This window comes from Macaca mulatta, chromosome 12, assembly GCF_049350105.2.
Source record: "Macaca mulatta isolate MMU2019108-1 chromosome 12, T2T-MMU8v2.0, whole genome shotgun sequence".
In the NCBI taxonomy this organism is placed as follows: Eukaryota; Metazoa; Chordata; class Mammalia; order Primates; family Cercopithecidae; genus Macaca; species Macaca mulatta.
Window position 1 is genome coordinate 19,744,099 of NC_133417.1, and position 144,179 is coordinate 19,888,277.

Genomic DNA, 144,179 nt, shown 5'->3' on the forward strand with positions numbered 1-144,179 from the left:
TGGTGGAATTAGATTATTATTTTCACCTGCCACACTAGCAAGTCTCTGAGTGCCTAGGACAAAGAAGGGAAGGCATTAAAAAGAAAGCCAGCCCTGGAGTTTTCTCCAATGGAGGTGCATGTTCAGTGTTCAAATGTCCTGCAGGGCCCTGGCTAATTGATTAGCAGGAAGCCTCATGGCATGACCTCTTTTCCATACTGGCTCAAAATTTATATTGTCTTAAAGAAAATTGTGTTCCACTATAGACAATGACTAAGTTGTTTCAGAATATTCTATCAAGCTGTGGATCCTTATACTACCTAGAGTACATTTCAAATGGAGTTATATACTAAACCAAACTTCCTTTGTTCTTTTCTGCCTTTTCATTTCTCGATTTCTCTTTTCTTTCCTCCTTCCCTTCCTTTCTTATTTCTTTTTCTCTGTCTCCTTCTCTTTCTCCTTCTTCTTCCTTCCCCTTTGCTTTTCTTAAATAGTTCATGTAAGGAAACAAACTAAGGGGACCCTTTAATGCTAGGTCCCCTATTTGCTTCCTTAAAATATTTTCTCAATTAACCAGTTGTAAATATTCCACTCACTTCTGAACTTCACTATCACTTACACTTAGCTCCTTCCAAGTTGTATTTGTTGACACGTTTTCTTCCTTCTTTTTCCTCCTCCTCTTCCTGCTCCTTCTCCTCCTCTTTTTTTTGCCTTTTTCTTCTTCCTCTTCTTCGTCTTCCTCTTCTTCTTCTTTTCTGCCTTCTTCTCTTCCTCTTCCTCCTATTTCTCCTCTTTCTTCTGCTTCTTCTTTAAATGACACAGAGTCAGTAGAGATGGAAACTAAGAGACTAGACATTGGAGTCAGATAGACCTGGGCTCAAATCCTGACTTTGCTCTAGTGTACACTGTAGCGTGGCTGATCCGATCTCCATTTCCAAACTCCTTATCCTTTGTCTTACTCTGTTAGGGATGCTGTAAATGCTAAAAGTGAAAGCAGCTAGTACTGGTCACATAATGTTATTCTAGTAAATGAGTTATTACATGTTGATATTATTTTAAAGTGTGGATTGGAGAAGGCATAGCTCATCCTATATGGGGTGCTAGATGCATTACCATTCTTCATTAGAGCAATTTCTTCTATTTTCATGGTACTCCAGTACAGAATTTGTGATTTTTTTACTAAAATGTTATTGAAATCTTACTACCACACAGTAGAACTTAGAATAAGTTGGGGTCCACATACCTCTCCCAGCAAGTCATTGAGACCAAAGAGTCAAGGGGATCATGGAATATGGTGCTGTCAGCCAAATGCCTAGAGTGTCTGTTGCCTGCTTCCAGGTTGGGATGTGTCAAGACTGAGCATGTCTGAGCAGAGTAGCATGACTCTACTCTGAGGGTCCCAGAGCAGGTTGGCTGAACTGGGGAGGCAGCAGTAACAACTGGAGTTGTGGATTATCAGGGTCAGTGTCTATAGGAAACAAGGTTGTACCTGGAGAAACAGACAAAATGTTAAGCCTGAGGAATAAGAGGAGAACACAGACATCAAGATCGTCACATGGCAGAATAAATACACCAACAGTGCTGGGAAGCAATGGCTAAGCAGTGACTTTTCATGGCATTCCTCTTCTGAAGTGGCCCATAGCAGTTTGCGGAGTGTGAGCTGTGCACTGCCTCACAGAGGCAGGTTAGAGCAAACAATAGCACTCATCCCAAAAACCTTCTATTGTGGTAGATTGTCACCATGCAACATACACCAAAAGATTTTCCCTATGGGTCTCAGTTCACTGACAGCATAAAGATGTGTTGCTGGCTCTCCTTGCCAATTTCTGTGGATTTCTTTTTTCCAGTTCTGCAGAAGATGGTACATTTGAATGTACCTCGGCTTTACCACCCATCCCCTCCAGGCATTTAAATGATCTTTTTATCATCCCAGTGTACAGAGCATGGCTCCTTAACTCTCTGCCAAAGAATGGCAGTGAATGAAGCCAAATGTGGTGGTTTGTAGGGCTGTGTTGACTCCTAGTGTTGGAGCAATTTTCTGAGCACAATGTATTGAGTATTTTTCTTGTCACTGGGCCATGAAGGCAGCTCATCCCTGGTGTCAGTGGAAAGTTGGCATTTGCAGGTTGATGACTGACTTCTGGGGTCTTTACTCTGCATAAGGTAAGATAATGATAACTTTTAAAGATTAAGAGAGGAGGGCTTCAATTATTTTTTATAGCACTTTGGAGGCCTGTAGTCTGCATTCTGCATAAATGTATCTCATAGAAGACCACCTGATACATAATTGAAATTGGAAACATGCACTCTGCAAAAGCCAAGCAGAATGTATACATTTGCAAAGCAAGTTAGAGCAGTCAGCATCCATGTCCTCTTAGGGTGGGTTTTATTTTGCATCCTGCTTTTGGCTGTTTGTTCTCTGCTTTCAAAGCCTCCACATACCGTTATAAGCCATGCTTATAAATTGTGCAGGTTGAGTGCACTGCAAAAGTGTGTCTCCTTTAAGGGGGTTCCATTATAGTATATATGTCATGGCTTTGTATACTTATTATATAAAAATTTTTGGCAGATGGCAGCATCTTGTTTGAACAAATCTGGAAAATTTTCTAACAGAGGGAGTGATGTATCTTGAGGAAGGGGTACTTTTTCCTTATTTGCACAAAGGTCCCAAATAAACTAGAAAACTTAAAAGACTAAGAGTATTTTTTCCTGGCCTCCATATATGAAGGTAGCTGTATCAGGCCTTTCTTGCATTGCTATGAAGAGATATCCGAGACTGAGTAATTCATAAGAAAAGAGATTTGACTGGCTCACAGTTCTGCGTGCTGTACAGGAAACATAGTGCTGACATCTGCTTCTGGGGAGGACTCAGGAAGCTTTTACTCATGGTGGGAGGTGAAGGGGGAAAAGGCACGTCACATGGCAAAAGCAGAAGCAAGTGAGAGAGAGTAGGGAGGGAGGTGCCACACACTTTTAAATGACCGGAACTTGTGTGAACTCAGAGCAAGAACCCATTTATCCCCAAGGGGATGGACCAAGCCATTCATGAGGGATCTGCACTCCATAATCCAAACACCTCCCATCAGGCCCCAACTCCAACACTGGGGTTTACATTTCAACATGAGATTTGGAAAGGCACCAATATCCAAACTATGTCAGTAGCCAAGTGTCCATATTTGGGAGGTGGAAGCTCATCTAAGAGATGGGGAGATGGGCTCTTCCTGGGAGTTGGGGAGGCAGCACTGGCTTGAGCCTCTTCTCTTCAGAAACTCAGGATGTTTTCCCTATGACCAGGGAAGGGATTGGGAGTGGGCTCCGCGAGAAGTGGAAACCTGAGGTCTACTTGTTCACAGCATGCTGCATGGAATGGTGGCTCCACTGAACCAAGAGAGAACAAACCTACTTGGAAGTCTTGGCAAAAGATCTCTGAGGCCCAGCTTGGCACAGGTCGGGGAACATTCTACCTTCTAAATGGGCCTTGCCAACTTGGTCACTGAGCATCTTCGCAGGAACTAATAGGGATGTCAGGACACTGGTCCCTCCCTCACATACACTGGTTTATGTAAGCAATTTTCCCCTTCCTAGGACTTTTGTGTGTCTATCTGTGATATCAAGTGTCTCACCAAGTTACATCCAACATTAAAACAAAAAAATGTGTTGCTTCTTGTATCCAAGTTCAGCAGAGCAAATTTATATGAGCTACACCTGAAAACAGGTGATGTCTTTAGCTCAATCACAATGTTTTCAAATCAGGTCTTTCATGCCAGTCACTGCAAACAAGTGTGACTTAGATAAAATTGGTCTTCAGCAATTTTTCACTTGCTTAAAAAAAACCTCCTTCCATTCAGCTTCATCTGTTTCTTCACTCCAGATATCCAGTACTCATCTGGTGCATGTTAGCTGCCCCAGGTTCCTCTTCTTGCAGGTGGCACCCCACACTCTCCTTCTTGGCTCACATCAGATCCTGTCCAAGCATATGTGCCCTGTGGCACTTCCCTTCCAAACCTACCTACCCTCTGATAACAAACCTTGGGTGATGCATTAATGACTTGTGGTGAATTGATATGTTATCACACTGTTAAAGACAAAAAACAAGTCTGAGACCAAATTAGTAAATGCTGTGTATTCATAAGTTTGCAGCTGCAAGAGAAGCATCTACAGTCACCTTCATTTCAGCAGAGGTTTGAAGGGGCTTGGAAGGTTTTATAGACTAAAAAGAGGAAGTCTTGAGACAGTCTCTAACTGCTTATTCAGTTGGAGTGGTTTCTGATTGGTCTCTCAGTGCCTTAGGTAGTCTTTAATTGGTTCACTATTCATTTTTATGCATCTGGGGAATTTTCAAGCTGGGCAGAATTGGAAGGCTTTTCTACCTTTTCTGGGCTATCTTATGATAGCTGTATCTTAATTCCAGAGGGCAAAGTGGGATATCTGGCCTTGGCAGACAGGACTTCTTTTCTTTGTGCAAGAATGTGTTCTTTTTACTTCCAATAATGAAATTCTTCAAGAAATATTTTCTTATTACGGGGACTCTATCCTTCCTTCGGTTCTATTTCAACAGAAGCAGTAGCAGCAACAACAAAACAAAATTAAAGAAAACCTACTGTTTACTGAATATTTACTAAGTACAGACACGACGAGTTATGTGTAATGATTTCCATTTTAATGAAAGAGAAACTGAGGCTCAGAGAGGTCCATGGGTCATCAGGTAGAAAGCTAGTGAGAGTCAGCATTGAGACTCAGGCCTGTTTGGTTCTGAATACTGTAATGTTTCAACTGTACCCTTTCCTTATGGCCTAATTGGCTAAGGAACCCATTAGTGCCTTCAAGACCAAACTCTCTGTTTGAGCCAAATGTTAGCAGCCCACAAGCACCTCCAGCTTTGCATGTAGAAACTGTGTATTCTGAAGGTTCATATTCTTCTTCGATTTCAGCTGTCTATGGTTGTGTTAGAGAAAATGGCCCAGGATCGTTTGGAAGGGGTAGAGCTAAAGGGCGGTAGGCTATGGAAGATACAAGTACACTACTGCAACTTGTTACTAAGTGCTTTTGCTACTGAAATCTGCCACCAAAACTTTACATCTTTAGATAGAGGGTGAAAATGAACAGTTTTAAAATTTTTAAAAGAAAGACAAAATTAGCAGCAGAGATGAGTTCCAGACACTTACTCCTCTGCTATACATTTGAGTGCTTTTCCTGAATTTTCAGCTCAGTCACATGAGTCCCATAGTGCTTTTCAGGACTTACTGTCTTGGTTATTCGACAGTAAGGTAGAATGATAGCAAACTGCATGGAAACAGCCTCCTGGAGTGAGAAGTGACAGCAACCATCCAAGAGAAGGCAGTGTTCTCTTTAAGTGTGTGTTTGATAGGATTTTATTGTACCTCAGGGCATATCATAAAAATCCCTCCATCTGTCACTCTCTGGTCCTTGGGGACCTGATAACTTGAGCCTGTAGGTGAGAAAACCTTCCCCTTCAGCTCCCTTCTCTAGTTCCTTAGCCTGCATACTTGGCAGGGGGCAGGGGCAGGTCATCCAGGCTTGCCATTCACCACCAAGGGATTCTTTCTGAGAATGGGGTATATCATTAGTACTTGAAACCACCCAAGGAAACTGATTTTAGTTACAGTTCAGTGAGGGGCCCCTCTGGGTACAAAACAAGGAAACTGGAATCAGGTGTTCAGTCAGAGGAGGAGGAGAGTAATTAGAAGTTCCCACCAAACCACCCAGACGCCTGATGAATACGAATAGGAGACAGGAGACCAATAAACAGATGTCTCTGTTGTTTGTGAATGTTATTGTGGTGGAGAAAAAAGGTTATCTTGTAAGTTAGAGCAGAAAGCTCATACAAATAAAGTGTTACTTTTAACCACCACCAATCAATTAATATTCTTTTCCCAGTATTTTGCTCTGTCCTCATTACTTAAATACTTGTACTACCCTTCCCTAGAGCCCTTGAATCGTATTGGGAAAGTGTAAATGATATTTTCTCTCGAAGCATGATGACTCCCAAACTCCTCGACATTAGCCAAAATCTTAATGATGCCAAGTGTCCAGAGCCAATGACCCCCTTATTTTTTTGGCCACCTGTGATACCAAAAAGGTGATGTAGAAAGGAGTGCTCATGGCTACATCAAGAGCTACCTGGAGCTACCTAACCTAGAAAACTGAGCTGTCCTCACTCCTTCAAAGTGCTCAGAGCAGTTTTGTATTAACCAGTTGTCAGCTGAGGTTCTCTGACTACTGAGATTCAAACGAAGTTGGTTCTGGACCCATTCCAGAGCCAGTGGGAATACCACTTCACTCAGCCTCTCCAGGAATTCTGGGTGGGGTGGGTTATACTTCTGCTGGCTGCCTTCAGCTGCAAATCTCTGCTTTCCTGGCATAATTCTGTTTACAGGCTACATTGTTGTTGCACGTGTACTGTGCGTCATCTGAGCTGCAGAACTCAGCCCTTTTCCTTGCTTTACCACCTTTTCCCTGCACCCCACTCCAAGGTCCTCATGTGGTATTGACTATATTAGTTTGCTCAGGCTGCCATAACAAAGAACTACAGACTAGGGGGATTAAACAAAAGAAATGTAGTGCTTCATAGTTCTGGAGGTTAGAAGTCCAAGATCAAGGTGTCAGCAGGGTTGGTTTCTTCTGAGGCTGTCTGGCTCCTGTGCCCCCATTCTAACTGCTTTTCCAAACCCTTCTCTTTCTACATGCCTTTTTGGAAAGGGCATTTTTAAAAACCTCCTGTTTAATCTTTTCCCATTGGTAATGGGAGAAAAAAATTGAAAAGTGTTAGCTACTTGGTTAGGAAAGAAAGGAAGTCAATAAGTTAGGGCATAATTTCTATGGATCACTTGTCTTATTTGTAAATGGATAAGAAACACTGGGAGGCAGAGGACTAAAGGGAAATGTGACCTTTGAAATGAGATGAACATGGGCTAATGCATGGGTTGAACATATATTTATTCAATTGAGCATATGTGTTTATTGTTGAAGAAGTCTGTGATTTGGCATGGTATTGTCCTTGTCTGTAAAATGGGTATAACAAAATACACCTTGCCATTGTTATGAGACTCAAAAGAGCCTATATATGTAAAGCTCGTGCCACGGAGTGAACAATCCAAGAAGGTGTCTCCCCGCTTGCCTTTCTTTCTTCTGCATAGAATGATTTCCACGGAAAAGTAGAGTTTAAGAAGAGATCATAATTTTATGGAAGACCTCTAGATATGAATGAATAAAAATGGAATTACTGATTCCACAGTTTTTTTTTTTCATAGATTCTATTCTTTCTCTGAGAGGATATTTCAAAACTTCTGATTACTGGTTCATCTAAAAGGACATGGAGGGTGATACCTTTTGATTAGATGAATCATGGTAAAAATCACTGATCTTGATCAAGGGTTGTAAAGAAGCAGAGGAAGCTACTTATATCTGTACCCTGGGCCTGAGAGCTGCTATTTACCTCTATGACTGGCATATGGAGCCGACCTTGGGTAAAATTTTCACCAACAAATCAAACATTGCCTGCTCCTCAGGGGACCTCCTTATTGGCCTACTTAGAATCTGCACCTTCCAAAATTCTCAAGATTCCTCAGAAGCAAATAGCAGCAACAAGCATTCTTGAGAAGATATGTGTGAGGGAGATAAATTCACTGTGCAATTTTTAATTTTCTTAAATAATCTTGCTTCCGAATCCCTGTTGAAACTAAATAAAAAAGCTTTGTCATTTCATTGACCTACCATTGGCCCTCATGAAAAGGTCATCCTATGCTTAAAATATCATTTTAACGTTCTATATTCTTTATTTTGTCTAGTAATTATGTTGCTTCAAATAATTTTTTCTCAATGCCTGTCCAGTGTACATTATATGTAATTCCAAAAATTTCAAAGAAACTTTTTTTCCTTTTTTTTTGTTTCAATTTTAGATTCAGGGGGTACCTGTGCAGAATTGTTACATATATTGCAAGATGCTGAGGTTGGGGCTTCAATCAAACCCATAACCCAAATAGTGAGCATAGTACCCAATAAGTAGTTTTTCAACCCTTGCCTCCCTCCCTCTCTCCCCACTTTTGGAGTTCCCAGTGTCTGTTGTTACCATTCAAAGAAACTTTCTACTGACCTGAAAAATTATTATTCCATTATAGGGAAAGTGTGTGGCTTTTGTACCCAGCATAAATGTCATTTTTTTTTTGTGGCAAGAGTGCTCCCATCCCCCATTTTCGGCCCATGTACTTTGAGGCTAGTCTAGGTCCCAGGGTGTATCACATGATGTAAACTAGCCAGTCAGTGCATTCCCTCTTTCTCGCTATGGTGATTCATTCAGGATTAGGCACAAGACCAAAGACAGGTTTGTCAAGGTCAATAAGGCCCTAATCAGGGACTGTGGGTACAGTATTATGGGGCTTGGATTCTCTTTCTTCCTGTGGACAATAAAAATATAAACTGCTGGACCCAGTTCTGAGGATTTTGAGGTTGAAGCCATCAAAAAGAAAGTAGAGTTAAGAGCTCATTCCTGGTGACATTGTTTGGGCCCTGAAATGGGCCCCAATAGCCTTTTCAGCTTATGTAAATATAAGCAGCAACTTTTTTTTTTTCTTAAGTCATTTGGGTCAGATTATGAGAAATTTACAATGGTTGAGGCCTGACTTAAATAAAATACTGTTATTTATGAACACATTCTTTTTGATTAGTTAGAATTCTATAATTTTAGAGTTAGAAGGAAACTAATAGATCATCCAGTTTATGGATTGGCTTTTTTATTTTATTTTATTGTTTTTTTTTTTGAGAAGGAGTCTCGCTTTGTCACCTAGGCTGGAGGGCAGTGGAGTAATCTTGGCTCACTGCAACCTCCGCCTACCAGTTTCAAGTGATTCTCCTGCCTCAGCCGCCCAAGTAGCTGGGATTACAGGCACCTGCCACCATGCCTGGCTAATTTTTTGTATTTTTAATAGAGATGGAGCTTCACCATGTTGGCCAGGCATGTCTTGAACTCCTGACCTCATGATCCACCCCCCTCGGCCTCCCAAAGTGTTGGGATTATAGGCATGAGCCACTGCACCCAGCCTGCATTTTTTTTTTCTTTTAAGGGCCAGATAGTTAATATTTTAGGCTTTATGGGCTATACAGTCATTGTTGCAACTACTCAACTATGCCATCGTAGCAAGCAGCTGTCGAAAATATGTACCTGAATAGCATGGCTGGATTCCAATAACACTTTACTTACAAATCAGGTGGTGGATCCACAGGCTGTCATTTACTAACCCATGATCTAGTTGAATCCTTCTCATTTAATTAATGAGAAAACCTAGGTCTATTGAAGTCAAATGACCCATCAACAATGGACCATTCAGTTTCTGGTAAAGCTGAGAGAAGGCCCTTAACATCTGACTTTCCTAGTACTCCATGTTGCTACCCCTCGTACCATAGTCTAGCTTGATGTAACATTGAAGTTGAATAAAAAGGTCGTATAGAACATGATCTGAATTTTTGAAACTTCTCCCATGAAGCTGGATGAGATAAAACTCAAGCTATGTCCAATACGTTTGGATCAGAGGACCAGCCTTTTGGAAACTGCTGAATGTCCATCCATCTCTGCTTACTAGAGAGATTTACAAGAAAAGATGGGCTCCTTCTTTTTTGATTTTAGGGGCTATGATTTTTATTCATATGGCACAGGTTGTTCATTTTTACTTTTAATTTTTGTGGGTACACAGTAGATGTATATATTTATGGGGTATATGGCGTATTTTGACACAGGCATAAAATGCATAATAACCACAACAGGGTAAATTAGGTATCTATCACCTCAAGCATTTATCCTTTGTGTTACAAACAATGCAATTATACTCTTAGTCATTTTAAAATGTATAATTAAATTATTATTGACTATAGTCATCCTGTTGTGCTATGAAATACTAGGTCTTATTAATTCTTTCTAACTATGATTCTGTACTCATTAATCATCTTCTCTTCCCCCCACTACCCTTCCTAACCTCTGGTAACCATCATTCTACTCTGTATCTCTATAAGTTTAATTGTTTTAATTTTTAGTTCCCACAAACAAGTGAGGCCATGAAAAGTTTGGGCCTGGCTTATTCTACTTAACATAATGACCTATATTTCTATCCATGTTGTTGCCAATGACAGGATGTCATTTTTTTAATGGCTGAATAATACTCCATTGTATATATGGATCACATTTTCTGTGTCCATTGATCTGTTGACTGACACTTGGGTGGCTTCTAAATCTTGGCTATTGTGAACATTGCTGTAATAAACATGGGAGTGCAGATATCTCTTTGATATACTGATTTCCTTTTTTGGGCATATATACCTAGCACTGAAATTGTTTCAGATGATTTCTTGCTCATTAACATTCTTTTCTTTCAGGTTGAAGAACTCCCTTTAACATTTCTTGTAGGACAGGTCTGGTACTGACAAAATCCCTCAGCTTTTGTTTTTCTGGGAAAGTCTTTATTTCTCCTTCTTGTTTGAAGGATATTTTTACTGGATATACTATTCTAGGGTAAAAGTGTTTTTCTTCAAATATGTCATTCTACTCTCTTCTGGACTGTGAGGTTTCCATTGGAAAGTCTACTGCCAGACATGTTGGAGCTTCATTGCATGTTCTTTTTTCTTTTCTTTTCTTTTTTTCTTTTCTTTTCTTTTTTTTTTTTCTGCTTTTAGGATTCTTTCTTTATCTTTGACTTTTGGGAGTTTGATTGTTAAATATCTTCAGGTAGTCTTCTTGGGGTTAAATCTATATGGTGTTCCATAACCTTCTTGTACTTAAATATTAATATATTTCTCTAGGTTTGGGATGTTCTCTGTTATTATCTCTTTGAGTAAACCTTTTACCCCTATCTCTCTCTCTTTACTTCCTCTTTAAGGCCAATAACTATTAGAATTGTCCTTTTGAGGCTATTTTATAGATCTTGTGGGTGCCCTTCATTCTTTTTTATTGTCTCCTCTGACTGTATATTTTCAAATAGGCTGTTTTCAACCTCACTAATTTTTTCTTCTACTTGATCAATTCTACTGTTAGGAGATGGAGGCATTCTTCAGCACGTCACTTGCATTTTTCAACTCTAAAATTTCTGCTTGATTCATTTAAATTATTTCAATCTCTTTGTTAAATTTGTCTCTGATAGGATTCTGAATTCCTACTCTCTATTATGTTCAATTTCATTGAGTTTCTTCAAAACAGCTATTTTGAATTCTCTGTCTGAAAGGTCATGTATCTCTATCTCGCCAGAATTTGTCCTGGTGCCTTATTTAGTTTGTTTAGTGAGGTCATGTTTCCCTGGATGGTCTTGATGCTTACGCATGTTCATTGGTTTCTGGGCATTGAAGAATTAGGAGTTAGGTATTTATTGCAGTCTTCAAAGTCTGGACTTGTTTGTATCTGTTCTTCTTGGGAAGGCTTTCCAGGTATTCAAAGGGTCTTGGGTGTTGTGATATAACTTTCTGGTCACTGCTGCTGTAACTGCATTAGGGGATACCCCAAGCCTGTGCTATGCTGTGGTTCTGGCAGGCTTCTAGAGGTACACTTGGTGATCTTGGATAAGATCTGGAAAAATTCTCTGGTTTACTAGGCAGAGACTCTTGTTCTTTTCCTTTGCTTCCTCCCAAACAAATGGAGTCTCTCTCTCTTTGTGCTGAACTGCCTGGAGTTGCAGAAGGGGTGACACCAGGGCCTCTGTCACCACCATCACTGACACTGTGCCATGTCAGACCTGAAGCCACCATAGCACTAGGACTCATTCAAGGCCTTCTGTAACTATTACTTGCCTACCACCTATATTTACTAAAGGCCCTAGGGCTCTGAAATCTCCAGGTGTCAAAGCCAGCCAGGCTTGTGTCCTTCCCTTTAGGGTGGTGAGTTTCTTTAGGTGCTGGGCAGGTGCAGAGATGCTGTTTGGGAGCCAGGGCCTGGAGTTGGAAACCTTAGAAATCTATCTGGTACTTTATTTTATGCTGTGCCTGAGCTGCACTGAAACCACCAATGTCCTTCCTGTCCTTCCTACCCCTTTCCCAAGGCAGAAGATTCTCTCCTCATGTCCACCAGCACTACAGGGCCATGGAGGGTACTGCCAGGCTACCACTTATGTTCATTTAAGGCCCAAGGAATCTTCAGTCAGCTTATGGTGAATGCTTCCATGCTTGGGACTTAGCCTTTAGGGAAGTGGATTTCTCTGTGGCCCAGGGTGGGTCCAGAGATGCTGTCCAAGAGCCAAGACCTGGAATCAGGGACCTAGAGCCTGCTTGGTGCTCTATCCCACTGTGACCAAGCTGGTACTTAAGCACAAGACAAAGTCCCCTTTGCTCTTCCCTCTGCTTTTCTCAGAAGATGGAGTGTCTCCTCATAGCCACTACAGCTGAAAATGTGCTGGTTCACACCTGAAGCCAACATGTCTCAGTCTCACCCAAGGCCCATGTTGTGCATTACCTGGGTACCACTGTTGATTATTCAGGGCTCTTTAGTCAGCAGGTGATGAATACTGCCGGGACTGGGTCCTTCCCTTCAAGGCAGCAGGTTCCCTTATGTCCCAGGGTGTGTCATGCAGTAGCTAGAGCTTGGAATGGGATCCTTAGGACTCTGCCTGGTGCCCTATCTTACTGTAGCTGAGTTGGTATCCAAGTTGCAAGACAAAGTCCTCTTTACCTTTCCCTATCCTATTCTCGAGTAGAAGGAAGGATTCTCTTTCAGAGCTATGAGCTGCTCTGCTTGGGGTTGGAGGAGGGATGGCATAAGCACTCCCTTAGCTGCTTTTGCTAGTGTCTCACTAGATTGCATGCCCCTCAATTCTACTGGCTCCAAGCACAGCACAGCACTAGGACTTGCCTAGGAATTGCAATCTTCGTGGCCTAGACAGCCTTTCAAGTTTATTTAGAGCCCCAGAGCACATAAGGGCCAAGCGAGGCTTATGGAAACTCAAGTTCCAGTTGCTGGGATGGGCAATTCCCCTCTGGCTGGGGCTCGTTTAAATGCTCCCTCCATGGGCACCAGCTGAGTTCTGCCCAGTTTTGGCAGCAGTGAGTTTCCATAATTGCTGCGCTCTCCTTCTCCCAAGTGCACAGACTATCTCTTTGCACCACTGAGTCACTGCTGGGGCATGTGGGAAGGATGGCATCAGCAATTCAAGATTTTTTTTTTGTATATCTTTTTCAGTGCCTCCTTCAGTGATATGAAATTAAAATCATGTACTGTAATTGCTCACCCGATTTTTGGTTCTCATGAAGGTGCTTTTTGTGTAGACTGTGGTTAAATTTGGTGTTCCTGTGGGAAGAATGATCAATGGAGGCTTCTATTTGCCCACATTGCTCTGCCTCTGCCTCAACATGACAAGAGGAACTATTTTAAGGGCTAGGTTAGACTCCAAGAGTTTTATGGAGTGACGTTATTTTCGCAGGGGAGAGTAATTTGGATCTCCTCATTAGCTATTCATTGCTGAGTGACAGAACGAAGGCCATCTCACCATCTATGGTATCAGTTCTGAGCATTTACACTTTTTTGGTCTTTATTTTTCTACCAAATTCTCTTTTAATCTCTATTCTTCACTCCTTTTTCTACTTAACTCAAAGGTTACATTTTCTATGAAATCTTCTATTAGTGATCTAGTTAATTCTGTGCTCAGTGCTCTCTGATTAGGCATGTTCTGGGGTGTACCATTAAGAATTTGCACTTGTTGAAGTGTTTTTTTTTGGACTGTTTCCTTCACGGGTGTGTATGTGAGTATTTTCACAAAAGATTTCTCTCCAAACTAAAATCAGGAACGTTGGCTTCTATTTCTTTCATTTAGGCTCCTGGAACAGAGCTCTAGTTGTGGCAATGGGTCTGTAAAGACTATCTGTTAACTCGCTGGTCCTTGGAATATGTAAGAAACCCACACAGCACTGGGCATGAAGTGATGACTTAGACACATGCTGAGGTATTGTTTCTGAATGGGAATGAGAGGTTGTCAGACGGTGCAACATTGGAATCACTGAGGTCCTGTGCACTGGAATACCAGCTTTGTGATGAATTCTAAATAGAAAGTGCTCATATGTGTCATTAACAAGCCTTTAGAGAGGCTGACTCCTCAGACAAAATGCAACTTCTAGGGAGAAATAGGACATGTAGTTTGAATAGACAAAGAGCTGCAATACTGTGCAACCATTCTTCAGATAAACAAATAAGTAAGCAGGACTTACTTCCTAATGCTTGCAGATGTATGAGATGTGAGTTGCTAATTTTGGACTGTCCTGTAGAAATTCTCAGAATGCCTCATGATTCTTCACGAAGTATCTAAATCAAGAAGTCAGCTCGTACACAGAGGGTGTGGAGTGGTCAATATGTGACCCACAGAAGCTTCCCCAGGACCTGAAATGATATAGCCCAGATCAGAATTTTTCCTTTAACCCTACTGGTTTTATTAAATATATCTGGCAACTATTTACTGAGTGACTGCTATGTCCCAGTATCATTACTAGTTTCTTAGTAAGATTGGAATGGAGCTGGATATCAGAATTAATTACTCTCTATGGTCAATTAGATATCCATATACATAGTAAATTGTATTTGTTTTCATTATAGAGTGTTGGACCAGGCACTTAACAGATTCTTTTGCTGCCTTTTAAATATCATTTATCAGTGGAGATTCAAGTGACTTCATTCAGGTGCCTTAATTAGATGGTCTTTACCTGATTTTTGTAGTCATGGTTTTGGTGTAGGTGCAGATAAACAAGCTTCCTGCAGTAGTCTATTGTAACAAGACTTATGTCTGCCTGGGCCTGCTATACATTATGCTAGCACATAAACAAACCACTATCTTGACATATACTTTCATGGTTTTCTATGGAGAAATTCCTGTTGACAATCTCTACTGTTGAAGAGTTATGTCTAGTGTCTATGGAAGGCTGGAAAACAATTCTTTCAGCTCCAATCATTTATCCTCAAATAACATCATCCAGTTTTTCACTTTTCAGAAAAGCACCCTTTTTCCAGTTGGTTTTAAGAAAGTAAGATCCACTTTTGCCACGAATTTAGCCACCGGAGTGCATTAATCCAATTATGAATGGTTCCAGAAGGCTGAGTCTGAGCAAAGCAGTCTTCATTCCTTTCATTCCTATCTCAGCTGTTATATCGCCCAGGTTGGAGGTAGACAATTCATATCTTCCTGGTGCCCCTAGGTTGTGACACATCCTTGGTTACTGTCTATGGAAAGATCACTCTTTCCAGTCACCAATGTAAATTGAGTGGCTACTTTGTGCCAGACACTGTATTTGATATTCACTTTCTATGGTAAGATCACTCTTTCCAGGCACCAATGTAAACTGAGTGACTACTTTGTGCCATACACTGCATTTGATATTCACTTTCAATGGAAAGATCACTGTTTCCAGGCACCAATGTAAACTGAGTGGCTACTTTGTGCCATACACTGCATTTGATATTCACTTTCAATGGAAAGATCACTGTTTCCAGGCACCAATGTAAACTGAGTGGCTACTTTGTGCCAGACACTGTATTTAGTATTGACAGCAAACCCATGAGGTAGGTATTCTTACATCTAATTTACAAATGTGGAAACTGAGGCTAAGAAATTTGAAGCAACTTCTTCAGCTTAGTCTGATTTGGAAGCATGTGCTTCTAGTACACCCAAGAACTCTACACTTCATGCTTTTTTCTTTAAACACAACAAAAATGAACTATACAACTGTTCAATTATTTTTGACTATAATTCCTGCTTTCCAAGCCCATGATGCTAAGGTGTTAGTGTTAAGGTTTCCTCCTAAGGTGTTAATGACTAATCTTTACCTTTCTCAGGTGTGTTTGCATTTTAGGAGTTCACATTCACCTAATCAATACATATTTGCTAAGTTAATATTTAAATATTTATGGAGAGGCAGCATAGTATAGCTGTTAGGTGTAGGCTCTGTGGGGACAAGTTGTCTGAGTTTAAGTACAGGTTCCGCTTCTTACTAGCTGTGTGTAACTTGAATAGGTTAACTATTAAACAATTTTATTTCTTTTTTTAAAAATATTTATCTTATTGGGATAAGAGCACTTTACATTAAATCTACCTTCTTAACAAAATTTAAGTGTATAATAGATGATTGTTGATGATAGGCACAATGTTGTATAGACGATCTCTAGAGTTTATTCATCTTGCTTGACTAAAACTTTGCACTCTTTGGTTAGTAAATCCCCATTTCTTCTTCCCCAAGAATTGTTTAATGTCTATGCCTCATTTTATCAATGCCATTGTAGTAAGATATAAGAAGTGCTCAGAAATGTTCTTTGGGAGAGAAGGAGAGACAAGGCAGGCACATACTCGGCGCCAGGCACAGGGAATACCCAGAGTCATGTGAGCCCAACTCCGACCTCTAATGATATAACTTTGGCTACTTCAGAAATGATTTGCTTGGCAATAACAAAAATATGAAATAGCTGTCATGTACCAAGCACTTAGATGCCAGGCTCAAAACTAAGAGGTTTATGTGGATTATCTCCTGTAATCCTTAACAACTCTATAAGTTGCCATTATCCTCATTTTACAAGGGAAGGCCAGAGGGGCAGAGCTGGGATTTGACTCTCAGCAGTCTGACTGCAGAGCCTATCTGGACTGATCCTTGACTTCTTGCTGGAGTGTTTACATGCGATGCCAGCCCAGCATTCTCACATAGCTATCTGTTAGGGTCCCTCAGTTCCCCCCGCCCACTAAACTCTAGCCTTGTTTCCCATATTAGTTCACAGTGATGTATTGCCAATTAGAAATAGATCTTTTTTTCTTTTTTAACCAGTGGGTTCTGTAATTCAAGATCTTTGTTCGGATGGGCAATGGAACAACCAGCTGAGGTTTGCAGAAGGGACACAAAGGGAGGAATTACAAGGAATTTGGCCAAATGTGAATATTTATATATTTCCAGATAATTAACTATGGCAGCTTGTAAGTGAAATATTTACCTGTGCTCATGAACACTATCCAGTGTAATGTTATCTTTTGATTAAACAACATGTGTCCTGGAATGATGCATATGTATAAGGGATGAAGGGAAAGGTGCCAAGATGTTCATAATTCTGAATGTCTTAGATTTGGTAGGTGTCAGCCAGATTCGTATGTATTTTAGGACTTTCAAGGGAGAAAGTGAGGCTAGGGTTCTGTTGGTTGTTCTTTTTCTAATCCACCTACAACCAATATTGTCAGTGTTAATAATGTCAGTAAAACTACATGGAAAGAGAGCTGGATTAAATTAGGTAGTAGCAGGAAAGAAAATGAACATTGTCACAAATTAGGGTTTGGTTTAACTTCTCAATGAAACTCATTTTCTAGGTCAGTGTGTCTTAAACTTCAGGTGTATCAGTATCATCTGCTAGCCTTGCTAAACACAGATTGCTGGGCTCCAGTCGGATCCTCTGTTGAGTAAATCCAGAGTGGAGTCCAAGAATCTTTATTTCTAACAAGCTCCTGGTGCTGCTAGTGTTGCTGGTCTGGGGGCTACACTCTGAGGACCACTGGCATAGGTTAAGGTTTGGATGGTATAAAGCAGCACATGAACATATGTGATATTCAAGATGTGTTTATTTTAATATACTTTTGGGAGATTCACACACACTTTCGTTTATCAAGGGTACAAGTGGTTTGAAGAAAGAGTGTCTGGCAAACATGAAAATATGACAACCAGATTGTCTGTACCATGAATCATTGTGTAGTGCCCTGTGATCAACAAATATTATTTCTGGAATAAGTAGAGTCATATCCAATTTTAGATGGCTGTTAAAATTATATGTCAGATCCAGAATGGTTTGAGAGAGAATTCCCCCAAGACTTATGAACTCCTTCTCTCAGTTCAATCTTAGGGTACTGAATCAGAGTCATCCTCCTGGTCTCATGCATCCCTTCACAACTTTAATTCCCTTTTCTGGCCCAGAGTGCCATGAAGAATGTGTTAACTTTAATCAGCAGGTGAGTTGCCCAGGCCATTGGGTTATGAAATAAGAACTTTGAACAGCTGTGGAGCCACATAAGGATACTGAAGAGGTTAAAAATATGCCACTCTGGCAAATTGATTATTTTGAGTTAAAGGCATTTGAAAAACAACAGGTGCAAGATCACTCTGACTTTCCTTCTGTTTCTTAAAAGCAGGAGATGAAACTCCCAGGTGAAAGATGCCCTCCCTATGTTAGAATGAAAACATCATTCTTATCATTAAGGGTGAGGAGTTGAGGCCGAGGGAAATCTAAGCAAACTGTTTGTGGCTAATTTTATCCTCCTAGCCACTGCTCCACCCAGCTCACTAACCTAGCCCAAGCCCAAGCCCTTTGCATTGTCACAGTTTTATAATTTGCTACTGTGCTCATTTTGGTGTATGTTTGTCTCTTACTGCAACTTCGTGCCTTCACAGAAAGGTTCCTGCGCAATATAAAGCTTGTACTGAATATATTTGCATGCTTTTCACCTGTTGATCTGTCTTACGTCAATTTTATTTTCAGGCCCAGCTGAAAAACCCTGAAAGGTTAGAGGTAAAATGTTGCACCCTCAACCATATCACTGAGGTGTATAATTAGTAAATTTGCCTAAGCCAGTGGTTCTCAACTGGGGGCCATTTTGCTCTCACCTCAGGAGACATTAGTAATGTCTGGAGACATTTTTGGTTGTTACAACCGGAACTATCCAACTACAAATCTTGGTTGTGCTGAGATTGAGAAAACTTTGGCCTGGGGTATTTGGAACGAGAGCTGAGATGCCCTAATTCAATGGGTGTCTTAGAAAGGATAAGTCCTAGTAGCCTGTGATGTCTCAGTTTCCAACTAAAATATCCAAGAAACCCATATCGTAACTCGGGAGTACCTGGTGCTGTCCAGCGAGATGGAAAATGTGGGCAGGTAGGAGGGTTTGTTTGGTGCCTTTTGTGAGGCAAGGCTTCTGCTGTCATTCTTCAGTGTGAAATCCAGCCCTAGCAAGCAATGTACCATTGCTTCAAAGTCTGAGAAACAAACAGATCCTTTCCTGTTATCATCATGTGGAGCTGCAGAAGTCATTAAGCAGCATTTTGAAGGAAGAATAGTGATTTCTTTCCCGTCAGACACCATGTTCAGTTAATTTATTCTGACTGGATGTGGAGCAACCTAGCACTGGACAGTGTGTGGAAATACATGCCTATTCCTCATTATCTCTAATGGGCGTTTCAAAGACACTCACAGATTTAGTGTCCTATTTGGTCTGACTTGTATAACACCTGTCAGTAGGCTGCTTTCCTGCTATGTCATTAATATTTAAATAATGCGATTTAAAGGTCAAACTGTGCCTTCAGCAATATTAAAATATAGCATTCCCTTTCTTTAGATGGCGATGCAAAGGACTAGGAGTGGAGATTTGCAAAAGACAGCAAAAAAGTAATAGTCCTACCGAGGAGAGAAAGAAGTCACATATATTCTCATTGCATTAATATAATTAATAAAAAGAGTCTACTTCTGTTTTTTTCTCGATATAAATCTATGTAATTGGGTTGAATTACTGCAAAGCCAAACTGCAGGGGTTGAGGTCTGCTGAGACTAGCCCTGAGTGAGCAGGAGTGATAGGGGGCTCGTGTTCAGTGTTCTCTCTAGGCTCTTATTTGTCCCTCTCTCACTGCCTTTCTCCTGCTCCCTTCTCTCCACTGCTTCCCTTCTTGGTCCTCTGTCCCTTTTGCCTCCGTAGTCTCTTCAGATCTCCTCACCTGGAAAATGCCTTGATTCAATCTCTCATGAATAGGGTTGTGTCCTTGTAAAAGAGATATGAGATAGACCTCCTGCCCTGATATGGTTTGGATGTCTGTCCACGCAAATCTCATCTTGAATTGTAGCACCCATAATTCCCACAGGTTGTGGGAAGGACAGGGTGGGAGATAACTGAGTCATGGGGGCTGTTGCCCCCATACTGTTCTCATGATTGTGAATAAGTCTTATGAGAGTTGGTGGTTTTATAAGGGGTTTCCCCTTTTGCTTGGCTCTCATTCTCTGTTGCCTGCTGCCGTGTAAGATGTGCCTTTGCTTCTTCTTTGCCTCCCACCATGATTGTGAGGTCTCCCAAGCCATGTGGAATTGTGAGCCCATTAAACCTCTTTTCTTTATAAATTATCCAGTCTCAGGTATGTCTTTATCAGCAGTGTGAAAATGAACTAATACATGCGCCTTCCATCGTGTGAGAAAACAGCAAGAAGGTGCATTTTGTGAACGAAGAAATGGGCCTTCACCACACACCAAAGCTGCCAGTATCTTGATCTTGGGCTTCTCAGATTCTGGAACTGCAAGCAATACATTTTTGTTGTTTATAAACTACCTGGTCTGTGGTATGATACTATAGCAGCTGAATGGACTAAGACAAGTTCATTAACAAATTTACAAATGATGTTAATATGAAAATGGTAGTAAATATTTACCAGTTTTTGGGCCCTCGGTACCATCCCTTCCTTCTATCAGGTCTTGGTGTGATAGTGAATCCAGGTGCCTGGGTCCCACTGTGGATGACAGAAAACTTGCATCCCTGCCCTCCAGTTGGGCAGATTTAGAAGGTAGGATACACTCACCTCATTGGGCTCTCTGTGAGCACAATCTTCCTGTTTTTTGAGCTCTGCAGCTTTCTTAGTTCTTTCTGTAACCTGGCCTGGTTTTAGAGTAGTTCATTGATTCTATGAACTTCCTAATGCTGTCCTTCCTAGAACCTTCTTCTGCCTAATAAAACAGAATCCAATGAGGTTTTTCCTTTTATTGAAGAGTTTTGTCTGAAGACCAAAGCTGAGACATAATATTTGAAAAACATTCCACAAAACCACACTAGACTTGCGACCTTTAGCCCTTCTGCTACTGCTTGCCTTTATGAGAGAGGCTGTCTTGGTTTCCTGTTGTGGTTGCAACAGTTTGTAACACACTTGGTGGCTGAAAACAACACAAATTTATTATCTTACAGTTCTAGAAGGCAGAAGTTAAAAATAGGTATCATTTGGCCAAAATCAAGGGCTGCATTTCTTCTGGGGACCCTAGAAGAATCTTTGCCTTTTCCAGCTTTTAGAGGCTGCCTGCATTCCTTGGCTTGTGTCCTGATTCTGCTTTCAAAGCCAGAAACTGCATTGCTCCATCCTCTGCTTTTGTCTTCACATCTGTTTCTGCAACATTGACTTTCCTGCCTTCCACTTTCACTTTTAAGAACCCTTGAGGCCAGGTGCAGTGGTTCATATCTGAAATCCCAGTACTTGAGAAGGCTGAGGTGGGCAGATCTCCTGAAATCAGGAGTTCGTGACTATCCTGACAAACATGGTGAAATCACGTCTCTACTAAAAATACAAAAATTAACTGGGTGCGGTGGCGGGCGCCTGTAATCCCTGCTACTAGGGAGGATGAGGCAGGAGAATCACTTGAACCCAGGAGGTAGAGGTTGCAGTGTGCTGAGATTGTGCTACTGAACTCCAGCCTGGGCAACAGAGGGAGATCCTGTCACAAACAAACCCTTGTGATTACACTGCATCCACCCAGATAAGGCATGATCACCGGATCACCTCCCCATGGCAGGATCACATCCCCATTGCAAGACGCTTTACCTAATCCCATTTGCAGAATCTCTTTTGCCATATAAGGAATATATTCACAGATTCTAGGATTTAGGAAGTGGATATCTTTGGGGTCCATTATTTTGCCTGCAACAAAGGTAGAATATTTTTTCCCCATATAATTTTTCTTTGCTTTTCTCCTTTTCCTATACATGTTGTGTTGTAAAATAAAACACAGATCCAGAAAATCAAAACTTTTAGCCTAGTGAATTATTATAAAGTAAACATCCTTTTAATCACCATCCACGGAAATAAACAAAACTTTGCTAACCATCCTGGAAGCCCTTTATATATCCCATCCCAAATGCAGGCCCCTTCCTTCTTCCAAGTATAGTCTAACTTTATGGTACTCACATCTTTGCATTTTTATGGCTTTATCATCCAGTGTGTATCCAGACAATATGGTTTCTTTAGTTTTTACCCCTATAAAAAACTTGACATGTCTTTTAAATATCTTTTCATTTATAAGTCTCTTTTCATCCCTTTTTCTTTACCCATGGAAAGGCTCTTTTTTGACCCGTAGAACATCCCACAGTTTGAATTTTGCTGATGGTAAATCCAAGGCACAGTTCAACATGTCCCTCTGTTTTCTGTATTTCCTGCAAATTGGTAGATAGATGGAGAGGCTCGATCAGATTCAGCTTGAATCCCCTTGGCAAGACTGTAGCTGGTCATCTGTTCTTTCACCAAGAGCCACATAGTGTCTGGTTTTTGTTCTTTTTTGATGCCAGTACTGGTGTTTCTCAATGCCCAGATTTGTTGATTTATTAGGGGCTGCAGGATAGTGATGTTCTAATGACATCATTTTTCTTTATACTAGCACAAAGGAGGAAAGGATTTGTGGGTCATGAGCATTTTTATGGATATATGGTCCTTCCCAGCATCCCTACCTTTGCCTGACAAGTCATGTGAGGAGAGCTTCAAGAAACCCCTCTGGATGTGTCCAGAGTGAAGTAACTCATAAGCCCTCCCCTTGATGCTGCTAGAATGGGGACATGGAAGAGTCTTCAGGAGAACCTAAGGGGTCTCAGAATTTGGAGTGAAAGTGACAAAGATAGAGGGTGCTTGGAGCTACCGTTGGCAGCAAAGGAAGGAGAGAGGACTCCAGTGGGCAGCCAGCCATCTGGACCCTGTGGAGAATAGCTGGGCTAGAGCCATCCTGAGAGGCCCCTGCCTACAAGGGCTGCCTGATCAGGCCAGGAGACACCAACAAAACCAAGCGTTGCGGGCAGTCTTGTTGAAATAGGAGCTGAGGGGCAGCTCCACGAGGTCAGGCAAGCAGGCATTGCCTGTGGCTGTATGGAAGTGCCTGTGGTGGTCATCAGGGACCTTCAGAAGTCCTTTCCCAGAAGATATCTGCATTTATGTATCAGCCACAACAGACTTGTGAGAATTCTATGAGTTGACACGTGTGGAATAGCTTTTTAGTCTGCAGAGGGGTGCACAAATGGGAAATATTTAAAAAAATTTAATTCTGAATAGGCAATACATTCATATTTAAAATATTCAAATAAGTAGAAAAAGTTCTCTTTACTCCTGTCTTTCAAGCACCCATTTCTCATCTCATTCTCTTACAGGTATTCACGGTTGTTATTTGTTATTTTCTTTATGCATATACAAGCAAATAGCATCATTTATTCTTACTTTTACCCCTCTTTTTACTCAAAGGTAGCATACTATATGCTTATTGTTCTGCAACTTACCTTTTCTTCCCCTTCTAGCTAAAAATATGTCTTGAATATGCTTGCATAACTCTATCATTTTTTCATGATAGGGTCATGAGGATCATTCATTTTTTTTAACAGCTGGCTTAGTACATCCTCTATTGATACACATCTAGGTTGTTCCCAGAATTTTCCTATTCAAATAAAACATGAGTGTTCTTTGTGCTGCAAAGAAATGTGTGTGTGTGTGTGCGCGTGCGTGTGCGTGCATGCCTGCCAGAGACCATTCTTCAGTTTTAGAAATTTAAGGAAAGGCAGAAGACTTGGTTTAGAGTTGAATTTGTGTCTTTAGGGCACGATGACCCTGCCCCCAGGGAGAAGAGACCAATGTCACTTCCTTTTCATATTTTAGCGCACTTTTCTCATCCAGTGAATGGAAGAGTAATACCCACCCACAAAGCTGCTGTGAGACTGAAATGAGATTGGAACCAAGTTCCTGGTATGTAGTTTCTCTACAAATGTTAGACACACAGCTATTCTGCTAGCAAGGATTTTTGATGGCCCCTCACTCAATTCAATCCACTATTACAAAGAGAAATATGACAGGTGCCAGAGGAGCAGTAGCTGAACAAAACCGTGTGTATGGCCATTGTTCACAGTTTTGTGGTCTCAGAGGTCCAATGAGTCCACTTTTCAGTTCTGTGTAAATGTGTTTGATGCTGGGACAGCTCACCCTACCACCTGAGAGGTGAGCACAGCCTCGTCAGGCACTGGCAGTTAGGTGACCTTTGGGAACGCAGGGACTGTGAAACAGCAGAGTGTGTTCCATGTTCCAAGCAATGTTAAGCAGTTCCTGTGGAGAAGGAGTGATGCTTGTACAGAGATACAAGAGGTAGTGGCTGAGAAGTGAGGTTGGAGAGCTAGGCAGAGACCAGACCATGATAGGTCTTGACTGCACAGCTCGAGATTTTAAAGGATTCCAGAAGCTATGAGTGTGACTTGAAATGTGTGCGCATTTGCGTGGAAAGGGCACTCTGCAACAGTGTGGAGATAAATGGAAAGGGACGAAAATGAGCAAAGGACAAGGCTAGGAGCATCCTCTGAGGCAGGGACAGTGGGAATGGAAACTGTGGCACGAGAGAGTGCAGTGTGGTGTGTGGAAATTGGTGATGGGGAGGAAGAAGGCAGAGTGCAGAGTCTGGGATGATTCCTGGTTTCTGGTTTCTTGGCCACATGGATGGCGATGCATGTCTTGGTTGATTGCACAGGACAAGAAGCTGGTGCTGCATCAAGTCTGAGAGGTTCAGTTTGGCGGTGAGTTTGAGTTGCCCGAGGGATACTCAAATTGAGTTGTGCAGGAAGCAGTTTGACAGGTGGCTCTGGCTTGGAGGAGAGATCAGGGTTGGCAATAGCATAGAACAGTCTCCTCTCTTGTCAGTGTTATTTATTTTTCTAAGAATGCTCTTTTCTTTCTGCATTACCTCCCACCTTTTGAAAACTTCTTTTCCCCCTAGAGTGGAGACCATGCCACCTGAGCCCCAATACTCCCAGGACAGAATTGAGGACTATCACCACCTGCTTGTTGAAACAGACTGGTTCCTAACATCTGAAAGTAAGAAGCTAGTGTTTCTGGCCTCTGATGCATGCTGAGTCCACTGGATACAAGCAAATGTAATGAAAAGATAGATTAAATGCTTCCTCTTTTAATTATAGGAATAATTATCGCTTATGCAGCTGTTTGTTTTATCAGCATATCAGTAGGTCTTCCGACTGGAATTCTTAAACTGTGTCCTTTGAAAGCATTACTGGCAGATTTCCACCTCCCTCCCTCTCACTTACGTCCACCCACTGTTTCATCATTTAATGAACTTAATTAATTATTATCCTTTTTCTTCCATATGGAGATCTACAAACCTATAGGCACACAGTCTGGTAAGAAACCCACTCACAGAGAAGAAAATGAAAGCCCTTTGCATGTATCTTCTCAAACATTGTAGAACAAGCATCGCGGCATAAATTGCCCCAAATTCATCAGTTCTGGCATATCATCAAAGAAGAGAAAGACTTTTAATGGGATGAGTGAATCTTTGTCAATTCAATAGCTCCTTCAAAAAAACCCTCACGTTTTCTGCTGCCATAGAAACCATCTCTTTCAAGTGGATTATAAACAAAAACAGGGCCCTCTGGCTTCATGTTTAGATTATATGTGCATTCTCTTTTCAATATGAAAAAGTATGCCTTATTTCTCTTTGAGGTGTCCGGCCCATTGATCTTACTCTGATTGTGTGGAATCGCAGTCATTGGGAAAACTGAAGTTAGTCTTTCTGGGTTAAGGGATAAGAAGTGCATGGACCTTAAAGGTGCCAATATTCATTTTAATGTGGGATTCGTGTTCCTAAAAGCAGATGATTCACGGAAAAGAATAATAAAAAACCTTCCCCTCCCTCCCTAAGCATGGCTAAAGCAATGTCATAGATCTGCGTGGAATTTCTCATAAAACTCCTGCGACATGAAGGCTGTTGCTGTTTTGAGACATTTTGCCTGTTGATCACAATTTGTTTTGTGAGGAGAATCAAGTATTTCATTAGTGTAGCTGAGGGTTGCCTTCAGGTAGATGTTTGCCCTTTGTATATCTTTCTGGGCTTTGACCGGCAGTTCCTGAATGAAGGAGGGGAGCAGTGGGGAGGGGACTGTGCTTGTCAAGCACGGACAGCGACAGCAAGGCATTCTGGGAGTGTCAGGACTTGAAAGCTTTCTTCACTAACCTTGAGGTAAAGCATAACTGATTTTTGCAAATTTAAAATGCACCTCAGGAAAACAGTGCCTTCAAAAAGCTGCCTATTTACCCTTGGATTTAGCTAAATGTTCTGCTTTTGCATTCCTGTGGTAGACTGCATCTAGTTGCTCAAAGAATATTGAAATTATCTGTTTACATTTTTGCTGTACCTACCAATTGTCCACTTTTTAAGAGCAGGGATGGTGCCTTATTTATTTTTGTACAACAGTGTCGAGTGTAGTATTCTGCACGTAGCAGATCCTCAAACTGAGCTTAAATGAGTTAAAAAGTCACACCCCATAATAGAGTGAGCTTCCCAAGGGCTGGCACTCCAACTAATTTTCTTTGGAATAATTATAAAGATAACAACTAATATTTATTGGGTGCTTATGTGTATTATTCATTATAATCATCTGGTCAATTCTATAAGGTACATTATATTTTTTATCCCCATTTTTCAGATAATGAAATTGAATCATAAAGATAATTTACTTGAGTTAGTGCTGTTAGTGAGTGGTAGATCTGGGATTTGAATTCAGACCCTCTAATTGCAGAGCATGTAGTTAGTGCCATGATGTTACACTGCCTTTCAGGCCCAGGTTTAGTTTTTATTTAGGGAAAATATTATTGAACATTTGTTGAATAACAATAAGTCCTATAGAAAGCCTGCTAGTTTGAAGTCATTAGATGTGTTTGGTTTGCTTTTTAGAAGTAGCCAACACTGAATCTCCCAGGGACCTGCTGGATGATATTTAAGAGATTGTTGTGTTAATCATGAGAAGAGTTTACAAATATAATACTTTCATTCTCATCTTTCTAATAACATAGAAAACTTCACTTCCCTATTGCTTTCTGTTAGTCATGGCCATATGACTTGCCTTAGCCAATCAAATACGCATGGAAGTGACATGTGTTCACTCCCAGGCAGAAATTTCAGAGGCCAGTATGCCCTTCACCATATTCTCCTCCCCCAGTGGTGGTAAATGTGGACAGAAAGGCCAAGATGGTGCCTTTCTCAGCCTGGGTCCCTGAGTGACCTCAATAACAGAGCTCCTCAGTCATCCATGCTAGTCATGTGTAGTGTGATGGAGAAATAAACCTTTTTTTTGTTATTGTTGTAAATCATTAACACTGGAAGTTGCTTGTCAATGTAGCATAATCTCACCCACCCTGACTGGTACAAATATCAAATGCTTGCCCTCCTCTCTGAATTCAACCATCTGGATATCACGCACAGTGGCAAGGGGTCAAGGTATAAAAGGTTTCAAAAGATTCCTAATGATTCAGGAAATTTTAAACTGTTTCACCTACCATATTCTTTCTTTTTTTGAGATGGAGTCTTGCTCTGTCACCGGGGTGGAGTGCGGTGGCACGATCTCAGCTCACTGCAACCTCAGACTCCGTGGTTCAAGCGCTTTTCCTGCCTCAGCCTCCCGAGTAGCTGGGATTACAGGCACGCACCACCATGCCCAGCTAATTTTTGTATTTTTAGTAGAGATGGGGTTTCACCATGTTGGCCAGGATGGTCTTGATCTCCTGACCTTGTGATCTGCCTGCCTTGTGCTGGGCATTACAGACTGGGATTACAAAGTGCTGGGATTACAGGCATAAACCACTGCACCCGGCTTCACCTACTATATTCTTTCAGACTTCAACCACAGTGAGTCTTGTCCTTACCTGGAAACTCTTGAAGGTACCTCCAAGACATAAACTCCTTTGGAGAGTATTATTGATGTTACTTTTCTGGATTTGACTCTGTCTTAGCTCAGGTTCCTTAGAAACAGACCCAGAGATGGAGATTGATGTGCAAGTGCACAATTGAAGAAAGCATCCCAGGAAGACCAGGGAGGGAGTGAGGTACTAGGCTAGGGAAGGAAGGAAGTCAAGTTGTGGTGTGGTCTCAGGCTAGGTCTTCAGTGTGATCCTACATCATGGAATGTAAACCACACTTCAGTGTTTTCTCACATGGAGGAAAATATATTAGGCTCCCCTTCTCCCTCACTTGACAGTTGTTGGCTAATGGTTGCATCATGGGGTGGAGGGTGTGGGATATAAACTCCCAGAGACGGACTCTTTAGCAGGTCAAGGGCATCTTACGAAGAAGATACACAGGTGCTGGCTTTTGGAAAACACACTGAAGTGAAGAGGAAGGGAATGCACAGAAATTGTTAATGTACCCTTTATAGCTTTGGCCTATTTTTAACTATCCGTGTTTAGACATCTATAAAGGAGAAACCGAAGACCGGCCTCCTCATTTGCATGTGACAGTGAAAGGGAGACACAGAGCTGCACAATGACTTTCTTGTCATCAGGGAGGCAGTCATGATGAAATATGAAGCTAATACTTACAACTTCTGAGTTCTGTCGGTGAATTGTCCACCAGCTTCTGGACACTCTTGACACGACAGCTGAATGTTTCAAACTGTAAGTGGGCTCTACTTAATAAAATACGACAAGCAGAAATCTAAATAGACCACAAAGGCAAATTAGAGTATGACTACTCACATGAACAAAGTGTTTACTGAAGCTAAAAGGGCGAACACCAGCAGTCCTGGAAACAGTTTCCAAGATACCAAAAAGAAGAATCTCATTGTGTAGGTTGTGTAGTTTTTTTTGTTTGTTTGTTTTTAAAGAAAAGATTTACTTAAAGAAGGTGGAGGATCTCTTTCTTTTTGGGCTTTTAACAATAACTTATGTGGGCGTCATACCGTTATTATCGTAGATGGGATGTGGAAAAATGGACCTGTCAAGGTCGCTCAGATGTGATCCCACTGCAACGGCATTGAGATTCTACCTAAGTATAATCCGAACTGTTTATGTACCACACCAAGGAATCCGTGAGCATATGGAAGGAACTCAGACGCTGACAAGTGCACGGATCACATCGTTGTTTGTGCGGCTTCTGTTTTATACATCTGTCACCAGGAAAGAATGAAGTCTGTGATTATCTTTATCTTAGGCTGGCAAATGAATGTGTACTAGTTGGGGAAAAGGCAGACATTGTATTTACCAGAAACTCATAAACCACCAGAAGCTGTAAGTAAATGTGTGCGAATCAATTTCTTAGTGCTTGGGAATGTTAGCAACAGTTCAGTTGTAACTGCAAATAATGTGAGATTTAAAAACATATGCCAAATATGTGTCTGCTTGGAAATATTTTAAACTTTGGTGTTTATCAATAGCTCTAAATCTCTTTATTGCACAAAAGGCTCTGACATTTTATTTCCAAAATATTGTTTTATCCTTCTAGGATATGACTTTTCTTGCTCCCTTACCTTCTACAACAAACAATTATATGAACAAACAAACAAACAAATTTGCCCTAAATGTGTAGAGTTTATTGTGCTGTTCTTGGCTCCAACTCAAAAGTTGTCTGAACTTAGCACAATCATTTTCAACATGTTGTGTGTTGCTGTTCAGCTATCACACTTATGCTTTATTTATTTATTTTTGAGAAGAGGGAGTGGCAGATGTAAAATCTACTTTGTATTATAATTATTTTTAATCAGCAAGGGAAAATGGTCGTGCAATTGGCTTTTTTTCCTTGCAACTTTTGTATCCCCTTTCTCTTTGCAGAGTCTCTGTGGGTGGACTCTAGCACCTCTGCAGTGAAATTCTGCCTCCCTCCCATCCATGCAGAAGGTGCATGTATAGCGTGGTCCCCAGCAGGTAGGAATAGCAGGAAGTAGTGTATTAAAGCTGATGGATACAGGTAGATGTGGGCATGGTGGTTTAAAAACATGTTGATAAATTCTTTAATTATTCTTCCTTCAAGAGGTGGAGTTTAGCTTCAATCTTCCCTCCTCTGCCCCAAATGTGGGCTAGACTTGGTGACTTGTTTATAAAGACTAGAATAATGGAGGAGTGATAATATTGGTGTAAAAATTCAGGGCCTAGGTCATGAAAGGCATTGTGAGGCTGGGCATGGTGGCTCACACCTGTAATCCCAGAACTTTGGGAGGCCGAGGCAGGTGGATCACCTGAGGTCAGGAGTTCGAGACCAGCCTGGAAAACATGGTGAAACCCTGTCTTTACTAAAATTACAAAAATTAGCTGGGTGTGGTGGCAGGCACCTGTAATCCCAGCTACTTGGAAGGCTGAGGCAGGAGAATTTCTTGAACCGGGAGACGGAGGTTGCAGTGAGCCAAGATTGCGCCACTGCACTCCAGCCTGGGTGACAGAGTGAGACTTCATGTCAAAAAAAACACAAACAAACAAACAACAAACAAAAAACTTCTTCCTTTCTCTCTCAGTCTCTCTCTCTCTCCTCTCATGGATTGTTCCCTTGGAGGCATGTGCCAACACGTGTCATAGGGACACTCAAGCAGCTTTATGGAGAGAGGCCCGTGTGGCAGGGAATCATGACCTCGTGTCAATAGCCATGTGAATGATCCACTTTAGAAGTGGATTCTCCAGACTCCAGATGACTACAGTTTTGCCTGATAATCTGATGACAACCTCATAGGAGACTCTGACCCAGAACTACCCAGCTATTCTCAAATTCCTGACCCACAGAAACTGTGAGATTATAAATGTTTGCTGTTTCAAGCCACTAAGTTCCGGGTAATTTGTTACACAGCCATAGAAAGTAACACAGTGAGTATTCAGGGAATCAGGGAAGCATTGAGTGGAGGGTCCTTATTTCTATTCACCTGCCTAGACACCAGACACTGAGAATTCTTCATGGGGAATGCCAGCAATGCACCCTGGCATGGGGCATGAAGGAGAGTGGGATCTTAGCAGAAGGAATGAAAATCCACTGTTGTGAGTATTCTGTTTGCCTCTCCGAATTCACTTTCTACCATTCCCAGCTTGCTCTATGTCCTGGAAGGCTGACCTCTATGGACTGCCTCAACTGGGCTCCCCTGGATTCCTCCCTGGTGGTCAATAGGCTAGCTGTGGCAGCATTCAGTCATTGAAGGCCAGAAGTCCTGTAGGAAGCCTTTCCCTACTGCTAAGCCAGGCCCACAACTCTCTAATTGCCTCATCAGTTGTAGGAGTGGTAAAGGCTTGCCATTATTGCCAGCCTTGGGGTGCTTCACCATTTCTTCTTGGTTTCTATTAACTCTGTTCACATCCTGAAAATAGTTCTCAATCACCCCTTTGAATATATTGTCTGTTTCTTCTAGGATCCTGACTGACACATTCACTGGGACTTGCATTGGTGTTCTCCAGTGAATGTGTACCACTAAGTAGAGAATTGCCTTGGTTTGAGGGCTATAAATTTTTACTATTTCTACTACTACTTCTGCTTCTATTACTACTACTACTTCTTTCTTTTCTACCTTCCTTTTCTTTCTTTCTTTCTCTCTCTACTTCTCTCTCTTTCTCTCTTTCTCCTTCCCTTCCTTCCTTCCTTCCTTCCTTTCTCTCTCTCTCTTTCTTTCTTTCTCTTTCTTCTTCTCTCTTTCTCTCTCTTTCTTTCTCTCTCTCTTTTACTTTCTTTCTCTCTCTCTCTTTCTTTTTCTTTTCTTTCTTCTTTCTTTTTGCACTGGAAACCTTTCTGAGTGAACATTTATGCTGAACTCCAAGATATTAAACATGAAATTATAAAAAGAAACCTGCTCCGGTGGAAGTAGGTGAGGAGGGCAGGAGTCTTGTCTGTATGACCTTCTCTCCTTCTTCTCCTCTAAGGGGATCCCTTGAGGCACTTCTGAGCAATCATAGGGTTATAGGGAACCCAGTTTGAAAACCAACACTTTAGCATGTTTTAAATGCTGGGGTGAAAAACGTTGAAATTTCCAGACATGGTTCTGACTGTATGACTTCTTTGTCCTCTGTCCTCTACTCTCCCCTGCTGTTCACCACCTCCCGTCTCAAGCTCTGAGCTCCTTCTCCCTAAATACGGCCTCCTTACTTTATAGCAATAGCTATTATTTATTCAAGCTATTATTATTTTCCAGGCATGATGCTAAGGTCAAGGGCTAATCCTACAATATAGGTATTCTCATTCATATTTTACATATGATGAAATAGAGACTCAGAAAAGCTAAATGACTTTTGTAAGGTAACCCAACTAGTAAATGGAAAATCTGGTGTTCCGATTTGTGTCTGTCTGACCATGAAAGCTTATAACCTTAACAAGCACCTACTGGTACCCTCATCTTCCTCTTTCTTCTGAATCTGATTTTACCTTCATTAGGACTCTGAACCTTAGTTTTTCCCTATTCTCTTTAATTTTATCTTGGTTTGGATTTTTTTTTTTTAATCCAGAAACCCTTAGCTGTCTATGTTGTGCCTTTACCAGCATCCAAAGTTTTCTTACTCTCCTAACTCTGAATTTCACCTGTGTTGACAATCTCTAACCATACACAATGCCCCAATGTCTGCATTCTATTTCCAATACTTATTTCCAATGTCTATTTATTTTTTTTTAAATTTATTTATTATTATTATACTTTAAGTTGTAGGGTACATGTGCATAACGTGCAGGTTTGTTACATATGTATACTTGTGCCATGTTGGTGTGCTGCACCCATCAACTCGTCATTTACATCAGGTATAACTCCCAATGCAATCCCTCCCCCCTCCCCCCTCCCCATGATAGGCCCCGGTGTGTGATGTTCCCCTTCCTGAGTCCAAGTGATCTCATTGTTCAGTTCCCACCTATGAGTGAGAACATGCGGTGTTTGGTTTTCTGTTCTTGCGATAGTTTGCTAAGAATGATGGTTTCCAGCTGCATCCATGTCCCTACAAAGGACACAAACTCATCCTTTTTTACGGCTGCATAGTATTCCATGGTGTATATGTGCCACATTTTCTTAATCCAGTCTGTCACTGATGGACATTTGGGTTGATTCCAAGTCTTTGCTATTGTGAATAGTGCTGCAATAAACATACGTGTGCATGTGTCTTTATAGCAGCATAATTTATAATCCTTTGGGTATATACCCAGTAATGGGATGGCTGGGTCATATGGTACATCTAGTTCTAGATCCTTGAGAAATCGCCATACTGTTTTCCATAATGGTTGAACTAGTTTACAATCCTACCAACAGTGTAAAAGTGTTCCTATTTCTCCACATCCTCTCCAGCACCTGTTGTTTCCTGACTTTTTAATGATTGCCATTCTAACTGGTGTGAGATGGTATCTCATTGTGGTTTTGATTTGCATTTCTCTGATGGCCAGTGATGATGAGCATTTTTTCATGTGTCTGTTGGCTGTATGAATGTGTTCTTTTGAGAAATGTCTGTTCATATCCTTTGCCCTTCCATTCACAATTGCTTCAAAGAGAATAAAATACCTAGGAATCCAACTTACAAGGGATGTAAAGGACTTCTTCAAGGAGAACTACAAACCACTGCTCAGTGAAATAAAAGAGGACACAAACAAATGGAAGAACATACCATGCTCATGGATAGGAAGAATCAATATCGTGAAAATGGCCATACTGCCCAAGGTAATTTATAGATTCAATGCCATCCCCATCAAGCTACCAATGACTTTCTTCACAGAATTGGAAAAAACTGCTTTAAAGTTCATATGGAACCAAAAAAGAGCCCGCATCTCCAAGACAATCCTAAGTCAAAAGAACAAAGCTGGAGGCATCACGCTACCTGACTTCAAACTATACTACAAGGCTACAGTAACCAAAACAGCATGGTACTGGTACCAAAACAGAGATATAGACCAATGGAACAGAACAGAGTCCCCAGAAATAATACCACACATCTACAGCCATCTGATCTTTGACAAACCTGAGAGAAACAAGAAATGGGGAAAGGATTCCCTATTTAATAAATGGTGCTGGGAAAATTGGCTAGCCATAAGTAGAAAGCTGAAACTGGATCCTTTCCTTACTCCTTATACAAAAATTAATTCAAGATGGATTAGAGACTTAAATGTTAGACCTAATACCATAAAAATCCTAGAGGAAAACCTAGGTAGTACCATTCAGGACATAGGGATGGGCAAAGACTTCATGTCTAAAACACCAAAAGCAATGGCAGCAAAAGCCAAAATTGACAAATGGGATCTCATTAAACTAAAGAGCTTCTGCACAGCAAAAGAAACTACCATCAGAGTGAACAGGCAACCTACAGAATGGGAGAAAATTTTTGCAATCTACTCATCTGACAAAGGGCTAATATCCAGAACCTACACAGAACTCAAACAAATTTACAAGAAAAAAACAAACAACCCCATCAAAAAGTGGCCAATGTCTATTTTTAAGTGTGCTGTAGTGGCGAACTAAGATGAGACCGTCAGAGTGTAGTAAGTATCCATGCTCTCCTTTCTCAGCTGGGTCCTAACTTCTGCAGGAGACTCCTTTGAGTTTTATTCCATCTGTTGATTCTCTGTTATGTCGCCTTCATACTCACTATGCCATAGTTAAGCCCTCATCTCATCTGTTCTTCATCATCTTATCCCAGCTTATAATTTTATCTTTGGCTTTACTTTAGGTCTTTCAAGGTGAGCTCTCTTAAATAATTCTTTTATCATTACAGTTGTTTGAAAACGTACTCCAAATGTTGGTCATTCAACATTTATTTTACAAAAAAAGTAAAGACTTTTTTTCTCTTACGTATAGTTAGGAAGAGGGAAGTCCAGGGCTCTATGTTGGCTCAAGGATCCTCAGAAATTCAGACACCTTCCAGCTCAATGCTCTCCTGTACCTTGGGCGTTGTCTTTATCGTAAGGGTTCACAGTGACTGCTTGAGAGCCCACTACCATGTTCAGGTAGTAGGGTGCAGAAAAGGGAGAAAACAGGTCTCTCTCTTTGAGGACACACCCCAGAAACCACATACAACACATTACCTTTTACTTCACTCAAGAGTTAGTCTCATGGCTTTACTGAGTCTGGAGAATGCAGTGCTCTCTGATTGGCTATATGACCTATGCCCATCTAAAATGTCAGGGGTCCCTTTTCTAGGGAAGAAGGGAAGAACACCTGGTGGTCCACCATGCTGTTTCACGGTATCTCTGTAGAGCCACCCATTCTCTACTTTTATTCTTCGGCCCAGGGAAGCTGGGTCCTTCCTGTTTTTCAAGGCAACACCTTTCACATGTGCTCGTGATTGCATCCACTTTAATAACCATTCAAAACTGCTTTCTGGTTTTGGGAATTATGTTAAGTGTGTTAATTTCTCTTTTTATTTCTGGCAACAGACATTTCCCCTGCATCTACCATTTATCATATTTGATTTCTTTCGAGCTGGAGTTATTCCACAGAGGTTTATTTATCATGCTTATTGTTATGTTTTGAGTCTTTGGAACTTGCTTTAATTAAGAAACTGTGGCAGTATATAATCTTTTTAGATGCTTTATTAATGTTGTTATTTAAAAGTCTATAATTGATTAGGAATACATTATTAGTTTCAAGAAATGGTACACCGATTTCATTTCATTTTGTCTGGGCTATTCAGATCTAGGAGATTACCTGTAATCTTTTATCAGAGAGGACAATTTGGAGGTAAATTTCCATTTCAAGATTAAATGTTAACCGAGGCCATGATCCGTGTCTGGGTCTTAATTTATCCGTGTGACTGAGTCACAACACAGAGAGGACAATGGAAGGAGAATTTTTATTACTTACATTTTCCGAGAAAAAGGGGCACCCTATGTCATGCAAGGCCACATGTGGAAGCGCCAGGCTTGGTCAGGAGTAAGGCAGAAGCATGGTTTCTATGGAAAACCATGAAACCATCATGGATTCCATGGGAAAGGCAAGGCAGGAAGGGGGAACAGTTTAGGATTGGCTAGTTTGAATAATTCCAGTGGGCTCTGGGGCATAGGAGTTGTCCTCGGCTGTCTTATACCTGGCCCTGGGATGATCACAGCAGTAGAATATTGCCTCTTGGAGTGTAGAATTAGAGTAGGTGCTTTGGAATAAGGGCTCTGGATTGGGTAGTTTACATATGATTGGCGTGTCCTTGCCAATCTCTTTGTTATCTCTAAGAACTGGCTAGCCTTGCAAGGGACAGTCTCTTCAGCCCACAAGATTTTTAAGACATAAAAACATCATAAGGTACAGAAAATTTAAAAAAAAAATGATTAAACATCCTGCCATCATTTTCTTCGTTCTCTTCTCAGGTAACTCACTACCTCCTCTTTTTTCTCTTGCTGTCAGGCTGTGCTTTTCTGTGAAGTTCAGACTTTAGCCACCTGCTTTTCTTTCTTTACATATTTCCAGTCTGTTCCTGACTACATGCACCCTTGGGGCTTTAAGCAATGCCCCCTTTCAGTCTATCAAGGATAGGCATATGGTCTTGGCCTGGTTACTCTCTGGGCATCTGCTTCCTCATCTATAAAATGAGGATAACAGTGGGCAGTTTTATTTTTCCTCTAATCTATACCTTTCATCTCAGACCCTGTAACCAACCCTGCAAAGAGACCTCTTTCTAAGACAAGGAGTTGAGGATATTCTCTATCACAAAAATGTTTTCCTTGAAGAACAGGAGGGAAGATGAAACATCTCTAGGTTAGATAGGAAAGGAAGGGGAGGAAAGAGTTGTCAAAACTCTCCACCATCCAGTTGAATGTCAGCACTCTAATTTTGCTTTTATATTAGCCCTTATGGGCATTCATTTTAGACCTTTATAATATGAATGCCCACCATCTGCCAGCAAAGGCCATTCGTTGCAGTGCAATAGGTCTTTGTTAATTGTCTTGCTCATTTCCCTCTCTGTGTTTTTTCTCATGTTCATGCTCTTCCCTCTGCCTTGCATGCCCTCTCACCTTCATCTTTCTTTTAAATGCAATCCTCTAAGCCCAGTGCTTACACTTCTGATTTCCTTCTCTGATTTTACTGGTCTGCATTGAGCTCCACTTTTTGAGTAGGAGTCAGGACCACTGAATGGCCCCTTGACTAACCCTAATTGCTACATATGTGTCAGCTTTTATAATTGGACCTTAAGCTTTGGATGTTTGAAGACCACTTGGAATGCCCTGCCAATGTTAGATGTCTATGATAATGGTTGACACAGTCCATTTCCTGCCAGAGCTCTCAGTGTTACACCGTTTATCCTGCTGCACCCGCTGAGAAAGAGGCTAAGTTCTCTAAGTTTTTTGCTGCTTTATAACTCAGTGGCTCCCCTAGTACAATCCCTTCTGGTAAGGCATTCCCTCCATCGTCACTACTGTTTTGTCTTATTGCTTTAAAACTTGGTCAATTCCATAAGCCTTGGTTTTCTTATCTGACTCTCCCTAGGCTGTCAGCCCCTTGAGGGCAGCGACTTGCAATGCCTGATACACAGTAAGTGCTCAAGAACTGTTCTCAGTATGATTGAATGAATAAAAGGCCCAGCTGGATTGACACATTTTATACTCCCATCCATGCAGACCCCACTATTTCTTTTCTTTTTTTTTTTTTTTTCTTCCTTGAGACGGCGTCTCACTGTCACCCAGACTGGAGTGCAATGGCATGATCTCGGCTCACTGCAACCTCTGCCTCCTGGGTTCTCCTGATTCTCCCTCCTCAGCCTCCCAAGTAGCTGGGACTACAGGCGCACACATCACGCCTGGCTAATTTTTGTATATATACAAAATTTATATTGTATATAAATTTTCTCGCAATCCTGACCTCAGGTGATCCACCTGCTTCGGCCTCCCAAAATGCTGGGATTACAGACGTGAGCCACTGCGCCCAGCCTCCTATTTTATCTTGAAGGCTAATGTTTTACCAGCACTGAGAGGGACAGAATGTGCCATGAATTATGGATTCCATTTGATCCTTGTAGAGACAATCTCAATATTTTTCCCTGTGGGTGCTTGAGTGAACCAAATTAGCCCCACGCTTGTCAGATTCCTCCCTCTCTTTGTGCTGCAGATGAAAGTATAAGAAGTGAAAACTGGAACTCTCTTGACCTTTTCAAGTCTTCAAATAATGATTTTCTAGACAGATAAGACTAAATTGGTATTGGATCTCCGCTTGGGAGCAGGAAGGGTGGCTGTTTATGGGCTGCACGTGTATTGCTCACTGTTTCATTTTCTTATTTTCTGCCTGGTGGAGGAAATTAAAACTCTGATGGTCAGATTAGGTGGTTCTAAGCCTCCGCCCCTTGCCTGCCGCTGCAGATGTGAGCATTAGGCTTATCTACCAGTTCAGGTGAGGTGGTCGATAATTTAAACACTTGACAGAATAGCCAAGGTAATAAGATCCTTAAAGGGCTAGTGAATTGTTAAAAAAAAAAAAAAAAAAAAAAGAGAGAGAGGCAGAAAGATCCATAACCAAAACCAAAACCAAAACAAAGGGAGACAGACAAAAATCCTCACCCTGGGCTTCCCAGCCACAGAGCAAAGGGTCACCTACCTGGAATAAGGTAGAGGGCATTGTCAAAATGCTCTACTTTGTGGGCCTGCCTTCCTATCTGGACTGCCTCTGTATCTCATTCTTTTGAGTTGAGGTACTTAAAGTGGAGCTGTATGTTAACCTGGGGATACCTTGCTGTTGGCTGGCATAAACACAACTGTCATCCAGTTGTGTAGCTGGGCTGGAGGAACTGGACCACAAACCAGGTAAATCTTCAAGGGGAAAGGAGACTGGCAAGGCTCGGAGGACAAGGGCTATTGCTACATCACTTGGGCAGCAACTGGAGGGCACTGGTTGATTTCCTGAAAAACAGATTAGCGGTGGTAGGAAAGGTCCTTAAAAAACACATGTAACCTACTTCTCAGTGTTGCCAAGACCAGCTAGCAACAGCCTCTTCAAAGCATCCTTATCAAGGGCTATTAGTCGGTCTACTTTTATTGGGTGCCTTAATGTCTTGGGAAAATGAAAATCAGAAGACCAGATAGAAAATTGAAGTCACTCATTGTATTCAGTTCAGAGGTGGGAATCATTACAAAATGTACCTGCTCTTCTGTGTTACTAATCCTCTTATGGGGTGGCTTTAGCCTCAAATAATATAATTCTGTACTATCTGGGATAAAGTATTATGGAAATAAACCTTGAATATCTATTCCCTAAGATTGAGCAGAAATTAAGCTTTTTTCTCTGTTCTGTAATTGAAGGATACTGAGTATCATTGCATCTGACTCTCACAATAGTGTGACTTTTCTTCAAAAACCAGTGGAGCAGGACTGGTTTGTGGTTATTTCACACAAATAAAGAATCCGAGAGTCATAATGGAACACTAGCTAAAGCCTAAATAAGACTATACAAAAAACAAACAAACAAACAAACAAAAAAACAAAACAAAAAAAACTAATAAGATGCTGGAGTGTTTCTCTCCATCTTGTAATCTCTTGCTCTCTCTTAGTATTTCTCTTCATCTCTGCCTCTTTGTCTGTGTCTCTCTGCTTTTCTATCTCTATTTTTCCTTCTGTTTATAGAAGGAAGAGAGGTTTCTATTAATAGGTATCACATGGTCACTGTCTCCCATCACCTTTTCATTTCACTAAAAACATTTCTCCTGCCTGGGCAAAATTGTTCAGAACAGCATTTACCACTGTTCTTTAATTTACCTAATGAAAGACAAAATTGCTATTTATGTGCAGTTTATGTAAATTTTTGCAGTCCTTAAGCACGAAATTATAAAATGGTATGACACTTCCATTAAAAAAGCTGAGTAGTTCTAGCCTGCACAGAGCCAAGATGGTCAGAGGTCCCTTCTTTCAGTCTTGAACAGACTTGCAAAGGGTTGATCCTAAGCCACACTTTCTAAAAGGCCATTGGTAAGGCCTAGGATGAAGTAATGCTGAAAAACCATGTCTTATGAGCCAGGGGAATCTGGAGCCTGGAAAAGAAATGACTGAAGTGGGAATGTAGTGGTTGTCTTTTCCTAATGAGAGGCAAAGCCAGCTGAACTTCCTGTGTCAAGTTGGGACTTGGAGAACTTTTCTGTAGCTAGCTAGAGGTTTGTAAAATGCACCTATCAGTGCTCTGTAAAAATGTGCCAATCGGCGCTCTGTAGCTAGCTAGAGGTTTGTAAAATGCATCGATCAGTGCTCTGTAAAAACCCACCAATCGCTGCTCTATACAAACGCACCAATCAGTGCTCTGTAGTTAGCAAGAAGTTTGTAAAATGGACCAATCAGCACCCTGTAAAATGGACCAATCAGCACACTGCAAAATAGACCAATCAACACTCTGTAAAATGGACCAATCAGCAAAACATAGGCAAGGACAAATAAAAGAATACAAGCTGGCCACCCCAGCCAGTGGCAGCAACCCGCTTAAGTCCCCTTCCACGCTGTGGATCGCTCTTCACAATAAATCTTGCTGCTGCCCACTTTTAGGTCCATGCCACCTTTAAAAGCTGTGATGCTCACCAGGAAGGTCTGTGACTTCATTCTCAAGTCAGTCAGACCACAAACCCACTGGAAGAAACCAACTCCAGACACACTAAGACATTTAAAATGCTGTTTGGTTTTGAAGGAGCAGATTTTGTTCAGAACTAGGCCTGACCTCTAGGAGTTTTTGTCAGGGATTGCTGAGCTTATTAAAAGGAGGAGAAACTTTTCCATCAAAAGTACAAAGTAAGGTAGTGAGCCCTCTGTTAGTTGCAGTATTCAAGCAAAGACCAAATACTCACCTGTGAAAATGTTGTGGGTGAGATTCGGCTGGGTTACACTGTGTACCTGAATCTTGGGTGAGGTTTCCCCGAGAATTAGCACTCACAAGAGCAGGAATTTTCCTGTATTTGAGTTTCTACACCAGAAATACGAATCTCGGTTTGGGGAAGACATGTAAACTTGAAAATACTTTAAGTGATGCTACAGTGAATGCATTGTAGATTCAAATAATAGAATCAGTAAAAGATGAGGTAAAGGAACTATATAAAATTTTAATGGTGGTTTCTCTGTGTCTGACCTCACAATTCAAAATACTGGTGTTGTTATAAATAAATAATTTTAATATGCAATATAGCAATACAGTAAGAGATTACGGCAGTGGTTCTTATCTAGGGGTGATTTTGCCTCATCACCAGTGGACGTTTGGAAACTTTTGGAGACACTTTTTATAAAGTCATGACTGAGGGAGTGTTCCTGGCATCCAGTGGGTGGAGGCCACAGATGCTGCTGAACATCTTACAATGCACAGGACAGCCCCCATGACAAAGAATTATCCAGTCCAAATGTAGTGCTGCATTGAGAAGCCTTGCTCTGTGGAGATCATGAATGTAACTATGAGAGAAATAAAAATTGCTTCAACCACATCACATGGATTCAGAAAATGCTATACTTCAAATAACCATGAAGGGAGTGAAGATGATGTGTTTTGAAGGGATGTGTTTTGAAGGGTTGTGTTTTGTGTTGTGTGACTCGAAATACAGCTCTGGTGACAGCAGGCATTCTGTTGTCAGCAGTGTGTATGAAGAGTTTCAAGAAAGCTGTTTCATAAGACGTGAGGGAGAAAAAGCCACATTTCTAAATCAATATGTTACTGTATACAATAAGTGACATTAAATGTTTATATATAACTAATTTAATGAAATAAATCATATAGCTATTTAGCAATTTTATCTGGTTTAAAAGTTGATATATGGAAGTGAGTCAGACACAGGTTTTTTAATTTTCTCAGTGGGAAAATGGCTGCATGCCTTACATTCAGGTTAGCCTTGAATTTGGACATGCACAGAAAATCGAATTTCAGAGTCCTAAGTTCTGTGTTGGTTATGGCATAATTTTTTTGGTTATGATATAAAATTACTTCAATCTTATGAGCCTGGAAACAACTTCCAAAGGCAATCAAGTCTTTCCTTCTTTCATTTGCTTTAAAAAGATTACATACTGTAAAATTCAGCACATTGTATGAATTTTGACAAGTGGATAGTCATGAAACCACCACCACAATCGAGATGCAAAATACTACTACCAATCCCGCAAGCTCCCTCATGCTGTCCCTTTGTAATCAACCTCTTTCCTCTGGGTTCCCATTTTTTATATTTATTCTTACACATTTTACAAGTAGAATGTTTATTTTCAAAATAAACTTTTCTGTGGAGACCCAGCATCTAAATAAGATCCATGCAGAGCTTCTTTGGACAAAGCAAGGCATTGAGGCTCAAACCTACCTGCCCTGCTCCCCTCTGGCCCCAGCTAGGGCCTCGGGTATTTTTCTGAGAGACTGATGCTCTGCAGAATAATCAACATCACTAATTAAATTCCTCCATCGAATAATCAACATCACTAATTAAATTCCTCCATCTATCCAAAGTTTGGTGAGCCCATAATTACAGTGTGACAGACTAGTACCTGGGGAGGTAGGAAGGAACTAGACAGACGGGGTCCCTGCCTTTAACAAGCTTAGAGTCTAGTACAGAGACATTCACCCAACATGCTTGCAAATAAAATGTAAAATGGAAAATTTGCTCAGTGTCAAAAAGGAAAATTACATGGTGCTTTGAGGGGAAGTGTCAGTTAAGCTTAGGCAAGAATGGCAACCTCTGTGAGAGAATTGCCCCTGGTCATCATTCATGTTCTAGGTAGGGGGAAGCTTCATGAGGGCCCCCAGGTGGAAAGTGCTTAGAGAGCCATGAGAAAAGCTATGTGGTGGACAAGCAAGGAGTTCTTGGAGAATTAGGCAGGAGTCAGGCTGAACAGGGCTTTGTTGTGTCATAAAAAACAAATAAAAAATAAAAAATGGACTTTATCTTGAGGTTTAGAGTCACTGAAAGGTTTTAAGTAGGGGAGCGACATGATTGGATCTCTCTCTCTTTTTCTCTCTCACTGGCTGCTCCATGCAGAATGGATTAGAGTGCGGCTGGGCAAATGGGGAGGTGGTGGGAACAGCGAAAAAGCCATTGCAGCAGCACAGTCAGGTGATGAGAGTGGCTGGGCTAAGGAGGTGAAGCTGAAAATGAAGGCAAATCTGTGTGGGAGGTAAGATGAATGATGGCTTGAACTGGGCTGATAAGAGTGTTTGGGAGCTTGAGCCAGAAATTTTTCTGGCTCAAGTGGTTGCATTTACTAAGGTGCAGCCCTCTTGACAAGGATCAGGTGTATAAGGAGAACCAAGAGGCCACCTCTGGACAAGTTAGATTGTGGTGCATGGGAGACCTCCAGAAGGAAACGCTGATGAGGCAGATGGAGATCAAGGCCTGGCCTTTCGGAGTTGGCCTCCCAATGATCAGTTACTTATTCTTTAGAAACATCCATCTTGCCCTCATGCCTGGATTAGGTATCGGGGTAAAAATATAGCTGTGATGTGACTATTGTCCTGGAACCACTGGAAAAGGAAATAGGATACATTTGGATTAGTGTTGTAAAACAAATACGAGAGATCAGGGGACACAATTTTTTTTTTTTTTTTTTGCCTAAGAGAGTCAGGAAAGTTACATTTCTATCTTTGCTAGATGGAGGGTTTCCTAGATGGAAAGTGGGAAGTGTACCATTCTAAGGAGAGAAAGCAGTATATGCAAAGTTTGCAAGGAATAAAAATGAATGGTCCATGCAGGAAATTTCAAGCAGTTTAGTGGAGCAAGGTGGTGGAGACTGTGTATAATGGGAGGCGGTTGGAAATTAGGATTTCTGGGGTTTTAGTGTTGAACTTACACAACCTGCAAGGGAGAAGCCAGGAAGGGCTGCAAGGAGGGGAGAGACACCAGACATCACATCTGTGGCTGTAGACTGCAGCGTGGACTGGAGTAGGAGAGACTGGGGTCAGGGAGGATGCCTGGAAGGATGTTGCAGTTGCCCGGATGAATGAATGTGTGTGGGGGTGGGGAGTCGTCTCAAGGCTATGGCAATAATTGGAAGGAAAAAGATGATTTAGGGATTTAGGAGGCAGAATCTACTGGTCCTGGTGAAAGAAGAGATGAATGGAACGTAATATTATGTTGTTTCTATTTTGAACAAACAAGTGGAAATGATGCTGTTAACAACAACTGCAGGCTCCAGATGAGAAGTTGTTTTGTGGTGAAGTAATAAATCCTGTGCTGTGCATGTTTGTGAGTTTTTGACGGGCCCCCATGGACCTTCAGTCGGCAATCAGGATGCTGTGAGCCTGTCCACTGACTGTGACTTGCTGGCACATTGTCACTGACCTAGCCATACTGAATTGCTTTCCAGTGATTTGCTTATGTTTCTCTTCAGATTGTGAATATTCTTGAAGAAAGAAATTGTATCATATTTTCCCTTTCTCTCCAGTGGATATATCGTACCTCAGTGTGTGTTAGAGATTTTTTACTTCAAACTACAATAAGACACAAATTTTACATCATGCACAGACATCCATCTAAAACATACCTAAAACAAAAGCTTTATAAAATGCTTGCCCACAGCATCTGCAGTGCACTTCTATCTCTCCTTTCCTCTCCTCTTCTCATTTCTCTCTTCATTTTCGATTTGAATTTTATTTTAAAAAGTAACCCCTTCCTATATTTTCTTTGGGACTAGTGAGCAGACTCTGGAGTGAGTCAGCCACTGACATACATCACAGGATGTAGGAACAATCTTGGAATCCAAGTGAGACAGACTTAGGTTTTGAATTCTACTCTGTCACTGACTAGCCATATGGTCTTGGGCACATCATTTAGCTTCTCTGAGCTTCAACTTTCTCGTCTATAAAATGGAGATAAATCCCTGACTCATAGTAAAGATCAAATCAGAAAGCAAATGCACATAAATGAACCTAGTTGCATCAGTTTGTTTTGCTGCTCTAACAAATCACCATAAAATTAGTGGTTTAAAACAACACAAATTTATTATCTTACATTTCTGGAGGTCAAAAGTCCAAAATGGGCCTTAGTTGGCTAAAATTCAGTTGTCAGCAGAGCTGCATTCCTTCCGGAGGTTCCATGAGAGAATCTGTTTCCTTGCCTTTTACGGTCGTCAGCTGCCACCTGTCTGTATTCGTTGACTGATAACCTCTTTCTCCAACTTGAAAGCCAGGAGTGTAAAATCTTCAAATCTCTCTCAGGCTCTGGCCTTCTACCTCCTTCTTCCACATTTAAAGGGCCCTGTGTACACTGGTCTCATCCAGATAATCCAGGACAATCTTTTTGTTTAAGGTCAGTGAATTATCAACCTTATTTCCACTTGCAACATTAATTACCCCTTGCCATTTAATATAACATATTCACAGCCTCTGGGATTAGGATGTGAACACCTTTGGCAGGTTGTTATTCTGTTTACCAGCATTGCACAATGAGTAGAACCTCACATATGTTCAATAAAGACTTGAGGACATTGGAATTCCCTTTTAACTCTAGGACTCCATGAAATTAAAAAAAACAAAAAACAAAAAACAAAAAAGACCCAGTGCAACACACACACACAATTTAACCTATAAGTGCGTTTTCAATCTTAATAACAAGATTCCCATTTTACCTTTGGGAAACTGCTATTGTCACTGGCAACTTGAGTTCTTTCCTTACTTTCTATTAGTTGCAAAGAAAGAACACCCAATTGGGAACAAAGTAAGTAGATTTTATTCCTGACCAGGAATGAAGGAGGTGAGCTCTAACTACACCCTCTACCAAACAACAGAAGGCATAAGGTCTTTAAGGACTGGGTATGGGGTGGGAGAGGGATGATAATATGTGCAGGGCGGCACTCCAGACATACAGACTCAATTCATGAACATATATCCTCATACAACCCAGGTAAAATGGCAGAGATTTTCTTTTTGGGAGGAAACGTTGGGATTATAGTGATATGTTAACAATCTAAAGGCATCTGGGGAGCCCTCTGTTCCACTGTGTGCCAGTTTGGAGGTCTTATCTCCCTCTGGAATTTGGTCAGAGGTCACGAAACTCTGGTGCTGCGTCGGGAGGTGGGTTATTGGTCTCCCTGACTTCAAAAATGAAGCCGCGGACCCTCGCAGTGAGTGGTACAGTTCTTAAAGATGGTGTGTCCAGACTTTGTTCCTTCAGATGTTCAGATGTGTCCGGAATTTCTTCCTTCCGGTGGGTTCGTGGTCTCATCGACTTCAGGAGTGAAGCTGCACACCTTTGGGGTGAGTGTTACAGGTCTTAAAGGCGGTGAATCTAGAGATTTTACTTCCGGTGGGTTCGTGGTCTGGCTGGCCTCAGAAGTGAAGCTGCAGACCTTCATGGTAAGTATTACAGTTCATAAAGGTGGTGCATCTGGAGTTGCTCATCCCTCCAGGTGGGCTTGTGGTCTTGCTGGCTTCAAGAGTGAAATTGCAGACTTTTGCGTGACTATTACACCTCATAAAGGCGGTGCCAGAATGAGCAGCAGCAAGATTCAAAAGAACAAAACTTCCACAGGGTGGAAGGCGACCCAAGCAGTTTTGCTGCTGGAGTGGGTGACCTACTTTTATTCCCTTATCTGGCCCCACCCACATCCTGCGGATTGTTCCATTTTACAGAGAGCTGATTGGGCCGTTTTACAGAGAGTTGATTGGTCCGTTTTGACAGAGTGCTGATTGGTGCATTTACAAACCTTTAGCTAGACACAGAGTGCTGATTGGTGGGTTTACAATCCTTTAGCTGGACACAAAGTACTGATTGGTGCATTTACAATCCTGTAGCTAGACAGAAAAGTTCTCCAAGTCACCACTGGTCCCAGAAGCCCAGCTGGCTTCACCTCTCACTGGCACTCCCTGAGGACTTTGTGGCACCTAGGCCAGGCACTCTGGCAACCCAGAAGGAGCTTGTCCCAGACAACCGAGAGAAAAGAGGGGAAGCGAGAAAGAGACAGAGACCCGCCATCGTAGCCAATGACCCTGGAAGAGGGAGCGGCGGTCCAGGCAGGGGATCCGGCCTCCGATCAAGCCCAGCAGGTGCAGGCCTGTGGCGCCCAGTGCGGGGACCCGCCGAGCCGCGCCCACGGGGAACCCAAGTCAGCCCGCCAGCGCCCCGCGCAGCCCCTGGCTCCTGCCAGCACCTCTCCCTCCACACCTCCCCGCCAGCAGAGGGAGCCGGCTCAGGCCTCGGCCAGCGGCAGAGAGGGGCCCCCACGGCGCAGCCGCGGGCTGAAGGGCACCGTGAGCTGGGCCAGAGCGGACGCCGAGGCTGAGGAGACGCCGAGAGCGAGCGAGGGCTGCTAGCACGTTGTCGCCTCTCAGTGCCATCCCTGGCCGTCTGGTAGCAGCTGTAATGAATAAAGGACTAAAGAAAAACCGTAAGAAAAAGAACCTTCCCCGTTATTTCATCGTAGCTGCGCTGGAAACAATATTTGAAACTGAGTACAGTAAGTCCTCTCTAATGTCATAGATTGGTTCATGGAAACTGTGACTTTAAGAGAAGCTGCATATAGCAGGTCCTGGAGTACAGTCCTTTAGCTCCAAGTCATTTCCTTCAAGGTTCTTTTACAAGGTTGATGAAAATTTTTTTTTTTAATTTTTTTTTTTTATACATTGCTTCACTTAAACAGAAGTTTAAGATAGTCGAACTCAGGCATTACCATGGAAGCATCTTTCTAAACGCTTTGCTTCAACTGAGAATTTGAGTACCTTTTCAATGTCAGTGCTTAAGTTAACAATAAGTGTGTTGATCAGGCCAGCCCTCAGGCCAGTGTTACTGAGTTCTCCTAGAGGCTTTACTCTCAAACTGATCATTTATCAATACTTCCACTTCCCGTAAGAGAGAAAGGAAAGGAGTGAGCAAAGAGAGAGATAGAGAGAGAGGGGTGGGGGCAGAGAGGAGAATCAACAAGAGGAAACACACGTTCAAACGTGTACTGTATGCAGTACGTGGTCAATACATATTTTGTGAATGAATGGTAAAAAAATCAATATTAAAAAAAGAGCAAGTCGTATTTTTGAAAATGACAAAAACCAGATGCTTTTTCTGGGGATTGTGTCTTGAAAAAAGGAAGTGGAGTTATAATAAGACCAAGTGTCAGTAAATGCTAGCATTATGATTGTTTTACATATTTTTTAATTATACTTTAAGTTCTAGGGTACATGTGCACAACGTGCAGGTTTGTTACATATGTATACATGTGCCATGTTGGTGTGCTGCACCCGTTAAGTCGTCATTTACATTAGGTATATCTCCTAATGCTATCCCTCCCCCCTCCCCCCTCCCCACAATAGGACCCGGTGTGTGATGCTCCCCTTCCTGTTTCCAAGTGATCTCAGTGTTCGATTCCCACCTACGAGTGAGAACGTGCGGTATTTGGTTTTCTGTTCTTGCGATAGTTTGCTGAGAATGATGGTTTCCAGCTGCATCCATGTCCCTACAAAGGACACAAACTCATCCTTTTTTATGGCTGCATAGTATTCCATGGTGTGTATGTGCCGTATTTTCTTAATCCAGTCTGTCACTGATGGACATTTGGGTTGATTCCAAGTCTTTGCTATTGTGAATAGTGCCGCAATAAACATATGTGTGCATGTGTCTTTATAGCAGCATGACTTATAATCCTTTGGGTTTTAAAGTATTTCTCCTAGACTCGACATGGGAGTATGTACAAGGCTCTTGCTGTTTTATACTGGAAAATCTGCCTCCCCTGCTGATGAGATTAAAGAGTGAAATCCCTGTATAGTTAGCCAGCCTGAAGCCTGCAAACAAGGTGACACCTAATTCCCTAGCACCTTGACTGCCAAAGATTTGAATGGAGGATCAACAATAGCACAAAAGGTTTCTGGGAGGTCTTGAAGCAGCGTACACAGCCGCAGCTGGGGGGAAAACAGGTAGAGGATGGGGAATTGGGAACCACAAGTTGAGTTTATCACAGCTCCTCCTTCTCTGAGGAGGTGAGATCAAGCAAGACCATGCCCTTAACAGCCAGCAGAAAGGAGGTGAAGGTATCACATTCATTTCTATGTGGGACCCTCATGGCATCAAGCTTGAGGAGTTTTGCAACCATATGAATAATGGATTGACTTTTTCAGACTCCATTTGTTCTTCGCCATTCATGAAGAATTGAAGTTTTCAATTTTTCAGACATTTTGCCTCTAGATGAATGATTGAATCATGTAGTTGTCAGCCGATGTCTGATATCATATTGATTCAGGTTAGGGCTGTCTAGAGTATGAGGTTGTTTGTTCTTCTGAAGCCATGAGGAGGGGCCTTGCTGAGCACATTTCTGTAACCCAGTGCCTACTCCAGAGCAGACCCTGGGTGAATTTTTGTTGAATTTAAGAGGTAATAGATTTAAATTGCTTCTGAACAGACTTTTGTACCCATTTTCTTGACTGCCGGCCAACAAATTCCATGGGAATGAACTCTACCATTTTTGTGAGATAAGATTTCATAGTGGTAAAAAGCAAAACTCTGGAATTAGACCTATGAACAAATCTCCATTTGCATAGTTACTTACAGGCTATGTGACCTTGAGACAATTACTGAAATTATCCGAGCCTCTGTTTACCCATCTGTAAAATGGGAATAATAACATTGCCAACGTATAGAATTCTTGTGAGCATTAGTTAAGCATCAGGGGAGACACTGATTCAGGTGGATCGTTTCCACTGCTTGGATGTAATGGATTGTTGTGTATCATTTTCATTTCCCTCTGGTGGTAGCACTTGCCAGCATGTGTTCTTCTTCAGGATGCTTGGACTTTTTCCCTGTGGGAACCAAGAGAAGATGATCCAGAGAGAGAAGCCTCCTGAGGTGTAGGGTTGGAGAGAGTCCAGCCCTATGGGAGCATTGTCTGCTGCCTGAAGGGGTTTCTATAAATGTATCTTTCTTCACCCCAGGGTGAACTTTATTAGAGCAATACCTCTCAGGTCCTTTGGCTATCCTTATCAATTCCACCACCTCTGGAGAGAGGACTGTGATGGGGAGGCCTTGGGGTGAAGTTTTCAGGAGGAGGCTCTATGGGAGGCCTCAGAGGGTTGTCAGTAGAGCAGCCTTTGAGCCTGCCTGAAAGTGTGTGCGGCCGGCTACACACACAGAGGATAGCTCTGCTCACCTCTTTTCTCCAGCTCTCCCTCATCCCCTCAGCCTTCCAGCAGCCCCTGCTCAGATCTTTCCCTCAGGAAGTCTCTCCTTCATAATGCTCTGTCCTCGCCACTGTGAGCTCACACATCTTTCTTAGCATTATGTGGTAATGGCTGGTTTATGACAGCACAGATAATAAGATATTTACCTTGCTATCTTAGGCTACTAGTAGAATCCTGGCACATCATGGGAGCTCCTTGACTTTTTCTACCCTTCCAGAGTTAGGATGCTTTGGGCTGCAGGTAACAGAACCCTCGATGAACACTAACTTTGTTTCTGAAGATGTTCATCAACTTACAAAGCGGTTTAGAGGTAGGCAGTACCAGGGTCTTTTGGTGGTTCAACAATTTTGGCTGGGACCCAGACACTTTATATCATGAGTGTCCAATCCTTGGCTTCCTTGGGCCACACTGAAGGAAGAATTGTCTTGGGCCACACATAAAATACATGAACAGTAACAATAGCTGATGAGGTAAAAAAAAAAAAAAAAAAAAAAATTCACCAAACATCATAATGTTTTAAGAAAGTTTGCAAATTGGTGTTGGGCCACATTCGAAGCTGTCTTGGTCCATGAATTGGACATGCTTGCTTTATATTCTTCTTCTCTGAAACCTTGTGCTGATGCTTCAGCCTCAGGTTAGTACCTCATGGGTATAAGATGGCTGGTCCAACTCCAGGGCCCTATGTTCTCAAGGAACTGCCACAGGAAGGGAGGTACCAAATCTCTCAAGCTCTCTCCTTAGAGAGATTGTATCTTTTTATTCTACACATGAAGGCCCCTTACAGACTTCCCCTTATGAATCATTGGCCAGAACTGTGTCCACCCCAAGACCAATCTATAGCTAAGATAAGTGGATTTCCTATTGAGTTAGAATGATCATGACTCATACCTTGAAAGGTGGGCTTGGGTTCTTGCTTCCTTCCCTGTGATCAAGGAGCCTCAGCCCACTAGCAGGGAGATGGAGAGGAATTGCCTGTGGGGCCAACAGTGAACATCTCCTACATGCTCCCCTTCCAAATTCTTTGCCCTCCCTGCCTCCTTCCTGGGGACCTAATCCATGACCCATGCCTGTAACCTTTGTTTTCTTCTAGAGATCAAAATCCCCACTAGACTAGTTGTTCTGAAGGGTTAAGAAATAACCCCTGTCACATGTTCGTTTTTGCTATGTTTGTCTGTTCTGTCTCTCTCAGTACAGTATAAAATCTTTAAAGATAAAGACACCAGCCTGGGCAAATGGTGAAACTCTGTCTCTACCAAACAAATACAAAAATTAGCCAAGTATAGTGACACACACCCTGTTGTCTCAGCTAATGGGGAGACTGAGTTAGGAGGATCGCTTAAGCCCAGGAGGCAGAGGTTGCCATGAGCCGAGAGAGCACCGCTGCACTCCAGCCTGGGTGACAGGGTGAGATTCTGTCTCACAAAAAAAAAAAAAAAAAAAAAAAAAAGAAGATAAATACTATATTATATTCATTTTTGTCTCTAGTACCTAGCACAGATCTTGGCAGTTCAATAGGCTTGCTGAATGAAACAAGTGACTGAAGTCTTAAATTTAGTGAGAAAGCCTTGTAGACTGGGGTAGGGATGAGGTTCCAGTTCAGTAAATAACTTACGTGTGTAGCACAGAAGAATAATTTTCCTAAATGCAAGGCTAGTGTCACACTCATGTCTATCTGTCTTGCAATGAGAATGCTGGGCCACTGCACAGGAGTACTCACAACATATTTATGACACTGAATTGGATGTCCTCAGGAGAGGAGGATAGACAAGTGGCCCCCAGCTTGCCACTGAGGTCCACCTGCCCGGGGACTCACCAGCTTTGGAGAGGTCATCAGATTGCTTGACATGTCATTCACACTACTCTACATGGTTCTTTTTTTGTTTGTTTTGTCTTTTCTTTTACACTACTAAATTCTTAAGCACTCCAGTATCTCTGGAGCCATAGGAAATTGTTATTTCCTAGGATGGGGAAATCCTTTGAAAAAGGCTTATCTTTGCCTCATAGGCTGCAAGTGGTTCAGGACTGACCCTCTCTTTGAGCTTGTTTTCTCGTTCTCTAAATTGTTACTTGCTGTTGAGGATGCCTCATCTCTTGCACATTCAAAAATACACAATTTATTTTTAATCCAATTCAAGGATTAAAATCCAATCCAAAATGCAATTTTAATTAATTCAATTTCCTATAGCTTATGTACTTTCAAACAAGTAATTGATACCAACTTTCTAGAGAGTGAGGAAGGCTGGAGTCATACTATGACACATTTACTTGTTATACAGTGTCAATATCCTAAAAATTGCATGAATCATTGATGTTTATGGGTAGAATATCTCAAGGTTTACACATTCTAGTTGTACAGGAAGTAGGAGTCTAATTAACAGACCTCACAGAGGTCAAGATGGAGGTGAGGACAACAGGCAAGGAGGAAAGAATCATGGGTCAGTGCACTTTTTCATCCATTACCCCTGCCATCCCCTTTAGGTTTTTTCATTGGCCACAGATGGATAAGACTGAGGGTGTAACTGGGGCTCGAGTCTATGGAAGGCATGGCTCTTCTGAGCACATGTGACATTGAAATAATTAATTTGATGGAAGTGCAAGAAATGCATTATTACCTTGAGCCTACTAATACCTCTACATCTCTACAGTCCAGAGAAGAGCATTAATTCTGATAATGCTCCCTTGACTTGATTATTATAGCTTTCTGAATTATGTCAGGTGCTGAAAGAACATATTTATGTGGTAAGTATATTCTGTTTGAGATGGACAAAAAGTGAACGATGTGTAAGAGAATACTATTTTGAAACATATGTCTGGCTTTTATATTTATTTATTTATTTTTCAATTAATTAATTAATTATATTTTTGAGATAGAGTCTTGCTGTGTTGCCCAGGCTAGAGTGCAGTGGCGCCATCTCGACTCACTGCAACCTCTGCCTCCTGGGTTCAAGAGATTCTCTCGCCTCAGCCTCCTGAATAGCTGGGATTACAGAAGCATGCCACCACACCAGGCTAATTTTAAAAATAGTTTTAGTAGAGACAGGGTTTCACTATGTTGGCCAGGCTGGTCTCAAACTCCTGACCTCAGGTAATCCAACTGCCTCGGCCTCCCAAAGTGCTGGGATTACAGGTATGAACCACCGCGCCTGGCCATGTCTAGCTTTTAAACATGACTCCCTCCCTAATGAGCTGACCTTGACCAATGTTTGTAGTATCTGAGAGATTCAGGTTCTGTTCCATAGTGAACTAGGGCATTACTACTTTTAATTCTGGATTCTTGTGAGAGTCAGATTGGATCATGTATGTAAACAGTGTCTAGTACCTAGTAGGTACTCACCAAATGTTAGTTCTGCTCATTGTATCTTGCAATATTTTAGAGTGTTAACACAGATATAATGGGATGTTTTATGTGGGACCCTTTTTGTCTCTTTTTTGGCTGAGGCCCAATAAATTAGATGCCAGCAACCCCCATATAACAAAGTGAGATGTTCTGATGTTGAAGTACTTGCTAAGAAGATTAAATATCTGTTTCAGTCCATAATCCTCTTTTCCATATTGGGAAGTGTAGTTGAGATGCCAGTGCTCACCAATATCTCCTGTGCTTTCTTATGTTTCCTGATCTCCTTGCAGAACTAGGGTCACATGGTCTGGCTAGTGGTCTGTGTATGGATGGGACACTTGTCACTTCAAAGTGCAAAAGAATGGATGTGGCTTCCCCAAGTCTTGATTGCATTAACACCAAAAGAAATCTATTCCCTAGCCTTGGTGGTTGTGGCTGAGCCATAAAACTGAAGTTGTCTGGATCTCAGGGTCACCTGATAGAGCAGCAGCCCTCATAAGACATCCAGATTCTCAGTGGGCTTTGCCTAAAAGTGGAACAAAATTTTGCTAAGCTGCCAACATTTTGGGGGTTAATTTGTGACTGGAACTTAATGTGACTGTATGAAGGAGAAACTGCAAAGTTGGGAGAGGATTTCTTAGAGGAAGTGGTCAAAATGCTGTAGCACGTTCTTCCCCTTGACCCTATGGGGAAGGGGAGGTGGGTGCTTGTCTTTCACTTCTGCCAGTGAGAGGGCTAGAGCTGTTCATGTGGAGATGATGAGGAATAGAGACTATAGGATACAGAGCAGGAGATACTGTGGCCAGCTGGAGAGCAAGCTGATTTGTGAATAGGTTACCCTTCTAGAGTTTGCAGGACAAGGATGCATGAAACAAGGTTGGAGCTGAGTGGAGGACAGCTGACCTAGAGGTGGCTTGGGGGAACTTGGCCCAAGGCCATGTGTAGAGGATTTGGAACCCAATAGAGCCGGTTATGTCCAGTGGACAGGGGCTGAGGAAGGAACCCAAAGCTGCCTGTTGCAGGAGGCAGTGCCTACTACCATTGGCCTCTGAAATGTGAAAGAAAGGGCCCCTGAGAGAGTTGGTTTCAAGTCTCTACTACAGCTGGAGGAAATCCTTTCCTGCCCTTGAATTCTGGAGGTGGCAGATGCATCTTAAATTATTTATATACATTTATGGTGCACAAGTGCAATTTTATTAAATGAATATATTGCATAGTCGTGAAGTCTGGGCTTTTAGTGTGTCCATCACTGGAATAACATACCTTGTACCCTTTAAGTAATTTCTCATCCTTTCATGTTGAAGGGAGGGGCAGACGAGCTAGGTGGGGAAGGGAGAAGGTGGCCTTGTCCCCTCTCCTGCATGAGGGAGCTATCCAGTCAAATGCAGTTGAGAGCTTTGACTCTTGCCAGGAACTGAACAGTTTTATTAAGAAAAAAGATTGGGAGTCTAAAGTAGAGAACTTTCATGTAATAAAATTGTACTTGTACTTCCTAAATTTATACAAATAGATAAAAAGTAGAGGGTTTTTAAAAGATACGCAGTGACAAAAAATACAAAATCTTTTTTTTTTTTTTAAAGCATAGGAAAGAATTAGTCTCTTAAAGCAGGTTTGAGTTGAATGGGTATAGAGAGGAGGAAAGTTTTTTTTCCTGAACTCCCTCTTGCAAATGTATGGTTTCATTCACAAGCATCACGTGATCATAATGTAATGATTGCATTAACACCAAAACACCCAAAACAGGAAACAGAACAGTAACCTGAAATGTATGATAGCGATACGTCTTTTCTTGAACTACGTCACAGAATATGAAACTGAGTGTAACATATTTATTCTCTTAATTCATACAGAATAAGATACTGAGTCAGGCTTATGCACCATCCATACGCATAAAACCGTCCTAAAAATCAATTAATCGTAATGCGAAATTGCTTGATAGAGCTCAGAGAATTTGACAATAATTTTCCTAAATGTCTTTTATTGTCTGCAGCAGTAGAAACAGCAAAACCAGAGATTTTACTTTGCAAACATGTTCCATGAAGCAACAGGTAATTACATTTTTATCAACTGCACTTCCTGCCTTTTAAAAATGGTTGTGTTTTATCCGCCTCTAAAATGTTTTGCCTTGTCTACTGTTCTGGGCAAGAGCAGCAAATAGTGCAGTGATAAGCTCAATAATTACGGTCACTGTAGGCTCTGGAAGGGTTTTATGGCTGGAGTCAATGGGCGGCATTATTATCTGAGGCCATCACACTGGGTTAAGTGTCTTTCGCGACAAATTTTCAGAGAATTTCAGTGTCTTTCTTCTCATCAGTGTAGCCTAGTGGGAGGTGGTGTTGGACAATGGGTAAACAGGGGCTTTGTAGATGATAGCCCCAACATAAACCTCTACTTTGCTTTATAACCATGTATTCTTGGGCAAGTCAAGACCTACTTAAGCCTTGGGTTTCTTCTGCATAACATTATTATTATTAACTACTGTAGGTTACTATGAGGATTAAATGTAATAGTATGGATACAGCACTATCACGGTACCAGGTAAAGGACACCAAAAGACTAATAAAATAAACAGAATGATTTTAGAATAATGATATAATGGTACTAACCTGAATGACAGGATAGAATGAATATTATTAAAAGAATGAAATAAAAGCAATGAAATGAAAATTGGATAACTGTGTAAAAAGACAATGATAAAACAATGTAAAATTGATAGAATTATTATTACAATAAAATGAGCACATGTCACGACCCAAGACATACATTCTTCCTCATTAAAATTGTTTTGTAACTAGGATAGGCCTGATACGTTCTTTGACAGCTCAGGAAATAGTTAATAATTATGTAAGCCATTTAGGACTCTTTCTTTTAAAATAACATATGCAAAGCATTTGGCATACTGGAAGACTCACCAAATTTGTGTTTGTGTCATTTCTTTGTAGTATTCTTAGCTCAAGTCAGGAAATACCATTCTCCCAAGGCTTTGCACATGGTCTCCTCCCAATTGTATTGTTGGTGCTTGAACTGTATTTGAATTACCTTAAAAAGGTATGAGCACGCGTCTCTGAACATAAACCAATTGCTCCGTATGGACTCCTGTTTCTAGAAATATAGATAAACTTACAAATCTTTCTTTCTTGCATACAAAGATGAGAGGGGATTGTTCCTTGCAGAGGAGTTAGGTGTTTCCTTTAACCTAATGAAAAGACTGCAAAGTATTAGAAATAGCCAGCCTGTAACTTATTCCCTACTGAACACATGGATCCTAGGTTTATATCTGGGGCCATCACTTGCAGAATTGGACACTGTAGCTTTGAATCAGTGCCATTCAGCCCCAGGCTGAGGGCTCAAGTGTCCCCAGGGACGCTGGTGCGTATGGGGAGGATCTGGGGCCAGACAAAGCAAGAGGGATGCTTGTTTGCTTGTTTCTCTTTTTGTTGTTGTTGTTGTTATTGATTTTTTTCTCATTGGTTATTCTGCTAAAACTGTCTATGCTTTGCGAGAGGAGAGCTGAGGTGGCAGTAAGACGGAAAGCACAAACACCCATCAACACAGTGTGTGGGGCTCCATTGTGCTCAGGTTTTGCCCGTCCAGGTGTTCCCTGGTTTACAGATTATTAGACACTTCTCTTTTCTCTGTCCTTTCCTAGCTGGGATGCCATCTGGCTTTTCCCTTTGGGTGTTATTTCTCAGACAGTGACAGTGATAAATAATAAACATAAACCATCCATTTTCCTCTGGCCAGCAGCTTTCTAAGGGTCATAAAGACATATGTGTGCACTTAACGTGGAGTCACCTCTCTCCTTGCTCATTTATTTGCTGCAGCTTTTATTCTCCTTGCCCTGTGTTTATCTCCTTCATTAGTAGCCTCTCACAGATCATAAGAGTAATCTATTCTTCTTTTGGTTGTTTCCTCCCATTATAATGGTAACATGCCAATTTTAGAAATTTGACATTTCAGAAAATTGGAAAGTAAGAAAAATAAAACACTGCTGAAATCCCACCACTGGGAAATACTAGCTATTTACATTTTGCTGTATTTCTCTCAACACACACACACACACATGCACGCACACACACAGTTGAAATCCTGTCACCTATTTATTTTTATGTCTGTTTTTTTTCAACAACATTTATGAGCATTTTCTTGTATCAGAAAACATGTTTTTTAATAACTTTAATGACCAATAATATTCCATTGTATGGATATTTCCCATTTATTTAACCTTTCCCTTATTTTTGTGTCTAATTTTTTATTGTCATAGACAATGTTGCTGTGAGCATCTTTTCCCATACCTCTTTGTTGATCCTGGAGAGACTGAGATGCACGGTGTTAAACTGCTCTCCGGCGGAGCTGCGCCCATTTGCAGTTTCTTCCATGGTGTGCCAGAGTTCATCTCACTCGCTCTATCCCCAGGAAGTATCATATTTTATTCCCTATCTTAGAAACTTAAGAAATGGCATTTTACTGTATTATAATATATATTTCCTTGACAGTATACCCTGTATGGCCTGCTTTATGTACTCAGGGTACAAATGTGATCAATTTGTTCTAATTTTCCCAAAGGGTTATTTTTTTAAAACATTATTGCCAATATTTGCAGGAGGTTTAATATGTCCATCTTGAGACCTCCCAGCAACACCCGCATCTCAGCCTCATCTGACAATCCACAGAGCGGAATTGGTTCAACTTCCAAACGTTGGAGAAGGAGATAACTGGAGTCTCGGCAGCATCTTCTGCCAGAGGTTGCCAAGGGGTGTCTCTGTTGTAGACTGTTCTCATACAGTTCGGGTCCTTATCTGTGGACCTTACACTTGCTTGCCCATTGGTGCCAAGTTCACAGTGGTGCTAGTTTGGCTGGGTGTTGGGGAGGGGTGTGCTTATAGCATCACCCATGCTACCCTAGATACAGCCTGTGAGCTTCAGGGTCTCCTGTTGTGCCTGGGTCATTAGACACCTTCTCCCTCTTGGTGAGGTCCCTTTGGTGCCCTGGATATCCTTCCTCTTGACAAAGGGTCAAGAGCACCTGCTCCAGCCAAAGTGCCAGTTTTGAATCTGGGACCAGGGACAAGACGATGAGCACCAGAAAGTCCCTGGGCTGCAAATGCAAACTGATCCAGCCTTCCAGATCTGCCCACCAGAAAGAGGTCATGTTTGCTAAAGCAGTGGGGGAGAGTATAGGTTCTCTGGGGTCTGACTGCCTCACTTTGTTTTTTTTTTCTTTTTTATTTCTTATTTATTTATTTATTTATTTATTATTATTATTATACTTTAAGTTCTAGGGTACATGTGCATAAAGTACAGGTTTGTTACATATGTATACTTGTGCCATGTTGGTGTGCTACACCCATCAACTCGTCAGCACCCATCAACTCGTCATTTACATCAGGTATAACTCCCAATGCAATCCCTCCCCCCTCCCCCCTCCCCATGATAGGCCCCGGTGTGTGATGTTCCCCCTCCCGAGTCCAAGTGATCTCATTGTTCAGTTCCCACCTATGAGTGAGAACATGCGGTGTTTGGTTTTCTCTTCTTGTGATAATTTGCTAAGAATGATGGTTTCCAGCTGCATCCATGTTTGCTAAAGCACTGGGGGAGAGTATATGTTCTCTGGGGTCTGACTGCCTCACTTTGTTTTCTTTTTTTTTTTTTTTTTTAATTTTATTTTAAGTTCAAGGGTACATGTGCAGGTTTTGTTATATAGGTAAACTCATGTTGGGGTGGTTTGTCATACAGATTCTTTCATCACCCAGATATTAAGCCTAGTATCTAATAGTTATTTTTTCTCATCCTTTTCCTTCTCCCAGCCTCCACCCTGTAATAAGCCCCAGTGTGTGTTGTTCCCTTATATGTGTCCATGTGTTCTCATCACTTAGCTCCCACTTATAAGTGAGAACATGTGGTACTTGGTTTTCTGTTCCTGTGTTAGTTTGCTAAGGATAATGGCCTCCAGCTTCATTCATGTTCCTGCAAAGGACATTATCTCATTTTTTATCTGCATATTATTCTATGGTGTATATGTACCACATTTTCTTAATCCAGTCTATCATTGATGGACAGTTAGGTTGACTCCATGTCTTTGCTATTGTGAACAGTGCTGCAGTAAACATCCATGTGTATGTGTCTTTATGATAGAACCATTTATATTCCTTTGGGTGTATCTCCAGTAATGGGATTGCTAGGTTGAATGGTAGTTCTGTTTCTAGGTCCCTAAGGAATCACCGTACTGTTTTCCACAATGGTTGAACTAATCTACAATCCCATCAAAAGTGTTATAAAGCATTCTTTTTTCTCTCCAACTCTCCAGCATCTGTTATTTTTAGACTTTTTAATACTAGTCATTCTGACTGGTGTGAGAAGGTACCTCATTTAGTTTTGATTTACATTTCTCTAATGATCAGTGATGTTGAGCTTTTTCTTGTATGCTTGTTGGCTGCATGTATATCTTCTTTTGAAAAGTTTCTGTTCATGTACTTTGCCCACTTTTTAAAGAAGTTTTTTTTTTTTTCCTTGTAAATTTGTTTAAGTTTCTTTTTTTTGAGACGGAGTCTCGCTATGTCGCCCAGGGTGGAGTGCAGTGGCCGGATCTCAGCTCACTGCAAGCTCCGCCTCCCGGGTTTTTACGCCATTCTCCTTCCTCAGCCTCCCGAGTAGCCGGGACTACAGGCGCCCACCACCTCGCCCGGCTAGTTTTTTGTATTTTTTAGTAGAGACGGGATTTCACCGTGTTAGCCAGGATGGTCTCGAACTCCTGACCTCGTGATCCGCCCGTCTCGGCCTCCCAAAGTGCTGGGATTACAGGCTTGATTAAGTTTCTTATAGATGCTGGGTATTAGACCTTTGTCAGACACATAGTTTGCAAAAATTTTCTTTCATTCTGTAGGTTGTCTGTTTACTCTGTTGATAGTTTCTTTTGCTTTGCAGAAGCCCTTTAGTTTATTTAGATCCCATTTTTCAGTTTTTGCTTTTGTTGCAATTGCTTTGGGTGTCTTTGTCCTGAAATCTTTTTCCATTCCCATGTCCACAATGGTATTGCCTCTGTTGTCTTCCAGTGTTTTTAGAGTTTTGGGTTTTACATTTACTGACTACCTGACTTTGAATCTTGGCATTACCATTTCCATGATGGGTCATACTGTGCAATTTGTTTAATCTTGGTAAGCCTCAATTTCCTCATCTATAAAAGAAGGATTATGTGAGTACCTTTCTTATAGGATTCTGGTGAGGATGAAATGAGATAAAATGTGAAGTATATTGTATAGTTCTTGGCAGAAAGATATTCAACAAGAGTTAGCTACAAAACTATTATGCTACACAAACTCAAAAGTCCTATTACGCTAAAATACTTTACTGCATTATGTGAAGAAACTGCTGGAAATTTATTTCTTGCTTAAAATTCTGTCTTGACTTTATTGATTAGTAAGGTTAAACTTTTCCCCCCAACTTTATTTGCTATGTTTATTCGTTCTTTGGTGAATTGCCATTCAAGACCTCTCCCGTTTTCTGCTTTCTTTTCTTAATAACACTCTTTATTTTTAGATAATTGTATATTGACATGCAGTAATAAGAAATAATATAATAATAAGAAATAATACAAAGAGAGTCCATGTAACATTTTCCTCAGTTTCATATATATATATATACACACACATACATATACATATATACATACACACACATCACATATGAGTGAATATATGTACACATATAAGTGAATATATATTCACTTACTTATTCTGTTTCTCCCTTGTTCGGATTGGAAAATTTCAATTGTTTTATCTTCAAGGTAATATTTCCCTTGCCCTCAGCATTGTACTGTTGGGTCCAACCACTGAGTTTTATTTAGGGTATTGTATACTTTTCAGTTCTAAAATTTCCATTTGGTTCTTCTTTGTGTCTTCTGTTTATTTGCTGAATCTTTCTATTTTTGTCCTTTGTTTCAAATGTCTTCTTAATTCACCTTAAGTATTATACAATGACTGATATAATTCTAACATTTATCTGTGTTGATGCCTATTTTTTTTTTCTATTCAAGTTGAGATTTTTCTGGTTCTTTGTATATCTTGTGATGATTTTTTTACTGAAAGCTGGATATGTTTGGTATTATGTGTTGAGACCGGGGATCTTATCTAGATCTTCTATTTTTGCTGTCATTTTGTAGCATTGCTCCATTAGAGGAAGGGGCTGCACTACTCATTACTGCCAGGTACAAGTGGGAATCCTGGTTCCTCACTTGCTCTCTGTTGGCACCCAAGGGGTCATTACTGCTGGCTGGGGTAGGAGTTCTGGCTTCCCACTAGGTCTTTGCTGATACTACCTTGCCTAGGAGAGGTAGGGGTGCCTTGTTACTGCTCCTGCAATGGCCTTTGCTGATGCCATGGGGGAAGGGTGCTCTCATCCTCCCTGGATGGTGGTAAGGGTCTTTATTCTCCACTAGGCCTTGATACCAATCCACCTTGTGACTGCTGGAAGGTGACCTGTTACTGGGCGGCGGGGGAGGGGGTTCAAGCTTCCCACATGGTCTCCACTCACACTATGAGAGCGGGGGACCTTGTTACTGCCCAACCAGGATGAAAGTCTGGGCTCCTTACTTTGCCTTCTCTGACATCATTCCAGTCTGGGGTAGTAGGAGCACCTTGTTAGTCAGAAGAGGGTGGAAGTCAAAGCTACCCATGATGTCTTTGCTGGTGTGGATGGGGGTTGAGTGGAATAGAGCAAATTATTATCAATAAGTGATCTGTCTTGCTAGGTTTCCCCTTTCTTGGGTCCTTTTGGGGTGATATTTTGTATATTTTGTTTTTGGCCTGCCCTCATCAGTATTTCCAGGTTGCTGGCTTCTTCAGCTCCAAGTCTGGGATACTCAAGGCAAACAAAACAAACAAAACAAAACAAAACAAACAAACCCAGGCCACTCAGCACCATGTTGTGCCTTGGGTCCGAGGTTCCTAGCCAATCTGCCTTCCTTCTTCTCTCCACCTTTCAGAGGCTTCTCATTTGTTTTATATTTAATGTCTAGAGTTTTTAATTGCACTTAGTGGCAGGAATTGAGAAGCTTACATCTATTCCATCTTTCCAGGAGTGCAAGTATCTCACTACTTCCTTAAAAAAATAACATCTTTTTCTTATATGCCTTTTCTAAGTAAATATTAAGGATATCAACCTCCTGACTGTCAGAACTATAAAATACAGATTTTTTTCATTTGTGGTTATTTGTATGCTTTTCTAAGACCTAAGCTTCATTCTGTGGGGGCATTTATAAAATCATTTTTGTGATAATGGTAAGGTACAAAGCATTGGCGTTTAGATCTTTGGGCAGGCTGAGGTATGTAGGGTCTGTCCTGTTACCATGGATATATAAGTGATAATTAGTTCAGAAGAGTTCAGTTTCACTGGCAGATTTAAGATTTGCATGTTCATGTACTTGAGTAGAAAGTGGGACTTTCAGGGGACTGACCCAGAAACTGCTGTCAACACAAGGTTTGCTTTGGGTTCTCTCTGGGCTGGGAAAGTTCCTGTTAGTGATCCGGGATCCATGCTGGCTCTGCTGATGGGTATCAGTGAGATCTTCATGCCTTGGACATAGCTGCAGTGAATAACCTGCCCCCTTGGCTAAACACTGGGAACCTGCTCTTTATGACTGAATGTTGCAAAGTTGAGACTCTCCTGGGACTCAGTGACCCTGGGTTTATATTTTATATGGCATTTTCAGGTAGCTTCTGGGCTTTCTGGTCCCCATAATGAGGGGTGGTCCTTGGGAAAATTGTGACCCTGGGGATATGATGTTGGATGATTCCATCTCTGTTCTTTCCCTTTATTTACTCATTTATTAAATCATCGATCCCATTGTTCATCAACTTATTAAATTACTACATTATTTTTGGGAGTCATGGAGGAAACATGAATGAAAAACATCGTTTTTTCTTACAGGATGATAGTGGCAGGGAAGACAACGATCATTACATTCAGTGACACAATGGAGAGGAACACGCGATCATCCAGAGTGCACAGTAGACAGGGATAGGCAGTCAAGGAGGCCTTCACTATGGAGGGGACACCTCAGCTGAGTCTTGCTGGGAAAAAGGAATTAGCCAAGTACAGTAGGAGCAGGAGAGTGGGGCTGACCACTGAGGCAGAAGGAACAGAGAAATGTGAGGTATCCTGAGAGGTGAGAGAAGAGAGGCCCCAGGGGATAGAATGGCTTAGATTGAAGGATTATAAATAGCCACCTGCCCTTGCCAGTAGTGAAAGTAACAGAGACATGCAAGCAAAACCTTCAACAGATTTCTTTTATTTCAAATGGAACGTATCATAAAAAATTAGACTATCCACTATGGTTAGTCGTATCATCAGGCTTCCCAGCTTAGATTTAAACCTGAAGACAGGGGACAACCTTGTTTTTTGCAGGACAGTGGCACAATGTCCCAGAAATGTCATTCTGTCATGTGGAAGAAGAATGGACTGGATGTTTTGTCGTGGGTGTGGTCACTGGCCACTTCAGTCTTGGAAGAATTCAGTGTGTTCATTGTACTATGATATCAATGACTTTACATGAACCCAAAGCAGTATTTTGTGTCTCTGTTGTAAATAACTATTAGGAGAATGTAAGACAGTCCCAGTTTTGGGGTAAACCCACAAGCCATACTACCTATGTGGACATATTGTGGAGGCTTAGAATCTGCCCGCCTTTCTTTCCCGTAAGCCACAGATAACTGAGCTTGGCTATCACCAGATAAATTCTTTTCCGCCCATCTGTTTATGTAAATAACAGAAGGGCCTCTGGTGGGTTGTGAAGATTGTCCTGAATGAGAATATAGCTACTAATCAATGCTTTGGAAAAATGATAAAAGTTGCCGGTAAAAGGGGGAAATAAAGACTAATTCCCATTCATTATTTTCCTTTGGATCAGAAACCATTAAAACGTAAATCAAACTTTGAAACACTCAGTCAAACAGACATGGGAAAACATAGGACAAAGGGTGTTTGAGGTAGACGATGGGTGGGGGAGTGGGTATGATATTTGCTATCCCCAAGAAACAATACTGCTTTCATCAAAGGGAAGAAAAAATAAGTTCTCTGGCTTTCTGTGTCCTGAGGCTGAGTTTAATTAAGGCAAGAAAGGGCAGAGAGAACTGATAAATAAAACAAAACCTAGATCTGTAGGAAACTGCCCTAGAGAAGTTAGAGGAGTGCAGCGCTGGTAATTATCATTACATGAGGGATGAGATATGTCAAGGAGAGAGGATGTCATGTGGACAATATAATGAAGTGCCATATGGGAGGGGATAGTAAAATCCAAACACCTTTTATAATACCAGAACTAAGATGCGGGGAGCATGCTCAAACACTGGTTCTTTGCAGTTTGACAAAACGGATGTTAGATGCCTTCATCTTTATCAACTTAGGAGATGGAACCAGTGGGACCTACAGGGTGATGTCCTTGGCCCAGTGCCGCTTATGAAAGAGAAACACTGAGAGATAAATTGTATGCATAGTAAGGGTCATATTTCAAATGATCTCAGGGCAAAGGAGATATGGACAGAAGCATAAGAGGTAACAAGAATACCTGGAGCAAATGGAAAGCCACATTGTCAAATGTGGGATGGCAAACCCATGTTTGTCCCTTTTTGTCTGGGTGACTTTGGGCAGGTCATGACTTCTCTAGTCAACATACAGGGCTAAACTACATCTACTTTATTTTAGGTGTTGTTACAAAGATTAGATAAATTAATATCTAAGGCACTTAAACAGCATCTGGCATATAGAAGACACAATATATAAAAATTTTAAAAACTTTTGTGATGAGAGTTTTCTGCCTAAGCCATTATGGGGACCCAATTTGAGATAGTACAAAAATAAAAACAAAAGGCATTGGATAGCTCTGAGCCAACCTTTAGAAGAGTCTAGAGTTAAGGCAGTGAGAAATAAACACCAGCACCCAATGGGCCATGGGAAGCAACAGGATCATAAGAGGGAGGCTAAGCCATGAGTCTGGGAGGACTGGAGAAGGCCTGGAATCCAAGCTTGGTTGGATCAAGCTGAGGGCATGTGCAAGCTCTCAATAGGCAGGGATTTATGTCACTTTTGCTCATTCTTATAAGCCCATGCCCAGAACCATGCCTGGTACGTAGTAGATACTCTCTAAATATTTGTTGAGCAAATGGCTGAAGTGTTAAGTGGGCTCTGGACATGGTGGCTTGGTATAAAGGAACAGGATTAGGATGGACAATCATTAGAGGTAAGCAACCTTAAAGGTCCAGAGAACTCCTAAACAGTCTAGGTTTTCTGCAGTGTCCATAAGCAGAAAATCCTGAAACTGGGATAACAGAAGAAACCCAAAGTAAGATTAAAGCAATAGAAAAATGATATTTCTAAAGAAATGAAGAACAACTTGGATGCTCAGAATTACGGAGCTAGAATAAGGAGGGCTGAACAACATCAATTAATGTATTTTTCTCTCTCTCTTCCTCCCTCTTTATGGTGACTCTCTGTCTTTAATCTACTGGTCTTCTCTGTCATAATGAAGTAGTTGCCTTCACATTTTCTTTTCTTTTCTTTTCTTTTTTTACATTATAGGTTTAGGAAATAATGTGCAGGTTTGTTATATGGGTATATTGCATAGTGGTGGGGTTTGGGTCTCTATTGAACCCATCACCCCAAATAGTGAACACAGTAGCCATTAAGTCATTTTCAACCCTTGCTATCCTTTCTCCTTCCTGCCCCTGCCCTTGGAGTCCCCAGTGTCTACTGTTTCCATCTTTATGTCCATGTGTACCCACTGCTTAGCTCTCACTTGTGAGAACATGCAGTATTTGATTTTTTGTTTCTGTGTTATTTCACTTAGGGTTATGGCCTTCTGCTGCATAAGTGTTGCTGCAAATAATTGATTTCATTCATTTTTCTGACTGCATAGTATAACATTGCCTCCTAATTTTAATATCCCTATGGACAGAGTAGATACACAATCAAGTGAGTTTAGGGTATAGCTAAGAGATTCCAGTTAGCCTTAAAGAAGGATTTCTTATTAAAAAAGAATTCTCAGTCCTAAAATTTGTTAGTTACTAAGGCAAGTGGAGAAAACCCTCTTTTCTAAAAGGGTTTAGAACAGAGTAGTGTAAATTGACCAGCAATATAAATTCTGCATTCTCTAGAGTGCTCTATGATCCAACAGGAAGCAGGAGAATGAACAGGATAATCTCACAAGGGCCCTCTATACAGGGAGGACATGGAATTGAAGGTGACTTTGAGTGGTTCAGGCTTGCAAAGTGGAACTGGAAGTAGGAAAGGAAAAGGAGGAAGTCCAAAGGCAGGTCAAAGCAGTGGCAGCATTCCCTACCCAGCAGACCAAAGAAGAGGATGTGAATCCTTCGTCCATTCGTGATTGATTCCTTAGTTGTTAGCCTGTTTGGGATATTTTGACAGTGATGTATAGGATGGTGGTGGTGGTGGTGTGTGTGTAGGTGACTGTGTGTGTACATATGTGAGTTTGTGTGTATGTATATATATGTATGAATACCTCAGAGATATTGTGGGTTTGGTTCCAAATTACCACAATAAAGCAAATGTTGCAATAAAGTGAGTCACACAATTTTTTTTCCATTGTATATAAAAGTTATGTTTATATTATACTATAGTCTATTAGTATGAGGTAGCATTATGTCTAAAAAGTAATGTGCATACCTTAATTAAAAATGCTAACAATCATTTGGGCTTTCACTAAGTTGTAATCTTTTTGCTGGTGGAGGATCTTGTCTTGATGTGGATGGCTGCTGACTGTTCACGCTGGTGGTTGCTGAAGGTTGGGGTGGTTGTGGCAATTTCTTAAAATAAGACAACAGTAAAGTTTGCCACATCAATGAACTCTTCTGTTCACAAAGAATTTCTCTGTAGTATGCAATGCTGTTTAATAGCATTTTATCTACAATGAAGCTTCTTTGAAAATTTGAGTCAATTCTCTCAAACCCTGTTGCTGCTTTATCACTTATGTTTATATAACATTCCAAACCATTTTTTGTCATTTCAACAATGTTCACAGCATCTTCACCAGGTGTAGATTCCATCTCAATAAACCATTTTCTTTGCTTATCTGTAAGAAGCAACTCTTTATCCATTCAATATTTATCATGAGATTGCAGCAATTCAATGACAGCTTCAGGCTCTACTTCTAATTCTAGTTGTCTTGCTATTTCCACCCCACCTGCAATCACATCCTCCACTGAAGTCTTGAACCCCTCAAAGTCATTCATGAGGGTTGGAATCAACTTCTCCCAAATTCCTGTTAATGTTGATATTTTGACTTCTTCCCATGAATCTTTAATATTCTTATTGATATCTGAAAAGGTGAATCATTTCCAGAAGATTGTCAATTTGCTTTACCCAGATCTGTCTGTGAAATCACTAAGTATAGCTATAGCCTTATTAAATGTATTCTTTAGTACGACTTGAAAATTGAAATTACTCCTTAATTCATGGAATGAAGAATGAATGTTGTCTTAGCTGGCATGAAAACAGCATTAATCTCCTTGTACACCTCCATTAGAACTCTTGGATGAACCAGGTGCATTGTCAATGAGCAGTAATATTTCGAGAGTAATCTTCTTTTCTGTGTAGTAGGTCTGTATTAGTCTGTTTTCACACTGCTCTAAAGAAATACCCGAGACTGGGTAATTTATAAAGGAAAGAGGTTTAATTGGCTCACGCTTCCACATGGCTAGGGAGGCCTTGGGAACTTACAATTATGGAAGGAGGCAAAGGGGAAGCAAAAACCTCCTTCACATGGTGGCAGGAGAGAGAAGAGCTGGTAGTGAAGGGGAAAGAGCCCCTAAGAAAACCATCAGATCTCATGAGAAATCACTCACTATTATGAGAACAGCATGGGAGAAACCACCTCCATGATCCAATCACCTCCCACCAGCTTTCTCCCTAGACACATGGGGATTATAGGGATTACAATTCTTGAGAAGATTTGGGTGGGGTCATAGCCAAACCATATCAGTGTCTCAACATCAGGCTTAAAATACTCAGTAAATCATGCTGTAAGCAGATGTGCTGTTATTCAGAATTCATTTGTCCATTTATAAAACACAGGCAGGGTAGATTTAGCATAATTCTTAAGGGCCTAGATATTCCAAATGGTAAATGAGCATTTACTTCAACTTAATTTTACCAGCTGCATTAGCCCCTAATAAAACAGTCAGCCTGTACTTTGAAGCTTTGAAGCTGGCATTGACTTCTCCTCTCCAGCTATGAAAGTCCTACACGGCAGCTTCTTCTAATAGAAGGCTATTTTGTCCACATGGAAAATCTGTTGTTTAGTGTAGCCACCTTCATCAGTGATCTTAGCTAGATTTTCTGGGTAACTCGTTGTAGCTTCTACATCAGCATTTCCTGTTTCACCTTGCACTTTTATGTTATAGATATGGCTGCTTTCCTTAAATCTTAAAGATCCTCTGTGTGGGTTTCCATGGAAATATGAGAGGCTGTCTTAGAAACAAATGGCAGGATTTGAACCAACCTCTGCTAGCGTCTAGCCTTTCTTCTGTAGCTTCTTCACCTCTCTCAACCTTCATAAAATTGAGAAGAGTTTAGGCTTTGCTCTCTGGATTATGTCTTGGCCTAAGGGAATGTTTTGATTTTTTATCCAGACCACTAAAACTTTCTCCATATCAGCAATAAAGCGGTTTCGCTTCCTTATTATTTGTATGTTCACTGGGGTAGCACTTTTTACTTCCTTTAACAGTTTTTCCTTTGCATTGCAACTTGTCTGTTTGGTGCAAGATAGCTTTAGCCTCTCTCAGCTTTTGACATGCCTTCCTCACTAATCTTAGTCAATTCTAGTTTTTGATTTAAAGTGAGAGACTTGCAACTCTTTCTTTCACTTGACCACTTAGAGGCCGTTGTGGGATGTTAATTGCCCTAATTTCAATGTTGTTGTATCTCAGTGAATAGGGAGACCCAAGGAGAGAAAGAGAGGTGGGGAAATGGCCAGTTGGTTGGAGTAGTCAGAGCACATATTTAGCGATTACGTTTATTATCTTATATGGGTATGATTGGAGGTGCCCTAAAATAATTACAATGGTAACATGAAAGATCACGCGGTGGCTCACGCCTGTAATCCCAGCACTTTGGGAGGCCGAGGCAGGCGGATCACAAGGTCAGGAGATCAAGACCACGGTGAAACCCCGTCTCTACTAAAAATACAAAAAATTAGCCGGGCGCGGTTGTGGGCGCCTGTAGTCCCAGCTACTCGGGAGGCTGAGGCAGGAGAATGGCGTGAACCCGGGAGGCGGAGCTTGCAGTGAGCCGAGATCCAGCCACTGCACTCCAGCCTGGGCGACAGAGCGAGACTCCGTCTCAAAAAAAAAAAAAAAAAAAAAAAAAAAAAAAAATAATAAAAAATGTGACACAGGGACAGGGAGTGACACATGTTATTGGAAAAATGGTTCTGATTGGCTTGCTCACGTGGGGTTGACACAAACCTTCAATTTGTCAAAAACAAAGTATCAGTGAAGAGCGATAAAGCAGAGCACAATAAAACAAGATATGCCTGTGTATCTCTCTCTCTGTGTGCGTGTTTATGCAAATAGAAGAGGGGTCTGTATCATCAAATGTTGCTAAAGTTCTTAGAGATTGTCTGTGTGTGTTTCTATGGAAACATGAAAGGCTGTCTCAGAAACAAATGGCAGGATACTAGAGAAAACGGCACAGATAGTCACGTTTAATATCATTTTATAATCTGGCTATTTTTGCACATTTGTGAAGGCAAGCAGGCTAAAAGAGTAATTAAAATACTCAGAAATATTTAAGATTTTAACAGAAAAAAGAGAAAATTGGTCATCCTGCCTTTGTTTTATGCAGCTTTCACAAAATGTAGAGATTATTTCCAAGATCCTTTCTTTGATTTCTTACTTTACTTCTGCTTGTGTACCAACCAATTCTTGTTAAATATTTATGGACAAGATTAAAGACTTTATAAAACTCAGCAGCTGGCAGCTGTCCTCGCCTAAAGGATAAAGCAGAGAGTCTTCATTTTAATTGGGTAACTATGTGACTGAAATATCTAACCCCCAAGGGAAATACAAGAGTTAAAATATGTAAAGCAATTTTTAAAAGAGAAAATCGCTCTCTACATTTTATAGTTTTTATTTCCTTTGGTAGTTGCGTGTGAAGGTGAAATTACAGTGTTGTCTTTTATAGCTTTCTAAGGTTGGAGGCACATTTCAATGTTTCCGAATGCCTCCTAATAACATTCAGGTAGAGAACACATCATTCTGCTCTGTGTTGTGACACAAAATTGCTCATCATATTTCACTTCTGAGAATCTTCCACCCAGCTGTCTCGTGACCAAGTTATAAAACGACAGAGTAAACTTAAAACTGCAGAGGGTGGGGGAATCTGCTAAACTGACTGTTGGACAGACATTGAATGCAACAAACAGAAGTTGAAGAAAAAGGGTTTTTTCCATTTTTGAGCTAATAATTACCTGAAGTTTAACAGCAATATTCTTAGCGTTGAGCCTCTGATGTTGGTCTTGAGAGACTCAACTGATCTCAGACAAATCAACTTTCCCTCCATGGGTGTGATCCTTAACCAGAATATCTAGGTCTTGGACAAGATGTCTCCTGAGATTCCTTTAAGGGCTAAGTATCTAAGTCAGGGTCAACAAAGCAAAGTACCATGAACCAATTCCCATCTACTGCCTTTTTTTGTACAGCCTTGTAAACTGAGAACATTTTTGACGTTTTTAAATAGTTGGGGAAAAAATTAAAAAAAAGAATATTTTCTGATATGTACAAATTATATAAAATTCACATTTTAGTGTCCACAAATAAAGTTTTATTGCAACACAAGGAAGCTCATTTGTTTACGTGTTGTCTGTGACTATTTTTACACTACCATGGTATAGTCAAGTGCTTATGACAGAGACTGTATGGCCCTCAAGCCTAAAATATTTGCTATCTGAACTTTTACTGAAGAAAGTCGCCAATCTCTCTCTAAATGATTCTGAATCAATTTAAAAGAGTCAGTCAAGTCATCTTTTTTGTTTGTTTATTTGAATGATAACTTTCTTAATAGTAATATTGATTGTGTTTGAAAAAATCTTTGTTAAATTTTTGCTCTATTGTTAAAGAAGGAAGTTGTAGTTTTCTTTCAGCAAATCTGATAACTACTGGGGCCACTTTCCCTGATAATTTTTCCTATCTCAGCTTCACATGCGTAGAGTCAGCTGCATTCCTCGAGGAATGAGAAAGGTGGGTAATATAACGTATAGACCAAAGATTTTGAGTTTCATTTCCTCTCATTAACTTGAGATGAGGTCTCCCATGTTTATAGGTCTCAAACCCAGGACCTGGGAAAAAACTTCTGCCTGGCTGAAATGTAGAGAAACCCATTATTAGCAGAACAACTGGAAAGTGAACATTTTCCAACACCCTGCTTGGTGCCAGCTTCAGTGTTAGGGCTTTGTGTGCAGTTTTATTATTCCTTATAACAACCTCATCTCTCAGAAGGGAGAGCCTGAGTTGTGGAGAGGTTAGAGAGCTGGTAAGTGGGGGAAGGTGGATTTGAGCCAATGTCTGTCTGATTTCAAAGCTCATGTTCTTACAAAGCCAATTTAATATTTACAAGAATTCTCTCTTCCCAGTAAGGAAGTCACCCAAAGAAACAAAAAATAAGATGAGAAGACCTGTACATTTTGGATCAAAGCAAGGTCCAGGAATCTCTGTCAGTCTGTATGGATGTGTTTCCTAAAGCCAATGCTGGTAAAACACTTCCTAAATTTCTTCCGATCTCTGTTTTCAATGGTCAGAAGTTTTCTTTATGACATTCTGTTCGGTTTCTTCTTTTTTGGACACAGAGTGTTGATCTGTCACAGGCCGGAGTGCAGTGGTGTGGTCATGGCTCACTGCAGCCTCAAATCTCCTGGATTCGGGTGATCTTTCTGCCTCAGCCTCCTGAGTAGCTGGGACTACAAACATGTGCCACCATGCCTGGCTAATCTTTATTTATTATATTTGTAGTGATAGGGTCTTTCTGTCTTTCCTGGGATTTTTGGTTTGTTTCTTTAAACGTGGTATTCTGTCTGCCTAGAACACTGCTGTCACTTTGTGTTGTTGACACCCTACCTGCCTTTAAGGGCTGGCTCTTAGTATACAGAAAGGAGCCAAGAGCCTTGACATCTTTGCTCACCATTACCAAGTGCCACCACTCACATCCAATCTGTTAGGCACCTCCTTACCTCCAGCAGATCGCATCCTCCTCCAAGCTTGTATTTTGGGAAACTCAACATTCTGCCATGGAGTCTCACTAGACTGTATGCTTTTTGAAGTCAGGAATGATGTCTCAGACCTACATACCCCTGCAGCATGGAGCATGGTGTCTCATGTAGGCAAAGAGCATTTGTTGAAAAGGATTATATGGAAAAAATTCCATTCTAGCAATTTACCTCATCACCCATTTGCAAGTGTCTACCCTATGCTGAACCCAAGGTCAAGCTGAATGAATGCACTGCTGCCGTTTGTGCTTGTTTTGGCAGAGAAGGGACTGGTTTGAGCTGAGGTACAACATCTAGTCACAGTGTTTTTGAAACAGATTCTTGAGTTTACTGGAAAGAAATCCTCTTTGTTTTACCCAGGTGGCACTTCTTATTACACTCTATCCCTGGAGTCTCTGGCCCTTCCTTGCAGAACTGATGGAGGCACTAACCACTGCTCAGTTGACTCCAACTTTCCAAATCCCATCATTTATTTTATTTTATTTTATTATTATTATTTTTGAGACGGAGTCTCACTCTGTCACCCAGGCTGGAGTGCAGTGGTACGACCTTGGCTCACTGAAACCTCCGCCTCCTGGGTTCACCCCATTCTCCTGCCTCAGCCTCCTGAGTAGCTGGCACTAGAGGCGCCCACCATCACGCCCAGCTCATCTTTTGTATTTTTAGTAGAGACGGGTTTCACCGTGTTAGCCAGGATGATCTTGATCTCCTGACCTTGTGATCCACCTGCCTTGGCCTTCCAAAGTGCTGGGATTACAGGCATGAGCCAGCCACTGTGCCTGGCCCCAAATCCCATTCTTGATGCCTATCCCAACCTTCAGAGAGTTGAAGAGACATGACCTCATAGTGAGGAGTATGTGCTCTGAAGTTAACAGACTTGTGTTTTCAGTTCCTATTCTGTCACTTGAAAGATATGCAACCTTGGACATTTACTTAGGTTCTCTGAACTTCAGTTTCTTCATTTGTAAGACAAGAGTAATGTTGCTACTCAAAGGGTTGTCCTGACATGAAAAAATGCACTTATATGACAGCAATCATACTATGATGTCTAGGTAACAGGAGAGCTACCCAATTTGGTTGCTTTTTGGTGACAGGAGTGCCTGTCAACTCAACAGCACGTTTCACTCACTCTGACATAGACATTTTGGAGCAAAGAGATATAGGAACAAATCTGAGAAGTCCCTTTCTCTCCCTGCTCTCACCCTCCCCACTGCTCTTGCTTCTGCTCTGCATTGTGGCCATAGGCATTGAGCAGCTTCTCTTTGTTTCTTCAGGAAAGTCTTTGCCATATTGGAATGAGCCACTTTTGGCATCTCTTTGTGGCAATAATCAGGAGAGTCACTGACAAAGCAGTGCTGGGAGGATGGACCTCATGTTCATGAACCATCTGAGCTGCACCAGTTGGGTCCCGGCCTCTCTCTCAGTCCTGATCCCTGATCCCTACTGCATGTGTAGTATGGGCTGAACTTGCGCTGGGCTGTAGGCATAGTGCATTAATGCAACCCATTTTGACCTTTACTCAATGTCAGACACTGTTCTGAGGACTTCAGAGGCATTATCCCGTTTAACTTCACAACCATGCCTATTTTAGAGATAAGGAAATAGATTTAGAAAAGTCAAATGACCTGACAAAGATTACGTAGTTGTTAGAGCCAAGAATCAAACCCAAAGCCCTCTGACACCAGAAGCCAAGCTGAGACCAACCTGAGTGGTTTGGTTTTTGTTGCTGTTGTTGCTGTTACTGATTTTGTTCCAAAATCTCATGCCAAAATATTTGCAGCCTTCAGTTACTGACTTTTGACTCAGGAGCTGTAGGTCAGATCCTCATCTTTGCTTTCTTAGAAAAAAAGTCTGATGGAGAAAGGGTCATACTTGGAGTCATTTAGAAACTAATTTGATAGCTGTAAGTGTCCTTTAAAATAAAACTCTTTTCCACTTTGTACTCTTGGAACCTTTATTATAAGCTAAGTGTGGAGTGGCAGGGGAGGTGGAAAGCAGGATGAGCTGTGAAAATAAGTGGATTTTCTCTGATGTCTAATCCACTAATTATGTCAAGTAAAATTGGATCACGCTTGTAATTCAGTTTTTACTGTTTGCATTAAGAAATGCTGTTGGCAGAGTTGTGAGCAGAGAAAGGGAAAAGGACATTGCAAGTCATTACTGAATGTGAAGAGAGTGAGTAGAACTTTATTTTTTGGGGAGGTGGTCAAGGTGTTGCATTTGAACTGCCCAATTTAGCTAATGTAGCTGCAGCAGTAATAACTAAAGTGGCAGTGCAGAATATTAAGGAAAGTAATGTGGGAAGCAATTTGAATATGTCATGATGACTACTCTGTGTTTGCATACAGGATGAGGAGTAATGTGCAATGCATGAGTTCTTTTTCACTGAATTTAAAGGAATTTTAACCCACAAACTAATACCAGTGATAGAAATTTCAAGAAAGGAATAAACCTTTGGGTGAGAAATTTCAGGCTGATTAGCACCGTACCTGCCTTCAAGTTTGCTTGGAGCCCTAGGCTACCTCCTCCTCCTCCATTTATAACAGTTCTGGTTCCTGTCTTAGGATTACTTTTATTTCTTTAGATACCTTTTTTCTCTCACTTGCTTAGATTTACTATTTATTTATTTATTTATTTATCTCCTCAAACATCCTGAAGCTACTTGGGAATGTGCCTTCCTCTAGTCTTCTTGGCATACCAACACCATTAAGTGCTAAAATTTGGAGGAAAACAACAAGAAGGTGACTTTCTTCTCACTTAGAAAGAGGAAGACTGGGAATAAAAACCACCCTGAGTGGGTTGTATGTACAGGAAACAAAGTTTTCTAGAAGGGACTGTCTCTGTCCAGTAATTTTGTTCACATTCTCTCTCTCTCGATGTCCCTCTCTTCTATGATATCTTAATAGTTTGATAAAATTGTCTTACAGAGGAGGCTTTACCCAAAGCTTGCTATTTGTTTTATGGCCCCGTCATCACCATTCTCCATTCAGGACAGTGCATTTCTGTCATCTACCCACTGAGCAGGAAGCAAACCAGACAACCACTCTGATCCAGCAAGAGCAAAATTATAAAGTTATGATATTCTTTTATCCAACCCCAGCCCTGAGCTCACTTTCCCTTTTTTCAACTGGGCACTTTCTCTTTCGGTGTCAAGTAAAATTTGTTTTTCTGTAGCCACTCCTGGGAATGGGAGAGAAGTGGAAAGGGTGGGTTGAGCCTGGTGTCGTTGTAGGAGGAGGTGGCAAACACTGTCCTGATGAACCTGTGAAGCCGTAGGGGTCAGGGTGTGACGTCGGCAGAGGAGACCCGGGGCAAGGGCCTGGAGACCCAACAGCTCTCTCATCAGGGAATCACTGTGCTGACTCCTCTTCTGGCCACAGCATAGGCTGCTGTTTGTTTTCTAACAGCTTTATTAAGGTATTCACATGCCATATGATTCATCCACTTAAAGTATACAATTCAATAGTGTTCAGTGTATTCACAGACTTTTGCAAGTGTCACCACAATCTATTTTAGAACATTTTCATCTTTCCAACAAAATCTTACGCCCCTAGCAATCCCTTCCTATTTCCTTCTGCCCCACAGCTCTGGCAATAACTACTCCACTTTCTGTCTCTATAGATTTGCCTATCCTGGAAAATTCATAAAATTGGGTTTTTGTGGTATGTGACTGCTTCTTTCACTTCGCATAATCCTTTCAAGGTTCATCTATTCAAGGTTGTAGCATGTATCAGTCTTCACTGCTTTTTATTGCTGAATAATATTCCTTTATAAAGACATACCATATTTTGTTTATCTACGAATCCATTGATAAACATTTGGGTGGACTGAATTATGAATGATGCTGTATGAACATTTGTGTCCAAGGTTTTGTGTGGACATTTCTCTTGGTTGGACAGGCTGGAGTAGAGCTGCTGAGTTGCATGGTAACTCTATGTTTAACCTTTTGAGGAACTTCCTGGTGCTGTTTTCCAAAGCAGGTGCACCATTTAGCACAGGGCCTTTGCAAATGCAGTTTTCCTTTGCTCCCTTCCCCTGTTGCCTGCTCGTCCTTCAACTCTCATCTCAAATATTTCCTCAGAGACACCTTAGCTGACCTTCAAGGCTAATTCAGACCTCTCTGTTATATACACTTATGGAAATTAATATTTTTTTGTGCACATAAATTTTGTGTACATATTTTGTTAACATGAGGCCCTTTGTGTCTCAGTTTATCTATTTAAGTACTTATTTGTAAACTAGGGACATCAATATTTAAATTACACTGAGAATACTAGAGTTAAAGCATCCAGCAGCTGGAGCCTAAAGCATAGTAGAGCTAAAGATGGTAGTTATGGGGGGCGGAGCAAGATGGCCGAATAGGAACAGCTCCAGTCTCCAACTCCCAGCGCGAGCGACACAGAAGACTGGTGATTTCTGCATTTTCTACTTAGCCTCTGCTGCTGATACCCAGGCAAACGGGGTCTGGAGTGGACCTCAAGCAATCTCCAGCAGACCTACAGATGAGGGTCCTGACTGTTAGAAGGAAAACTATCAAACAGGAAGGACACCTACACCAAAACCCCATCAGTACGTCACCATCATCAAAGACCAGAGGCAGATAAAACCACAAAGATGGGGAAAAAGCAGGGCAGAAAAGCTGGAAATTCAAAAAATAAGAGCGCATCTCCCCCAGCAAAGGAGCGCAGCTCATCGCCAGCAACGGATCAAAGCTGGACGGAGAATGACTTTGACGAGATGAGAGAAGAAGGCTTCAGTCCATCAAACTTCTCAGAGCTAAAGGAGGAATTACGTACCCAGCGAAAAGAAACTAAAAATCTTGAAAAAAAAGTGGAAGAATTGATGGCTAGAGTAATTAATGCAGAGAAGGTCATAAACGAAATGAAAGAGATGAAAACCATGACACGAGAAATACGTGACAAATGCACAAGCTTCAGTAACCGACTCGATCAACTGGAAGAAAGAGTATCAGCGATTGAGGATCAAATGAATGAAATGAAGCGAGAAGAGAAACCAAAAGAAAAAAGAAGAAAAAGAAATGAACAAAGCCCGCAAGAAGTATGGGATTATGTAAAAAGACCAAATCTACGTCTGATTGGGGTGCCTGAAAGTGAGGGGGAAAATGAAACCAAGTTGGAAAACACTCTTCAGGATATCATCTAGTAGAACTTCCCCAACCTAGTAGGGCAGGCCAACATTCAAATCCAGGAAATACAGAGAACGCCACAAAGATACTCCTCGAGAAGAGCAACTCCAAGACACATAATTGCCAGATTCACCAAAGTTGAAAAGAAGGAAAAAATCTTAAGGGCAGCCAGAGAGAAAGGTCGGGTTACCCACAAAGGGAAGCCCATCAGACTAACAGCAGATCTCTCGGCAGAAACTCTCCAAGCCAGAAGAGAGTGGGGGCCAATATTCAACATTCTTAAAGAAAAGAATTTTCAACCCAGAATTTCATATCCAGCCAAACTAAGTTTCATAAGTGAAGGAGAAATAAAATCCTTTACAGATAAGCAAATGCATAGAGATTTTGTCACCACTAGGCCTGCCTTACAAGAGACCCTGAAGGAAGCACTAAACATGGAAAGGAACAACCGGTACCAGCCATTGCAAAAACATGCCAAAATGTAAAGACCATCGAGGCTAGGAAGAAACTGCATCAACTAACGAGCAAAATAACCAGTTAATATCATAATGGCAGGATCAAGTTCACACATAACAATCTTAACCTTAAATGTAAATGGACTAAATGCTCCAATTAAAAGACACAGACTGGCAAACTGGATAAAGAGTCAAGACCCATCAGTCTGCTGTATTCAGGAGACCCATCTCACAGGCAGAGACATACATAGGCTCAAAATAAAGGGATGGAGGAAGATTTACCAAGCAAATGGAGAACAAAAAAAAGCAGGGGTTGCAATACTAGTCTCTGATAAACCAGACTTTAAACCATCAAAGATCAAAAGAGACAAAGAAGGCCATTACATAATGGTAAAGGGATCAATTCAACAGGAAGAGCTAACTATCCTAAATATATATGCACCCAATACAGAAGCACCCGGATTCATAAAGCAAGTCCTTAGAGACTTACAAAGAGACTTAGACTCCCATACAATAATAATGGGAGACTTCAACACTCCACTGTCAACATTAGACAGATCAACGAGACAGAAAGTTAACAAGGATATCCAGGAATTGAACTCATCTCTGCAGCAAGCAGACCTAATAGACATCTATAGAACTCTCCACCCCAAATCAACAGAATATACATTCTTCTCAGTACCACATCATACTTACTCCAAAATTGACCACATAATTGGAAGTAAAGCACTCCTCAGCAAATGTACAAGAACAGAAATTACAACAAACTGTCTCTCAGACCACAGTGCAATCAAACTAGAACTCAGGACTAAGAAACTCAATCAAAACCGCTCAACTACATGGAAACTGAACAACCTGCTCCTGAATGACTACTGGGTACATAACGAAAGGAAGGCAGAAATAAAGATGTTCTTCGAAACCAATGAGAACAAAGATACAACATACCAGAATCTCTGGGACACATTGAAAGCAGTGTGTAGAGGGAAATTTATAGCACTAAATGCCCACAAGAGAAAGCAGGAAAGATCTAAAACTGACACTCTAACATCGCAATTAAAAGAACTAGAGAAGCAAGAGCAAACACATTCGAAAGCTAGCAGAAGACGAGAAATAACTAAGATCAGAGCAGAACTGAAGGAGATAGAGACACAAAAAACCCTCCAAAAAATCAGTGAATCCAGGAGTTGGGTTTTTGAAAAGATCAACAAAATTGACAGACCGCTCGCAAGACTAATAAAGAAGAAAAGAGAGAAGAATCAAATCGACGCAATAAAAAATGATAAAGGGGATATCACCACCGACCCCACAGAAATACAAACTACCATCAGAGAATACTATAAACACCTCTATGCAAATAAACTGGAAAATCTAGAAGAAATGGATAATTTCCTGGACACTTACACTCTTCCAAGACTAAACCAGGAAGAAGTTGAATCCCTGAATAGACCAATAGCAGGCTCTGAAATTGAGGCAATAATTAATAGCCTACCAACCAAAAAAAGTCCAGGACCAGATGGATTCACAGCTGAATTCTACCAGAGGTACAAGGAGGAGCTGGTACCATTCCTTCTGAAACTATTCCAATCAATAGAAAAAGAGGGAATCCTCCCTAACTCATTTTATGAGGCCAACATCATCCTGATACCAAAGCCTGGCAGAGACACAACAAAAAAAGAGAATTTTAGACCAATATCCCTGATGAACATCGATGCAAAAATCCTCAATAAAATACTGGCAAACCGGATTCAGCAGCACATCAAAAAGCTTATCCACTATGATCAAGTGGGCTTCATCCCTGGGGTTCAAGGCTGGTTCAACATTCGCAAATCAATAAACATAATCCAGCATATAAACAGAACCAAAGACAAGAACCACATGATTATCTCAATAGATGCAGAAAAGGCTTTTGACAAAATTCAACAGCACTTCATGCTAAAAATGCTCAATAAATTCGGTATTGATGGAATGTACCTCAAAATCATAAGAGCTATTTATGACAAACCCACAGCCAATATCATACTGAATGGGCAAAAACTGGAAAAATTCCCTTTGAAACCTGGCACAAGACAGGGATGCTCTCTCTCACCACTCCTATTCAACATAGTGTTGGAAGTTCTGGCTAGGGCAATCAGGCAAGAGAAAGAAATCAAGGGTATTCAGTTAGGAAAAGAAGAAGTCAAATTGTCCCTCTTTGCAGATGACATGATTGTATATTTAGAAAACCCCATTGTCTCAGCCCAAAATCTCCTTAAGCTGATAAGCAACTTCAGCAAAGTCTCAGGATACAAATTTAATGTGCAAAAATCACAAGCATTCTTATACACCAGTAACAGACAAACAGAGAGCCAAATCATGAATGAACTTCCATTCACAATTGCTTCCAAGAGAATCAAATACCTAGGAATCCAACTGACAAGGGATGTAAAGGACCTCTTCAAGGAGAACTGCAAACCACTGCTCAGTGAAATAAAAGAGGACACAAATGGAAGAACATACCATGCTCATGGATAGGAAGAATCAATATCGTGAAAATGGCCATACTGCCCAAGGTTATTTATAGATTCAATGCCATCCCCATCAAGCTACCAATGAGTTTCTTCACAGAATTGGAAAAAACTGCTTTAAAGTTCATATGGAACCAAAAAAGACCCCGCATTGCCAAGACAATCCTAAGTCAAAAAAACAAAGCTGGAGGCATCACGCTACCTGACTTCAAACTATACTACAAGGCTACAGTAACCAAAACAGCATGGTACTGGTACCAAAACAGAGATATAGACCAATGGAACAGAACAGAGTCCTCAGAAATAATACCACACATCTACAGCCATCTGATCTTTGACAAACCTGAGAGAAACAAGAAATGGGGAAAGGATTCCCTATTTAATAAATGGTGCTGGGAAAATTGGCTAGCCATAAGTAGAAAGCTGAAACTGGATCCTTTCCTTACTCCTTATACGAAAATTAATTCAAGATGGATTCGAGACTTAAATGTTAGACGTAATACCATAAAAATCCTGGAGGAAAACCTAGGTAGTACCATTCAGGACATAGGCATGGGCAAAGACTTCATGTCTAAAACACCAAAAGCAACGGCAGCAAAAGCCAAAATTGACAAATGGGATCTAATTAAACTAAAGAGCTTCTGCACAGCAAAAGAAACTACCATCAGAGTGAACAGGCAACCTACAGAATTGGAGAAAATTTTTGCAATCTACTCATCTGACAAAGGGCTAATATCCAGAACCTACAAAGAACTGAAACAAATTTACAAGAAAAAAACAAACAACCCCATCAAAAAGTGGGCAAAGGATATGAACAGACATTTCTCAAAAGAAGACATTCATACAGCCAACAGACACATGAAAAAATGCTCATCATCACTGGCCATCAGAGAAATGCAAATCAAAACCACAATGAGATGCCATCTCACGCCAGTTAGAATGGTGATCATTAAGAAGTCAGGAAACAACAGGTGCTAGAGAGGATGTGGAGAAATAGGAACACTTTTACACTGTTGGTGGGATTGTAAACTAGTTCAACCATTATGGAAAACAGTATGGCGATTCCTCAAGGATCTAGAACTAGATGTACCATATGACCCAGCCATCCCATTACTGGGTATATACCCAAAGGATTATAAATCATGCTGCTATAAAGACACATGCACACGTATGTTTATTGCGGCACTATTCACAATAGCAAAGACTTGGAATCAACCCAAATGTCCATCAGTGACAGACTGGATTAAGAAAATGTGGCACATATACACCATGGAATACTATGCAGCCATAAAAAAGGATGAGTTTGTGTCCTTTGTAGGGACATGGATGCAGCTGGAAACCATCATTCTTAGCAAACTATCACAAGAACAGAAAACCAAACACCGCATGTTCTCACTCATAGGTGGGAACTGAACAATGAGATCACTTGGACTCGGGAAGGGGAACATCACACACCGGGGCCTATATGGGAAGGGGGGAGGGGGGAGGTATTGCGTTGGGAGTTATACCTGATGTAAATGACGAGTTGATGGGTGCTGACGAGTTGATGGGTGCAGCACAGCAACATGGCACAAGTATACATATGTAACAAACCTGCACGTTATGCACATGTACCCTAGAACTTAAAGTATATATATAAAAAAAGATGGTAGTTATTATTTTATCACTCTCTGTATGGAATATAAAATCAGAATCCTAATTACACATTTAATGAGCATGAACCAAACTTATTTGGCATTTCCTTGGTTTTCTATTAATAGCTAGTTGGTACTTGCTTTATGCGTTTTGTTGTCTAGGAGCATTTGCCAGCAAACAAACAGGCAACAGGGGTGTAGAGAAATGTAATGGAAACAAGATATAAATAGAGAAAATTCAATCATTAATGTATTTGAATTTGGCAATTTACTTCAGTTAGCAACTGACTGAGATTTTATTTTAGAATGAAAGACCTTGGTCTAGCTCCAGGAACATCAAGGCCTGGGTGGGGCCTATTTTGTGAACCATGGTTCCTAATGATTTTTGGGGATTCTCTTGTGTACATCAATTTTACTCTGAGAATTCTGAAGAGCTGAGTGCTACATTTGCTTCAGCTTTTCTCTGGTGATGCTTGGCCAAGTCCAAGGCTAAAGCCAGTCTCCCAACATGGCAGTGGTTCTTTCCAGTCAAACACTGGGCAGTCTGATCTGTTGCTCAGCAGCTCTGCAAGCTCAGCTCTCCTGGGGAAACCATACAGACAACCACCTGGAAGTGAGGGTTGTGCTTCAGTCTGTGCCAGCATTATTGCAGATTAAAGAGGAGACTCTAGGACCAGGAGTGGATGTGGAGTCTGTGGATGGTTCTTTGTGACATAGAGAGCTAAGATCTTACAGCTCACAGTTGAATGAAGGTAGTTTCAGGCTTCAGGGAACCCTCCTACTTGAGTCTATGGGTTTTCTTTTTTATTTCAATACTAATAAACTTTTGCTTTATTTTTAATAGACTTTTAGAGCAATTTTGTGTTCACAGCAAAACTGAGTGGAAGGTACAGAGACTTTCCATATGCTCTTCAGCACCATGCATTCATAGACTCCCTCATTATCAACATCCCCCACCAGAGTGGTACATTTGGTGTAATTGGTGAACATACATTGGCACATTAATACCACCCCAAATCCATTTTTTACCTTAGCATTCACTCTGCTGGATTCTATGGTAAGGTATGTTTAGTTTTGCAAGAAACCATGAAACGTTCTTCAAAAGTGGCTGTACGACTTTGCATTCACATCAGCAATAAATGGTGGTTTCTGTTGCTCCATGTCCTCGTCAGCATTTGGTGTTGTCAGTGATCTGGATGCTGGCCATTTTAAAAGGTGTGTAGTGGTATCCTATTGGTGTTTTAATTTATAGTACCCTAATGACATATGATACAGAGAATATTTTCATATGCTTATTTACATTGGTGTTATACCTTCTTTGGTGAGGTGTCTGTTAAGAACTTTGTTCATTTTCTTATCTAAGCTTTTTCTATGCTGAGTATTGGGGGAATGCAGGACAAGGAGAAGGACATACTTTCTTCCCTCAGGGAGCTGCCAGAGGAGAAATGACAGTGTCTATTAGGAATTGGCCTTACAATCTCCCAGATTGATGGATGAGTCATCACGCATACATGCACAGAAATTCACTTTGTGCTCGTGACATTAAGTCTTCTCTTCTCTCTTCTGGCCTCTTCTCTTTTTTAACTTCCTGGTCTCCCACCGAGTTCTTGTCTGGAGCTACCCTGTCTGAAGAGGGTGCTGTGGGTGCCTGGCACAGACACCTCCTGGTGTGCTCATTCCCTGCTGACGGGCCCACTGATCTCTGAAACTGGCCCAAGTGTCTCATAGAACTGATATTTATGGGTTTTAAAAAAAATAAACATAGAAATTGACCCTCTCAGTCTTAAAACTTGAGAAAGTTACATTTGTCTTATCTGAGTTCCTTTCTCAAGAAACCAACATCAGACGTCCCGGATAGTATCAAGGAATAGAAGCTTGCCAGATCACCACATCTGGACAATGAGATGCCAGACCCTCATCTGTCCTAATTGCCTAACCACACCCTGCTGCCTATTGACCAGCTCCTCTTCCTTACCCCTCCCTAAATCCTGTTTTCTCACCCAGTTACATTTCTTCCCTGCAATATAAACCCCTAATTTTAGTCACTTGAGGAGATGGATTAGAGACTGATCTCCAATATAGTCGGCTGCTGCAACTGAATAAAGCCTTTTTACCTGGCAATACTCATTGTCTCAGTGATTGACTTTCTGTGCAGTGAGGAACAGGATCTAGCCCAAACCCGTGGCATTTCAGTAACAATCACTATTACCCGCCATCTCCCTCTCAGCCTTGAGAACGTACTCATCTGAGAGGTAGCCTTGCACTCGCCCCTCCCCTATTCTTTTCTTGCTCATGGTGAGATCAATGCCGGATCCAACCGAAGTGCGTTTCCAGCTGAGACCTTCTATTAGTTTGTTCTATTTTATTAGTTTATTCCCCTTCCCTGTCCCCTGCATCCTCATTCCTCATTCCTCTCCTGAGAGCATGCTCCCCGTCAATCACTTGAAGAACCCCTGTTACAGGCCCTAGGGAAGCCAACCTAAAATAATGCCCATGCTCAAGCCTTCCCTCTGTTTCTCTTCAATTAGGACCTGGCCCTCCTTAAACTTCCAGTCAACTGCGTGAAAGTGGGTCATATTAAGAATTAATTATAAATAACGCTTCCTAGTTTGTTTGTAGGCTAATGTGTTACTGTTTCTTGATAACACAATGCCTTCACTCAGTTAACCATTCATCTTATTTTTAGGACTTGCTTAAGTAACAACCTTAGTGGGAAAATGCCAGTGGAATTTCATGAGCATGACTGGCAATGCCTGCGAGGAGGAGAAGGATGAGATACTTTTTGTTAGGTGGGTTTTTCAGCATCTCTTCTGGAAAGACCTTTTGAATCACCCTCTTCTTACTACTGCTACCTGCCAGTGATTTGCTCTCTCCCTCCTTGATCTCCCCAGAGTATATAATGGATGAGTATCTCTTTATTGCATTTATAATATTGCATTGCAGTTATTTATTTATTTTTTTTCCTGGTTGCCGCCTCCCACTAGACTGGGAGCAACTAAAGAGCAGAGGCCTTGTCTTATTCGTCTCTATCTCCCCAGTGCCTAGCATGGTGCCTGGTACCCAGGAGGAACTCAAGCACTGTGTGTGACAAAAGAATTAATAACTCTGATGAAAAGTCCACCTCCTCCTCCACTTTCACATGTATGCACCTGGGCACATACATGAATACACATAACATTTATGGCAGAGTGAAATGTTTAGAATATTAGTCAATTGTGTTTCTTCCTAGTATTTCCTCAGTTTTCAGACTGGAAAATGATACCCCAGGTCAAGGGAAAGAGAATAGAGAGGGAGGCGATGGGACATAGAAAGAAGATGAGTCTCTAAAATAAGTTTTAGAGACTGAAGAGGGAGAGTGGTCAAGGAAGGTCCAAGATAAACTTTTGGGACACAAGAGGAGAGAGGACCAGACTGCTCTCCTTGGTGAGTTCTCTTGTAGAAGGCAAGACCCAGAGGGGAGGACGATACATGGTTAGTCAAAGAAAAGGGTCTTAAAGAGAATCTCACATGAGAATAATGCTCACAAGGGTACTATTTTAGGTTGGCTTCCCTAGAGCCTGAAACAGGGATTCTTCAAGTGATTGATGGGGAGCATACTCTCAGGAGAGGAATGAGGATGCAGGGGACAGGGCAGGGGAACAAACTAATGAGAATCCAGGGGTCCCTGGGAACTAGGCTGGCCTAGAAGCAACAGAACTTTGCTTAATACACTCGAGGGCCCAGAGAGTGCCGTAAGATATGACTCTGAGCACACAGGCTAAGGGCTAGTTAGCTGGGAAAAATGCCTGGAAGAGAGACACTTTTAAGTTCACTGAAATCTGTTTTCTACCCTTGTGGAATAAGGAGTCAAATAAAGGAGTGAAATTAAATTATCAAAAAATAAAATGTTGCATTTGGTGCACAGCTCAACTTGGAACTGAGACTTTCTTTATAAAGAGTAAAACTGAAAACTCTGGGTAAATGAATCAACCGTGGGCAGAGGGGTCAGAGAGGTGTAGGCTAAAGAAGAGTCTGTGTCTGGGACCTGGTTCATGGGACTTCGGGACTCCGTGAAGTCACGTAGGACTCCTGGGGTGGCTACTGATTATCGATGAGGATGTGAAGAAAGGAAAATGATAGGTGATCTCCCTGCCTGGGCTTTTTCAACTCCCATCACACCACCTATGAGCATCTTATAAACATAACAGGGGAGGCCCAGACATTTCAAAAAGCCAACTAGAAGAACACTGATGCAGAAGCCTCCCCTGGCGCTGTCATGGGGATACTGAAACTGCTGTTGCTGTGAAAACCCAAAAACCGTGCCAAGTACTCACTTGCCTCGAGTCAGAAAGGCAGCCTGGAAACCTTCGCTTGATAAATCTAATCATTATTTTTTTTCCCTGAATACTCTTGGGCAAATTCAAGACTGCTTGGAGAAATGGATATGAATATATACAGATAAACACTGGCATGTAGACATGAATACATATAGATAAACACCCCCCTCAGACATAAATATATAGATATGATCATTTACTAAATATTCAATACTTCCTATTCTGGAGGCTGTAGAAATGATTTTATAGACATTATCTCATTTTGTTCTTCCTTCAACAATGAAAGGAGAGTGATGTTACGTTACTTTAACACAAGAGGAAATGGAGGCACAGAGTGGTTGAACAATAGGGTCACAGACCTAGGAAAGGATAGGGCTTCTCTATATGTTGACGCATAATCAATGCTGACCCTTCCTTAGGTATTATGGTAGATGAATGTGCTTGAATGACTCCCTTACCCCGTCCCTTGATACTCATTATTCAGCTCATTTTAAATTCCTTTATCAACGTTATTAGCAAGAATCATAAGGGAATGATTTTAGCATAATTGTATGAAACAGGGAGACAACAGCTCTGGAGGGAGGTCATGTGTATCTATGTGTGCACATGCACAGATGTATGCATGTACACACTCATGTGTTTCATGGAACTGAATAAAACTACGAAATTGTCATGTCTAATACCTTAACTTCACAGATGCAGAAATAGCAGCTCAGAGAGGCAACTGATCTGCCCACGGCCCCAGGAACCAGGTCTAGAGGGACCCTGCTGTAGCTTTGCCTGAGAGATGGAGCTGTCTGTTACCGGCACAGCCTGAAGGGGAAGACGACCATGGAGCTGCCTCACCTGCTAACTCTTCTCAATTGAACCAGCTCTCCACTTAGGAATTTGACTGCAACATGACTTCTCAGGACACCAGGCATCCTAGCCTTAAGGAGGGCACAGGTACATTTTCCTAGGCCAAATTAATATGGATTTTGAATTACCTTCTATTGTTCAGAAAGATCCTTTCTGCATTGGTGGCTTTGATATTTCTCGGGCTGCAAGAGCCATGGATCTCCTCTGACAGCTGCGTTGGAGAAGGTTCTGAAAGTCTTCTTTACATCCCTAACCAGACAGGTCATCAGGAAACTCCTCCAGCAAGCGCTGACCCCTTCCCAGCCAATCCTGTGTTGGGCTCTGAGGTGTAGATACCACCCAGTTGCTGCCCTCAGAATTAACCCAGCCCTTGCTTCTCTCCCAAGAGTGAAACTTGGAGGCATTAATATATATTTTTGTTCTGCAAAACTTCAAAGAATAAAACATTAGAAATAAAACTATAACAATCATCCATGTGCCTGCCACCCAGATTTATTAATTTTTTTTCAAGAAGTAAAACATAAATATAGTTAAAAATTCCTTGTGTATCCCTCCCAGTTCCAATCCTCACTCAGAGGCAAGCACTGTGGTGAAGTTTGTTACTGTTCTACATGTATTTCACAGTTTTATTATATATTCATATTCACATAACACATAAACTTAAAAGACATAAACTCATACTGTATATAAATTAAGTTTTATACTTAATATAAATACAATTTGTATATTACACATTATAAAAATTATGCTTATGTACTGCATAAGCTTTACACTTAAATATTATAATTAATCAAAAATAAATGATATATTTACATAAGCTAACATTTATATACTGTATGTCTAACATTAACATTTATACTGTGTATAGTGTATATAAATTAAAATGTACAAAATTAGCATCAAACCTTTCATATAATGATGGTGTAACTTGCCTTTTAGCCAACACAATATATTATTATTTCTATTCATTTTGACGCATCTTGATTCCTTTCATTCATTCAACTGCAGTGGAGTTTTCCATCATTGGAATATATCACAAATAATTTATGATTGTCCTGTGATTTGCAAAGTACACTTGTTTGAAATTTCCTATGACTATAAACAATGCTGCCACACATTCTGTGGCTGTTTTCTTGTGTACACATGCGAGTGATTTTAGGACAGATACCTAGAAGTGGACGCTTCCCCCTCACCAGGTATTGTCGGTTGTTTTTTAAAGATGTCTGCATGTGCACTCTCACGCCAGCAGCATAAGAGGCTCCCATTTCTCTGCATTCCTGCTGCCACCAGGCCATGTTGATCTTGAACTCTGTTGTTAATTGGATGGAAGTGAAATGGGATCTCATTGGTGTTTCACTTGTTTCCTGACTGTTCATGAAGCTGACAATCTTTTCATACGGATATTGACCCTCTGGGTTTTTGCTTCTGTGAAATGCCTTTTCATAGCTTTTGTCTATTTTTCTCTGTTGGGTTATTTATCTTTCCCTTATTAATCTGTAGGAGTTTTTAAAATATTCAGGTTTTTAATCCTTTGTTGGTTGTGAGCATTCACCATGATTTTCCTGGTTTGTGACTTGTCTTTGAATTTTGTTTATAATGTCGTTGATTATGTAGAAGTTTTACATTTTGATGTAGTTAAATTTATTGCTGTTTTTCTTATAATATATGCATTGTGTGTCCTGTTTAAGAACTCCATCATCTGCTTCTGGCTACTGACATTGCTCCAGTTGAAAGTTGGCATCTATGACTACGTGTCGGACAGGGAGGAGGCCTTTTTTTATTGCTTTCTAAATTCTTAATTACAACAACAACCCCACCATTAGGTAAATTCAGGTTCACACTAATAATTCCAGATGATTTTATGCCATGGAGTGTAGTATAGTGCTGAAAAGTGTGAGTTCTGAAGTGAGACTGCCTGGATCTGGATCACTTACTTTGGGCAAGTTACTTAAACTCACTTGGGGAATGATACTCTGGTACTTACCTTGTAGGGCTGCTGTAGAGATTAAATTAGTTTATGAATGCAAAGCCCTTAGAACAGTTTCTGGTATAATGTAAGAGCCAAGGGCTCTCTCTTGCTATTGTTATTATTGTTATTAGCATCATTTTTTATCATTGTTAGTACTCAGATTTCCACTGGGCTGGGTTTCTAGGGGCTACCTTCAGACATTAGAGCTGCCATCCTCTACATGCTTCTCAGTGCCTAAACTGAAATCATCTTGTTCTGCATGGCCCAGCACCACCTTAGGACACTTGTTTTCGAGGAGGTGAAAAACATTAGAATGCAAATGGAAAAATCATTGCATTTGGTGCCCCAGTTTGCTGCTATCAGACATTTTATCTTATTTAGCTTTCTTTTTCTTTCATTTTTTTTTTTTTTTTTGAGATGGAGTCTTTCTCTGTTGCCAGACTGGAGTGCAGTGGTGCAATCTCGGCTCACTGCACCCTCCGCGTCCCGGGTTCAAGCAATTCCTCTACCTGAGCCTCCTAAGTAGCTGGGACTACAGGCACGCCCGGTTAAATTTTTGTATTTTAGTAGAGATGGGGTTTCACTGTGTTGGCCAGGATGGTCTCGATCTCTTGACCTCATGATCCGCCTGCCTCGGCCTCCCAAAGTGCTGGGATTACAGGCGTGAGTCACCATGCCCGGCCTTATTTAACTTTCAAAAAAAGTAGAGAATTAAAGGTTTCAAGGGGTCAAGTCCTATCTGAATTCAGAGAGAGTCATCATGCTCTGAAATCTCCAAAGCAAGACAGATGCATTAACACAGGTGCTTGTGAGGAGTTCAGAGTCTATCTATTGTGAACGTTTCCCCAGTGCCCCTTTCCCTTTCTCTGGTTTAGTCACCCCTCATTCTTGTGCTTCTCAGACAGGCTGCGAAAGCGTCACCCCTCTCCTCTCTGTCTCCTATCCATAGGGGTGGGCATGTTACCCAAGCTGGATTACCCATCTGGCTCTACTAATTCTTCTAAGAGGTGGGCATGTGACCCAAGCTAGGCCAATGAGATTTTCTTTTTGCCCTTGACTGACTGGAGAACAGTTATTTCTTTCCTGGTGGCAAGCTGGAAAGAAGAATCTGAGGTGCTGGTCAAGTTGTTCAATTGTCAGCCTTGTCTAGTAGATTCTAAGCCCTTGTGGGGGAGTCAGGGACCATGTCCACCTTGCTTGCTATTTTAGCTCTTGCATCAAATAGCCCAGGTCCTGGGAACATGATAAAAATAGTTGAAGAAAATTGTGGTTTCCTTCCAGAAAGCTTCTAGGCCACGTGCTGGTCAACTCTGCCTATTGCTGCTCACTCTGCACCTTCCTGGGTCCTCTGGTTCAGGGCCTCAGCTCCTGTGGTTCAACCAGAGTATCTCATTGATCACATTTGGATTTGACCTTTGGACTTCAACCTTACATACCTCCCAGCACATACTTTTGGTGTCGACCTTTTCCATCCAGAGGGCCTGCAGAGAAAAGTGTCCTTGACTGTGTGACCTGCTTTAGGTCCTTCTGGAGTGAGCAGTTAGTTTCCTCCCACTCCCATGCATCCTCAGCCAGAGCAGGAGATGTATTCAGTCAACTTCAGCTCATACTCCTTGTTTGTGATCATAGATTCTGCATTTGTGGTCTACGCAAAAAGAGTGAGGCACACAGTTAAGACAGCAGATAGAAAAAATATATTTTTATATTATTTTAACCCATGACTTTTCAAACTTTACTATGCCTCACAATTACCTGGAGTATTTGTGAAGAGACAGATCTCTGGGTCTCACTCCCAGAACTCTGGGTCTAGAGTTAGCTGGTCTGGGGTGGAACCTGAGAATCTGCATTTATAGCAAGTTTCCAGGTGATGCTGATGCTGCTGGCCTGGGGGCCACACTAAGAGCCATCGTTGAGTCATGTTCTCTTTTAACAGAGGTGCTCACTATCAGGATCTGATGGGCTTTGGGTTAAGGGTGAGTGTATGGATCCAGGATCTGTCGTAGAAATAGAAATCACTTGGATTATGAACAGGAATTTAACAGGGAATTAGGAGCTGATGAAATTGTTGGAAGAATTGGAGGAGTGCCTCTAGGCTTGGCCTCCAGGAATGGGAATGGTTCCTAGGACAAAGTGGCAGCATCGGCCGCTTCCCCAGCAAGAGAGCTGGGAATCAGAAGGCCACCACTAGCAGTGCCAATGCCAGACCACCCAGGCACTGCTGCCACCCAAGGCACAGCCGCCACTTTACACCCGCGAAGCTGCTGACAACTCATGGAGCGCTCTCCCTCCACGTTGCTGTGGTTCCATGGCTCTTCTGAGGTAGAGAAAATGTCAGCCTCCTTCTGCCTTCCAAATTTCATACAAGTGTATTCAATACCCTAACACAAAGGAGCCTGGGATGTTTTTTAACCTATCAAAGTAGAGGTTAGTAAGTGGGGGTTGAAAGGAGTAAGTGATTCAGCAGAAGCCTAGTTTCTGGGGAAGGGAGGGAACTTAGAGGAGACATGGTTAGCACATGCACACTCAAGGGACTCAGATTCTATTCTGATGTTCTGACAAGAGACTAGCCATTGGCTGTTTCTGGGAATTTTCTTTCATTTAGACAGTGAGAAGAATTTCTGCATCAGGGAATCAAAGAGAAAAATATTAATTTAGCTACATATGTTTATACTCTGGAGAAATAACCACTATAGGAATGCTTGCAATCGCATTTATTACTATCATACATTGACTTCGTTTATTGCAGGGTTTCCCACCCTTAGCACTATTGACATTTCACACCATGTAGTTACATCTTGTGGAGGACTGTCCTATGCACTGTGGGACATTAAGCAGCACCCCTGACCTCTACCCACTGGATGATGGGTGCATCCCCCAAGTTGTAAAGACCAAAAATGTCTCCAGACATTACTAAATGAACTTTGGTGGAGGGAATCATCCATGATTGGGAATCACTGATGTACTCAATCTGTATACATATAATATCTTTGCATATATAAAATGGCTTATTGCAGGCTTTTTTTTTTTTTTGAGATGGAATCTTGCTCTGTCACCCAGGCTGGAGTGCAGTGGTGCGATCTCGGTTCGCTGCAAGCTCCGCCTCCCGGGTTCACACCATTCTCCTGCCTCAGCCTCCCAAACAGCTGGGACTACAGGTGCCCGCCACCATGACTGGCTAATTTTTGTGTTTTGTTTAGTAGAGATGGGGTTTCACTGTGCTAGCCAGGATGATCTCGATCTCCTGACCTCATGATCTGTCTGCCTCAGCCTCCCAAAGTGTCGGCCTAATGCAGACTTTTAATCAGAATGTCCAAGCATAAATTATAGCACACCTCTATGGTGGAATAGTACGCAGTTTCGAAGGATGTGTAATCATGTATCAAAATATATTTAGTACCTTGTTAAGTTTTAAAAGGCACACTGCATACAAACTCCAGTTGTGTAAAATGAAATTGAATGTGTGTACTAATGCATTCTAGTCCAAGGAAAATAAACCAAAAATATAACTGTGGCTATTTCTGAGTGATAGGATTACCTGTGCTTTTAATTTTCATCTTATTTTTCTACATATCCAATTTTATAAAACAAATATGCATGCATTATATACATATGATATTTGAGTAACTGTTATTATCACTGAGAAGAGAAGGAGAGAGGAATTTAACATTCATGAAACATCTATTCTATTCCAGGCACTATGAAAGACACCACCTCACCCTAGTCGACTTTAAAGCACTGTGCAATGGCATCAGAATGGACTGGAGAGGCAGACAGAATTGGTTTTAAATCGTGGCCCCCAGGACCTGCCTGGACCTGCCTGGACCTGCCTGGCCTTGGGTGAGTTGCTTAATCTCTGCAAGTTTATGTTTCTTTCCCTGTAAACTGGTGCTGGGTTTTCAGGGTGGCTGCAAGGATTAACAGAGGTGATTTAGGCCATGTGTTACTATTGATTATTAGGCAGAACTTCCCCCGTGGGTGGGATGTGCCCTTTTTTCCTTCAACACGCCGGTTCCAATCTTGCATCAGTGACAGCCACATTGCCACATCCAGTCCTCCTTTCCCATCTTCCTGAGAAGAGGCAGTAGACTAGAAGAAAGGAGAAAGTGAGTAAAGCCAAAAACCCAGCACTTCTGAGAAGCTGGATTTGCTTTCTCCTCATCAGGGCTACTCACAGGCCCTTTAGCAAGACAGAGGCTAATTACTTACCAGGAGGGAAAGAAAATGTGTCGTTTGGTTGTTCTGGCTTTTCCCAGTGCAATAAATCACAGCCACAGGAATCCAACTTAATTTGATTTAATAAAGATTTTAAAGAAAGAAAAACAGTTTTCCTTGTTTTTATCGAAACTGCTAGTCATTTGTGTCTGTTTCATTTAGGGCTGTTAATGTGATGTGACCCACTCACTCTGCAAGTCACTTTCAGCACTTCGGAGTTCCGCTGTCCACATTTATGCTCGTCCATACCACCTGTCCCCCTGCCTGTTGGATCCTATGGTCCCTTGCCCTCTTCCCTCGCGTCCCCAGTCCCTCTACTCAATTCGTCAGGTTCTGATTCTCAAAAGGAGGTTCCACTCACTTTGACAATTCATTTGGCTCTTTGCCTGGCTCTGACCCTCACAGTGTCTCCTGAAATCATCTTAAGTTTCCTGCTGGCCCTCGCACAGCTGTGGGTGGGAGGCATTCCTGCTCACCCCTCACCCACACTTCCCTCACATCAGGCCTGCACTGCTGCGTCCCCCATTGGGCTTCCCTGCCGGGTGAGAAGCATCAGACAATTTGAGTGCAGCAGCAAAACAGAATGGCGTAGGATAAATCTCAGAGGTGGCTTTGCTTATTTTATGAAAGCCAGAGAGCTCTCAGTTAAGAACATCTATGCAAATAGGATTTCACTTCTCCCCTCACTCTGGCTTATATTTGTATTTGTCTTAGTTACTGAGGAACAGGAAGGAGGCTGGAACCCAAGCATCAGCTGTTAGTCCTTTGGACTTCCCATAGATCTGACTTGGATGTGCCATTGCCTATAAGGCAACTTTTTGTTTGTTTGTTTGTTTTGAAACAGCTATGTGAGTGAGTGTCCTTTGTGCGTGTTTGCATTGAATTAGAAGTTGGGTCCCCCTTCCCCACCAGGTGGGGTTTTGTTTTTGTTTTTTTTTTTCTCCAGCTTTATTCAGTTATAATTGACAAATAAAAACTGAATATACTTGAAGTGTACCATCTGATATGTTGATATACATATATATTGTGAAGAACAATCAAGCTAATTAACATCCTGTCACCTCACATAGTTACCATATTCTTTGTCTTTCTTTCTCTTTTTTTTTGTGATGAGAACAGTTAAGAGGTAACTTTTTAGCAAATTTCAAGTATGCAGTGCAATATTGTTAACCATATAGCCATGCTGTATATGATTGCATCTCCAGAATGTATTCACCCTGCATAACAAACTTTGTACCCTTTGATCAGCAGCTTCTCATTTTCTCTCCTCCCATGCCTTGGCAACCACCATTCCATTCTCTGCTTGTGTGAGTTCAAAGATGTTATATTCCACCTATCAGTGAGATCATACAGTATTTGTCTTATTTCATGTCACCTAATGTCCTCTAGGTTCCTCTATAATCCTGCAGTGCCTTGTGGTTCCAGCCCCGTGTGTGGTTGAAAGTGGGTGAGGAGGTAAATTTCTCATTCATCCTAGGAGACTGCGTCCAGTACAGTGGGTGAACTAACTTCAAGTGTGAACCTGGCCGTGATATGTTCTTGTGAATCCCTGGTCCTGATCCCTGATACTCAGAACCTCACCCCTCTTCCCTAGTCCCTCTCATCTTCTATAGGCAGAGCCTTCACACTCTGAAAACCTCTCCTCACTCTAGTTGCCCAGCCAGGTTTAAAATTATCTCGTAAACTAATCCATTCTAGAAATATTAATGACCAGTAATAGTTTTATTTTTTACTTTCACTAAGATTTTTTGCATTTCAGCAGGGGGAATTCCATCAAACAAAGGTTTGATAGAGTAGTTCTCAACCATAACTGCACATTAGAATTATCTGAAGAGCTTTAGCAAACTACTGGAGCATGGAGTCCCCACCCCCAGATATTCTAATTAAATTGGTTTTGGGAGGGGCCGGGGAAATGGTAATTTTTAAAAAGTTCTCCAGGTGATTCTAAAGCACAGCGATTGGTAGGGCTCCGTGGCTCACGCCTGTAATCCCAGCACTCTGGAAGGTTGAGGCAAGCGTATCACTTGAGCCCAGGAAGTCGTGACCAGTCTGGGCAACATAGAGAAATGTTGTCTCTACCAAAAATAGGAAAATTAGCCAGGCATGGTGGCATGCACCTGTAGTTCCAGCGACTCAGAAGGCTGAGCTGGGAGGATCGCTTGAGCCAGGGAATTCAAGGCTGCGGTAAGCTGAGATGGTGCCACTGCACTCCAGCCTGGGAGACCCTGCCTGAAAAAACAAAACAAAAAACCCCAGCTATTGTGGAAAACATCTGCTTAAATAGGAATAATGACATCGATAGGATTCTCCCCTACGACGGCCACTGGAGAGATCGCTGCAGAGATGCTTCAACCCCTTCCCAAGGCAGAGCGTAAGGAAGTCTTTCTGCTGCATCCCTGCGTGGGGTCCAAGAAAGGCGCAGGGGACCAGCGGGTGACCAGGGGGCCAAGGAAACCATCTGGGGTGGAACATTTTCAGTCCAGTCTCGTTTCGTCTTAGTAGATTTGTTTCCTCTTAATTTCTCCAGTTAGAGATTAAATTAGGTTGCAAGCTAGCCATGCATGGGCTAGTTCTTGCTCACACAAGGGATTTGTTCAATGTATACAATACTTCTTGATTTTAAAACTTGAATTAATACCTGACACAATCCAGATTTCTGTCCTTTCTTTGAAAGAGAAGCAGCCCTGGCCATCTGCCCTGGATTCCAGGATGGCTACATTTGTCTGGTTGCTTCATGTAGATGGACATGCAATGGCTTCTTTACTTCAGGATCTACTTGGCCTCCTTCCCCCATATAGGTTACCTGGCTGGCCTTTCAGATACTTGCATTGCGCATGGCTGAAATGATAATAATAGCTACTCTAGACTACCTGTAATGTGCCTCCTCATACTTTGTATCTAATTCTTGAGAGAACTTTGTAAGGCGGGTCATATCACTCTCTTTCACAGTTCTGGGGGAACTTAGGTCCAAAAAATGTTTTGACCAAGGTTCTGCAAAGTAAATCAGTACCAGGTGTGAGGTTCAAACTCAGATTGGTCGGCATTTGAACCTTACTCTCTTCCCACTTATACCCAGCATTACACTTCTTTTGTTCAGTAGAGATAAAGAACATTGAGGATGAACTTTCAGAAGCTGTTTAGCCAAGGTCCTCAGCATATGTGCTTCTGACCAAGGGTCTCGCACACACCTGGGGTCCCAGGATGTCATTCTTAATCTCATGGCTGTCTGTCTCTGTAGAAGCTGGTCTGGGGCAGCTCCATGTTCTGCTGAGAAATTCAAGCTACCTTAGTAACTTGCAGCGGGTGCTTCCCTATCTTTACCAAAGAGAAAGTTTTGTATTCTGACTATAAGCTTCATTTCTAGAAGCAGCAACACAACTAACTTCCTTCTTCAATTCAGTACCTGCTCTGTATCAGGTATTACAGAAGGCATTTTATATGAGTGGCATTATTTAATCTACCTAACAACTCATTTGATCTGGTTGATTTTACAGATGAAACAGACTCTCCAAGAGATTGAGAAAATTGCAAAAAGTCATATAGTTACTAGACAGTATGTCTTCAGACAGATATCTACTAGTGTTCTGTCGTAGCTGGTTGTTGTCATTAAACAGAATAAAATACCTTAAGTCGATTATTATTTCTTTTTAATGTTGAAAGTAGTATGTTTATTGTTGAACTTAAGGTAAATTCAACAAAATCAAAGAAACAGGAAAATATCTCCACCTTCTAGAATTGCTATACCATTTTGGGGTATTTTTCTGTAGTTTGTATGTGTGTGTTTATGCATCACATATCAAATATATGCGTTTCAGAAATATTTAATAATGGAAAAACTCTTGAGTGTTGGCAATGTTATATTAAAATTCTACTTAAAAAGAAATTGTATTGAATCAGAGATGAATTATCCAACTGTTAACTGAATATTTACTGTGTGCTAGGCACTGAAGTTTGAGAGATAAAAAGAACCCTCAGGGAACACATGGGGTGTTTGTCTGTAAAATAGACAAGTAAATGCAAAATTATAATGCAGTGTGATAAATGTTTTGATAATGATAAGCCCTGGAAGTTTTGAAAGTCACAGGAGACACTGTTCACTCAGCCAAGGGAGAGAGTGCCGTCCATATCTTCATTACCCAGAACAGGTAACAGGAACTGAGCATTGCAGCAAGTGTGGAAGATACCTGAGTAAACAGGAAGAAGAGGGCATCCCAGGGGAAAAGGACATTATGTACAAATCTCTGAGGTTTAAGATAATTATTTCTGAATGCGGTCCTGTGACCTCCATTTTGTTCAGGAGAAATCAGACACTGGATACATTTTCTTTTATACCGGTAGAAACACAAGTTATGGACCCATCGGCAAAATGGCTTTGTCTTCTACCTGTCTCAGTGAGTCACTTAGAATTCTAGGCTCACTCTTCTGGGAGAAAGTTACAGAGCCTTTTCTGTATCCAGTGGGAAATATATTTTTTACCCATGGCAGAAAATCTGTTTAATCATTTGCACATAATAGACCATATGCTGGCATGGGGCTGGGAGGTGACATGATAAAGGCAGAGGAAATCACTTGCCACAGGTTCAGGTGATGAATGTATCAGGCAGGTCTTCGCCTGGGGACAGAATATAGATGCAAGTGTGCTCAGGTGGGATGAAATCTTCCTCCAGCCCGAGTGGCACTGCAGTTATTACAGAGGTTGTATAAGGCAGGCACATATCTTGCTTAATGAAACATTAAAAAGGGCAAAGTCCCTGCCCTAGTTTCTCCTAAAGATGAATAGAGGAAGAACTGAACTTATCTTTATTTGACCAGATCAGTTAAATCATGAAGCCATAAAAATAATCCTTTTTGGTACATGGAGATTTCATACGTTCATGCAGATAGGAACACTTTTTTCCTACTTTTTCTCCTGCGTCATCGTACAATGAACCTAGAAGGCTCCTAGTTAAAAATACATGCGAGAAAGCATAATTAAAGATTGTAGTAGCTAACCTTACAGGGCAACTCACCTGTGTGTTCCCGCATGTGTATTACTTCATTTCCTCAGCAACCCTATGGGGCAGAGTTACACAAATGAGGCGGCTCTGGGAGGTTAAGAAACTCACCTAAGGACACAACTGCTTCGTGGCAGAGCAGGGATTCACATCCAGGTCTGTTGGACCTTACATTCCAAATACTTTTCTCCATACCACTCTGTGTGCTAAACTCTGTAGATCTGGGGTATAACTGCTGCTTTTTAAATAATATTAAGGTTCTTTTATTAGGAAGAAGCGAAAAGTAGTACTGGAAAGGCAACTAGAAGTCTGCCACATTTGTCATTATAATAACCTTGAAACTTCAGTTTTCAAACTTCTTCTCTTTTCACACTAACTTCCTAGCTTTTCTTATCCATTAGTTACACAATCTGACTGGCTATCTAAATTATCTCTCCTCTGAAAGATCCTTCTCTAATCTTTTCTTTGAACTCCAAATGTGACTATCTGGTTATTTGCTTTACGTTTCCACTTTGATGTCTTATAGATGCCGCAAACCTAATATATCCAAAACTGCATGGGCAATTCTCACCTTTAGACTGCTTTTCTCCACCAACCTCTTCATTTCGGTAAATGACAACTATCTATCTACCAGGCATTCAGGCCAAGAAAGAACCTTGAAGTTTTCTTTCTTTCCTATCCAGAATATAAAGTCAGCTTTACTTAGGAAATATGTCCAGAATCCAATTGCCTTTCACCCCCACCTCCCGCTGTAATTTCCATAATTTCATCTGCTGTCAGCTCCTGCCTGGATGTTGTGATGGTCCCTAAGTGGGGTCCCTCTTTCCACTCTTGCCCACTTAGCCTGTCCTCTACTCCATAGCCAGAGCAATTCTTCTAGAATGAAGGGGGATCATTCTTTCTCTCTCTTCAGTGTCCCCCAGTTTATCCCTCTCTGAGTGACATCTACATTCTTACTGTGAGCCCCCAATGTCCCTTCTCATCTGGCTCCACTCTCTCCTCTCCTTCCTCTCCACCTTATTCCCTCAGCTCCAGCCACTCTGGCCATCTTGCTGTTCTTGAACACACCAGGCACTTCTGCTTTGCTTTACGGTCCTAGAAGGATGTCTTTTCTTTTCTGCCGTGGGTAAAAAATGTATTTCCCACTGGATACAGAAAAGGTTGTGTAACTTTCTCCCAGAAGAGCGAGCCTAAGTGACTCAGTGGGACAGGTAGAAGGCAAAGCCATTTTGTCGATGGGTCCATAACTTGTGTTTTCTATTGGCATGAAAGAAAACGTATCCAGTGTATTGGTGTTACTCCCAATATCTTCATGCAGTTATTGCCTCAGTATCATTTTTTAGAGATGCCTTTTCTGACTACCTCACATGATATTGCACCCCACTCTCTCAATATGTTTTTATTTTATTTGCTTAATTTTCTTCATAGCATTTTTTGGCACCTGACGTACTATGTATTTACTTGACTATTATCTCTCTCTTCCCCCACAATAATGTAAACTTGATGAGAACAGTGACGTGCCTGCTTTTTTTTTTTTTTTCTTTATTTTTTCCCAGCGACATCTCCAGCTCCCAGAACAGTGCATGGTACAGAGTAGGCACTCAGTAAATACTTGGTGAATGAATGAATGAATGGAATGAATGACCATCTTGGCAATGTATTATGAAAGCATGAGTCTTAAGTCCCCTACAGAAAAGTGGGCTCTCAATCTGCTCCACCTTTAACACAGAATGCTTCCCCAAGTCTGGGAGCTGTAGCTTTCAGTCAAACAGGGTAGCAGAACCCATCTGTTTCAATAGAGCTGTTGAGTTGGGTTTCTACTCTACATTTACCTTGACTGATGGTTTGGTTCAAGTTACACTTTGTGAGAAATTCATTACCTCCTGGAGTTGCTTCTGCCAACAGAAGGAAGACAATCATTTCTTCTTGGCATGATTTCCAACTCAATTTTTTCTGTCTTGGAGAACTCAATTGCCATCACACAACCATTCCAAATCTCATGCTGGTCAAATCAAATGCTGCTTTTGTAATTTAGCCACCCTCCCCTGACCAGAGAATAGAATGTTCTATTCTTCCTATTTTCTCAGCTTCTCTATTATGGAAGATTGATTTTCTTTGCTTTCCAGTTAGATCCTTAAGTCCATGACTTTGGAATTCTGGTTATGGAGCATTTTATTTCCTCATGGTGTGTGTGTGTGTGTGTCTTAAATTCACATACATGGAATAGCTAGAACAGAGTTGTTTTTATATTTAGATATAAAATATTTGGAATAAAAAAGCAGATACAGGTGAAAATAAATGACTTGCATTTTCATTTTCATTCTGCCTCTAATGGGTTTTAGGATCTTAACTAAAATCCTCCCCCTTTCTGAGCCTTGTAATAAATGACCTGCAAGAAAGCTTTCAGTAATTACATCACTTGATACTTTCAAAAAGCACCCCTTACACCCTTTATAGACAAGAGAAAATCAGTCATTCTGATTTTACAGAAAATCATATAAACTGAGTAGAGTAAAATTTTGATTAAACAAAAGTCCATAAGGTTTTATTTCTATTTGCCATGTTCAGGGGAAGAATCAAATGACTTCTCCACTCCCAACAAAAATAATTATTCTCTATTTAATTGATTTTTCTAATTGTCAAACATGCCACACTTTCTACTCATAAAAAATCTGCTCTCAAACATGTGGAATTATAGGATCTAGTGTTGGGAGAGGCTGGTGCTGGTTAGGATTAGATTCACATGTGATAGAGAGCCAAAACAATAGTGTGCCCAAGACAGATTTGTTTCTCTCTCACGTGTTATTCTCAAGGTAGGCAAGCAGCACAGACAGCTTTAGCGTTCTTTGCTTTCAGGGACCCAGGCCCTCCTTCTTTCCTTCCCACCAACTCCAGGATATTGTACATATTAGTGTGGCCTGGTGCTGGTACTACCTCCTCTGCATTCCAGCACTCAAGAAGGAGTAAAGGTACCAGTGGGTGTGGCTAGGTTTTTTTAGAATATGACTAGAAATTATACTCATCACCTCTGCTCACATTCCATTGGTAATTAGTTATGTGCCCTAGCCACATGGTCACGTCTGTCTGCAAGGGAACATGGCCTTTATACCATGTGCCTAGCTGAGAATTGAGGATCCTTTACAATGAAAAAAAGAAACAAGATTATAAATATCGGGAGGGCAACTAGCAGTTTCTGCTACTGATATCAAAACTCTAATTTTATAGATTCAGGAACTGAGCCAGTAGAGGTAAAATATATCCCAAGTTTTACAGCCCAGTTATAGTGGAACTAAGCTTAGATCCTAGGTCACTGTGGTTTTCTGGAAAGAGCGTGAATTTGGAATGAGACAGATCTGAGTTAGAATCTCCGTGTTGCCAATTGCTGACTGTGTAATTTTTGGAAGATTTATTAACCTGTGTGGCCTCTGATTTTCTCATATATAAAATGGGGATAATTTCTCTTGAAGGTCATCTGGGATAATAAATGAGTTGATGTATGAAAGCACCTTTCAGAATATCCAGCAGTTTGCAAGGACTAAGTTGCAGGTTCCCCCCAACTTCAAGCTTCCTGTTACAATTCTATAGGGTGTAATGTAGATATATTTAAACATACATAGGGAATATGGAAAAATACCTGAAATATTTCTCATGGTCAATTCAAATCTTTTTCTAAATCTATATTTCTGTACAATTTGAGTTGATATTCAGTTATGATTTCAACGTACTTTAAGAGATGCACAAAAGCAGAGGTTTTTAGGAAATGCTTCAATTATCTAGAAAATTAACTAAAATCTCTCATGCTCTGAGCATTTTAGTTAATTAAATGAATTGTAGCATTATTTTAATAGCACATTATATACTACCCATAGGCTTAATAGTAATGTTTATTTGTCATCTTTACTTTTTTTGGTGTGTGATATTTTAGTCTTTAAATCCTAATTTTAACATCTGTGTTTTATTTTTCTCCTAGTGAATTTGGAGTTTAAGTGAATTAATTTTCAAAGTTTGGAAAAAATTAGACTGGCTATTTCAAAAATCTGAGAGAGGGAAAAAATGTTCATATCTATTTGAGACTTTTCCTTGGGATACTTAAAAGTTCTTTCTAAACATTTTAAACAGTAAAAATGTTTAAAAGAAAATACATAGATTTGCTTGAGAGAAACCCCTCCAGCTTGGGAAGAAATCACTCAAATCCAAACCATATGTGATATGTAAAGTAGTATTTTGAATATTCATATTATGATGTGAAAATCAGATTACCAGAACGGTGAGTGTCACAGAATGAATTGAAATGAAGACAGCAGTATGAATGTCACTTCCCTAATGCACAATATTGCAGTTCTACCCAGCATCTTTCTTCCTCGTTGGGATCACCAGAGAACAATCATGGGTACAGATATGGCAAACATACCCTCATTCTAATTATATGACATTCTTTGGAAGGAAAACAAATTTTAACTCAACATCTTTCTGGACAAATTTTAATTCTGGTAATGGGAGACTATTATTCTTGTCCATTCCTTTGGCTTAGCATGGTTTTTCAACATCAGCATTTCACTTTGTACTTATTCTTGAGTTCTGGTTGAAACTGCCTCTGAAATGTATGGGATGCTTGTTTGTAGCCTGAACATTCACACTCCTTTTTTTAAGCTCCTGTTGTTAGCACCATATACTTCTTTCTCTACTTTCGTTCATCTTTTTAGTATCCCTGTTAACAGATTTGTCTCAGGACAATCTAAATTATCTTCAATTTCTTTTAGTAGAGGGAAGAAAAAAATCTGACTGCTTTACAGCAAGTATTTTTCTTCACTTTATGGATGCATTTCACATCCTTATTTTGACACACCTGGTCCGCGCATTTTAACATTATTCATCTCCATTTATGCTACTAATGGATTTCCAATTGCAAATTATCTACAGAACCTGCATCAGAATGCTTTTTTACAGCTGCATGAATTGATCTGTACACCTATAATACTCAATCAGCCTTTGGTTTGTATCAACAAGTTTCCTCTTTGGAAGCTACTAACTAATAGAGAGCTTGATTGGTGGTTAATCATAATTCTAGAATACTTTCTGTATAGATAGAGTTAGGAGATTCTTTCACTACTCTGAGGGGTTATATTTGATTGTAAGAAAATTAAAAGATGAACTTAAAGGTTTAAGAGGCTGATCTTTTTTTATTTTATTTTTTATTTTTCAAATTTATGTATTTATTCTTTAGTTGACATATAAAATATGTGTATTTATCATGTAGAGCATGAAGTTTTGAAGTATACATACATTGTGGAATGGCCAAATCTAGCTGATAGCAGATGCATTTCTTCATATAGTTATCATTTTGTGGTAAGAACATTTCACATCCATTCTGTTAGCATTTTTCTTTTTTTTTTTTTTGGGTTTTTTTTCATGCTTTTTTTTTTATTATTATACTTTAAGTTCTAGGGTACCTGTGCATAACGTGCAGGTTTGTTACATATGTATACTTGTGCCATGTTGCTGTGCTGCACCCATCAACTCGTCAGCACCCATCAACTCATCATTTACATCAGGTATAACTCCCAATGCAATCCCTCCCCCCTCCCCCCTCCCCATGATAGGCCCCGGTGTGTGATGTTCCCCTTCCCAAGTCCAAGTGATCTCATTGTTCAGTTCCCACCTATGAGTGAGAACATGCGGTGTTTGGTTTTCTGTTCTTGTGATAGTTTGCTAAGAATGATGGTTTCCAGCTGCATCCATGTCCCTACAAAGGACACAAACTCATCCTTTTTTACGGCTGCATAGTATTCCATGGTGTATATGTGCCACATTTTCTTAATCCAGTCTGCCACTGATGGACATTTGGGTTGATTCCAAGTGTTTGCTATTGTGAATAGTGCCGCAATAAACATACGTGTGCATGTGTCTTTATAGCAGCATGATTTATAATCCTTTGGGTATATACCCAGTAATGGGATGGCTGGGTCATATGGTACATCTAGTTCTAGATCCTTGAGGAATCGCCATACTGTTCTCCATAATGGTTGAACTAGTTTACAATCCCACCAACAGTGTAAAAGTGTTCCTATTTCTCCACATCCTCTCCAGCACCTGTTGTTTCCTGACTTTTTAATGATTGCCATTCTAACTGGTGTGAGATGGTATCTCATTGTGGTTTTGATTTGCATTTCTCTGATGGCCAGTGATGATGAGCATTTTTTCATGTGTCTGTTGAAAAATGACACATTTCTTTTGAGAAATGTCTGTTCATATCCTTTGCCCACTTTTTGATGGGGTTGTTTGTTTTTTTCTTGTAAATTTGTTTGAGTTCTTTGTAGGTTCTGGATATTAGCCCTTTGTCAAATGAGTAGATTGCAAAAATTTTCTCCAATTCTGTAGGTTGCCTGTTCACTCTGATGGTAGTTTCTTTTGCTGTGCAGAAGCTCTAGTTTAATGAGATCCCATTTGTCAATTTTGGCTTTTGCTGCCGTTGCTTTTGGTGTTTTAGACATGAAGTCTTTGCCCATGCCTATGTCCTGAATGGTACTACCTAGGTTTTCTTCTAGGGTTTTTATGGTATTAGGTCTAACATTTAAGTCTCTAATCCATCTTGAATTAATTTTCGTATAAGGAGTAAGGAAAGGATCCAGTTTCAGCTTTCTACTTATGGCTAGCCAATTTTCCCAGCACCATTTATTAAATAGGGAATCCTTTCCCCATTTCTTGTTTCTCTCAGGTTTGTCAAAGATCAGATGGCTGTAGATGTGTGGTATTATTTCTGAGGACTCTGTTCTGTTCCATTGGTCTATATCTCTGTTTTGGTACCAGTACCATGCTGTTTTGGTTACTGTGGCCTTGTAGTATAGTTTGAAGTCAGGTAGCGTGATGCCTCCAGCTTTGTTCTTTTGACTTAGGATTGTCTTGGCAATGCAGGCTCTTTTTTGGTTCCATATGAACTTTAAAGCAGTTTTTTCCAATTCTGTGAAGAAAGTCATTGGTAGCTTGATGGGGATGGCATTGAATCTATAAATTACCTTGGGCAGTATGGCCATTTTCACGATATTGATTCTTCCTATCCATGAGCATGGTATGTTCTTCCATTTGTTTGTGTCCTCTTTGATTTCACTGAGCAGTGGTTTGTAGTTCTCCTTGAAGAGGTCCTTTACATCCCTTGTAAGTTGGATTCCTAGGTATTTTATTCTCTTTGAAGCAATTGTGAATGGAAGTTCATTCCTGATTTGGCTCTCTGTTTGTCTGTTACTGGTGTATAAGAATGCTTGTGATTTTTTTTTTCCATTTTTTAAAATTTATTTATTATTATTATACTTTAAGTTGTAGGGTACATGTGTGCATAACGTGCAGGTTTGTTACATATGTATACTTGTGCCATGTTGGTGTGCTGCACCCATCAACTCGTCATTTACATCAGGTATAACTCCCAATGCAATCCCTCCTCCCCCCCGCCATGATAGGCCCCTGTGTGTGATGTTCCCCTTCCTGACCATCATTCTTAGCAAACTATCACAAGAACAGAAAACCAAACACCGCATGTTCTCACTCATAGGTGGGAACTGAACAATGACATCACTGAACAATGAGATCGCTTGTGATTTTTTGCACATTGATTTTGTGTCCTGAGACTTTGCTGAAGTTGCTTTTCAGCTTAAGGAGATTTTGGGCTGAGACAATGGGGTTTTCTAAACATACAATCATGTCATCTGCAAACAGGAACAGTTTGACTTCTTCTTTTCCTAACTGAATACCCTTGATTTCTTTCTCTTGCCTGATTGCCCTAGCCAGAACTTCCAACACTATGTTGAATAGGAGTGGTGAGAGAGGGCATCCCTGTCTTGTGCCAGTTTTCAAAGGGAATTTTTCCAGTTTTTGCCCATTCAGTATGATATTGGCTGTGGGTTTGTCATAAATAGCTCTTATGATTTTGAGGTACGTTCCATCAATACCGAATTTATTGAGCGTTTTTAGCATGAAGGGCTGTTGAATTTTGTCAAAAGCCTTTTCTGCATCTATTGAGATAATCATGTGGTTCTTGTCTTTGGTTCTGTTTATATGCTGGATTACGTTTATTGATTTGCGAATGTTGAACCAGCCTTGCATCCCAGGGATGAAGCCCACTTGATCATGGTGGATAAGCTTTTTGATGTGCTGCTGAATCCAGTTTGCCAGTATTTTATTGAGGATTTTTGCATCGATGTTCATCAGGGATATTGGTATAAAATTCTCTTTTTTTGTTGTGTCTCTGCCAGGCTTTGGTATCAGGATGATGTTGGCCTCATAAAATGAGTTAGGGAGGATTCCCTCTTTTTCTATTGATTGGAATAGTTTCAGAAGGAATGGTACCAGCTCCTCCTTGTACCTCTGGTAGAATTCAGCTGTGAATCCATCTGGTCCTTGACTTTTTTTGGTTGGTAGGCTATTAATTATTGCCTCAATTTCAGAGCCTGCTATTGGTCTATTCAGGGAATCAACTTCTTCCTGGTTTATTCTTGGGAGAGTGTAATTGTCCAGGAAATTATCCATTTCTTCTAGATTTTCTAGTTTATTTGCGTAGAGGTGTTTATAGTATTCTCTGATGGTAGTTTGTATTTCTGTGGGGTCGGTGGTGATATCCCCTATATTATTTTTTATTGCGTCGATTTGATTCTTCTCTCTTTTCTTCTTTATTAGTCTTGCTAGTGGTCTGTCAATTTTGTTGATCTTTTCAAAAAACCAACTCCTGGATTCATTGATTTTTTGGAGGGTTTTTTGTGTCTCTATATCCTTCAGTTCTGCTCCGATCTTAGGTATTTCTTGCCTTCTGCTAGCTTTGGAATGTGTTTGCTCTTGCTTCTCTAGTTCTTTTATTGTGATGTTAGAGTGTCAATTTTAGATCTTTCCTGCTTTCTCTTGTGGGCATTTAGTGCTATAAATTTCCCTCTACACACTGCTTTAAATGTGTCCCAGAGATTCTGGTATGTTGTATCTTTGTTTGAAACCAATAAGAGGCTGCTCTTAAGAGGAAAGCTTCAGAGATATTTTAGTGTTCATAAAACAAAAAATGGATCCAATGCACAAAATTAAGGGAATGCCAGTAATCTCATTATTGTTTTCTGGTTAAAGACCAAATGAGAGTTCCAAAGAGAAACTATGAGTGGGTTCCTTTTCTGTAAACCAGTGCTACTCAAAGCATATCCGTGGGCCGTTGTGTGACCTGTTTGTTCACATGAGATGCAAACAGAAATTGAGTGTTTAGACACTTTCGCAATGATGTGATGTTGCTGACATCCATGTACATGACCGGTGGACTTGTCTTGTTAAATAGGATATGCACCACCATGGATGTTGTTGAGTTCATGTGGTGTCTGTCTATTTATGTTTAGTAGGACCACGTATCAGTCCAAGGTATACTCAAAACAAATAATCAGTCCTTATCCACAGAGACTATGGGAAGCAGTGCTCTAAACAAGTGGGAATATTGCTGAGAAAACAAAAGAAAGCTTTAACATTGCTTGGGGGCAATATTAAATGAGGGCCCCTGGTTCTGGCAAAGTCAAGGGTTAAAAGCTTTCATAAATCTAGACAGAAATGGATTGACATTGTCTAGGCTTCCATGAGTCCCTGCGTTGCCATGGGTCAGTCAGACCCATGCAGTCAGAGAACAGTAGTTCTGGCTGCAGATTCTAGCAGGTGTGACTACAACTACATAGGTCCAAGTGTGTGTCTTATTATTCAGGCTGTCTCAGAAAGCATTCTGGGAGAGCTTTCTCAGGCACTGTGGGAGGAGTTTCACTTTCTTGGGGCTACGTGCCTGTGGTTGATGACTCTCACCAAGAGCAGCAGCCAGGCATTGGTTCCATCAAGGCATGTGCAAGCTCATCAATTCTTACAATGCATACTGCTGAAAGCCAGTCATTCTCCTTATAATTAAAATACTGTATTTGCAACTGAATTCAAACTGCAGCACAGTAATAAGTTTACCTTTTAAGGCTTAAACTTAATATCTATGGGCTTCAGTTCCGTTAGGGTAAAGTCTTATGACCAGAAAGTGTTGTACAAAGTAGCATTACTTGATAATGTACAATTAATTCCATTTACTTTCCCTGTTTCTCTAGAAATGTTTTAGGGTCTCTCTCTCTCTCTCATTAAGCTACTTAATTTTTATAATGCATACTGTATATATCCCCAGAGTTGGTAATTCTTCTCTTTATTGGTTTGTATTCTGTTATGAGATGGCCAGTCAGGTGTGGTCACAAGGGGAGACAGAGGAGAAGCTCAGGAAAACCAAGTCTATCATACTCATGGGTCCTAAAGACAGGAGGCATGACATTCCAGTCAGGGACACATGGGAAAGACACAAAGGTGTTCAGGAGGTAGAAGACAGGAGGCAGGAGAAAGCCTTAGGACAGAGCCTTCGATGGGGTTACTGTGGGGAAAGTAAGGCACAGCAGGGTGAACAGTTTGGGACTGACTAGCTTGAATACTTGCAGTGGGCTCTAAGCTATATGGGTGGCCCCTGATAGCTTTGGGATGATTAAGGTAGAGGTGTATTGCCTCAAGGGGTGCATAAGCCAGATAGACAGAAGAGATCTGGCTCTGGTTGATTAGTTTGCTGAGCAAAGGTACATTCCTTGTTGGGCTCTTTGTTGTTGTTAATAATTGGCTAGCTCCAGGAGGGGCAGTCTCGCCCCAGCTGGAAAGGATTTTTAAAGATGTCCAAATATCACAATATGCAGAAAAAAATATATATACACAATACACATATGTCTGGTCCCTCCTACAAACTTTCATACTCTGAGATCCCATTGCGTTCCCAGAGATATTCAATAGCTTGAATATTTGAAATGAAAAACATTTTATAACCTTTATTTAAACAGCTTACTTGCCTATGGTTAAGTAGGTGTTTCTCAAAATTTTACCATAATGTTACATGGCTCAACACAATCCATAAAATTTGTGGCTAATATCCTTAATTGGCTTTTTCCAACCCACTGTCTTTCCTATTCTCCTTTAGTACCTCTCAATATAGAGACTGGGCGACCAATTTTTCTTCACCTGAGACTTCTTTGTAATTGTGGATGGCTGTGGGGCCTAATTCTGGCACCTGAACGAATGTAGAGTTCTGTCTTGGGCACTTCTTGGGAATTGTTTGCTTTTCTGACCAAAAGGAATTGGTTGGCTAGTACAGCCCTTCTCTCTTCTGCTCGGAATAAGAACATGATGCCAGGGGCTACAGCAGTTATCTTACATCTATGTGCTAAGGGAAAAAGAGACACCTATTTGTTGAAATCATTGTGGTCCGATTTTCTGTTACTTGCAGGTGATGGGCTTCCTAGCTGACACAGAAACCTTGTCCTTTGAATAACACATATTTGCAAATTTCCATAGAGCTTTTCTCAAGTTTCATTCCAAAGTGTTTGAAAATGGTAGAACACTTGAACCTGGCTCTGTTAGACTCTAATATGTATTTTAGCTCCTGCCAGTCTAAAATGGGCAGCAGTGAAGCTATATGGTTTAGGTTTAATTGCTTCAGATTTCTCCAAAGCTGTAATACACACATTTCTAATTTAGTACTGCCATCCATTTTATCTTCTTTAATTTTCATTTCACAGTTCCAGGGTTTTCTCTCTTCTTTATTTTCCCAACTTGGGTTACTTGAGATCTGAGTTGAACTAAATAAAAATTATTATTGTCATCGAAAATATATAAATAGAGGTAAGCTATTTATATTAGGATTTTATGAAAAGAGCACTTGTATTTGGCAAGGTTTATTATACTCTTCAGGAGTTCATGTTCCCATATTAGAAATAAATATTCAGAAGATATATTTGAAGCAAAGTGTAGCACTGTTCTTGAAGTGACTCAGTGCAGCAGAGTGGAAAGAAAAACAGAAAGTGGCAAATTTATCCAGCAAACTTGGTTGGTTCAGTTACCATACCCACGGTGGCTCAGGGCTCTCCCTCCATCACCTTGCACAGAAGTCCCCACTACTACTCTGCTCCCATGGCTGTGTGCTCACCCGGTGCTTCCCTCACCTCACCTGCTGTCATTTATTTGTTCACGTGGCATCTTTCCTCCTAGGTGGTAAGACCTTCAGGGCAGCCCCTGTGTCCCTGCATTGCTAGAGCTGGAACTTACTGGGTTCCAGTAAGATTTACTGACATACAGAGAATGATGGAAGCACATAAAAATGAAGAACTGTTTATCTGGAGTAAGTCTGGTCCCAATACATCAGGGAGTAAGTCATATAAAGACATTTGTCTGCAGAATAAACTTTTATTTTCTTTTCTGAACCCCCTCAAGAAGAGAAATAAATTCATGGATACTAATTTTTAGTTTTTTTTTTTTTTGGCTATAAGTGAGGATATGTAATATATAAGAAAAGACTTAAAGCTTGTTACAAAGCTTGCCATGTTGGACAGCTTGCCTGCCTCTTTTTTTGTTTATCTCTTTCTCTTATTCTTCCTTACCCTTTTCTTTCTGGGATCTCTGGGCTCTTCTTACCCATCCCTTGGCTAAGCAGCTCTCCATGCTGGAATACTGTAAATAAAGACCTTGCTGCAGGCCCATAATGTTTCTTATCTCTCTTTTCATGGAAATTTGCCAGGTGTCTCTCTTAAGTCCTTGTTCTTTCCTGAGTTTAATACCATAAACCACTGTGATTTAGGGTGTTAATGGTTATCAGTCATCAAATGTCTTGTTTCATAATCCTTTGCATTTGAAGAATACTTTTCAATGTTTTACTGCAAAGGAAGATGTGGTAGACGTGGCGGTGCATTGCCCTGGTTCCCCCATTCCGCATGGAGGAATTCATTCCCCAGCTGTTCAGTGTTGGCTGCTGATGGCTTACGGCTGCATCCCTCTCCAAGAACCACAAGGGCCGCCTTGTCCAAGTTTGTGTCCTTTTCCTGGGGGCCAAGTAGTGAAACAGGAGTACAAAGGCTATAAAGACCAGTACCCCTTGCTGCACTTGGGGAATCTCTGAAAGGTACCCCCTTTGCAGTTGCAGAGTTCCGTATGAGTTTGGTTAAGGTTTCTGTCATGGGTGCATTGCAGTTCAACTTCTCTCTCTGCCCAACTGGATTCCCCCATTCCTTATGAAGTTGTGGTGGTGATCCACCAAACCCACTCTCAACACACAACAAAACTCCTGCATGAAAACCTCTGACCTAACACGGTTGGTGATAGAAGTGTTCCTGGGATGCAGTCTCTCAAATGAGGTTTTGGAGCTAGATCACCCACTAGTTTGCTGGCAAGGAGGAACCTATGAACAGTGGTAGGTCACTCCCTGGTCTGCAGTAAGTAGAATGTTTAAAACTGGAATAAGACATCAGTGGAAGGGTATACATCAACTTGTGCAATTTATCAGATGTTTGGCAGGTACAGGGGAAGTAGTGAATATAAGTACTGTAGAATCAGATGGCTGATACTATCAATGCATTGGAGAAAGACAATGAAAAATGAAAAGCTGAAAGTGATTAATCACTAATTTAGGGAGAAGTGTGAGAATGAGAAGACCTTCCTGGCAGCACAGAAAGAGACTCTTAAGTCTTCTGTAGCTGGAGAGCACGTAGTGCAGAGGATCAGGCCTGGGGTATTAGAACTTCGTAGAAGGTTAAATTCTAAGCCTGATCAAATTTTCTGTGCTAAAGCCTGAAGCACAGGCTGGTTTGGATTGAGAGAACCTCTGAGACTTGGGATCATGACATCTGGGCCAGCACCTACAAGAAGCTTAAATCTGCTCATCTCCCTGCACTCTCTCGCTCTCTCCTTCCTATTAATGACTGGTATTCCCCCCTTGCTTGAAGGCAATGCGGAGGCCTCTACCTGACCAATACCAGGTGCTGGCTTCGAGTTGAAACCCCACTGCTCCTCTTGGCTGCTGGACTAATAAGTGTTGTCAAACTGCAACATAACTTGGCCCATGGGGTGCTGAGTCTGCTAAGAAAAAAATAGGGACTCTGCCAGAGGAGCTGCAGGACTTAACCATTACATACCTGCAGAGCCAGGATACATTTGTGAGTTTGGATCCTGAGGGTACAGAATCAAGGAGTGATAAAACATAAAGTTGGATAAGGAGAATTCATCTAAATGAGAGCCCTCTCCAGTGACATAGGATTTAACTCTCCCATGATATAGAAAACAACCCTGGGAGACTCTACTATCAAGCTGCTGGGATGACTCTTGGAAGCTTAGAGAAAGCAATGGGAAGTGGAAATGCCAGCAATGCTGTGGCAGACAATAGAAGAAATAATAAAAAACCTCAGAAAAAGTGGCATGTTAGAGTGGATATACTGTTGAAGGAGAAAACCTGACTGTATCTTTAGGAGGGCCTGTAGGACACTCCACTTTCCAAAGCAATATGAACTGCAGTGGGGAGAGGGCAACCAGCAGCCCTGAGCCCAGTGGTGGCTGTGCTTTGCTGCCAGGACTGACAGTAGAAGATGCAGTTACAGAACTGAGCTCCCTGACTGCAGTGAGGATGATCAGATCCTGAAATAATAGTCTGAGTGGTGAAACTTAATCAGAAGCAAAGTGGGTGGAATTAATGTAATGAGTGGCAGGGTTGGAATGGCAGCCAGGGGGCACAACCCACAGAGTGCTATAGAGATGATTAATAGAACGTGGTGTCCCTAGGGACAAGAGAGGTGGGCAGCCAATAAGGCTTTGGTTTAATCTAAACAAATCAAAATAAATCAAGGATGGATAATCAGGAGGCTGAAGGCAGCCTGAAAAATAAAGTGTCACAAATGCTTGCCATTTATAGATGTGAGCCAATTCTGAGTCCCCGAACTCACTGAATGAAGGAGAAGTCAGGTCTCCAGGAGGAAAGTGTATATGATGATGATATATCTGTTACTCACCAAAGAAACCTACAGCTGTTTGCCTGGGTCATTGTATACTAGGAGAAGGGAACTATCTGGACATTTCGAGAACTCTGAGACACAGGGTTAAAGTTCACATTGATACAAGAACAGAAATATCATTAAGATTCCCTGTTAGAGTGGCCACATGTTGGGGACAGATAATAGGTTGGTCCTGACATAGTTCAGCTCACAGTGGGCCTAGGAACTCACCTAATGGTCATTTGCTTGGTCCTCTGAATGTGTAATTGGAGTGGACATACTTGGCCATTGGTAGAAATTCATATTCCTTTCTTGGACTATGGAGGAAAGATCTATTATAGTGAGGACCAAGAGGGACTCTGAAATTTTTTACCTCTTCCAAACATGATAATAGAAAACAATACTGTATCCTAAAGGAAGTGGTAGAGACTGGTGCTACCACTGAAGACTTCAAGGAGACAGGGATGTTGGTTCTCATTTCTTAGATCACCTATCTGGCCTCTGCTGAAACCAGATGAATCTTGGCAAAAGACGGCAAACTCCAAATTCAGTCCAGCAGTTCCCTTGATTGCAGCTGCTCTGCTGGGTCCTATACATTTGCATAGCTTCAGGGACATATTATGTAACTATCCCTCTGGCACATGTTCTCTTCTCCATGCCTATTAAGGAGACTCGAAATAGCTCTCATTCACGTGCTATATTAGTCCTTTTTCACACTGTTGATAAAGACATACCCAAGACTGGGCAATTTACAAAAGAAAGAGGTTTAATTTGACTTACGGTTTCAGTGGCTGGGGAAGCCTCACAATTATGGCAGAAGGCAAGGAGGAGCAAGTCACGTCTTACATGGATGGCAGCAGGCAAAGAGAGAATGAGCTTGTGCAGGAGAACTCCTCTTTTTAAAACCATCAGATCTTGTGAGACTTATTCACTATCATGAGAACAGTACAGGAAAGACTTACCCTCCATGATTCAATTACCTCCCACCAGGTCCCTCCCACAACATGTGGGAATTTGAGATGAGATTTGGGTCGGGACACAGGCAAACCATGTCGTTCCACCCCTAGCCCCTCCCAAATTTCATGTCCTCACATTTCAAATCCAATCAGCCCTCCCCAATAGTCCCCCAAAGTCTTAACTCATTTCAGCATTAACTCAAAAGTCCACAGTCCAAAGTCTTACCTGAGACAAGGTAAGTTTCTTCCACTTACAATCCTGTAAAATCAAAATATGGTTAGTTACTTCCTACATACAATGGGGACACAGGCATTGGGTAAATACTGGCATTCCAAATGGGAGAAATTGGCCAAAACAAAGGGGCTACAGGCTCCATGCAAGTCCAAAATCCAGTGGAGTAGTCAAATCTTAAAGCTCCAAAATGATCTTTGACTTCATGTCTCACATCCAGGTCATGCTGATGCAAAAGGTGGGTTCCCATGGTCTAGAGCAGCTCTGCCCCAGTAGCTCTGCAGGCTACAGCCTCCCTCCTGGTTGCTTTCACTGGCTGGTGTTGAGTGTCTGAGGGTTTGCCAGGCACATGGTGCATGCTATCAGTGGATCTATCATTCTGGGGTCTGGAGGAGGGTGGCCCTCTTCTCACAGCTCCACTAAGTAGTGCCCCGGTAGGGACTCTGTGTTGGGGGCTCTGACCCCACATTTCCCTTCTGTACTGCCCTAGCAGAGATTCTCCATGAGAGTCCTGCTCTTGCAGCAAACTTCTGCCTGGATATCCAGATGTTTCCACACATTTTCTGAAATCTAGATGGAGGTTCTCAAACCTCATTTTCGACTTCTGTGCAGTCACAGGCTCAACACCACATAGGAGCTGCCAAGGCTTGGGGCTTATGCCCTCTGAAGCCATAGTTTGAGCTCTCTGTTGACCCCTTTCAGCCATGGCTGGGGCAGCTAGGACACAGGGCACCAAGTCCCCAGGCTGCACGCAGTACAGGGACCCTGGGCCAGGACCACAAAACTGTATTTTCCCCCTAGGCCTCCAGGCCTGTGATGAGAGGGGCTGCTGTGAAGACCTCTGACATGCTCTGGAGACATTTTTCCCATTGTCTTGCGGATTAACAATGGGCTCCTCGTTACTTATGCAAATTTCTGCAGCTGGCTTGAATTTCTCCTCAGAAAATGAGATTTTCTATCACGTTGTCAGGTTGCACATTTTTCAAACTTTTGTGCTCTGTTTCCCTTTTAAATTGAAGGCTTTTTAACAGCACCCAAGTCACCTCTTGAATGCTTTTCTGTTTAGAAATTTCTTCTGCCAGATACCCTAAATCATCTCTCTCAAGTTCAAAGTTCCACAGATCTCTAGGGAAGGGGCAAAATCCCACAATCTCTTTGCTAAAACATAACAAGAGTCACCTTTGCTCCAGTTCCCAACAAGTTCCTCAGCAACATCTGAGACCACCTCAGTCTGGACCTTATTGTCCATATCACTATCAGCATTTTGGGCAAAGCCATTCAACAAGTATCTAGGAAGTTCCAAACTTTCCCACATTTTCCTGTCTTCTCCTGAGCCCTCCAAACTGTTCCAGCCTCTCCCTGTTATCCTGTTTCAAAGTCACTTTCACATTTTTGAGTATCTGCTCAGCAACGCCACTCTACTGGTACCAATTTACTATTAGCCTGTTTTCATGGTGCTGATAAAGGCATACCTGAGACTGTGCAATTTACAAAAGAAAAAAGTTTAATTGGACTTACAGTTTCATGTGGCTGGGGAAGCCTCACAATCATGGCAGAAGGCAAGGAGAAACAATCCCATCTTACATGGATGGCAGCAGGCAAAGAGAGAATGACTATGTGCAGGGGGACTCCTCTTTTTAAAACCGTCAGATCTCATGAGATTTATTCACTATCATGAGAACAGCATGGGGAAGACTTGCTCTCATTATTCAGTTACCTCCCACCAGGTCCCTCCCACAACACATGGGAATTCAAGATGAGATTTGGGTGGGGACACAGCCAAACTATATCACATGGTGGTTGTGGTGGAGATGACAGTATATATTTAGAAGATGTCTTCTGAGATAACATAATAGTATGAAGGGACCTAGATCATCTAAACATTTTAAAAATCACTATATTAGTTTACTATATTGAAGAAAACATGTTACACCAGATAAGCAAAAAGAAGCAAGTATATTGGAGGCTTTGGTAAGACACATGCTTCAGAGGGTGGAAGATAAAACTCTGTAGAGATTCATAGATCTGTCACAACAGAAATGTTCAGTATCTAGTGGTCTGGTACATGCTGGGACATTCCATGGAAAGTAAAAGGCAAATTATTTCATCTCATGTCTCCCACCACTAACACTTGTTGGGTCTCTTTGGATTCTGGAGGCAGCATTTTCCATAGTTGGAAATGCCAACCTGACCTATTTTACTGGCTGACATGGAGAGTTACAAGCTCTGAATGGGTTCAGAATAGGAAAAGGCTCTGCAACAGGTCCAACCTGCAGTGCAAACAGCCCTGTTGCTTCAGCCATAAAATTCGACAGACTGTAGGTTACTGTGGTGGGAGAAAGTGCTGTGTAGAGTTTATGACAAGCCCCAACAGGAGAAACAAAACATAGATACCAAGCATTCTGGAATAAGCCCATGCCATCTGTAGCAGAGTAGTATGTAGCATTCGAAAAACAAGTCTGGCATGCTGTGGGGCCCTGGTAAAAATGGGATGTCTGAACATGAGACATCAAATGATCCTGTAGCCAGAGCTGCTCATTAAGAGCTGGGCTCTGTCAAATCTATCAAGTTATGAGTCTGGGCAGGCTCAGCAGCAATGCTTTATGAGATAAAAGTGGCACATCCAGATCTGGGGATGAGCAGAGCCACAGGGCTCAAGTAAGCTGCATGAGCCAGTGGCCTAGGGTCATCCATCTTTATTGCACCAATGCCTTTCCCTCAGCCCTTACATATGGTAACTTAAAAGGTCTCTTTGTATCAGTTGACAGAGGAGAGAAAGGCTAAGTTTCTTTCACAGATAGGTTGGCTTAGTATGTGGGTGCCAGCTAAAAATGAACGAATGCTGCACTTTCATTCCATTCAGGGGTTGCCCTGAAAATAGAAGCAATGGGAAATCTTTTCAGGTGCAATGATTTGGGTGTGGGCACCTGATCATCCACTTTGTTTGGAAATACACTTGGCCCTTCATAAGTGTGTGTATATATATATATTTATACTGTCTTCTCCTGAGGCCTCCAAACTCAAGGCCAAGTATATTTCCAAACAAAATGGATGATCAGGTGCCCACACCCAAATCGTTGCCCCTGAAAAGATTTCCCATTGCTTCTATTTTCAGGGCAACCCCTGAATGGAATTAACGTTTAGCATTCATTCATTTTTGGCTGGCACCCACATACTAAGCCAACCTATCTGTGAAGAAACTTAGCCTTTCTCTCCTCTGTCAACTGATCCAAAGAGATCATTGTATATATATATTTTCTTAGGTGGTGGTGAATGTTTGGCTGGTAGGTCAGGGGGCCAGAATGAGAAAGACTGAAAAATTGGGGACACAAAGGCCTGTGGATGGACCTGTTAGAGTGGGCACACAGGGTGATCTTTGTAAGCCATATTTACCCTACTAGTGAGCATCCAGCATAGAAGAGGCACTGAACAGGCAAAGAGAGAGAATTCATGGCTAGTTGATGTCAGCCAGCATGGGCTTTCTCCACCAAGGCTTATCTAACTGTACTGCTGGTGAGTGTTTAAACTTCTTGCAACAGAGATGGATCTTGAACCCTTGGCAATAGCATCATCTCTTGAGGAGGGCAACCAGCCATTGGTGGGAAATTGATTATATTGGAATCTTTCCACCATAGAAGAACAGTGATTTGTCTTGACTGAATCAATGTATATTCTGGGTATGGGTTTACCTGTCCTGCATGCAGTTCCTCATCCAGCATTAGCATCTAAGGGTTTACCCTGTATGCTCCATTGACAAAGGATTCCGACAATATTACTCAAGATGAGGGGCTCACATTACTGTAGCAAAGGTGGTGAGGCAGTGGACACATGATCATGGAATTCTCTGTTCACCCAGAAGCTTCCAGCTTGATAGAATGATGTAACAGCTTTCAAAAGATGCAGCTGCAGCATCACTAGGAGGATGCAACTTACACTCTAAATAAACAACTCTTAGAAATATTACAAAGGTTTGAGAAACAATGGGTAGAGTAGAAGTGGTCCTATTTATGGACACTCTTAGTGACCCTTTTTGAGAGTTTATGCTGGCTGTCTTCTTACTTTAGAAGTCCAGAGGTCTTGGTTCTCAGAAAGGGAATGCTTCCAGAAAAGGATGTAGAGAGAGTTTTATTAAGCTCTAGTCTAAGGTTGCTGCCTACCTACGTTGAGCTCGTCATGTCAAGAAACCAGTGGGCAAATAAAAGATTTATTACCTTGCAGGGATAATTGACTGTGATTTCAGGAGGAGGCAGAACTGCTGTTTTATGATGGGGACAGGGTAAATGATTTGTCACCCAGGTGACCCCTGGGGCATCTCTTGGCAAACACTTGCCCAGTTTGATATAAACAGATAAGCACAGAGCTTGAGGAAGGCATGATGACTAGGGGCTAAGACCTTCCAGGGACAAAGTCTCAGTCACCTCGCTATGTGAGCCACCTGCACCAGCTGAGTGCTAACTGATGGAGATGCAAATCTAGAATGAGCAGGAGAAAACAGACAATGAGCACCACTTGTGGCTTTGAGAGCAGCTGGGGCAGCAGGGATGTAGTTCATCCCACAAACTTTCCTCCTGAAGTTTCAGAGCCAGGCTGAATCCCAGAGGAGCTGTTTCCAAATGGGGTGAACTTACAGAAGAAGAAGCAAGTGAATCCAGATATGGTTACGTAGTGATGCTACACTGCCCAGACCTGCTTTCCTTAGCCTCTTTATAGAGACTCACTCCTCAGTTGCTGAGAATGTCAACCATTTATGGCTCTAAGTTGTGATGCTCTTCTGGAACTCCCTTCACCAAGTTCATACCCCTCCCAGGGACCTGCCTGCATCTATCATTGGTGGGTGCTGAGGTATAAAGGTCTAGTCTCCCGACCTCAACTGGGGACAACTCTGAAGGGCTCCCTGAGCTCTCTGCAGGGTCAGCTGAAGCCTCTCTTGCCACCGCATCATGATTTGACTCCTCTCTCTGCCCAGCCCTGCTTCCCTCACTCCCTTACAGGTGTTGTTTCTGAACATGCTTCCCTAAAACTCCCTACAAATCTTCCCCTCAGAATCTGTTTCTAGAGACCTGAGCTAAGACGGAGTGGTATCTATATTTTGAGAGCAAGTAGAAATTTCCTTTAAATTTTACCAAATATGTGGGTGGTGGCCCATATTTACCTCATACAAGGTTGGCTCTTCCTTGGACAAAGGTTTTTCTTAGAAAAATGGAGATGAGGCTGGGTGCGGTGGCTCATCCCAGTACTTTGGGAGGCTGAGGTGGGCGGGTTGCTTGAGCCTAGGAGTTCAAGGCAAGCCTGGGAAACAAGTGAAACTCCATGTCTACAAAAAAATACAAAAATTGGCAGGGTGTGATGGTTCACACCTGTAGTCCCCCCGACTAGGGAGGCTAAGGTGGTAGGATGGCTTGAGCTCAGGAGGTCAAGGCTGCAGTGAGCTAAGAGTGTGCTACTGCGCTCCAGCCTGGGTGACAGAGCAAGACCTTGGGGAGAAGACGCCTCAGCGGAGATGATTGATTTAATCCCCCAGCAAAGGGGTTCTGTCTTGATGATTACTGTTTACTTTCTGGTGTTTAAGCAAGTTTAGAGTGTTTAAGGACTAATGTATTTTTAAAAGAAACCAATGGCTTGTACTTTTGATCAACTAATGTTAATACTAACTCACAGTTTATATAGAAACTCATGAGAAATCATGATACAATGAAAAAATCTTACTTTGGAATCAGAGAATTCAGAATTTATTTTTATTTATTTATTTTTAAACAGTTTTTAAGTGATTTTAATATGTTTCTCAGAAGGAACTGATAAGTGGGTAAGAGTGAACAAAATAAACGATCAAGTTCCGTTCAACTCTGTGATTCCTTCTCTTCTCAACGTCTGTGTTTTAGGTAGAAAAGGACAACCTAATGAAGGGTTGTGTTACCTTTATTCATCAAAGGAACTAAGAAAAGTCCCAAGAGCTATAATTAGGTCTTCACATTTTCTTACCAGTGCTCATTCATCTATGCGGCTCAGAAAAGGGCTTACTCCCCTCACATTCATCAAAAAGACTGGAGATAAATAAGATCTACATTTCCATATCGTTTATAATGTCTCTTTTTTCATTGCTTGTTTTTGCTAACAGGAGATAATTTCAAAATAATTTTCTTTTTCAAAAAAACAAAACAGGATAACCCAAAAGACCATCATCTTCTTTTATGTAAATGCACAAGGTTTTGCTTTATGCTTACATTACCTTCTGTGAATACACATATTATTAAGTAAAATAAAATGCTCTGTGTTATATCACACGTGTTAAAATCTTTTTTTTTTTATTATTATACTTTAAGTTCCAGGGTACATGTGCACAACGTGCAGGTTTGTAACGTATGTATACATGTGCCATGTTGGTGTGCTGCCATGTTGGTGTGCTGCACCCATTTACATTAAGTATATCTCCTAATGCTATCCCTCCCCCCTACCCCCTCACCACGATAGGACCCAATGTGTGATGATCCCCTTCCTGTGTCCAAGTGATCTCATTGTTCAATTCCCACCTATGAGTGAGAACATGCGGTATTTGGTTTTCTGTTCTTGTGATAGTTTGCTGAGAATGATGATTTCCAGCTTCATCCATGTCCCTACAAAGGACATGAACTCATCCTTTTTTATGGCTGCATAGTATTCCATGGTGTGTATGTGCCACATTTTCTTAATCCAGTCTGTCACTGATGGACATTTGGGTTGATTCCAAGTCTTTGCTATTGTGAATAGTGCTGCAATAAACATACGTGTGCATGTGTCTTTATAGCAGCATGACTTATAATCCTTTGGGTATATCCCCAGTAGTAGGATGGCTGGGTCATATGGTATCCCTAGTTCTAGATCCTTGAGGAATCGCCACACTGTTTTCCACAATGGTTGAACTAGTTTACAGTCCCACCAACAGTATAAAAATGTTCCTATTTCTCCACATCCTCTCCAGCACCTGTTGTTTCCTGATTTTTTAATGATTGCCATTCTAACTGGTGTGAGATGGTATCTCATTGTGGTTTTGATTCACATTTCTCCAATGGCGAGTGTTGATGAGCATTTTTTCATATGTCTGTTGGCTGTGTGAATGTCTTCTTTTGAGAAATGTCTGTTCATATCCTTTGCCCACTTTTTGATGGGGTTGTTTTTTTCTTGTAAATTTGATTGAGTTCTTTATAGGTTCTGGATATTAGCCCTTTGTCGGATGAGTAGATTGCAAAAATTTTCTCCCATTCTGTAGGTTGCCTGTTCACTCTGATGGTAGTTTGTTTGGCTGTGCAGAAGCTCTTCAGTTTAATTAGATCCCATTTGTCAATTTTGGCTTTCATCGCCGTTGCTTTTGGTGTTTTAGACATGAAGTCCTTGCCCATACCTATTCCTGAATGGTATTACCTAGGTTTTCTTCTAGGATTTTTATAGTTTTAGGTCTAACATTTAAGTCTCTAATCCATCTTGAATTATTTTTTGTATAAGGAGTAAGGAAAGGATCCACTTTCAACTTTCTACTTATGGCTAGCCAATTTTCCCAGCACCATTTATTAAATAGGGAATGCTTTCCCCATTTCTTGCTTTTGTCAGGTTTGTCAAAGATCAGATGGCTGTAGATGTGTGGTATTATTTCTGAGGGCTGTGTTCTGTTCCATTGGTCTGTATCTCTGTTTTGGTACCAGTACCATGCTGTTTTGGTTACTGTGGCCTTGTAGTATAGTTTGAAGTCAGGTAGCATGATGCCTCCAGCTTTGTTCTTTTGGCTTAGGATTGTCTTGGCAGTGCAGGCTCTTTTTTGGTTTCATATGAACTTTAAAGTAGTTTTTTCCGATTCTGTGAAGAAACTCATTGGTAGCTTGATGGGGATGGCATTGAATCTATAAATTACCTTGGGCAGTATGGCCATTTTCACAATATTGATTCTTCCTATCCATAAGCATGATATGTTCTTCCATTTGTTTGTGTCCTCTTTGATTTCACCGAGCAGTGGTTTGTAGTTCTCCTTGTAGAGGTCCTTTACATCCCTTGTAAGTTGGATTCCTAGGTATTTTATTCTCTTTGAAGCTATTGTGAATGGGAGTTCATTCATGATTTGGCTCTCTGTTTGTCTGTTACTGGTGTATAAGAATGCTTGTGATTTTTTGCACATTGATTTTGTGTCCTGAGACTTTGCTGAAGTTGCTTATCAGCTTAAGGAGATTTTGAGCTGAGACAATGGGGTTTTCAAAATATGCAATCATGTCATCTGCAAACAGGAACAGTTTGACTTCTTCTTTTCCTAATAGAATACCTTTATTTCTTTCTCTTGCCTGATTGCCCTAGCCAGAACTTCCAACACTATGTTGAATAAGAGTGGTGAGAGAGGGCATCCCTGTCTTGTGCCAGTTTTCAAAGGGAATGCTTCCAGTTCTTGCCCATTCAGTATGATATTGGCTGTGGGTTTGTCATAAATAGCTCTTATTATTTTGAGATATCTTCCATCAATACTGAATTTATTGAGAGTTTTTAGCATGAAGGGCTGTTGAATTCTGTCAAAGGCCTTTCCTGCATCTATTGGGATAATCATGTGGTTTTTGTCCTTGGTTCTGTTTATATGCTGGATTACGTTTATTGATTTGCATATGTTGAACCAGCCTTGCATCCCAGGGATGACGCCCACTTCATCATGGTGGATAAGCTTTTTGATGTGCTGCTGGATTCCGTTTGCCAGTATTTTATTGAGGATTTTTGCATTGATGTTCATCAGGGATATTGGTCTAAAATTCTCTTTTTTTGTTGTATCTCTGCCAGACTTTGGTATCAGGATGATGTTGGCCTCATAAAATGAGTTAGGGAGGATTTCCTCTTTTTCTATTGATTGGAATAGTTTCAGAAGGAATGGTACCAACTCCTCCTTGTACCTCTGGTTGAATTCGGCTGTGAATCCATCTGGTCCTTGACTTTTTTTGGTTGGTAGGCTATTAATTATTGCCTCAATTTCAGAGCCTGCCTTTGGTCTATTCAGGGATTCAACTTCTTCCTGGTTTAGTCTTGGGAGAGTATAATTGTCCAGGAAATTATCCATTTCTTCTAGATTTTCTAGTTTATTTGCGTAGAGGTGTTTATAGTATTCTCTGATGGTAGTTTGTATTTCTGTGGGGTCGGTGGTGATATCCCCTTTATCATTTTTTATTGTTTTTATTTGATTCTTCTCTCTTTTCTTCTTTATTAGTCTTGCTAGCAGTCTATCAATTTTGTTGATCTTTTCAAAAAAACAGCTCCTGGATTCATTGATTTTTTGGAGGGCTTTTGGTGTCTTTATCTCCTTCAATTCTGCTCTGATCTTAGTTATTTCTTGCCTTCTGCTAGCTTTTGAATGTGTTTGCTCTTGCTTCTCTAGTTCTTTAAATGTGATGTTAGAGTGTCAATTTTAGGTCTTTCCTGCTCTCTCTATATTTTTATAGGGAAAGCAGGAATATATTTTTATTCCTGCTTTCTCTATAGGAGAATCTATGTTCCTAAATATATAGGAATCTATATATTTATAATATAGAGTATTTTGTGCTATAAATTTCCCTCTACACACTGCTTTAAATGTGTCCCAGAGATTCTGGTATGTTGTATCTTTGTTCTCACTGGTTTCAAAGAACATCTTTATTTCTGCCTTCATTTCGTTATGTATCCAGTAGTCATTCAGGAGCAGGTTGTTCAGTTTCCATGTAGTTGAGTGGGAGTGGTTTTGATTGAGTTTCTTAGTTCTGAGTTCTAGTTTGATTGCATTGTGGTCTGAGAGACAGTTTGCTATAATTTCTGTTCTTTTACATTTGCTGAGGAGTGCTTTACTTCCAACTATCTGGTCAATTTTGAAATAAGTGTGATGTGGTGCTGAGAAGAATGTATAATCTGTTGATTTGTGGTGGAGAGTTCTGTAGATGTCTGTTAGGTCCACTTGGTGCAGAGTTGAGTTCAATTCCTGGATATCCTTGTTAACTTTCTGTCTCGTTGTTCTGTCTAATGTTGACCGTGGGGTGTTAAAGTCTCCCATTATTATTGTATGGGAGTCTAAGTCTCTTTGTAAGTCTCTAAGGACTTGCTTTATGAATCTGGGTGCTCCTGTATTGGGTGCATATATATTTAGGATAGTTAGCTCCTCCTGATGAATTGATCTCTTTTCCATTATGTAATGGCCTTCTTTTTCTCTTTTGATCTTTGATGGTTTAAAGTCTGTTTTATCAGAGACTAGGATTGCAACCCTTGCTTTTTTTTTGTTTTCCATTTGCTTGGTAGATCTTCCTCCATTCCTTTATTTTGAGCCTATGTGTGTCTCTGCATGTGAATTGGGTCTCCTGAATACAGCAGACTGATGGGTCTTGACTCTTTATCCAGTTTGCCAGTCTGTGTCTTTTAATTGGAGCATTTAGTCCATTTACATTTAAGGTTAAGATTGTTATGTGTGAACTTGATCCTGTCATTATGATATTGGCTTGTTATTTTGCTCACTAGTTGATGAAGTTTCTTCCTAGCATCAATGGACTTTACATTTTGACATGTTTTTGCAATGGCTGGTACCTGTTTTTCCTTTCCATGTTTAGTGCTTCCTTCAGGATCTCTTGTAGGGCAGGCCTGGAGGTGACAAAATCTCTAAGCATTTGCTTATGTGTAAAGGATTTTATTTCTCTTTCACTTATGAAACTTAGTTTGTCTGGATATGAAATTCGGGGTTTAAAATTCTTTTCTTTAAGAATGTTGAATATTGGCCCCCACTCTCTTCTGGCTTGTAGAGTTTCTGCTGAGAGATCTGCTGTTAGTCTGATGGGCTTCCCTTTGTGTGTAACCCAACCTTTCTCTCTGTCTGCCCTTAACATTTTTTCCTTCCTTTCATCTTTGGTGAATCTGACAATTATGTGTCTTGGAGTTGGTCTTCTCGAGGAGTATCTTTGTGGTGTTCTCTGTATTTCCTGAATTTGAATGTTGCCCTGCCTTACTAGGTTGGGGAAATTCTCCTGGATGATATTCTACAGAGTGTTTTCCAACTTGGTTCCATTTTCCTTGTCACTTTCAGGCACACCAATCAGATGTAGATTTGGTCTTTTCACATAATACCATATTTCTTGGAGGCTTTGTTCATTTCTTTTTACTCTTTTTTCTCTACAATTCTCTTCTCGCTTCATTTCATTCATTTGATCTTCAATCGCAGATACTCTTTCTTCCAGTTGATCGAGTCAGTTACTAAAGCTTGTGCATTTGTCACATGGTTCTCGTGTTATGGTTTTCATCTCTATCAGTTCTTTTAAGGTCTTCTCTGCATTTATTATTCTAGTTATCCATTCATCCATTCTTTTTTCAAGGTTTTTAGTTTCTTTGCACTGATTACGTAGTTCCTCCTTTAGCTCTGAGAAGTTTGATCGACTGAAGTCTTCTTCTCTCAACTTGTCAAAGTCATTCCCTGTCCAACTTTGTTCCATTCCTGGCAATGAGCTGCGTTCCTTTGGAGGGGCAGATGCACTCTTATTTTTTGAATTTCCAGCTTTTCTGCCCTGCTTTTCCCCCATCTTTGTGGTTTTATCTGCCTCTGCTCTTTGGTGATGGTGACATACTGATGGGGTTTTGGTGTGGGTGTCCTTTCTGTTTGTTAGTTTTCCTTCTAACAGTCAGGACCCTCAGCTGTAGGTCTGTTGGAGTTTGCTTGAGGTCCACTGCAGACCCTGTTTGCCTGGGTATCAGCAGCGGAGGTTGCAGAAGATAGAATGTTGCTGAACAGCGAGTGTTGCTCTCTGATTCTTGCTTTGGAAGCTTCATCCCCTGCTGTGTACCCCGCCATGTGAGGTGTGAGTTGTCAGTCTGCACCTAGTGGGGGATGTTTCCCAGTTAGGCTCCTCAGGAGTCAGGGACCCACTTGAGCAGACAGTCTGTCTGTTCTCAGATCTCAACCTCCGTGCTGGGAGATCCACTGCTCTCTTCAAAGCTGTCAGACAGGGGCATTTACCTCTGCTGAGGTTTCTGCTGCTTTTTGTTTAGCTCTGCCCTGTCCCCAGAGGAGGAGTCTACAGAGGCAGGCTGGCCTCCTTGAGCTGTGGTGGACTCCACCCAATTCGAGCTTCCTGGTGGCTCTGTTTAACTACTTAAGCCTCAGCAATGGTGGACACCCCTCCCCCAGCCTCTCTGCGGCCTTGCAGTTAGATCTCAGACTGCTGTGCTAGCAATGAGGGAGGCTCCATGGGCGTGGGACCCTCTGGGCCAGATATGGGATATAATCTCCTCGTGTGCCGTTTGCTGAGATCGTTGGTAAAGTGCAGTGTTAGGGTGGGAGTTTTCCGATTTTCCAGGTGTTGTGTGTCTCAATTTCCTTTGACTAGGAAAAGGAATTCCCTTCCCCCTTGCGCTTCCCAGGTGAGGTGATGCCTCGCCCTGCTTCAGCTCTCGCTGGTTGGGCTGCACCCGCGGACCAGTGCCAACTATCCAACAGGCTCCAGTGAGATGATCCCGGTACCTCAGTTGAAAAGGGAGAAATCACCCGTCTTCTGTGTCACTCATGCTGGGAGATGGAGGCTGGAGCTGTTCCTATTTGGCCATCTTGGGCGTGCCCCAGAATTCAGAATTTAAATGTCAATTTTTGTGTTGGACAAATCACATTTTCTAAGCTTTAGTTTTGTTAGTCTCTAAAAAGGAAACAATGCTATTTTGTTTTTTTTGGGGAGTAAAAGCTAAAGAAGATAATGTGTACCGACCCCTGGGACCTGTTGCTCATAGGCATGGCATGTAGACTCATTCTCTTGCTCAACAAACATTCAGTCAGCACAAATCTTTATTATATGCCAGATTCTGTGCTAGGTGCATGGGCACTCAGATGGACAAGCCCCCTCCTCTTTTTGGAAGGAGCTCACACTTTGGAGTAAGAGAAATTTAGAAAACAAAAGAGGGGGCTGTATTAAAGATGACTCACAGGTTTCTAATTTGTTCAACGTGATGAATAGTAATTTTCTAGATGTTCCAGTGCCTTTTTGAAGTAGGCATGGCTGGATTAAGGATATGATGCTTAGAGGGGTTTCTAGGAAACCAATCTGTGAGGCATTAAAACATCTCTGTGTGAGATGGAGAAGACTGCATTTCCCAGAATGAGAATCCCAGTGAATTATACATGCTTGGACTGAAGCTGGACTGCTAGAGTCAATAATAGAGAGAATGGCATAACCACCTCTGTCTTCCTTCTCTGTGCTTTTGCTTCATAGTGGTCTCCAGCCTCTCCTCTATCCATGCCTTGGGCTGACATTTGAAATAAACAGTTCTGAAGGAGCACCTGCTCATGAGCCTACCATTGGTCTTAATCTAGGTAGTTGCTTCATTATTTTTAGTAACGAAACGGAATCTTAAATTCAAGGTGGCACTGGTTTCCAGGTAGAAGAACTATGGCAGGGACCCAGTCCTCTCAGTCACTGCCTCATTTCATCATACCCTCCCTCAACATTTAAGTGCATGACTCTAAAACACTGTCAAGAAAAGAGGCATATGACAGTAGCATAAGCTCTTAGCATAGATTTAATTTAAACAACCTTTGGAGTGGTCATTTTGTTGTCATGGTTGCTCCAATCAATGAGATGGATATAGGGTCTTGGGGCTGCAGCTGTTTGTCTGATCATTTAACCTTCTGAAGCAGATTTTATTAAAGTGTTCCTGTTGCTGAAAATGAATTACAAAGCTTTCCTTTTTCTGTAGGAAATAAGAGTGCCCAGATGAGATTACATGGCTTCCTATGATATCTAAATAAGATTAGTTTGCCGAAGATCACATTAAAATCCCATTAAAGAGACAGTTCCGCTCCAGCCCCCATTCTCCTCAGGCAAGTTCTGAGCGAGTTGATGAAAATTGCTCAGGGATGACACACAGGCATTGAGCACCCTGTGGAGACACAGGGGTGGGGTGGAAATATTCCCCCAACTGTGTTTATCACAAAAACAGGATCTGTGTACATGGCCCATTACTTACAGATGACAGTTCCTGACTCTAAGGAGGGAAGACTTTAGGGAAGAAATGGTAATAAGATGAAAAGATCACGTGATGGAGGCATTGAGATCATCCTCAGAGAGGATCCAGGAAATCACTAATTCATTTTTTTATGTGACAAGGATAACAATATTAATGTTTCAGTATTTATACCCTTCCCTCAAGCCTGCTCTGAGAAAGAGGGATTCTTTGCTCTCAGGAGGCTACCGAGCCTGGACTTTTGTTGTGCTGATCTAAGTAATCAGTTTAACTTTGGAACGAATATGGAGCAAAGATAAATTGATATTCATTAAGAAAAGACTGGGGCAGTTCCTATAATGCTCAAATGGGCCAGCAGTGTGGTTGGAATTTTGAGAGAGCAAAGAAGCAGCCTGCGGAGAGAAAAAGAAGGAAGATTGAGAGGGACTGTTGTGATTGCTGGGACTTTGCGGAAGTCAGGTGGATGATGTTTGCATCTTCTCAAGGGATTTCTCTGAAAATTTAAAAAGCTTCTCTTTGTGTGTGTGTGTGTGTGTGTGTGTGTGTGAGAGAGAGAGAGAGAGACATAGCATTGATTTTTGTGAATGGCTATGATAAAACCATGAAACAGGCAAACTTCATTTGTTCATTAATCATCAGATTTTCTTGAGTGGTGGGTGTTTGTAAGAGACACAGAGAAGGGGGATAGAGACCATATAAGCAAATAAGTGCAGATTCAGTGCAATGGGTGCTTCCACAGAAGTAAGCACAGGGAGCTAAGGGGATTCAAGCAAGAAGGGCCTTTGTGGATGGTCAGGGAAGGCTTCACTGAGAAGCCCTGACAACTCTGAGGGGTCAGCCTGCTTCAGGCTTCCTGACCTTATGCTTGGGTGTTTCCAATGGTGTCCAAAAGCATCTCCTGCTCTCTGGTTCTTCCCCACATCCCGATTTCTGCTGCCAGTGGGAGGGTGACTTTTATCAAAAGGACAAGTAAAAAGGGACAACCTCAGGCATTTGGCATCCTTGATGACCCTTGTTCTGAGTGCTTTCATGGGAACAGCTCTGTAGAGCTTGCTTATTAGAGCACATACCTCACTTCCACCGGAGGTTGTAATTTTAAATTCTCAGTGCGCCTATATTTATAAATACCAGGTAGCTTATTTTTATGTTTCCAAGATAAAAATGGAATCAGATTCAGTCACTTTGAATCCTTTGCCTCTTTACCTTCTTTTATTTGAGGATGAATATAGTTTGTGTTAAAGGTTTTATTTAAACACTTCAGATCACTTATATTCTACAGTCACAAGAGCACAGCTTAATGAAAATAAAACAAACAACAATATAAGTGGTTAACCAAAAGGTAGCTGTTTAAAAATATGTATAATTCTTATATCCTTCCCAACATCACAAAAATGAAATAAAATCTATTAATAATGACATGAACTTGCTAACAGCACTGTTTTTCAGGGTGATGGTATTGGTTGAGGTGGGAATGAATTTTCTTCTTTACATTTTTCTAAAGTTTCCAAATTGTCTACACATGAATTTATCCTATTACTTTGGTAATTGGAAGAAACGATAAATGAATATTACTTACATAAATCTGGTACCGAGGTCAACTGGACAATATAATGTGCCTGTTCTTATATAAATTCTAGCTCAAACCAAAAATGTTTAGTACTGTTGATTTTTTCCAGGCCATGTTTTAAAGCTGAAATTAGGCCATTAAGTCTTTGACATTCATGTTGAATTGAATAACAAATAATAACATTGTGTAGATAGACTCACACTATAATTCATCTAATGGGAGTGGTGGTGAGGGAATGATGAGTATGATCGTGGTGATGATGATGACTTCTAAGGCTGTTTATACCCTTAGAGTTAAATGGGGTCAGCTATGAACTCTTTTTTACAGGTAAGGAAATACAAATTTAGAGGTTTATTCTAAGATTTTCATCTTCTCCAAGTCCATCCAGGTTAAAACGAAAATAAACTAGAACTAAAGTTTTCAGATTTAGTGTATTTTTTTCTCTCCTACGTCATGCTGTTGTTACTGTTAATATTTCTTTGTCTGCAAGAAAATATATTGATTAGTTTTCAGTGTGTTTGTTCTAACATTTTTAGACTTTAACGTTTTTGCATGGCCATACGTGAACAAAAAAGTGAATTCTTCCCTCCCCTCCTCTCCCTCCCTCCCTCCCTCCCTCCCTCTCTCCCTTCCTCCCTCCCTCTCTCCCTTGCTTCCCTCCTTCCTTCCTTCCTTCGTTCCTTCCTTCCTTCGTTCCTTCGTTACTTCCTTCTTTCCTTCCTTCCTTTTTTTTAGAGATAGGGTCTGCCGAGTGTGATGGCTCACGCCTGTAATCCCAGCACTTTGGGAGACTGAGACGGGTGGATCACGAGGTCAGGAGATCGAGATCATCCTGGCTAACATGGTGAAACCCTGTCTCTACTAAAAATACAAAAAAAAAAAAAAATTAGCTAGGCATGGTGGTGGGCACCTGTAGTCCCAGCTACTCGGGAGGCTGAGGCAGGAAAATGGTGTGGACCTGTAAGGTGGAGCTGGCAGTGAGCCGAGATTGCGCCACTGCACTCCAGACTGGGTGACAGAGCGAGACTCCGTCTCAAAAAAAAAAAAAAAAAAAAAAGAGACAGGGTCTTGCTCTGTTGCCCAGGCTGGAGTGCAGTGGTGGGATCATAGCTCACTGTAGCCTTGATCTCCTAGGCTCAAGGGGTCCTCCTGCTTCAGCCTCCCAAGTAGCTGGGACTACAGGCAGCATGCCACTATGTCTGACTTTTTTTTTTTTTTTTAATTTTTATTTATTTATCTTTGTAGAGATAAGAGCTCACTTCATTGCTGAGGCTGGTCTTTGAACTCCTGGGCTTAAGCAATCCTCCTGCCTGGACCTCCCAAAATGTTGGGATTACAGATGTGGTCCATCGTGGCTTCCTCTTTATTTCTATTCACTGGGGATGGCACTTAATAGTAGTAGTGTTTACCTTTGATTTTGATTGCTTCCAGCAAAGATTGGGTTTTGTGTTTATTTTTTTGCTCGTTATTTTAAAAACCAAAGTTTATTTTAATTAATTCAGTGGGAGAAAATGATCTAAAACTATAACTTTATATTACTTTATGAAAACTTTTGTTGAAACTTTTTGTTTTCAACTATTTTTATGCTATTGTATAGACACTATTTATGTACAGAACTCTGATCCTGTTTGTACTGTGAGATTGGGTGTGATGTGGGAAGTGAAGTCATCTACTCTAAGTTGCTACAGGGTTCTGATCAGGACAGATAAATATAATCAAATTTATTCAGAGAACTTAAGATCCCTAGATGTTGTTTTTGGAGCAAGTGTCAAGAGTGCTAAGACAAAATTAATCTATTTTCTATGTTGTAATTCAATTGTATAGGACTTTATGGTTTGAGTGACACACTATGAGCTGTTGAGATTACACTCTTTGTCTTGCTTTATTGTGATTGAAGGTTTTGACTTTGAGGAGAATGTTTGCCAGGTATCTTCTGTTTTCACCAAGCACCTCAAAGTTGTCACTGGATTGATTAATTAGTTTTTTCATGTTCAGTTTTCTTTACTGTGTTTATCTTTAGGGAGATTAACTTTAATGAGACATTCCATTCTTCCTGTGTTAAAATGGACAAACAGTGATTAATTTTCTGCCTTTTGTTTTGTGTCTGAAAATGAGTTTGACTTAAATGTAAATGCATTGTGTCTTTGACATTCTGGATACTTCAGACTTCAGTTTTAGAAAAGAAAACAGATTAAAGAAGGGCAAATGTATGATAAACAAATGCTTTAAATAATGAAAGTACAATAGGGGTACTTGCTTTGAAACTGAAAAATAATGTAGCCTACTTCTCTATTATGAGATGATAAACACATTTCTTAATATATCTATAGGTGTCACTGTTGATATACACTCTTGAACTGACTTCTACCCAGGTTTGAATCTGACAAAGGGCTGCTGGGATGAATTTTATATAGTGTGTTTGACTAACTCTTGTAATATATGCTTCTTTCTGATATGAGTATAGTACATGAGTCTGATTTTCTGGCACAAATAAAGTGACTAATATTGAATGTTCTGTTATTTTGGGGCAAAAAATTACTTTGGACAACAAGGGTGACATATAGGTACAGAGTAAAATAAATCATAGAACTGATTTTTTTTCCTTGAAATTCCTAGATTAATAGTTTAATCTATTAGCCTAGATTAATAGTTTAGAAAAATTAATTTCGTCCTCTCTTCCTTCCTTCTCCCATTGCCAGCGTGCACCAGCTAGAACCTCTGATCATGTGTTGTCTTCTGTGTGCAAGGATTCACTTGTAGACAGTGATTTCCCTTCATCTGGGCATTAATGAAGGAATCAAAACAATGTCTAACTGATATTTCTGATTTTCTGAAAGGGGTTGCTAAGTTAGAACCAGGATACATTTTAGTATATTGGAATTCTCAGCCTCTGAATTCACAGGAGTTTTTCCTCTTCCCATTTTTGCTTTATTTTGTTGATAAAGTGATCTGAGATTGGGGAAGTCTCTTGGCAGGGCAAAACCTCAGGAAACTGTTAAGTGGTAATCTGTGTTTTATGCATACAGGTATGCCTCTAATTTCTTTTTTAAAAAAGGCTTCCCCCACCAATATTTGAATTAATGAAAATATCAAGCAGTTATCACTTTTCTATTACATACATTTCATTTTTCTAGAAGTTAGGGATGTAAAAAAACATCAGGGACAATCCTTGCCTTCAAGAATCTCAATATTTAATAGTAATGAGAGACAAAAGAATAAACTGTAAGAAAGCAAGCTAAAGGATGAACTTTGTAGAATATAAAGTAGAGAGCTATCAAATTTGCTTGGAAATCAGGGGATATTTCAAGGAGAAATTTGTTGAGTCAAATTGAATAGAGTTTCCAGAGAGGACAAGGTAGTAGTGAGAGATTGGGCTATTTAGGTGGATGGAGCACCACTTACAAGAGTGGCCGGCACAGGACACTGGGTGTATTGGAGGGCGGCGAGTAGTTTGGCCTGGCTGAAGCACATGGATGAGTGAGTGGGCAAGAGGCAGTGCCTCTGTAATGTCCCTTCTGTGAATTGCTCTGAGTGCCTCACTGTGCTTCACTCAAATAAACTGACCTCAAAAGTTAATATCACAGGCATTCTTTTTCTTTCGTTTTCTTTCCCCAACACACTTAGCTATTCATGTTCAACTTCTTCAAATTGGAGTAAGGCAGGTTTCTGAATGGGCAGTTTTTACATTACAGTTGACAGCTATCCTTGGGTTTGTGTTAGACAGTAGTTGTTTTGATGACATTGTTTTGGGCAGAGGAGGAGGCCAAATGGAAGGACTGTGTGGCTGAATTTTCTGTGACTGATGTGGTTAACTAAATTATTCCTGTCACAGATGGGTTTTGGGTGCTTTGCTTTGCACTGAACATTAGCTGTGTCTTTCAGTTCTTAAAAAAATAGCCAATACTTCTGTGGTCCTTACTGTTTGCCAGGAACTGTTCTAAATATGTTATATATGTATTAATCCATTCAACTGTTTATAATAAAACCACACTGTGAAATAAGTAATAACAGAGTCCCAATTTTATCCATAAAGAAATGAAGCACAAAGGGTTGGAAGACTTGCCAGCCACATAGCTGATAAGCGGCAGAGCTGGGATTTGAGCCCTAATAATCTGCTTACAGTTACATGTTATCTAGTAATTAGATATTTAATATTAGTTTAATTGTTATACACAATAAATTAGTTTAGCAATTTTTATATCATGGGGATGAGAGACATGCATAAACATATTTTTAGATGGCTATTAGAATAGCAACCAAGGGAGATTCATGGCTAGAGAAAGTGGGGCTGGGAGTACTGGCAGCTCCTCTGGTAATTCAGGAAGGCTCCCTGGATGGTGAGTGATTTCTTTATACTTGGAGGATGCCCAGAGCAACCAGCTCTGGAAAGAAAGGAAGAAGAAAACTCTGTCATGTTCTTAGAAATTAGTGTCTAAGTAGCTGCTAGGAGTCATCCCAACTGCATGTATCAGACTCAAGAGACTTGACAAAATGTACATGGCAAACTATAAATAATACTATTGTATTTCAGCTTATGGAGCAACAGCAGTATCCTTGGGGCTGCACAGATTAAAAAAGACATCATTTCTGCCCCAAGAGTTTACAATACAAACAGTCAGATTTGAAATTTCTTACCAGATCCAGATGTTTGAGTGTCGCATATCACTCATCCCTTTCTGCTTCTCTCTGTTTTACATTAGCATGTATTCCCAGGGCAATAGATGCCCCAATGTTATCCACACTGATTTTACTCCATTCTTTAGCAAAAAATAGAATGTGCCTCAAATGTTATTTTTTTCTTCAGCGTTTAGACATCAGAAATGGTATTCACTAATTTTTGAGTGTGTGTCAACCAGCTACTCCCATTAGCTTGGCCTGTTAAATTGTCAAGAATCAAATAGGTTAGAAAGAGTTAGGAAAATGCATTTGCCTATAAAGTTCACCACCTGAAGTGCTGGCTACATATGTGGGCACAGTAGATAATTTAAAAGTTCCTGGCATTCCCTGAGTGACTGGTGGCTCATTACCCATCATGGTGTGGAGAGAACTCAGAATGAGTGAGCTTCCAGAAGGGGGCAGGCTCCAGGTTCATTCTCCTGTATGTTTATCTTATTTAATCTTCCCAGCTACTCTAGAGTGTAGGTGCTATTTTACAGTCAAGGAATATGAGGTTTAGAGAGGTTCTGTGACTGGCTTAAGGTCACATGGCTAGTAAAGGTGGGGCTGTGATTTGGTTTAAATTTTGTGTGGCTCCCAAAGCTGAGCATTGTCTATAGCAGAGACCACAAGCCACCTCATGGTCAAATATTGTAGTACCCTGACAACATCCCATTGGTTACTATCACTGGTTATTCCGTGACACTATCTTGCTTTTGAGAGGCAAGAACGCAAGCTCACTCTTCTAGTTTTCTTCTAATAATTTGTTAAATTCCTGACCATTGCAACGTTTTCATTGGATGTTCACATTTAAATCAGAAGTTGAAAAAATCTGATGTTGTGATTCAAATCCTCATTCATACCCTCTTTCATGCAGCAGGTGTGAGCCCCTCTCTTTCCCTGGGTCTGCCACATTCCTATGTGCAGGGGTAGAAGGTAACATGCTCCCTAGACTCCTGAGGAAAGAAGGGGTGCCTACATTGGGGGAAGTCTGGCAGAGAACTCACAGCTTGACAATCAATTAAAATGGTAGCAGGGATTTAGTGGGTAGCCTTCTGAGGTCAAGAATGACTCGGGAACCTATGAGCAGACAGAGACTGGAATGCGCCTGGTCACTTCCCCATATCTAGCTGGTCTCCACTGCACCAAGCAGAAGTCCCTTCAGGGGCCACGTGGAAAATAAATACCATGTAGGCTTCTGACTCCTGGTCTTTATGATACCCTGGTATAGCCATCCTGTGGTTAAACTGGTTGTTTTCTGATGGTAACGTAGCAGTTAACCCCTAGGCACCAATAATTGGGCCTATGTAATTTGAAATTCCTGTGCCTCCTGTAGATGACTGTGAATTATTGTTCAATTGTCAGCCTAGAAACAAATCTGGAAAGGACCAGCCCTTCGGTGCTGCATTCACAGTGGCAACACTGAAATGAATATTAGGCCTGAGAGGGAATTGGCTCAGTTACGGAAGTTCAGCAGCTTGTAATATAAATGGTTCACCGAGTTGTTCAATAGATTTTTACAAACACCCATTGTGGGCAGGACACTCTGTTGTGCACTGCAGTCCCAAGTCAGGGGTTACCTGCCCCCGTCATGAAGAAACGTCAGGTGGATGCAATGGATCCTGTTTTTTTAAATTTACATACTTCTTCCTCTGAAATGGTCAGTGGGAGATTTAAAAATCTCTGTAAGTGAAAATTCAGGGCACAGTTCCAAACTTCTCATTACATTAGTGCTGGCAGATGACCAAAGAGTTCAAGTGGAACCCAGGATCAGTAAAAACAAAACAAAACAAAACAACAAAACAAAACAAAACAGAACAAATAATACAACAGCCATGAGTCTGTAAGGAACAACCCAACCAGATTCAGGAAGAGTAACACATTGTCTAGCGGGGGGGTTGAGATGTGGTAGGATAATTTCATAGGGGAAATAAGAGTGGTTTTTCTGTTAACCAGCTGTGTGATTTAGAAACTCCCCTAAGGCCTGGGGCCATCAGTTTCCTGATTAGAAGAGATAATCAATATCCTGTTAGGAAAGACTCCTGGCCCCATGTTTTTCACCCAGTCTACCACCTATTGTACCTATGCTCCTGTCCTCACCCTCCCTCATGTACAAATGAACCTGGCCTCTATCCTCGCACTCTAGATCCCATCCATTCTCCCCTACCCAAGGGCATTGCTCTAGCCATCAGCCTCTCTCTCTCTCACTTTATCATTTTTTTTTTAAATCCTAGGTCATTCCTATGAGCCTTCCGCATGCCTTAATATCTTCCATCTTTAAGAACTCTCTGTTATCTTCAATCATTTCCCACTTCCACCTGATTTGGCTTCACAGCAAAGCTTTTCAAAGAGTAGTTAGTGCTTCCTCAGCTCCTCCTTTTCCATGAAATAATGCACAGCAGGACCTTGTCCCTGACACTCCACGAAGATGCTCTTGTCAAGCTCATCAGTACTCCCATATTTCCAAATCCAGCGGTCAGCTTTCTTTCCTCATCTTACCTAATCAGTTTTGTAGCAGCATTTGAAAGTTGTTCAGAACTTCTTTCTTAAAGCATTTTCTTCTCATGGCTTCTAGGACACTTACTTCCCTATTCCATTGGTTTTCCCCTCCTCACTCTCCTGTCCTGGACCCCAGTCCTCTTCTTGACCTTTAAAGGTGAGGGGGTTCCCAGGGCTCAGTTCACCATCTCTTCCCTGTCTCTTCTCAATCCCTAGGTGAATACTTTCCGTCCATGCATTAAAGACCAGCTGTACACTGAAGACTCCCCTAAACCTTGGCGTCATTACCAGCATCCCATTCTCATTCCCCTCCACATCCAGATCAAACAACAATCATTCAGTGCTTAGTATTTGCTGAATATTCTAAGCATTTGACATGAGTTAATTAATGTACACAACAACTTAAGAAGATAATTCTGTGATAACCTCAATTTTACAGATGAGGAAACTGAGGCACAGGGAAGTTAAGTCATTGCTGAAGATCACAGAGCTCCTTGGGTAGGAATTTGAACCCATGTGGCCTGACTTCAGAGGACATGATCTTAACCACTGTGCTGAATGGTGTGCTTGGACTGAAAGAAAGTGGTCCACAAGGAAGAGCCTTCATAGATTCAGACAGTACTGGCAGAAGCAGAGGGGTGGCTTCATATCTGTCTTTCTCATCCACAAAGTGAATATTGACTGAATCTCTTTTTATGGAAGAGATACAAGCAGAGCCTTTTTTGCTGAAGCTGGAGTGGGGGTTGGGCCTTCTTTATAAACTCCACGATGAGCCCTGACACACCTCGTTGGAGCGCCAGGACTCTGGAAAGTCATGGTGCTCTGAGGTGAGAATATCATGGATTTGGAGTCAGGGACAGACTTAATCACGGGCCTGCCACACCCAGGCTCTGTAATCTTAGCAGGAATCTTCTTTCTGAAGCTCAGTTTCTTCTTCTATAAAATGGGCTTCATAATGCTCACCTTGCTGAGGTGTCATAAGGTTTGATGTTTCTGAAAAATGCAGTGCTAGGTGCATAGTAGGTATGCAAACAATCCTAGATATGTTATTATTTATCATGACAGTCCTTGACTAAGTTACCCGTCTTGGTGAAGGTTAATTATGGTGGTCTTCCTTCCTTCTTGCTTTGTGCCTGCTCCTCTGCTAAGGCCCTATTGCTCTCAGTTTTCTCCTGGTGGTCCAGGGTCCCCTCTTTTACCTGACCCAGGTGGTTCTCTGCTTGGATGGGGGTCCCTGCTATTAACTTTCTTGTTGTTTTCACTCTCCCAGTCAGCATCTCTTTATTGCCCGGCCCTGCCCTGGTGAAGTAGATTCAGAGCAAAGGGCCAATACAGTTGCACATTAACACACGCAGGTGATGCTGGCTGTGCTGTACAGCTCCCCGCTCGAGAGTGAGGATTTACTCCGCCAGTGGTAAGAAGGCTGCTGCCAGGCAGCCCTCAGCCACCTTTGGGAAATGCCTGGGCTAACGGGAGCCACCTGGCCCAAACTCATGCCTCATTTCCTGGCATTAGTTGACTGGCCAACAGGGACACATAAAAGCATGAGCCCCGTGTTTCAATGTGGGACAACTCTGAAGAGCCAGCTCAGCTTCAGAGCTCCCCTGGAATCAGCTGAGGCCTTTTTGCACCTGCAATGCAGCCCAACTTTTCCCTCTGCCCATTCTGATTCCTTCACTTCCTTCCACAGGTGTGGAGCCTGAGGGCTCTGTCTAATCAACTTCCTTCACACACATCTCCAGCTCAGCGTCTGCTCCCCAGGGAACCAGACGCAGCAAGTCTTAAAGTTTAATCAGGGCTTTCAGTGTCTTAACCAACAGGCAGGATTTGAAAGGCTGTTCCATGTTAGTTGGAGAGAGCGTTTTGCCCCGGAACCTAGAGGCCAGTCCAATTGTGTCACATAGCGCACCTGAGCTGTGCATAGCCCCCTGTAATGTTTCCTGATTGATTAATTTGTAATATTGACCATGGGTTCTTGTCTCTGAGACTCCTACCCAAGACATTTAAAATTATTTCTTGTGTAGCATCAACTGGCATTTCCTAGGCTCTGATTCTTTAAGTAATAAGAGTGCCTGTGTGTAAGTGAGTAGGAGTATGTGTGTGGGGGTGTATGAGTGTGTGTGTATGGGTATGAATGTGTATGCATGGAAATGAGTGTGTGTGTGTGTGTGTGTGTGTGTGTTTGGATATGGGTGTGTATGCATGGAAATGAGTGTGTGTGTTTGCACGAATATGAATATGTATACATAGATATGAGTGTCCACTCCTGGACGCCCTCTTGGATCAGACCCATCCTTAGCCTTTCTCCCAAGTGTGCTCTAGAGACACAAGGGACCTCTGAAGTACCACCAGATGCTCACATCTGCCAGACAAAATTTCACGGTCTTCCTTAGGACCTTTCTCTTGTCTTTCCATCCAGTTGGAATGCTGTCCCCAGTTGTTGGCTATTGAAAGTCTTCATGCACATATTTTAAGTTTGCACCTCCTTCCCAAAATTTGCCATGAGGGCTTCAGGTGAAATGTCCTTTGAGCTTTGTAATGATTATCCTACCATTGCATGGTGCTCACTTTATGACATCTTGTATCATAATCATTTGCATACATCTTATCTTGCCAAATAAAATATGTATCAAGCATTGCACAGAGAGGGCAGTTAATGAATACCTGTTAGATAATGAAGGCATGGCCCTAAAGAATGGGATGGTCGCAAAAATTGCTTCCAGTACTGGGCACATGTTATTTATCTCAAATTCCTAATATAATGATGGCATTGTTTTATCTTCTTTACAATATAGTGAAACTGAGGCTGTGCTATCCAGAGGTTTTCTAAAATCACCCAAGTAACAAATGTGATAGACTGAGTGGATTTAAGCCCAGGTCTATCTGACCCCCAAGTCTATCATGTGTCCGTCAGTCTAACTAGAGATAAAGCACCCAAGGCATGCAGGAAACCTCGCCTTGGCCCATCATTGCATACCCCGAGACAATTGTGTCCAGGGTTCCCAACTGCTGTGAGGGTCAGAGGCAGAGCAGTGGTCATAGTTCGACGAGGCACTAACAGGGTGTGTGAGCTGAGTGTGGATTTGCTAGAGATGTTAGGCTTTCCCAGTAAGAGAGCAGGTAGGGCAAGACTGAATGAAACTGTCTGAGGAAATGGTTTGGTTTGGGCTTGGAGTGGGTTTGGGATTTCTCTCAAGGAGCAAAGTCAATGAAAGAAAAGGCTAATATGCTGTGGCTCATTCACATGGCTGCAAATGGTGAACAATTTAGTTAAGGACAGAGAGAGGTGCATGGGAGGGGAGGTCCTGAGCAGCTCGAAGGAAGACACAGGGACATGTGGGGCCAGTTCTCTGTGCAGAAGGTGGCATATGACACAGTGAACCCAGCAAGCCTTCCCTGCTTCTCTTCTTGCAACAGGAACCTCCATCTCACCTGGGCTGAGGGGCCACTCTTGTCTTCAGTGCTGCATGGAGAATTCTCTTTGTGAAGTCAGTGTTTTTCAGAATATGAGTCCTTAGCCAGTAGCGAGGGAATCACCTGGGAGCTTGTTGAGGAATGTACCTTTCTATGCCCCACCCCAGACCTGTGGAATCAGGAACTCTAGAGGTTGGGCCCAGCTGCCTGGGTTACAAACTCTAGGTGATTCTAATGCTCAGGTCTGGGAACCCCAGGCTATGCCATTCTCTGTAACTTTAATTCTCTCCTTTCATGTGCTCTAAGTTTTCTTTATCTTTCCTCATATTAGAATTCTCTATTTTCCTCAGCATCCAACTTAAGCCCTCCCACCTTCATGTCAGTTTCTCTGTCCATCCCAGTCTACAAAGATTGCTTTTATTTATGACCTTGCATTCCTGAATATTTTTTCTGTCCTAGATGCATGCCCTGTCTGTGGACTGTGCCTCTTTTCTGCTGTTTGTTACACTTATTTGTAGTCCTTACAGTTCCTTGCACATAAGAAGTGCACAATAAATGCCTCATGGTGACTGATGGAACATTGAACCTAAATATTTTATTTCTGACTATCCATCATTTTACATGCCTATGTGTAATATAAAAGTGGAAGAATTCTTCTGGTAACAAAGGGGAAATCTGTTTTTATTTTGTTATATTGCTTCTTGTTCCAGAAAGGATTTAAGGAGGCTTAAAATGCAGCAAAATAACATGTATTAGAAATAAGAAAGAAAAAAAAGTCAAGGCAAGGTTAGGAATATAAAATGGATCCAGGAATGATACCAATACAAAAATGCCACTACATCGGACACTCACTCTAGATCCACCGAAAATTTGGCTCTTAGCTTTCTTATCAGGAATTTGGAAAATACTGGCTTTCAAGCCCACAACAGAAGTTAGAATAGATTTGCCTTTCATAAAGTCCCATAAGTTTCAACATTATTTCCTGGTTATTTTCTCCGCCTTTGGATTTGCTTAACAACTGCAGGATGCCATGAAGCCACGCTGGAGCTTTTTGAAAGAAGATTTCAGACGTGATGGTCCTCATCATTGCGGATGGCAAGAACATTCCACCTCCTCTCCTTAGATACGGGAAAACTCAGAGGAACTGGTGTTTCTCAAGGGAAACAAATGGATGGAGAAAGAAGGACCTGACTTCTGTAGAACTGCTGAAGGGCAAAGACATGTGACCCTGACTTGTATCTTGTGTACTGTCTCCCTCATCAGCAGAAGCATTTGTTAAAGTGATTGGGGACCTGCATGGTTTAGAGCCGTTTTTGGATTACAGTAAGAGAAAGTCATTTGAACTAGCTTGAGGCACAAAATGGGAATTTATTACAAGGATAATGAAGTGTTTCAAGGAATGAACGGAGGCTTCAGGAATGGACTGGAACCAGAAAATGGAAAGCTATAGGGAGTACTTTTATTTGGCCCTGTCATTGTTGCTTCTCACGCTGTGTGACTGTTTCTTCTTTCTTAGCAGAAAGGCTTTCTCAGCCCTTCAGTCCACAAATGCGTGGAAAGTGGCCACATTAGAAACCATATCATAAATTCTAGTCACTCAGTGGGACTGTAAATTGCTTCCAATTCTAGTTTCTTCTAGAAGACACTCTGGGTCAAATGTTCACTCCTGGTCCGATCAGTGGTGGCCAGAGGAATCAAACTGTAGAAACATGGCTGCTAGAGGGGCTCTGTGTTTGGGGGGCAGTTACAGAAGAGCGGGAATAAGGATAGGCACACCAGCGCTTTACAGTTACAGAGACACTCTACCTGGTTGTCTGTATAGGGAACTGAGATCCTAACTGCTAGAGAAGTTCTAGCCCTGAGTTTAAATTGTGACAGCATCTTTTGTTTGTATACGAAGTGTGCAATTATGTTTCTGCACATCACTTCATTTTATTACCACATTTCCCTAGGGGTTAGGAGTATGGATTTCATATACAGGAAAGTGAAAGCTGAGAGAATCTAAGTAACATATGCATAGTCACACAGCTGGTGAACAGCGGGGGTGGACTAGGAGTACCAAAACCATTTTAGACCTGTCTCTACCACTCACTGGCTTGTTGCTTGGCCAAATCTTACTCTGAGTCATATTCCTCATCTTTTAAATGCATCGATTATTCCATCAGAAGCCAGCTTGCAGAATGATTATGAGAATCAGACAAGTAGTTCTTGAATCTGGTGGATCATTAGAGTCATACAGGGATCTTTTAAAAAATATAGCTCTCAGGATGCCAGTCCTATGTATTCAGATTCCATGGATCTGTGGTGGACCCAAGTATGTATTCTTATAGAAGTTCCCAGGAAATTGTGATGATCAGCTTGGGTTTGTGAACCCTTCAGCAGCCTGAAAACATGGCCCATAATTCACAAAGCACGGTGGAAAATATACCATGACCACAGTGACAGAGTCAGAGCAATCTCCTCTATGCCATGTTTTATACGAGGTATACATTGCTTTCTTTTCCAATATTGTTTAGAGGGATCACCTAAAGGACACTGGAGAAGAATGGGCACCCATTCTAGTGTTTGAGAATGTGTGCATATGTGTGTGGTGTGTATATGTGTGTGTAAGTGTGTGTGTATCTATGTGTACTTGGTGTGGGCAACAGCAGTAGGTGGAGGGTGCAGAATGCAGGACATGCTTCCTCCCTAGGCTGAAGAAGCTTCACTATTTCCTGAGTTCAAGGAGATAGTATACCTTGATATTTGTGTTGCCTCTACTGCAAATCAGGCATTTTAGGCATGCTACATGTACTCTTTCCTTTTCTTTTCTTTTCCCTTTTATTTCTCCCTTCTCTCCCTCCCTCCCTCTTCTTTTCTTCCTTCCTTTCTTTTCTTTCTTTCTCTTTTCTTTCTTCTTTCTTTCTCTTTCTCTCTTTCTTTCTCTCTCTTTTCTTTCTTTCTTTTCTTTCTTTCTTTCTTTCTTTCTTTCTTTCTTTCTTTCTTTCTTTCTTTCTTTCTTTCTTTCTTTCTTTCTTTCTTTCTTTCTTCTTTCTTCCTTTTCTTTCTTTCCTTTCTCTCTTTCTTTCTTTTCCTTTCTCTCTCTCTCCTTCCTTCCCTCCCTCCCTCCCTCCCTCCCTCCCTTCCTTCCTTCCTTCCTTCCTTCCTTCCTTCCTTCCTTCCTTCCTTTCTTTCTTTCTTTCTTCCTTTCTTTTTTCTTTCTTTCTTTCTTTCTTTCTTTCTTTCTTTCTTTCTTTCTTTCTTTCTTTCTTTCTTTCTTTTTCTCTCTTTCTTTCTTTTCTTTCTTTCTTTCTCTCTCTCTCTCTTTCTTTCTTTCTTTTCTTTCTTTCTTTCTCTCTCTCTCTTTCTTTCTTTCTTTCTTTCTTTCTTTCTTTCTTTCTTTTCTTCCTTTTTACTATTTCTTTCTTCCTTTTTTCTTTCTTAGAGTCAGGTTTGCACTGTGTAGTCCAGGCTGAAATCCAGTGGTACAATTATGGCTCACTGTACCCTGAACTCCTGGGCTCAAGCCACCATCCTGCCTCCTGCCTCAGCCTACCAAGTAGCTGGGACTACAGGCATGTTCCACCATGCCCAGCTGATTTTATTTTATTTTATTTTATTTTATTTTATTTTATTTTATTTTATTTTATTTCTAGCAGAGACGAGGGTCTTGCTATGTTGACCAGACTGG

At 41.2% G+C, this 144,179-nt stretch overlaps 1 long non-coding RNA gene across 1 annotated transcript; it reads left to right on the top strand.

Moving 5' to 3' along the window:
- The first annotated feature begins 46,804 nt into the window (after positions 1 to 46,804).
- On the top strand, positions 46,805 to 93,530 carry LOC106992548 (uncharacterized). The gene is made up of 3 exons (XR_013401957.1): positions 46,805 to 47,020; positions 87,080 to 87,328; positions 92,903 to 93,530. It is a non-coding gene; the product is annotated as an uncharacterized LOC106992548 (long non-coding RNA).
- The last annotated feature ends 50,649 nt before the right edge of the window (positions 93,531 to 144,179 follow it).